Source organism: Gossypium hirsutum, chromosome A11 (assembly GCF_007990345.1).
Source record: "Gossypium hirsutum isolate 1008001.06 chromosome A11, Gossypium_hirsutum_v2.1, whole genome shotgun sequence".
Lineage (NCBI taxonomy): Eukaryota > Viridiplantae > Streptophyta > Magnoliopsida > Malvales > Malvaceae > Gossypium > Gossypium hirsutum.
Genome location: NC_053434.1, coordinates 7,301,616 through 7,442,788, shown reverse-complemented (window position 1 = coordinate 7,442,788; position 141,173 = coordinate 7,301,616). Strand labels below are relative to the sequence as shown.

Sequence of the window (141,173 nt, the reverse complement as noted above, 5' to 3'; positions counted from 1 at the left end):
AAAACATATTGAAATCTTAATATACTTACCTTGTTCTATTGATACTAATCTTTAACTTGATTTTCTCTCTCCTCCAGCTTCTATTTCTTTGAATCCAACTTGATATTCTAACTCCCCATGCTCTCCTTAACATTTTTGTCTCTTGGTAGCTATGGAAATTCATTTGATTTTTGGGTGAAAATGGTGAATTTTTGGTAAAAGGACCAAATTGTAAAGAAGGCAAAACTTTCTTTCTTCCTCTCTTTCTCTCACGTTAGTGCATGGGAAATATGGATGGGAATTTCTCATCTTTCTTTCTTTATATACTAATAAAATAATAATAAAATATCTTATTAAAATATTAATAAAATAATATTTATCTAATTAAATAATTATAAAATATCAAAATATCTCTAGCATCATTATTACTTTCTAGATTTCTCTCTCTTCCAATTGACCATTTTGCCCTTCATTATCTTTTAAAATTCCATCCTTGAGTCATCATTTAATTTGGTAAAATTGCAATTTAGTCCCTCATAGTTCTTCATCTATTCAATTTGGTCCTAATTCATCCATTTTCCTTAGTTTCTAAGTCATTCCATTCTTAAATTATTTACACTATTGGTCCTTCAACTTTTTCATATTTACACTTTAACCCCTCAAATTTTAAATATTTACTCTTGTGTAACAAAACTTTTCTCACTTTTACAATTTAGTCCTTTCTTGAATTAATATATCATAATATACTTCTTAATATTGACATAACTCAAAATTTCCCTTTTTGTCACTTTATTTCCTTATTTTACTATATCAAGGATAATATCTTACTGTAAAAATTTTCAGGGTATTACATTTCTCTCCCCCTTAAAATAAATTTCGTCCTCGAAATTTCGTTGTTCTCTTTTGATCATGAATTTCAATAGTTATGAAATAACTTATAATGTCTATAAAAAGTATTAATTGAGAAAATTATCTTAATTAATGGGTTAATTGAGCAAGGAGTGAATTGTATGAATTGTGAAATTTGGGGTAAAATGGAAATCAACATTTTGCACTAAAACTGTTTTGGGCAGCAGCAGTAGTTTAATTTTGAAAAATCACCAAAAATGTATAAATCGAATTAGAGGATGAATAAAATATGAAATTAAAGCTTATTGAGTCTAGTTTCTTATAAAAGAAATTACGTAAGAAATAGAATTGTAAATCATGAGATACAATAACTTTTGTGAGACAAGGTCAGAATGATTTCGGGTTCCCCTATTCTGAATTTGGAAAATCATCAAAAATTGGATAAAAATAATTAGAGGCTTAAATTTATATGTTTAGAATCCTTAATGAGTCTATTTTCAAGATAAACAAGCGAGGACATCATTCGAATCTTGTACGAGAAGATAATTAATTTTTAGTGAAGAAGGGTCGGAATTGTTAGACAGCAGAATAGAGGAGACTTCAATGAATAAACTGTATTAATTGGCCCAACCAAAAATTATGAAATTTTTATGGTAAGAATAAATATGAGTCTAGTTTTTGGGAAAATTTATGTATCTTAATTTGGAGTTCTGTAGTTCAAGATAAAAATAATTTAGTGACTATGACACAGATGGACAACTTGAATATTCACATAAGTAGATAGTGAAAATTATGGATAATGTTACCTACAAGTGTGTTGTTTATACTAAGGATGTGAATGGAGAGGAGGACGAGGAAAATATACAAAAATATATGAATGACTTGTGTATAAATTGATCACATGCCCGATTATAATCGATAAGTGTTGGATTAGAAATGATATAATGTTTCATTTGGTATATTTATTATGAAATTATGATTATCGTTATAATACAAAAATTGAACTTGTGAGTTTATATGGCTAAATTTTAGTGATTATTTGTTAATTTTATGAATTTCATGATGTGTTATTTCATATGTATTGATGATAAAATCATGAATAATGTAAAAGCATGAAAATTGAATAAATGATCAAATTGAGCATTTCAGTTCAGTGACAAGATGAATTGAAGGAAAAGACCATGGTTGGACCATGGCAACAAGTGATAAGTGATAGCTTCGGCTACACTTATCTGATCAATGACAAATGACAAGTGAAAAGTGGTAGCTTCAGCTACCTGATCAGTGAAAAGTGGTAGCTTCTGCTACCTGATCAGTGAAAAGTGGTAGTTCCGGCTACCTGATCAGTGAAAAGTGGTAGCTCCGGCTACCTGATCAGTGAAAAATGGTAGTTCCGGCTGTAACATCCCCTAACCCTAAACCATTCCGGAAGAGGGTTATGGAGCATTACCGGAGTTTACAGAATAATTACACACAATTCCATTACTTTCTTATGTTCATGTCAAAACTGTCTTCTTGAGCAACAGTCACTAAAATATTTCTATCTGGAGCTATGAAACTCCAAATTAAGTTCCGTTAATTTTCCTTAAAACTAGACTCATATACCTTTCTACCATAAAATTTTCATAATTTTTGGTTTAGCCAATTAGTGCAGTTTATTTCTAAAAGTTTCCCCTATTTCGCTGTCCAACAGTTCTGACCTCTCTTCACTAAAAATTATTTATCTCATAATTCAGGACTCGGATGATGTTTCTGTCTATCCCTCTTGAAAATAGACTCGATAAAGATTTTAAATATATAAATTAAAACTCATAATTATTTTTGTATAATTTCTAATGATTTTCTAAAATCAGAACAGAGGATCTCGAAGTCATTCAGACTCTGTCTCACAACAATTTAAATATCTCGTAACATAAAATCCAATTGCATGCACCGTTTCCTCTATATGAAACTAGACTCGTCAGGATTTAATATCATATTTTATTTAGCCCTTAATTCAATTTCCACAATTTATGGTGAATTTTAAAAGTTACACTACTGCAGTAACCCAAAACTGCCAAGGCCATATTTATTCATTCACCACTATTATTCACTAAATCCATACAATATCATTTCATCCTTACATTTACAATTTCAAAATGACACACACATAAGACATCCTAGGTACATGCCATTACCAATAATTAACACACTTTACCTTAATGAATTCGGGATCGAACTGGGATGCTGATTCAACGTTCTATCTTTACTAAACCTGCGCACTGAAACAAACCGTACGCTGAGTATGGTATACTCAGTGGTATTTTCATAATCCGAACACTTAATAATATAACAATTAAACTTAAAATCACAATAACAATTATAAGTATTCATTTATTTGTTTTATAGATAAAATTCATTTACTTACCATAAAAATTCTATACAAGTCATATAACAAACACAATAACATATTTGTTCAATTCTTTTCATTTACTTACCGTATAAATTCTATACAATATATTCACAATTCACTTGTTTTCACACTTTACTTCTTAACAATATACCATTTTAATTCATTCTAACATCAATCATCATCCATTTGAACTTCACTCATTTCATGAACCTTTTGGTTCATGTTTTCAATCTCATATCTCAATTTCAATTCTCAATTCAATTTCTCATTTCATTCCAATAGCTCAATCAATCAAATTCACTCGACTTATCTTTTCACTTATTTACCCCTATTAACAAGACTCGGACTCTGATAGATACGCGGATTCCTCCCAAACACACCAGAATATCCAACCCAAACACACCAGAATATTATAAATCCTCCATAACACACCAGTATATCATATCCTCCCAAACACACCTATAAGGCATTAAATGCCTCTTCGGATAAACCGAAGTATATAATAACAGAAACATCTTCTCGCCCGAACTACAAATCTCCTCATCACATCACAAATCCAATGGCATGCCATTTGTATCCAATCTGGTCCGATACTGTTAATAGGGTATTTGATTCACTTTCTCAATTTAATAAATCTTTCAAAATTTTCACTTAAATCAAGTAGTATTCATCTCTAGGATTCCATAAACTCAAAATTTACAAGAAAATGGGCTAAATTGACTTACCAAATTAACTTTGAACCTTGAAACCCCAAATTTTCCTTTTTCTTTTTCTTTCTTTCTTTCTCCCCTGTTTCTTCTCTGTTTCGTTTCCACATTCTGTTTCTTTTCACTCTGTTTCTTTCCTTTATTTCCTTTTTATTTACTTTACTTTTAATAATATATAATATACTTATATAATAAGCAAACATATATGTGTATTACAAGTGTATGTATATCATTTGTACACATATAATTTTTTTTTACCACACACTTGTCTTACTTTTATTCATTTTATAATATAATATCAATTTAAATAATAATAACAATAACAATAATAATTAAATATAAAACTATAATAAATAATAATAATAATTTAATATATATTTTAACACATAAAAATATCAGATTTTTAGGTATATGCCGCCTCACTTAGGACAAATGGCATAATTGCCATTTTGGTCCTCTTCATTTTCTTTTAATCTACAATTCAACTTTCATCCTTTATTCAATTTAGTCATTTTTCCTAATTACTCTTAATTAAGCTAAATTTACTTAATTAAACTCTAATTAACCACTCATTTTACTTCGTAAATATTTTTAATAAATATTTATGAATTCATTTTTCAGAAACGGAGACCCAAAAATACACTGTTTCGGTAACGGTAAAATTCGGGTTATTACACCGGCTACCTGATTAGTGAATAGTGGTAGCTTCGGCTACAAGTGACAAGTGACAAGTGATTTCTGTATAAGACCATATCTGGGATATGGCATCGGTGTGATATATGCTACTGTATAAGACCATATCTGGGATATGGCATCAGTGAGATATGTGATTCGTGTAAGACCATAGCTAGGCTATGGCATCGATATATGAATATGTGTAAGACCATAGATGAGCTATGGCATCATTATGTGAAGATGTGTAAGACCATAGTTGAACTATGGCATCGAGAAAACGAAGTACTCAATTCCGTAAGACGTTCACTAATTTGACAAAGTTTGGTAAGTGTTACATGGAATTATGTGATACAAGGAAGTACGAGTTGATAAGATATGAGTATAGAACTTGGTTGATAAATGAATTCATTTGTGATTATATAATTGTTCATCTTGAATGTACTGTCCATATGTATTGATAATTCAAATGTTTTAATAAATAAAATTCCGATATGGAATAAATTGAACACGAGACAAATAATTATGAAATTGAACTCAGAATTCATGAAAATGACGATTATTGATATATGGAGACATGAGACATTGATATATGAATATGGAAAATGTTTGATAAATGTGTTTATTCATAATTATAGAATTATATACCTCATGTGTACTATTTGCATAAAGATGATATTTCAAATACTTTGGTTATTTAAGCTTAAGTATGAAATAGTCTGAAATCAAGATAAGTTGTTATGAAAATATATTTAGATTACAGAGATATGGCTGATATATGTTGTATGATTACATAACGTGAAATTGTGTATATATATATATGAGAAATTAAATGAAAATTAAGTCCATACACGTTTCTTGTTATTTATATGAAGTGTACGACTGACAAGGGTGATAAAGTTATAAACAGAGAGTTACACGGGTTGAAACACGAGCGTGTGACTCTCTAAAGTGTGAAAATTTTCTAAGTGTTGCAAAAGTTTCATATGTTTACGGTTTGGTCCTGAACCACCCTGAATGTATGTTGTAGGCCCCGTAGGCCCATATAAGGGACGTTAAACATATGTATGAAAGTTTTTAATTTAGAAAAAATTTTATGGCTGATTTTTTTACATGATTTATCATATTAAGTTTGGTAATGCCTCGTACCCTATTCTAGGCTCGGAATCAAATTGGGTCTTCAGAATTCTTGGTTCTAATGAGATCCCAGAAAAAAACACTTTAATAAAATCATCTTATTTATGCAACGTAAAAAAGACATTATTCAATAATAATAATTCTACTTAACTTCACAAGTAAAACCAAAACCAATACAATACTTAATATATAATTTCTAGTTTAAATCACACGAAAAAAGATAAATTAATTCGAGTACTTAAGAGATATACTTTACATAGTATAAAACATTTGGGAAAAGTTGTCTGCAGAAAAAGACCTTTGGTTTAATGTTTTGCCATGATGTTAACCAATAATTACTCCAACAACAAAATGCATATAACAACAAATGGCATTTGTTAGCTATATTTCATTAATCTAGTGGTAGACAGGATTAATGATAGCTTAGACCAAGTTATGGTGCATTATAAGATGTAATAAGTATTATCCTATGTGGATAAACCAGTAGCTTACATTGTAAGTAATAACGAGCATTATTGTACCAGCCTAATTTTCAGTGGTGTTGGAAACGGTTATTTGAGATAACTAAATCCGACAAGTAAGATTGAACAAGACAGTAATTTAATATTTATGAGTCAAGTAAGGATTTAGAAGAATTTGTGAATTGGTGAATTTGGTGAATTAAAAGAATTTATTAGGTCAAATGGGTCAAAAACGAGGTATCAAGACCTCGAATTTGAAAATTGAGCCATAAATATTTTTATAAATATTTTTATAAATATTTATGGAGTGTCATTAAGTTAGTATTAAAGTTTGGTTGAGAAATTTTAACGTTTGGGTAGTCAATTAAATAAAAAGAACTAAATTGTAACAAATGCAAAATTTGCTAGAAGAATTAAATAGCTCAAGTATTAAAAGAAAGAGGATTTAAAGGGAAATTAAGCCTAAAAGTGAATAGGCTGGACGGCAAGGGCAAGAAAATCAGCAGAAAAATAAAGGAAATAAGGGTAAAATTGGAAATTTTATAATTTTAACATATAAAATAAGGACAAAATTGAAAAATCTAGAGATCTCTTCATATTTTCTCAGCCAAAACGCCATAGGAGGTCTGGAGAAATCTAGTTTTTCATATTTTTACATCATGTGAGTTTAATTCTTACTTTTTCTTGATAATTTTTATGTTTTTATGAATTTTACAATTAGGTCCACTTATAGAATTCATTAGTTTTTAATTAGGTGGGTGAAATTTGAAGTTACCCTGGCTGATTAAGGGAATTTTATGATGAATTATTCTGGAATTGAAGTTCTAATTTCATATTAAAGTGGTTTTATTAAGTAATTTTGATAGAAAATGGTATTTAGGACCTAATTGTGAAAAAGTTGTGAATTAGAGGTTGGTGTTGAAATTAAGAATATAAAAAGTTTTGAAATAGTTTATAATGATAAAATTAAGTGTTAATTGAGAAAAATTAGTTCAATTGATGGGTGAATTGAGTAGGGACTAAATTGTAAAAACTATAAATTTTGGGGTAAAAGTGAAATTTTAAAAGTTAAATAGCATAAATTGTGAAGTAAAATAGAAATGAAATAAATGCTAATGAGTGGAAATATTTTATGTTATAGATCAGGAATCCAAAGATGAACGAGGAAAAGAAAAAGTTGCAGAATAGTTTCTAGATTTCGAAATCTTTTACAAATCAGCCGGGTAAGCTCATATGGTTGAATTTACATGTTTATTTGTGAATGATTGAATGATATAATGTGTTATTATATATGAATTTACTGTGGGATTGTGAAAATTATGTTAAAATGAAAGAATAAAGGTGGAAATTCAAATTAGGAAAAACGCAGGATTGAGTTCATTCGTATCATGACATGTGATGAATTGACAGATAAGACCATGGTTGGTCCATGGAAAAGTGTGAAATGTAGGTATGGTATCATCCATAATAAGTTGTGAACGTAGGTATGACATTTCCCATACCGAGTTGTAAAATGTAGGTATGGCATTTCAATGAGGAAAACCATACTGAGTTGTGAATCGTGGCACTGAGCAACGACGTACTCAATTTCATAAGCCGTTTCCTAATTTTATAATAAGTAATTCAAAAGGAGTAAACCAAATGAAAGAGATTGAGTAGTTGTTAATGTTGAGCTCAACTATGTAAAATATTATAATAGTGGTTGTGAATGGCAGGGAACTTTAGTAAATGTTTTGTTATTGTTTGGAAATATTATGTTTGGTAAGCATTACTTTTAAACCTATGAACTTACTAAGCTTCAATAAGCTTACTTGTGTGTGTTTGATATTTTTAGATAGATTGGATTAAAGGGAAGTTGGTAGATCGGATCATCACAACAAAGCTCACTATCCAGATCAATTCCGATAGCTTTTGTTTTATGTTTAAAGATTTATATGGCATGTATAGAGTTTAAATGAAATGAAGTAAAGATGTTATAAACTAGTTAACAATATTTTGTACTAAAATAGTTTTTGGTTAGTAGTAGTAGTTTAAATTTTAAAATTCACCATAAATTATGGAAATCTGATTAGAGGTTCAATAAGATATGAAATTAAAGCCTATTGAATCTAGTCTCACATAGAAGAAACGGTGTACGCAAAAGACTTTCATATTAGGAGATATTTGAAATTTTGTGAGAGAAGGTCAGAGTGATTTTGAGCTCCCCTGTTCTAACTTTGGAAAATAATTAAAAATTGTAAAAAAATAATTATGGGTTATAATTTATATTCTTAAAATCCTTAATGAGTCTAATTTCAAAAGAAACAAACAGGAACATCACTCTAATTTTGTACTATGAGATAATTAATTTTTAGTAAAGAAAGGTCAAAATTGTCAAACAATAAAATAGGGGTACATTTGAAGAATAAACTGTACTTTTTTGCTAATCCATAAATTCTAAAAATTTTATGGTAGAAATATATATGAGTCTAGTTTCAAATGATTTTTACGAATCTTAATTTAGAATTCTGTAGCTTAAGATATAAAAAATTTAGTGACTATAACTTGAGTGGACAGCTTTGATGTGAATATAAGTAAATGGAATTTTTGTGTAATTATTCCGTAAACTTTGGTAACATCTTGTAACCCTGTTTCGGAGACGGATGTGGGTTAGGGGTGTTACAATTACCCTATGCAGATTAACCAGTAACTTACAAGTTATGACGCAGTACAAAATGTAATTAGCATTACATCTTATAATGCATCATAACTTTTTATAAGCTACTAACTAGTACGCATAAGGTAATGGTCATTATATCTTATAATGCATCATAACTCGTTGTAAGCTACATCTTAATGAGCATTACCATGTTCAGATTAATCAGTGGCTTATTCGAGTTTCACCTCCAATTCTACATAAGCTAGCACTAATCATCTAAGAACATAAAGTACAAAAACCATCTTTATGGCCGAAGTAGATATCGAGTTCTAAAGCTTACCATTGTGCCAGTTCATAAGGACAACCTAGCAAAGAGCAACTCCAGCTCCCCTTCTTGTAAAGCAGTTATCTGGCATAAACAAGAAGGCAATAAATCATCAACTCCCTCTCATTCACAAAACTATCAAGTAAGTTCTAAACTCAACTTTATATTTTTCAAGCATCATCACTAAACCAATCAAGCCAACATATTTGATTACTTGAATAGACAACAGTTGAAGAATTTTGTTAAGAACACGCATGTAGTGAGTAACATAAGAACTAGTCGCAGGAAGCTGATTCATTCTTTTCATTTCTTCGTGAACTGCAATGGTCTTCTCTTCATACCCCATTTGTTTCCTTTGAACTCTGGGATTAGTGGCCCCTGCATCCTTCATAGTTTGATCAATGACACCACCATTTCCTTTTACTTGTTTGAGACTTTCCATGATGAACAAGAACTAAACAAATCAACCCACCAACAAGTATAAAAAATCAAATTCGAGTTATAACAAATAGTTTCAATTCTGAACTTGGATTTAACTAGTTGTTAATGAAAAAGGTCCTGATACCAAAATCTATAATTTCTAACACTATCCCCCAGTATTTGCAACTAAAAAAAATTCCATTTTTCTTCAAAATTCAAGAAAATTATAGAAAAATAATTACTTAATGCGAACTAGATTTCTCAATATTCATCTAGGTCATTCTTATAACAATGATAATTGAAAATATTTCTTAAAAGAAATAGAAAACGGAACCAATAATACAAACATAGTTGAAATTACAAAACAAGAAGGGGAAGAAAAAATGGGAACTTATAGAGGTTCTCGTAAAGGAAATGAGGCAACTTTAGGAAGGCAGGGAGAATTATTCTGTGAAATGAATCGAGTGAACGAGACAGAGATGAATATATGGTTCTCAATGACGGAATCGAGACATGCACCACTATTACGTTCGTTGTTACGACAAAATCGACAGTTGAACAAATACAGGGTAAATTTGTCTGGGACAATATTTTGTTATTACGTCTATTGTTGAATAGGCTATTATTAGCCCCCTTCATCGAATGGTGATTTGGTAAATCAAAAAAAATAAGAAAGGAACAGACATTCGTCGAATGAAAAGAACAATGAACCAAACTACAGCTTTACTGTTCATCCAAAAATAAGGAAGGAATGACTATTCCATTCCCCCAACCAAGCGTGGCATTAATTTTTTTTAACATATTAGTTCTTTCATTAAATGGTTAGATAGTTGGAATTACATCATTGAGTCTCGAGTTCGATTACTCTACTACTTACATTTGTATTTTTTATTTCATGCTGCTTCAAGCTTCTTCTTTTTACTTGACATTTTTAACTTATTAGCTTATTTCATTAAATGATTAGATAATTGCGATTACATTCTTGAGTTTGAAGTTCCATTATTTTTATAAGCATATTAATGTATTTTTTTTTTGTTTCATATTGTTTCAAGCTTTTTTTTTAATTTTAATTATTTTCATAAGCATGTTATTATTTTTCTTTCAATTAATGATATTTGTAATAATTGTTTGATTTTATAAAAAAGAGTTAAAAGTAAAAAATACATTAATTAAAAATAAAAATAATTTAAAAATATCATCAAAGCATTAATTAAAAATAAAAAAGACTTGACACAGTATGAAATAAAGCATACATTAATATGCTTATAAAAGTAATGGAACCTCATACTCAATGATATAGTCGCAATTATCTAACCATCTAACGGAAGGAGCTAATATGTTAAAAATGTTAATTAAAAAAAAAGCTTGATGTTATTTAAATTAAAAAGCATTACCATAAATATAATAAATATTTTACTATATTAAAAAATATTTATAATATTTTTTGTATTAAATATAATTTTTAAAATTTTATATTTTGGGTAGGGTTATTTAGTTGGATAAGTTTTTTTTTAAAGGTTTTGGGTAAAGGGTTTAATTATTATTGGGCTAGTGGTTTATATAAATATAAATATATATAATTACTATTTAACATATATAATTAATATAATAATTTTTTATAACATAATATATTCGGGTTGGGTCGGGCCAAGTTCAGGCCAAAAAATCTTACACAAGGTCTCACTCATATAGAATACAAGTCTTAAATTTTACCAAGCTCATATTTCAAATATCGTATTTTATCTAAATCCTTTCATCTTTATGACAAACCTTCAAACTTAGACGAATGATCTAACCCATAAATAAGTTTACCTTCACCTCACTAAAAAACAAGAGCTTAGACAGACATAAAGTTCTATTAAGGATACTTAACTAAAATGCATGTATAATAATAAATTATTAAAATTATTAAAATATATTTAAATTAAATAATAAAATATAAATTACATGTATGTAAAATTATATTTATATTTGTGTTAAAATTATAATAAAATGCATTATTTTTATGTTATATTTATATTAAATAATAATATGTGCTAAAATTATTTTACATTGAATAACTATTATGATAAAAATATTAAATTATACGTAGTGGTTAACATTAAAGCTCCGTTTGTTTGTCAGTAAAATATTTTTCGGAAAATAATTTCTGGAAAATGATTTACTTTTTTGGTGTTTGGATGAATTTGTGTAAAATATTTTCTGTTGTTTGCCAGATTTCCTAAAAATATTTTCTAGAAAAGTTGTTTCTACATATATTAATAAATTTATATTTTAAATTATTTTTACATATATTGCAATGATTTATTTATAAATAAATAAATCAAATTAAATATATACAATACTCAATTATTAAGCTAGAATATTAACCGTCATAAATTGAAAACAACCAAAGTCTGTTCACACTTTTTCAGATAAATGTCAAACACAAATACTTTAAGAAGAAAAAGAGAAACCCATGTAACATAGGTATTCCTTGTATACATAATGGAAGTTTATTAAGTTAATACTGATGACCACAAAAACTTTATTGTTCATCAATTTAATTTAACAGAGAAATTATTTTTTCTCAGACAAATGTATAATTTGAAGACGTTGAAACTAAGAGTTCAAGTCAAATCTCAAATCCTTGTATGAATATACAACCAGTGACAAGGAACCAATTAATATCCTAAGAAAGTTGTTCTATATTGGTACAGGCTTCAACTTCATGCCATGTTTATCTGTCATGTATGATGTTGCTTGTTTTGGATTAGTTAAACTAATCAATCCTTTCTAGATTAAACATCACAATATCTTCAAGCCTTAACTGAAAATCACTTTGAGGAAGACATTGGAGACTCCTGATTACAATATCAGCTTTCTCTGTTGCCAACTCTTGTGCCTTGGACATATCCCATATCCCATATGTATATCCTCCAGCCTGTGTATCCATTGTGTTGGTGAATTTGAAGATGCCTTGGACGTATCCCATATGTGAACAAAATTATCATTGCTTCCACTGGCTAGTTGTTGTCCAGAAGCTGACCATTTTAGCCCACAAACTTCTTGTCGATGTCCTCTGTAGGTTTTAACAACATAGGATCTAATTCCTTACATCATTGTTAACTATCATACCATCCATTCCTCCAATTGTAAGAATGTGACTGTTCCATACCATTAAACCCACTATTGATCGGTGACAACCTTTCAGAGTGCGCAACTGCAAGCATTAGAAAATAAAGGATTGTGACAGAATAAATGACAAAACTGGGAAACAAAAAGAAACTGTTAATATTTAGAGATTATACAAACATGCCTGTTTGAAGCAGAATCCCGTAACTGTACTTCAGAATTGTTCAAGCCAATGGCAATATACCAACCATCAGGAGCCCAACTCACACTTGTTACTGGGCCATTTTCATCATCAATGGTAACAAGTTCTGAGGTAGAACTATCTGAAGCATCCTACAAATAAACAGTGTTTCCAAGTGCTATTGCAAAAACATTGCTGCTACCCCAGTCCAATAAATTCAAGTAAAAGTCATCCATAAGGTCAAGAACATCAAATGTTCTCTCAGAGCTCTAAAGAACCAAATGATGATCACAATGTATTAGCGTCTGTAGAACCAAAACTTAATGTCCAAAGTCCAAACTAGTTAAATTGCATATGTAGCATGTTCTGCTTACCTGGGGAATGTGTCTTCGACGCTTCGAAGGTTTCTCTGGGTGAGCAAAAGAAGTTGTGTGGTCGGAAGGGAAGAGTTCAACAGGTGTTGGTGGCTTGTTCTTAAAGCCAAGATTCGAGTCCTATTCATGTTCAAGGCCTCAGCTAGCTGCATCCTATAGGCGTCCCTGACTGGTGGGAAAACTGTCTGGTTCTCTTTGATCTTACTCCCTTCAGTCAGCATGTAATGTGCATAATCATAGTCCATTGCTGAACAATTTGGTATGAATCTATCGAGCTGCCAATACAAAGAAAACATCCAATTTGAATGTCATTACAAAGTGTAATTTATCAAGATATAATTTTAAGCAAATCAGTTTCCTAAAATAAAATTTTAAGACCAAGATTTCATTACTATTTACATATATTCCATTGTGAAATTGGAAAACCATATAAATAAAGGACAAAAAAGCATTCATGTGGATGTCATCACAAAATCTAATTTATCATGCTGTAAAATTGAAGTCTTATTTAAACAAATATGTTTCCTAGAATCAAAATTTAAGACCCAAGGTTTCATTACTATTTACTTATATTCCTTTGTGTGATTGAAAAACCATATAAATCAAGGACAAGAAAGCATTCAAATTGCATGTCATCACAAAGTCTAACTTATCAAGCTATAAAATTGAAGTCTTAATTTAAACAAACGCGTTTCTTAAAATCATTCAAGACCAAGATTTACTCGAATCCCTTTGTGAATTTGAAAGCCCATGTAAATCAAGGGCAAGAAAACCCTGATTTGCAATAATTAAATAAAAAAGTATTAAGTTGGGATATTTACATTTTCTTTAGAATTTATTCTCTGGAGAATCTGTTCCTGAAATACGCATCTGGATTGTCCCCTCAATTTTGAAAAATGATTCAAAGATCCTGCATCCATAGTGTAACACCCCTTACCCGAGACCGTTGCCGGAGTCGAGCACAAGGCCCTACTAAACTTATTTGAGCACTAAACCAAATTCAGATAATTTATATCATACTTTTCAGACAAGCTGTCCAACTGTGTCATAGTTGCTAAATAATTCATATCTCGAGTTATAAAACTTGAAATCCAAATCCGTAAATTTTCCCCAAATTTATAATCATATATCTACTTACCAATTTTTTTATATAATTTTTGGTTGGTCCAATTAGTACAGTTTATTAGTTAAATCCTCCCCTATTTCAGGGTTTGGCTACTTTGACCCCTATGCACTACGAACCAAATTTCTCTTTGTACAAAATTCAAATAACCATGCCGTTTGTTTCTATTAAAAATAGACCCAATGAGGAATCCATACATATATATTATGACTCATAATTATTTTTGTGCAATTTTTAATGATTTTCTAAAATCAGAACAGGGGATCTCGAAGTCATTCAAACTCTGTCTCACAACAATTTAAATATCTCATAGCATAAAATCCAATTGCATACACCGTTTCCTCTATATGAAACTAGACTCATTAGGCTTTAATCTCATTTTTTTCTCAGCCCTTAACTCAATTTCCACAATTTATGGTGAATTTTCAAAGTCAAACTACTGCTACTTACCAAAAACTGTTTTAGTACAAATATTGTTAACTAGTTTATAACATCTTTACTTCAATTCATTCAAACTCTATACATGCCATATAAATCTTTAAACATAAAACAAAAACTACCGGAATTGATCTGAATAGTGTGCCCTGTTTTGTTGATCCGATCTACCAACTTCTCTTTAATTCAATCTACAAAAGAAATTATCAAACACACACAAATAAGCTTATTGAAGCTTAGTAAGCTCATAGGCATAAAAACACAAATCATATCAAATATTGTACACAATCATATATCTATTAGTTTAACTATTTCATTCTCCAAATCACAATTTCATTAATAACTCATTGGAATAATTTCCATATGGCTACTCACAATTTAACTCCCTTAGGCCCATTTCTCATTTACTTCATTGTCAAATTAGGGAACAATAAGGGAATTGAGTGCTTCATTATCACATTGCCATAGTAAACTATGGACTTTCACATTGTTACGCATCACACACCGAAGCCATAGCCTTGCCATGGTCTTACACGGTTCACATATCATACCGAAGCCATATCCCAGACATGGTCTTATACGGGATCACATTATCATATTATACCGATGCCATAGCCCAGCTATGGTCTTATACGGAGTCATATTATCACATTGCACCGATGCCATAGCCCAGCTATGGTCTTAAACGGGCGCACTTATCACATATTTTTCGTCAATTCATCAGGGTCACAGAATAGAAGCACTCAAATCCATTGTTCCTACTAATTTGTACTTTTAGTTACACATTATTTATTAGTTAATGCAAATTGATAGTATTCATCAACAATAAAATACTTTAACAATCATAAGATTTTCATATCAAAACATTGAACTTTGCCATTTGAACTTACCTGGACTAATTTGCAAAAGTCGTAGAAATTCAGGGACTATTCTTGAATTTTCTCCTTTTCCACGATTCAGTTCGTTTTCTTGATATGATGTAAAATATGAAAAACCAGCTTTCTCCAGACCTTCTATGGCGCTTTGGCTGATAAAATATGAAGAGATCTCTAGATTCTTCAATTTTATTCTTATTTTATATGTTAAAGTTGTAAAATTTCCAATTTTGCCCTTATTTCCCTTTAAATCTTCCTTCTTTTAACACTTGAGCTATTTAATCCTTTTAGCAAAATTTATTTTTATTACAATTTAGTCTTTTTTATTTAATTGACTACCTAATCGTTAAAATTTCTCAACCAAACTTTAATACTAGCTAAATGAAACTTCATAAATATTTATAAAAATATTTTATAGCTTGATTTTCAAATTCGAGGTCTCGATACCTCGTTTTTGACCCGTTTGACCTAATAAATTCTTTTAATTCACTAATTTCACCATTTCACAAATTCTTCTAAACTCTTACTTGACTTATAAATATTAAATTACTATCTTGTTCAATCTTATTTGTCGGATTTAGTGATCTCAAATCACCATTTCCGACACCACTGAAAATTAGGCCGTTACAACTCTCCCCCCTTAGGAAATTTCGTCTTCGAAATTTCGTACCTAAAAATAAATGCGGATATTGTGATCTCATAGATTCTTCCATTTCCCAGGTTGCCTCCTCCAATCCATGTCGATGCCATAACACTTTTACTAACGGTACTCGTTTATTCCGTAGTTCTTTAACTTCCCGAGCTAATATTTTCACTGGTTCCTCCGAAGAAGTCATATCTGATTGTAGCTCTATCTCAGTATGAGGAATCACATGTGAAGGGTCTGATCTATATCGTCTCAACATAGATACATGAAATACATTATGGATCTTCTCAAGTTCTGGAGGCAAGGCCAATCTATAAGCTACCGGACCGATCCTCTCAATGATTTCGTATGGTCCGATAAATCGTGGACTAAGCTTTCCTTTTCTACCAAACCGTAAAACTTTCTTCCACGGAGAAACTTTCAAAAACACACGATCACCCACATTGAACTCTATATCTCTTCTTTTCAAATCTGCATACGACTTTTGACGATCGGAAGCAGCTTTCAAACTTTCTCGAATAATCTGAACTTTCTCTTCAGTTTCCCGAATTAAATCCACTCCGACTAATTTCGATTCACTTAATTCTGACCAATACAACGGGGTTCTGCACTTCCTTCCATACAGAGCTTCAAACGGTGCCATTTTGATACTAGCTTGATAACTGTTATTATAAGCAAATTCAGCTAAAGGTAAGTACCTTTCCCAGCTGCCACTGAACTCGAGTATACAGCACCTTAACATATCTTCCAAAATCTGAATCACTCGCTCTGATTGTCCATCTGTCTGAGGGTGAAAAGCTGTACTAAATTTTAACTTAGTACCTAAAGCTTCCTGTAGTTTATTCCAAAATCTCGAAGTAAACCTCGGATCTCGATCAGAAATAATTGATGTCGGCACCCTATGTAATCTCACAATTTCTGACACATATAATTCCGCTAACTTATCAAGTGAAAAATCTGTTCTGACCGGAATAAAATGCGCTGATTTAGTTAATCTGTCTACTATCACCCAAATCGAATCTTTTTTTTCGAAGTCACTGGCAATCCAGATACAAAATCCATCGTCACATGTTCCCACTTCCATTCTAGAATCATTACGGGTTGTAACAAACCTGTAGGCACTTGATGTTCAGCTTTTACCTGTTGACAGATTAAACATTTTGCCACAAATTCATAAATTTCCCGTTTCATACCAGGCCACCAATACATTTTTTTTCAAATCACAATACATCTTCGTACTACCCGGATGAATCGAGTACATACTACAATGAGCCTCTGATAAGATATCCTTATTCAATTCTAGATTATTCGGGACACAAATTCTATTACGATGGTATAACATACCACTATTATCAATAGAGTAATCTAAGTTCAAATTATCCCGAACCATTTGTCGTTTCAACACCAACTTCGGATCTTCATCTTGCAATTCCCGAATTCATTGAAAGAATACTGGTTTTGTCTTTAATTTAGCTAATATAGAACCATTTTCATTAACAGACAAATGAGCATTTAACGCCCGAAGAGCAAATAATGATGATTTCCGACTAAGTGCATCTGCAACTACATTTGCCTTACCCGGATGATAATCAATGATAAGATCGTAATCTTTCAACAGCTCTAACCATCGCCTCTGTTTCAAATTCAACTCTTTCTGCGACATTAAATATTTCAAACTTTTATGGTCTGTATACACATAACATTTCTCTCCATATAGGTAGTGTCTCCAAATTTTTAAAACAAATACTATTGCAGCTAATTCAAGATCATGTGTAGGGTAGTTCCTCTCATGTGGTTTCAACTGTCGAGAAGCATATGCTACAACTTTTCCTGACTGCATCAATACACAACCTAAACCATTCAGAGACGCATCACTATATACTACATATGGCACACCTGATTCAGGCTGAGTTAACACCGGAGCCTCTGTCAACATTTTCTTTAATTGATTAAAACTTCGTTGGCACTCATCAGACCATACAAACTCAACATTCTTCTGTAATAATTTAGTTATCGGTGAAGCAATCGGTGAAAAATCTTTCACAAATCGACGATAGTAACCAGCTAATCCAAGGAAACTTCGCACTTCCGTAACATTCTTTGGAGTTTTCCAATTAATCACCACTAACACCTTACTCGGATCTACCCGTATACCATCAACTGACACAATGTGACCCAAGAATCCCACTTCATGAAGCCAAAATTCACATTTACTAAATTTTGCATATAACTGTTTTTCCCTTAATATCTGTAGTACAATTCTCAAGTGCTGAGCATGCTCGGATTCTGTCTTTGAATAGATCAGTATATCGTCAATAAACACAACCACAAATCTATCCAGGTAAGACTGGAAAATTCAATTCATTAAATCCATAAAAGCAGCAGGAGCATTTGTCAAACCGAATGGCATAACTAAGAACTCATAATGACCATACCGAGTTCTAAAAGCTGTTTTCGGTACATCACATTCCTTTACCTTTAACTGATAATACCCAGATCTGAGATCTATTTTTGAAAACACTGTAGCATCCTTAAGCTGATCGAATAAATCATCAATACGAGGCAAATGATATTTATTTTTAATCGTTACCTTATTCAGCTGCCTGTAATTTATGCACAGCCTCAATGAACCATCCTTCTTTTTCACAAATAAGACAGGTGCACCCCACGGTGACATACTCGGTCTGATAAACCCTTTGTCTAATAGTTCTTGCAACTGCGCTTTTAACTCTCTTAATTCTGCTGGAGCCATTCTATACGGTGTCACTGATATGGGAGCTGTTCCCGGAAGCACATCTATCACGAACTCAACTTCTCTATCGGGTGGTAAACCTGGTAATTCTTCAGGAAATACATCCATGAATTCATTTACAACAGATAGTTACTCTAACTTTGATTTAGAACTTCGAGTATCAAGAATATAGGCTAAATAAGCCTCATTTCCTTTACGCAACAATTTCTGAGCAGACATAAAGGAAATCATTCTAACCATGTCATCTAAATTTCCAGACTCAACCAAAATAATATCTCCTGTTTGACATTTCAAGCTAATTCGTTTTTCTCGACAATTTACTACCACGTCATGTTTCATTAACCAGTCCATGCCCAAGATAATATCAAATTCACGAAAGGGTAGCAGCATCAAATCAGCGGGGAAATCACAGCCCTTAACTTTCAGTGGACAGTTATGACATATTAAATTAACTACCACACTTTGACCTAACGGATTTGTAACTTGTACATCATAATCAGTAGGCTCAACAAATAAATTCTTTTCAGATGCTAACATAGTGCAAATATATGAATGAGTAGACCCAGGGTCTATTAAAGCATACACAGGAACATCATAAAGATAGAAAGTACCAGCAATTACATCTGGAGCTGTTGCTTCTTCTCTTGCTCGAATGGCATAAGTACGAGCAGGAGCCCTAACTTCTGATCGGCTAGCAGTATCTTTCATACCCGAACGAGTAGCCCCTGTAGCACTGCTCTGACCAGAGCGTCTTCCTTTTTGAGGAAGAATTTTCTGTTTCTCCCTCTGTTCCACTTCTTCTACTTGTAATTAGGGACAATCACGAATAAAGTGATCAGTGGCCCCACATTTATAACAAGCCCCTAACTTACTTCTACATTCACCGGGGTGACTTCTTCCACAATGTTGACACTTAGGCCTTTGGGTATTTTGTACACTACCCATACTAACAGCAGGTCTGTCAGATGCTTTGTAATCAGATTGTCTTGGCCTACTTTTTCCTGATCTTTCCGGTACTGAATTGGCTCGACTGAATTCCTCTTTAGATTTCTTCACTAGTAAAGCCGAAAATGACTTAGATGCACTTCTTTTGAAAGATTCTTTACTTCTTCTATCTCGTTGCATCTTTTTATTATATACTTATTCAAGCTTCTGAGTACGATCTGATAGAACAACAAATTCTTGTATCTCAATGCCCCCTATCATCATTTTAATCTCATCATTAAGCCCTTCTTCAAATCTGATACACATTTCTTCTTCAATGGGTACTATATCTCGAGCATATTTGCTCAGATAAACAAATTCTCTTTCATATTCAGCCACTGACTTGTTTCCCTGTCGCAAGTCGAGAAATTCTCTTTTCTTCTTATCCAGATATCTTTTGCCGACATATTTCTTCTTAAATTCATTTTGAAAAAATTCCCAAGTGATCTTCTCAGCCGGTACAACAGCTTCTATTGTTTCCCACCAGTTATAAGCTTCTTCTTTCAATAATGACACGGCACATATTAAGTAATCATCTGGTGAGCACACCATTTGCTTAAAAACCCTCATTATACTTTATAACCAATATTCAGCTTTAACGGGGTCATCATCTGTTCTTCCCCAAAATTCTTCAGCCCCATGTTTTCTGAGCTTTTCAAATGGAGAACGTTTGCCAGATTCAGTTGTCGAAGGAGGTAGAGGAGCAACCGGGGGTACTACAGATGTTGAGATAGGGGGAGGAGGTTGCGGAGTCTGATTTCTTTCTCGCACATTCTCATTATACCACTGATTCATGAATCCATAAATCATATTTTTGAGTTCTTGTTCTCGCATCAATGAAATCGGAGCTTCACTACTTGTTCCTTGTTCAGAGGTTTGTACTCTGCTATTAACTTCTTCTTGCTCAGTTTGTTCTGGTCTATCTGACATCTTTTCAAATCGAAGATAATCTATAATAAAAATAAGGATTAGATCGGATCATACACAGCACACTATCACAGATTTATATGGCATGTAATTCTAGACACTTTTCACATCATACATATTCCGAGAATTAGCTAAACCAAAGTTCTGATACCAATAAATGTAACGCCCCTTATCCGAGACCGTTGCCGGAGTCGAGCACAAGGCACTACTAAACTTATTTGAGCACTTAACCAAATTCAGATAATTTATATCATACTTTTCAGACAAGCTATCCAACTGCGTCATAGTTGCTAAATAATTCATATCTCGAGTTATAAAACTCGAAATCCAAATCCGTAAATTTTTCCCGAATTTATACTCATATATCTACTTACAAATTTTTTTATATAATTTTTGGTTGGTCCAATTAGTACAGTTTATTAGTTAAATCCTCCCCTATTTCAGGGTTTGACTACTTTGACCCCTGTGCACTACGAACCAAAATTCTCTCTGTATAAAATTCAAATAACCATGCCGTTTGTTTCTCTTAAAAATAGACCCAATGAGGAATCCATAAATATATAGTATGACTCATAATTATTTTTTTGCAATTTTTAATGATTTTCTAAAATCAGAACAGGGGATCTCGAAGTCATTCAAACTCTGTCTCACAATAATTTAAATATCTCATAGCATAAAATCCAATTGCATACACCGTTTCCTCTATATGAAACTAGACTTATTAGGCTTTAATCTCATTTTTTTCTCAGCCCTTAACTCAATTTCCACAATTTATGGTGAATTTTCAAAGTCAAACTACTGCTACTTACCAAAAACTGTTTTAGTACAAATATTGTTAACTAGTTTGTAACATCTTTACTTCAATTCATTCAAACTCTATACATGCCATATAAATCTTTAAACATAAAACAAAAACTACCGGAATTGATCTGAATAGTGTGCCCTGTTATGTTGATCCGATCTACCAACTTCTCTTTAATTCAATCTACAAAAGAAATTATCAAATACACACAAATAAGCTTATTGAAGCTTAGTAAGCTCATAGGCATAGAAACACAAATCATATCAAATATTGTACACAATCATATATCTATTAGTTTAACTATTTCATCCTCCAAATCACAATTTCATTAATAACTCATTGGAATAATTTCCATATGGCTACTCACAATTTAACTCCCTTAGGCCCATTTCTCATTTATTTCATTGTCAAATTAGGGAACAATAAGGGAATTGAGTCATTCATTATCACATTGCCATAGTAAACTATGGACTTTCACATTGTTACGCATCACACACCGAAGCCATAGCCTTGCCATGGTCTTACACGGTTCACATATCATACCGAAGCCATATCCCAGACATGGTCTTATACGGAATCACATTATCATATTATACCGATGCCATAGCCCAGCTATGGTCTTATACGGAGTCATATTATCACATTGCACCGATGCCATAGCCCAGCTATGGTCTTAAACGGGCGCAATTATCACATATTTTTCGTCAATTCATCAGGGTCACAGAATAGAAGCACTCAAATCCATTGTTCCTACTAATTTGTACTTTTAGTTACACATTATTTATTAGTTAATGCAAATTGATAGTATTCATCAACAATAAAATACTTTAACAATCATAAGATTTTCATATCAAAATATTGAACTTTGCCATTTGAACTTACCTGGACTAATTTGCAAAAGTCGTAGAAATTCAGGGACTATTCTTGAATTTTCTCCTTTCCACGATTCAGTTCGTTTTCTTGATATGATGTAAAATATGAAAAACCAGCTTTCTCCAGACCTTCTATGGCGTTTTGGCTGATAAAATATGAAGAGATCTCTAGATTCTTCAATTTTATTCTTATTTTATATGTTAAAGTTGTAAAATTTCCAATTTTGCCCTTATTTCCCTTTAAATCTTCCTTCTTTTAACACTTGAGCTATTTAATCCTTTTAGCAAAATTTATTTTTATTACAATTTAGTCCTTTTTATTTAATTGACTACCTAATCGTTAAAATTTCTCAACCAAACTTTAATACTAGCTAAATGAAACTTCATAAATATTTATAAAAATATTTTATAGCTTGATTTTCAAATTGGAGGTCTCAATACCTCGTTTTTGACCCGTTTGACCTAATAAATTCTTTTAATTCACTAATTTCACCATTTCACAAATTCTTCTAAATTCTTACTTGACTCATAAATATTAAATTACTATCTTGTTCAATCTTATTTGTCGGATTTAGTGATCTCAAATCACCATTTCCGACACCACTAAAAATTAGGCCGTTACACATAGTGTCAAACAAATATAATAAAAGAAAATAACAAAAATTAAACAAACAAACAAAAAAAAGACCCTTTAAGAAATGAGTAAGCAAAGCCCAAAAGAATTATTTGTATATACGAACCCTGAACCTGCAAAATTCAAATCAAAATTTTTTATTAAAAAAAGAAAGAATGATAGCAGAACTAAAATCAAATGAAAAAAAAACTAAAGAAATGCAGGAGTAAAGAAGCTATGGCTGTAGATGTTCGAGAGAGAGATTGATCGAAGATAATTGGATGAATCAATGATCATATACAACATTGTCGATTAAGAGATCAACATAAACAGATGTATTCGCTTTTAGAGTTTAGAGAAAACTTAATAAGATGCAAAATTAAGCAAAAATCATAATTACTACAACTTAAGCCAATTCAAGGAGTTGAGGATTATGGAAGACAAGTCGTTGGGATCTTGGAGTTGAGGATTATGGAAGACACCTCCTAGATGAGCCAATCTACAATCATAATTACTACAACTTAAAAAAACATAAAAAAGAAGAAGAAATCCTTCAACCGAAAAACTTACAGAACGGATGAAGAAGTGAACTGGATGAAGAACGGAAGAAGGAGAAAGAATATGGCGAGAGTGGAGAAGATTTTCTGGAAAATGTCTTACCGATTAAAAATCTGTAAAATATTTTCCCTAAAAAACTCATATCATTTATAGTGTTTTGGAAAATCTTTTACACATGTAATTTTTTTCAAGCAACCAAACACCGTAAAATCAGGAAAATATTTTCCGGAAAATCAAATCCTTGCAAACAAACGCACCCTAAAAGAAAAGATGAAATGGGGGTATAATGGGAAGAATTAGTTGTATCTAGATTTGTTCATGGATAGGCTTAGAAAGTAAAAAGATTTAGACAAAAATATAGGTTCGAAAAATAAGTTTGGGCAAAAGAAAGACTCGTTTAGGAAACGAGCTGGCCTCGGGTAAGGCTTTTTTGACCTAACCCTAGCTTGAATTTGTAAAAAGAAAAAATATGTTGTTTTCTTACTATTTTCTCACTGTTTTATTACTATTTTAATATTATGTTGTTACTATTTTGTTGTTATCGTTTGGTTATTGTATAACTTTTATTTTTTATTAAATTTGTTATTATTTTATTGTTAAGTTGTACCTATGTCAGTGTTATTTAAATATAATTTTTAAGAATTTATGTTAAATTGTTGGAAAACAATTGTTGTAATATTTTTAATATTTTATATATATAAAAAATTTAATGCAACAGGCCAACCTAGGCGGAACTTAAATAAAATTTAAAATCTATTTTTGGAGCTACGCCAGATTTCAATTCAAACTTTACTCGAACTGAGACATGGAGAGGTCTAGACGCTTACAAAGGGCCATTAATACGAGCGGTAGGGAATTGTGACATCAAAATTAAATAGGTGAATTGAGTTCTTTAATTAGTCTCTCAAAACCTCCTGATTAGAGCTTTTTGTCGCATATGATATCAGCTACAACTTCCATCATAATCTTCTTGAAGGTTTTATAAAAAAAAGAAAAGAAAAACATACCTACTTTTCAAACGGTAAATCTTTATATGATTGAATAATTAAATATTGTAATAAAAAATTGCTGGTAAAATAATATTTTATATAGAAAATAAATAGTACAATGAAAAGATTGGGCCCACAATCGGAATGTGGGTCTGGGGAGCTGGCATCAACATGTCCAGGAAACCAAAAAACAAGGAGAAAAGAATAAATGATCTCCAAACTACAGAAATGCAGTCCCTTTTGGGTCCACATATGTTGGCCTATTGGGAAGAGAAGAGTTGCATCATTTTCATTGGATTGCCGCCTGCCATTTTTACTCTCTTTATCTTTACTCCTTTTTTAGAACCTGTGTTTGCCTTCTTGCAAGTTGCAACACCCACATCTGAGCTGGACCAATATAATACCATTTATTTCTTTTGCAGCTTGAATCCTTTTTGTTTAAGCTGTTCAACTAACTGTTTATGATTTTTGAGAAGTGTTTAAACATAAGATGTTTAGATTTTTCACGTACTGTAAATGTAATTATTATTGCTTTTTGCTGGTACGGGTGGCAACCTTATGGAGAATCAGATGCCCAAAAATCTCATAAGAACCGAGTGGCATCTTCCTTCGCTAGTTAGAGTGGAAAGGGTAGGCCTTTTTAAGCTTTCATCACCCAATAAAGGTTCTTTCACACCCTTAAATTTTAATTATTTCGTCTTAAATCTGTTCCAAAAGGGAAAGAGAAAAGAGGAGGGAAAGTTACACCACCTCCCACTGCTTTTTTCTTCTAAAGTATCATTCATATTGGAATATCTAAGTAACGTGATTCTGCCTTTCTAATAGGCCTGGCAGTGTGCTTTGCTTTGGGTTTTTCTATGAGTAGATGTAGATCCCTTCTGCCTAATAAAAAAAGAAGATTAATTTAGTTCCTACAGGTGCAGAGATTTAACCCTAGCTACCTTATATGAGTTTTGATTTTATTTTAATCTCAATTTACTGTTTATGTCTATTTGCTTAATTTAAGGTCCATCCTTCTATGCCTTTTGTATGTGAAGCACAATGTCAAAACAAAAAGCAGCCTTCTGCTACACCAAGTTATTTAATAAATATTTAAAAAAGCCAACCAATAATTTTTAAACATAAATTAAAATATTCATTCTAAAGTCTAAACTGTCACCAGTAAAGCTCCAGACAGTGAGAAAAAAAAGTACTTTAAAAAATAACCGAAAAGGAAAAAAGAAAAATTGAGCATGGAATGGAAGTTCCCCCCGACACACACCGAGAACAGTTGAAATACTCCATTAGCCATTTTGCCTTGCCTTACACTTCATTCTTCTCTTGCTCTCTTTCTCAAGTACTACAATCTAGTAAGCAATAATTGGGCGCCACCGTTACAGCAGGACGCTCCACTGCTTTGAGCTTCTTTTTTTTTTTTTAGATTTGACTGTTTTTCCTTTTTTTTTTTTTCGGTTTGGGTGATTAGTGTGTTGGGATGGGCTGTACGGCGTCGAAGCTAGACAACGAAGACACGGTAAGGAGATGCAAAGACAGGCGCCGCCTGATGAAGGAGGCCGTTCACGCTCGGCATCAATTAGCCGCCGCTCACGCCGATTACTGCCGTTCTCTCCGTGTTGCTGGCGCTGCTCTCTCCACCTTCGCAGCTGGTGAACCCCTTTCCGTCTCTGACGAAACCCCTGCCGTCCTCCTCCACCCCGCCACCCCATCTCCACCAACTGCTAATCTGATCCCTCCACGTGCCCCTCCATCTCCCTCCCCTCCTCCTCCTCCGCCTCCTCCTTTATCTCCTTCTCCTTCCCCTTCCCCTTCCCCTTCTCCGACAATTGCTAGCTCCAAACTCCCTCACATACTCTCGGCTTCAAGCCTCCCATCTCCTACACCCAATCGTCGTCGGCCACGTAAATTGCCCCCGAAACTCCCGCACATTTTGTCCGAATCGAGTCCTTGTTCTTCTCCTCAAAGCTCAAAATCCGGTTTTTCCAACAGCTTTTTCCCAGCGGCTTATCAAAATAATTCCACTTACTCAACCACTCCTTCTCAGACTTCTTCCGTTTGGAACTGGGAAAACTTTTACCCTCCATCTCCACCGGACTCCGAATTCTTTGAACAAAAATTACAACAACAGCAGCGAATGCAACAACTACCTCATCGGCAGCATCATTTGGATTCAAACAACCCCGAATATACGGAAGATACCGAGACGGAAAAATCAGAATACGATTTCTTCCGTCCACAAAACCTGAATCACCGTTACGATTCCAATTCCGTTAACTCCAAGCGTAATTTTGACGAGGAAACGGAAAGGGAAGAAGTGCAATGCAGTGAATGGGGAGACCACGATCGTTACACTACAAGCAGTTCATCGGATGAAGACGAGGAGGAAGATGATGACGTCGCATCCAGATCCGAGATTGGGGATCGCTCCAATTTCGGTTCTTCGATGATAGAGGAGTCTGAGAAGTTCCATCATCTTCATCATCAGACTCCTCCTTCGGTACAGCCGCGGATGTATGGGGCCGTCGCGGGGACTAAAATGGACAATAAATCGGAGGATGCGGGATCGTCGGCGGGGAGTTATAAAACGGGTGCTATGATGGAGATGAAGGTGGTAGTTAGACATAGGGATTTGAAAGAGATTGTCGATGCGATCAAAGAGAAATTCGATAAAGCTGCCGCCGCCGGAGATCAGGTCTCGGAGATGCTCGAGATCAGTAGAGCTCAGCTTGATAAAAATTTCAGGCAATTGAAAAGTAAGTCCCAGATGTGGAGAATTTTATTTTAAGCCAATTTCAACTGAAATTGATTTAATGATTTAATCCCATTTACTTTTCTTTCTTTCTGTTATTCTTTTTAATTTGTTTTCCATTTACAGAGACTGTGTATCATTCAAGTAGCATGTTCAGTAACTTGAGCTCAAGCTGGACTTCAAAACCGCCGTTGGCGGTGAAATATCGGCTCGACGCGACCGCGCTCAATGAATCGGGCGGTTCAAAGAGCCTTTGTTCTACTTTAGACCGGCTCTTGGCTTGGGAGAAGAAGCTCTACGACGAAGTCAAGGTAAAAGGGTTCTTTTAGTTTTTCATATATTTGTTGTTTTTAAAAAAGATTTAGCTTTTTTCTGATAAATATTTGATGCTCGGTAGCGTAAATCCACCGCAGTTTTAGATTGTTGAAGTGTTGATGTGCTTTTTCCATTTGGGGCACTGTCGTCAAAATGGATAGTTGTCGTAGTCTTTTTTTATTCTTTTATTCTACTTTAATCACCCTTGGTTTATTTGCTGTTCAGTATCATAAGTAGTATAACAGAGTTGCAATGACTAAAATACCCTCGACATGCTTAGATTAATGGCATGAATTCCATGTCCAACTAACTGATCTTGTAGGCTTAATATTAATTTAGCTTCTATTACCCGTGCTTCTTCTAGATTCCCAATTTTGCCTTCGGTAATGTAGTGAGAGATTTCATGTCTGGGGAATGTTTTCTTTTTACATCAGTGAATGAACTTTAGTTTCTTACCTCCCACCTACTTAAATTGTTGCTGGTTGGTAGAGAATGTGAAGGTGTTTGCCTTTATGCTTGAATTGTAAGTTTGTTGAATTGGTTGGACATGTTGATTCTGGTGCATATTATCTGTGGATAAGAAAATAGTAAGAAACATGTGGTGCAAAGATAATTTGATAATTCACCTGGTTGGTTTGAGATGGGGGCTGATGTATAGGCAATGCATGTTCAACAATTTCAGGCTAGAGAAGGAGTAAAGATTGAGCATGAGAAAAAATTGTCGACGTTGCAAAGTCAAGAATACAAGGGGGAGGACGAAACCAAAATAGACAAAACCAAGGCATCAATAACACGGCTGCAGTCGCTAATTATTGTCACATCCCAGGCTGTCTCTACCACCTCTACTGCCATTATTGGGCTTAGAGACAGTGATCTTGTTCCACAGCTTATTGAAATATGTCATGGGTAAGTATACCTTTTCTTACTCTCTGTTTTGTCTTTATATCAATAAGAAATTCTTTTGAAACATTAATGATGCAATGCAACTATCTGGATCCATAGACTATTAAATATTCCATGTATTCTCTTTTATAATTATATGAATCATGAAATACTGATCCAAGTCCAATGTTAGCAGTAGAGTAAAATATTATAGAGGTCAATTTCTTTTCAATCTCAGTGGCTTGAGTTCTTCATGAGGGGAATTGAATCTCAAAATGGTTTTTTCTCATGTGAAACATGCACTGTGGATTTTAGCTGCTTGCAGGGTAGGTGAACCATAAATGGTCCATTGCTCTGCTATGCCATTTGATCATCCCCACTCCGAGCACATGTGCCTTGTGGTCTTGGCTCTTTTAATCGGGTGGCCCGAGTTCCAACTTGACAGTCTTTCTTCTTCTATAGACCTTTTCAGCCAAGAACAAGTAGGGGATGGGGATTAGGTGCATTGGAGTTAATTAACATATGACCCACCATAATCTAATTTGACAGGTTGTTGAAACTTGAAATCGCTGAACTGGTCAAAGCCCTTATATTATCAGCATCTGTAGCGTACCATCAGTTGTTAGATTAAGCATGCTGACTTCAAATGGGTCATAATTCTTCAGTTATCGGCTGACTGAGCTCCTTATTATTTTATTTTGGTGCTTATACTACAAAATTTGCCAGTGGTTTTTGGAAACTTGCGTCTCTATACAACCACTCTACGAGAAGAGAAAGATAACTTGACACACGTGAAAGTTGAACAGAATAATAATTCAACAGGCAGATTTATTTAGATGAAAACCTTATTCTGAATTACCTTTTCTTTTAGTTGTTTAGATTTATTATATTAGGGTGGAGTAACTTTTGTTGTCCATTTATAGAAATTTAGAATATTGTAAAATGTTGGTGCTAAATTAATTTCAACTTGAATATTATCTTTACGAATCAAATGAATTTGAATGCAGCTTCAGGTATATGTGGGGGTCGATGCATCAATATCATGAAATTCAGAATAATATTGTGCAGCAAGTCCGTGGTCTTATAAACAGATCGGGAAAAGGTGATTCAACTTCTGAACTGCATCGGCAGGCAACGCGTGATCTTGAGTCCGCTGTCTCTGCCTGGCACTCTAGTTTTTGCCGTTTAATGAAATTTCAACGGGATTTTATCCACTCCATCCATGGCTGGTTCAAGCTCACCCTTCGTCCTGTCAGCAATGACAATGTTGACCGCAATGGTAAAACAGATCTCTCTGATGTATACGCTTTTTGTGATGAGTGGAAGCTTGCTCTTGAACGTGTCCCTGACACAGTAGCTTCTGAAGCTATCAAAAGTTTCATTAATGTTGTCCATGTGATATCTGTTAAACAAACTGAAGAGCTTAAGATTAAGAAGCGAACCGAAACTGCATCAAAGGAGCTTGAGAAAAAGGCATCGTCTCTCCGGAACATAGAGAGGAAGTTCTACCACTCGTACTCAATGGTTGGTATTGGACTTCCTGATTCTGGGGCTGATCATGGGCAGGTTCTAGATGCTCGGGATCCCCTTGCTGAGAAAAAATCGGAGCTTGCAGGCTGTCAAAGGCGAGTGGAAGATGAGATGTTGAGGCATGCCAAAGCAGTAGAGGTGACAAGAGCAATGACACTGAATAATATTCAAACCGGCTTGCCGGGGGTTTTTCAAGCATTGACCAGCTTTTCTGCCTTGTTTACCGAGGCACTTGACTCCGTATGCTCCTGTTCCTATCGTATCAAATAGATGAATACGTTTGTTTTTCTTTCTGCACTTGAAGAATTTTTTAAGTTGAAATTTATAAGAGTTGGGAGGGGTTTTTTCTGGGATGTTTATTATTATTTTGTACGGGGAATGTGTAAATTACATGGGGAGGTCTTTTTGTGGTTTTTCTCATCTTCAATTTGTCAAGTAAAGGCGAGTGTTTGTACAGGAAATTGCCTCTGAATATTCATTCTTGTATGAATAGGGAGAAAAAAAAAAAGGTTGCAATTTCAGCAAATGAATAAATACACAAATTCTGCCTCTCTTTTATTACTATTATTATTATTATTATTATTATTCCTGTTTTTCCATTTCTATGCAACTAGTGCACACTCTTCTTTATTTTTATAAAAATAAAACAAAATAAAATTAAAATTCCAAAATAAAATACCCAATGTTCCAAAATAGAACAAATTTTAAAAGAGAGGAAATTCATTTTTTTCCAAATCGATTTCAACATTTCTCATCAAATTTATTCATCTCAAAATAATTTTTTAAGAAAAAAAATAAAAACAAAATGTGTCGGGTGTCAATCTAGTCAAGTATTAGTCGGGTTTAGTTTATTATAGTGGTCAAATCAAATGATGCAAGAAATTAAATTTGTATAAGAAAATTGATTTGGGATATTTCGACTTTCAAATCCTTGTTCTCTTTTAAAATTAAAAATTAAATCCGTATACTTTAAATAAATTTTAAATTTTAAAAATTATTTTTCATATTTTAAATAAAAATAAAAAATTATAATGTTTTAAAAATAAAAATATATATTTTTAAAAAATAAAAATTATTAAAAAACTCTTTAAAAATTTAAAAACAAAAAGTTAAAATATTTTTAAGATATAATAAAATTTCAAAATTTAATGTTATCTAGATCAGATTGGACCAACTAGTCAAATTGAGAATCAGTTGTCAGTTTAACCCGTGAACTAGTACAGACTGATTGAACCAACTGATTTAATCGAGCTAAAAAATTAGTTGAATCAATTTTGAACTAGTCTAACCAATTGGTTCTTAGAGCAACAGACAGTTCAAAGCAAATAAATAATAAAAAATATAAAATATAAAAATCGGTTCAACTACCAATTCAATTGATTTTTTTTTAACTCAGATCAACCATTTTGTACTAGTTTGTGGGTGATTCAATTTTTTACCTCTTATCGAACTCATACCCCATCTGGTTTTTTATCCAATCAGTTCGATCCGATTTAGATAACATTGAACTTATTAATTTTTTATATTTAAAAATATATATTTTTTAATTTTAAAGAGTTTTTATTTGTTCATATTTTAAAAAAAATTATAAGTTTTAAAATTTTTATTTTTTTACCTCTCATCGAATTAATACGTCAACAGTTTCGATTCAACTGGTTGATCTGGTCTGATTTAGATAAAATTGAATTTTGCATATTTTATATTTTAAAAATCATTTTTATTTTTTATTTTTAAAAATTTTAATGTTTTTTTCATTTTTTTATTTTTAAAATATAATTTTTTTATATTTTTATGTAAAATATGAAAAATTAATTTTTAAAAATTTGAATTTTATTTAAAGTATAAGAATAAATTTTAAATTCTTAAAAAAATACAAAGACATGAACATCGAGCTACATCAAACAAAATTCTTTACACAGATTTGATCTTCTGTATTATTTGATTTGACCCGTATAGTGGATTAATATTAATTAATTGATACTTGACTTGAATTGACTTGTTGACTTAATTGGCACATGTCAAAATTTGCTTTTATTTTATTCCTTAAAAAATTTCTTTGGAGATAAGTGACTTTTTTTTTTTAATTTTATTTTGATAAAAAAAACTACACAACCTACCTTTTAATTGTATAGTTTACGTTTTGTTTACTGTTTTAGTTTAAGAACTTTATGGTGGTTGTTAATTTTAGCTTGGTTTGGTTTCCTAGGGTTGGAGCAACATCTAAAATGGTTATAATAAACATGATGGTCATGGATTGGGGTATTGTTCGAGGGGCTGAGCGGCTGGACATCATTTTCGGCTTTGCCATTGTTTCTGTTTTTTTTTTTTTTTTACTACAATCAATTTCACTCACTCTAAAATAAGATTTGTTTTTTTTTAATCAATTTAATTTTCTTTTTAAATTTAATCACTCTAATTAAAATCATTATTTGAACTAATCATTATTGTTAAAAATTTTATTAAATTACGAATAGATTAGTAACATTAACCAATTGAATGTTGGGTTTCTACTGATCAGCTGTGGTCATTTTACACCCAAAACTCTAGTAGCTTTCATTATGGGCTATGGCTTCATTTACTTCGTCTTGAATTTGTTCTCCGGCTTTTAATGCCGAGATCGGTACTTAAGCTTTGACAACTTCTACACTAAATACAAATACTAGTGAATGTGATTCCTCCTTGAAATGCCAATCCTTGCTGCATTTTGGCGAAATGCCGAGTTGGTGGGTCTGGATATAATATTTAACCCCCACGTCTCTAGGTTCAGTTGCTATTGTTCTCATCATCTTCCTCGTTGTATTGGCATTTCTTTTCGCTTATTTTATTTTCTGCTTTCTTAGAAGAATAGGGCTGAATACATCACACCAAGTGCATTGAACATGTCTTGTTGGTTGTTTCTGTAAAAAAAAAAAAAAGGTATATTAGACCAGTCTTTCGAAGATTTTCCATTTTGGAGCTCGTAGTTTTCGGCGTTACGGACATTTTGCTTCCTCGCTGCCAGTACAGTATGCCGCAAGTAACGGATGAGACGGAGAAGGAAAAAAACCATGGAGGACTTCCCCAGTAAGGCAAGTGTTGTTTCCAAAGGCATGCTTGAACTGGTCTCTACCATTATGAGGAAATTGAGTAGGTAGCTTTTAAATAGGGAGTGAGGTTCCGGTTGAGAGAAGAGAAAGAAAAAATAAATATTTTGGATTAATTACAAAAGGGTTTTCTAATTTTTAATTAAAAGTAAATTTATTATATTTTATCATTTAATTAACTAATGTGACACACGATTAATGAATTAATAGAATTTTTAATAATATTAAATTGTAAAAAAATTAGAATGGCTAAAATAAGATTAGAGTGTAGTTTATTTTGTTTATTTTTATGACAGTTATTTGGATTCTCCCAATGCCAGCCAGCACAACACGAGTTTTGGTGATGGACAAGTTTTCTTTTTTAAAATTTTATTTCATTAATAAAATGTTACGAATGAAAGAGGTGATATTATAGAATCCAGAGTTTTTCAGTTCAGACAGTTAGCCATCCCCAACACCTCACCTCACCGGCTGCAAAATAGGATCTTCACTGGACATTACAGACATACACACATTATTCAATTCTAGAACCTGCAAATTGTAAATAGTTATTTTTCTTACATGGTACCCTATATAATACATATTATTATTTCCTTCAATCTTGGATTCCTAACCTGTAACTGTAATATTTATTTATTTATTTACTTTTACCAATAGATTGATAAAAAAACAAAAATAACTATCCTATGCAAGTCATGATTCAACACTCACTCCACTCCAATTTCTTAACTCAATATTTGGTTGTTCATGATTTTTATTTTAATTTTTAATTTATATGAGTATTGTTGTTAATATAAAAAGATATTGGTTAGAGTAAGTTGAAATACATTATTTTCTTATTTATGGAAAAGCCATTTTACTTGTTCATTTAATTTTTAGCCTCTTTTAACTATTGATTTTTTATTTTTTGTCTAATCACTCAAAAATTAATGTTTGTTAACTTTACTACGTGACATACACATGAATTGTTACGTAAATAACAAAAGTTCAATTTCAGCAAAAGAAAATCGAAAATAAAAACAATTTCACTAAGTATTTAATTTAATTTGATTTTGTTTTTGTTTTCTTAAATTAAATATGTAAAGCAGTCCAAACCGAATAATACATAGGGCCTAGGGGGGCTTGAAAGTAAAAGTTGAATATTGTGGTGTCAGTGCTATGCTACGAAGTAAAGGTAAATGCTCAAATGGTTAGCAGGATGTGTATTTTTCGATTTTAATTAAATTAATCCATCGAATTAAATTAATTAATTAATTATCGAAATTTCGAAATTAATTTGATTAAGATTAAAAAATTTAATTATTAATTAATTTAATTTGAAATTAAATAATTAATCAAATTAGTCGATTAATCGAAATTATCAAAACTCACAACCCAAAGCAGTAAACGAGAGAGGCCGAAATGATGTATTGAGCTTCAGTCGAACAATCCAGAAAAAATATAATTGGGCCCTAGACCGAAGTCTCCTATATCTACAATCCAAAATAAAAAGCCCATTTTCGGCTTGACAGAATTAAAACCAAATGAATTGGTGTTTGTAGTTTAAGCGTCTCTCTGATCCATTCCTTTCGTAGTCTCTTTTGTCCCGTCTTTTCAATCTCTGCCTTTTCATTTCCTTTCTCTCCATCTCACCTCCGTTGATTGCTTTTTGCCAATCGGCGCGAGATCTTGCTGATCTGTCGCCGGAACTTTCATTTAGATTCCGGCGATCGCATCGATACTTTTTTTTCTTTTAATCTTTATGCTACAATGAATCCCGAATAGTAAGTTTTCTCTTTATTCGTGTTAAATAGTAATTTTTTTTACATGTTGTGTTATTATGATTTAGCCTTTCTTTTTCCTAATCTGGTGATTTATTTTCTTGTTGTCGGTTTGATGATGTTCAGAATTTACATGATTTCATTTGTTGATTAGAAGTTAACCCTTTAATTATTATATTCTTGTTTCAGATCTGTTGATGAAATTCAGATGTTCTCTTCTGTTTTTTTCTGTTATTATTGTCTTATTTGCTACTTGGATTTCTTTGTGGAATTTAAAATAATTTTTTTTAAAGCGCGAGCTTTTAGGTCTTTTTATTGTTAATGTGTTATGTGGTCAATTAATGGATTCAGGAGGGACATAGGCTTCTAATTTTGTAAGATGCTATAATAAATCGTGGTATATTATTCTTTTGCAAATAATTTGTTATATTTTGTTAACATGTTGCTAAATCGATTATGTGTATTGAAGAAGCAAATTTGTCTTAAAAAATGTGCTCATTATGTATGTATATATGAGTGAATGATGGTGACTTGCTCTAATTTGTTTGAAATCGAAATTCATTTTGAATTGCGCTTTCTTGATACACCAGTAAAATTAGGAGTCTACCGATAATTACTTGGCATTCTAAGGTTAATCTTTGGGCACTTAATTTGGTTAATTGGCATTTTAACGCTGACAAGTTAAACTTCAGGTTTGGTTTATGAGAGACTGGGTTTGGGGATTAGGCCTCCTTTGGCGAAAATAAAATTTTATGTTACACATGTTATAGTTGTAGATGTTATTTTTATGCATCATTGGAACAGATATTGATATTATCTGGTTGCAATCTTTTGCAGTGACTACCTGTTCAAGCTTCTGCTTATTGGAGATTCTGGTGTTGGAAAATCTTGTCTTCTTTTGAGATTTGCTGTAAGTTTCTTGACTTACGTTGTCATTTGAAAGCAAATGTCTAAATTATAGAGATCTATTTTCCTCGTCTACATTCTTAGGTTCTTATATGATTGCCCTGAATGCTTATATCCATGTATGATGTTAGATTGTAATAATGATTCATTAAAAAGTTTAACTGCATATAACATGTGTCTTGAGAGAGTGAAATGTGCACTTCACGATTTTCGACATAGGCAGTGGTGGCCTCTGAATCTTGTCACTATATTTAGTTGTATATCAAGATGTCAAACATGTGGAATTTTGGATATTTCCAGATGGTTATACAGGACAAAATCATGAACCTGAGATTTTGTAATTTCTTTAATGCAGGATGATTCATATGTAGAAAGCTACATAAGCACCATTGGGGTTGATTTTGTAAGTGAACAGTCCTTGGTGCTAACTTGACCTCTAACTGCCAAAACTTATAGCAAGTATTCTAACCTCTTCTGATTTCATTTTCTTTTTTGGTAGAAAATACGTACTGTGGAGCAGGATGGGAAAACCATTAAACTTCAAATTGTATGTTTTTACATGCTTTATCTTTGATTTGTTTCTTTGAAAATTTTCTGACCTAGGTTGTTCCAAGTAATGCGCCTAATAAGAGAATGAGTTGTCTAATGAGTTGTCTGCTCATTTTCTTCTTTGGCTGCTACTTTTTCCCTTTCTGTATATTTTCATTTTATAATTAAGTCTTAAGAAGTTATTCTTAAATCTTGACTCATAATTTTGGCTTCATGATGATAACTTATTAGTTTGCTTATGGTTCAATGTGCAGTGGGATACTGCTGGACAAGAACGCTTTAGGACAATCACTAGTAGCTACTACCGTAACCCCATACAGTATGAGGTTTATTTGCTTAGGGGTTATGGTTCAATTTAAAAGCCTGCAGAGAAAGAAACGGGAACTGAACCATAACCCCATAGGCAAGCACGATGCAGCAGAGGGACATTCAAGCCCAAGCAACTAATCCCAACTCTTTTATTTGCTTCCGGATAAAAAAAAGAAGAGGAAAAACAAACCAATAAGAATTAATTATCTATTTTGGTATGATTATTGCTTTCGAAAAAGAGCAAAAAATAAACCAAGGTAACTTTTTGTTTTTACTAACAACTAATCAACTATTACTCTGTGATTAAAGTTTTTAATATGATAAAAATTAGATAAGTAATCGAAATTTAATCAAATTTTAAGTTTTTATAAAAATTGGAAATAATCATATTCTAGATTGTCGGGAGCTTTGAATCTAACACAAATGGAGATAAATCTACTCTCTTTATTTATTTATTCTTTTGGATTTCCTATTTGCTGACTGATTTGTGTTGGCTTTTTCTTGCTGCAGTATCAAAGACTTTATTTTGGTGATCGGGAAATTTTTTTAATGCTGTTGTGGGGCTTGTATTGTTCGCTTAATATTTGAAGCTAATGGGTTCTGGTGGTCATTGATGCTCGGTTTTAGGGAGTTGAGGGAGCCGAAAATGCTGGTATGGATGGTGGGTTGTGTGAGGGTTAAGATCGAGTCTCGGGTTTAGGCGGTTATTGAGGATGATCCGAGAGGATTACGTGCAAAGAAGCTTTATGTGGTGAGAGCTTTTGGATGAGTGTGATTTAAGTATAGTGTTGCGTTAGGCTGAGATCTGATTTTAAAAAATATTTAAGTCCAAACTTATGTTTAGATCGGTTATTCAAAAGTCCAATTTATCATTTTAAAAAATAATAAAATAATAAAAATTATATTTTTAATTAATGTTTTATATATTTTTATTATTAAATTTAAATTTTAAAAATATTTTTTATTATTTAAATTGAATTTAACATAGATTAATCTAATCTGATGTATAAAAATCTTTATCCGAATTTAGTCCGTAGGGACGGGGAACTCAGATATTGGTGCAAGGTAATGGCAGGATATGGGTAGGCGATAGGAGTTTGGAGTATCGGTAGGTGCTAATGTAGAGTATCAACTAAGCTTAGATATTAATTTAGGGATTGGGTTTTGAATTTAATCTTGAAACTTCCAAATAAAAAAATAAAAAGAAAAAAAAATGTACCCAAATTAAAATATTATAGCTATAAATGCTTTCATTTTGTTTTTGAAATTAAACGTGACAAATTGAAATGGGTTAAAAACTCGAATTCATGATCATTTGGGAGTCAAAATTAGAACTTGCATTATTAATTTATAATTACTTAGGCCAGACAAAATTGGATTATAACGAGTTGTATTTGATCAATTTTGCAAGTATTTTTTTGGTTTTCGTTATAGAATAAATAAAACAGGTAAAATATTTATTATAATAATAAGTTGTATTTTATCAATTTTGTAAGTAATTTTTTTTTTTGGTTTTCTTTACAGAATATATGAAACAGGTAAAATATTTATGAAAATAGATGCGATAGAAAATTTTCTAGGAAAATAGATGTTAAATGTTTTTAAATTTTTATTGGTACCAAAATATAATAAAAATAAATAAATAATATTTTTTAAATTGATATTAAAAATGTAAAAAAATAATTATAGATTGTTTTTGAAAGGATTATCCCATTTTCTAACCCTAAAAAACCTATGTTCTTAATTTCAACATTTGTGGAATTCCAATATTTAATTTATTAATCATGTGTATTTATCCTGCAAATTGGATTTGAATTATAAAAATTGCTTCCTATGCTTAACAATGACTTTTTCCTATGAAAAGGAATATATGAATTATTAGAGAAAACATGGAAGTCCGTGGCTACACAGTTGAGTCAATCCGGTTCGAACATTTATTCGAAAAATTAGAAGATTTAAATAAAAATATAAATTTAAAAAATAAATTTAGATAAAAAAATAAGATTCATTTAAAAAACATGTCAGACCTTGGGTAATTTTTTTTTATTCAAGTTTGGCTCAAATTTACAAAAAAAAAGCATACTACTGTTTTTTAACTATTATATTGTCACTTCAATATTATATTACTATTATTTTTTATTATTATTTAGATATTGTATAATTTTTATTTTATTATTATAATTACTTGTTATGTATTGTAAAGCAGTCTGAATTGATGAGAGACGCGGAAATTATGTATTGAGCTTCACTGGAGCTACCGAAAAAGATATGATTGGGCCCTTGATCGAAGTCCAATATCTATGATCTAAAGTAAAGAAAGGCCTATTGGGTGATAGAAAGAGAACGGTCATGAAAACCGAATGATTTCTTTTTCTTGGGGCGATAAAACCAAATGAAATGGTGTTTTAAGTATGCGTGTCTCTGATCCATTCATTTTGTAGTCATGTACTCTCTTTCGTCTCTTCGTTTCAATCGCTGCGTTTACATTTCAATTTATTATCCTCTTTCTTTCCTTGTATTCTAGTTTAATAATAAAATCCAAATTCAACAACAAAAGCAAAACTCAAATTTGTTGAGCAAAAAAAAAAAAAACAGATATCATTTTGTTTGCTCTTTTCCTATTTTTGGACTTTTCTGTATATTCACTGTTTGAGAAGAAAGAATTGGGGCATCTCTCTCTCTTTAGTTAGATTTTATTAATGGAGAAAGAAGAGAAGAGGAAGAAGATGGAGGTTGATTCAGTTCCAGCAGCAGCTTTGGAAGGGTTTTCACCAGTCTCTACAACTAGGATTTTCTGGAATTCCAGGAAAAGATCTGGTACTTCCTTTTTCACTTTTCTTCCCCTTTTTCTTTGTTAATTTCATTTTAGGAAAAAAAAGAAAAGAGAGAGCTATGAACATGTTTAATTCACTTTCCTTCTGTCTTTTTTTTTTCCTTCTATTTTCCATGTTTTGACTTTTCTTCCCTGATTTATTTTCATCTTCAATTGAACTAAATTCATTTGACAAACTCCTTGTTTTAAACAACCAAAAGAAAAAGAAAATATAAAATTGATGACATTAGAAATTCAGAGTGTTTTGTTTGATTGGTGCCATGTAGTGGTTACTTTGCTGCTACGTTAATTTGCCGGGTTTTGCGTGCCTTAGCATAATGATCAATTCATCATCTATATATTTCATTTTCTTGTCTATTATCCTGATTTGATTATCTTTTAATTTCCAACACGTTTTCCCTAATTTTTTGTTGATGCTTTGGCTTCAATGCTGCTTTTTTTTTGTATGTTTAATATTGCAGTTGGTTTACGTTTACTTGAAAAAACTGTTAAAAAGAAAATAAATTAGAACAACCACCACTTATAACTTTCTTGTGCCCACCATTTCCACCTAACTGATTTGAATCTCATTCTCTAATATATTCATTTATTTATATTTCTTTGAATAGGTTGGAAAACAGAAATTTGTTTTCTCTAATTCTGTATATCATGTGACAATCAAGCACGTTAAAATCAAGCTCTTAACTAGTTTAAAAATGGGTTGGGTTTTGGGCATGTATTTCTTTTTTAAATTCGGTCCGGTCCGGTCTGGTTGTATAAATTATAAAGGATCAATTTTATGATTTACATGATGAAAGACTTTCATTTATTTTTAAATCTTGATTGACATCATGTGATAAAAATATATATATCTCTTCTTTCGAGGAATTAACTATTTTATTTACAAATTTGGGTTAACCTATGCTGACCTAGATTGTGTTTTTACACGTGGGATCCTGTCTAGGCATAATTTTTTAGTTGTATTTTTTGGTCAGGTCCGGTTTGGACAGACAAATTTTTATAAAAGAAAAAGTGGAAAGGATAAATCTAAATATCTGTTTTTTAAATTAATAAAAGGCCTTGGAAGAGGTTTGACGTCATACGAATGGAGACTTCCTATTCAAATCTATATAAGCTTCTAATTATGACTTCAAGCATATGTTCCTTGTTCTGAAAATATGAGCTATTTATTCCCAATAAACCTATACCATGGTAAATTAAATTTCAAATTAGCTATGGTAGCAATCAAGTTCATATGATTTGCTTAACATGATAAACCTTTTCTTTTTAATGTATATTTGGTGGATAAAAACCTCGAATTTAGAAGAAGATGCAGAAGAAGAAGGGTGTGTCATTTAGAAACTGTTTCAAATAAGTCTTAGCCAAGTGTGGAGATTAGATTTATGTTACGTTCAAGTACTTTTTGATGGTTTTCATGTATTTCAAGAAAAAACACACAAGTATGACTGTTAAACAAGCAGTTTTTAGCTTCATAAATTATTTCTATCTTCACAATTAAGTTCAGTGAATTCCTGTTTTAGAAGATCGAGTAAGCTTAAAGAAGCTTGGAACTTAACTACAAATGAGGTTTAAATGGCTTCATGTTTGGTTTAGAAATGCATCTAAAATTAGTTGGAATTAGAATGTTTTAACTTCTCTCCGACAGCTAGCGGGAGGAATTTAGACAAGGTAACAGAAGAGACTGCTAATGTGACACCCACCAAACAGGAAGAACAAACTCTTGATCAAGACAATACACCAGATTCCGCTACCTCGTCTGAACTTTCCGAGCGTCGGAAGGCTCTCTTTGAGCCACTGGAACCTATTAAAAACATCAATGGCCGGCAACCGTCAGCAGAGTCTTTGCTTCCCCCACCAGACTTCGATGCTGCGAGCTATCCAAAGGGCTGGCTAATCGGAAAGAAGAGGAAGCTGGTAAATGTTGACGTTGTTGAGAGCATGCGAAGGATTGCAGTCCAGGAAATGAATAGAAAGGTCTCATGTCATATACTTAAGCTCCTCTCAAAACACTAGCATCTATCTTATATTACATTGACTCCAATAAAAGTCAGATATGGATATGTCTAACACGGATCTGAATATTTGTAAGATAAGGGTATTTTAAGAAAAATGAAGAGTCCATATGACATCTTGATTTGTAGAGTCCATGTCTAAATAAGTGCTAGATACGAGAACTTGAAAAAGAAAAAAAAGAAAAAAAGAGCGTATGCAGCTGATATGGTGAGAAAGTTGTATAGGATAATGAGTAGAGACGATGGAAGGTAATAACTTGAAATGGTTAAAATATGCAGGACAGGGAAATTGATGGGTTGAATGAGCAGTTGGAAGAAGATGCGAGGTGCTTAGAACATCTGCAACTTCAGCTTTTACAAGAGAAAAGTAAAAGATCAGAGGTGGAGAGAGAAAACGCAATGCTTCAAGAACAGGTATCCATGCTGATGAATATGTTGCAGGAAGGTGAGGAAGGTCCAGATGATCATGAACCTTGAAAACTTTTTCATTTAATTGTTCTTTTCTTTGTAGAGTTAGTTGTTGGAAAATTAGTAAAGAAGAGCATGCAGGATATATATGGCATGCAATCTACCCTCCCCACGATTTAAATTTGCACCCACCCACCCACAGTTAGTCGCGTCTCGTTTGTTGCAGAAGACATGATGAATATTATTGCAATGTATTGTATTATGTATGAAAAAGAAAATGTCAAAGCTGTAAAATAGTCGGCTACTTAGGTAGATATGATTTAAGTTTGTTTTGGCGTGTTACGTGTATGCCAAATTATACTAAATAAATTGTTTATCTGTTTGGATTTGTACACTGCCACTGCATGATTGTTGGTTAAATAATCGCGTTCTTTCTCAACTCTGGATAAGCTTGTGAAACAAATTTATAAGCCTGCAGAGAAAAAGGAATGGGAATGGGAATTGGACCATAACCCCAGAGGCAAAACAAGAAAAGGAAAAACAAATTTAACTTTTTCTTATGAAGGGCTGTGCAACCAGCATCAAAAGACTAATTGCTTTTGATTGGGAAATTGAGTATTTATGTTTTTCCACAGTGATCAGATGCAATTCTTTGGATTCTACATGAAAATTTAGATGATTTTGTACTGTCTAGAATAATGATAATTTAATTCTTGTTATTTTCTGAAGATTAAACGGTGAAAACTATAAGGCATGATAAGTGTAGACCAAAACAAGCATGGAAGGCCCAGGAATTGTATTTTTGGGTTGGGCCAGATGAGTTGGCAATTTTACCCAAATAATATTCCCTGCACTTCAGTAGAAATTGTGTTTCATCGAGAGAGAATAACAGAGGGAAAGCTTAAGCAATGGCGGCCGAGGAGGACAGCGGGGAGTTTTACCTCCGCTACTACGTGGGCCACAAAGGGAAATTCGGGCACGAGTTTTTGGAGTTCGAGTTCAGGCCAGATGGGAAGCTCCGGTACGCTAACAACTCCAACTACAAAAACGACACTATGATCCGCAAAGAGGTCTTCCTCACTCCTGCCGTTCTTAAGGAATGCCGCCGCATCATCGCCGAGAGCGAGGTTCCTTTCCTTTTCACCACTTTCCTATCCCATCATTTTTGCAATTTTTTCTTCTTCTGGAATTGAAACTGTTATTTACGCTCCGAATGCTAATAAGGAAAGAGAATGGAAAAGAGGGAAACGTTTTTACTCTACATCGTTAAGCAAGAAGTAGCACACGGTGTTATGTATCTCAATCATTAAATTACTAATTTTCCCTTTCTTTCCTTCCTACCAAACGGAATTTTAGGGTTTCTTTTTTTTTTTGGGGGGGGAATCCATTTTTGTTATGTCGTTGATTTCACTTTATGATTTTTTTTCTTTAGCTTTTCAAATACCTTCTTTTTTTTTTCCAACTGGATTCTAATCTAGCCAAGCGAAACAGTGACCACGTTATCTTCTTGGTTGATAAGTTAAAAGATGTAGTTTTTAGTTGATAATTGATTATGGTAATTCGGAGTTGATGTAGAGTTTTATTTATGATGGTTGTGTAGATAATGAAGGAAGATGATAACAATTGGCCAGAACCAGACCGTGTTGGGCGGCAAGAGCTTGAGATAGTGATGGGGAATGAGCACATCTCTTTCACAACTTCAAAGATTGGGTCCCTTGTTGATGTTCAGAGCAGTAAGGATCCTGAAGGTCTTCGCATATTTTATTATCTGGTTCAGGTCAGTAAGTCAATATACATTCTCCTCTTACCATTATATGGTTCAGGTCTCATATTGATTGCCATTTTATGTGGGGCAGGATTTGAAGTGCTTTGTATTCTCTCTTATCTCACTCCACTTCAAGATCAAGCCTATTTGAAGAATGAATGATGATATTGAAATCCTCCACTATAGAGGGGAGAGTGGTGTGTCTGTCACAATTGGCGTTTCTGCGTTTGATATAAAGCTTTGTTTTCCATTTCCTTTTGTTCTCTTGAATTGATGAGCTAAGTCTGTGTATGGTTTGGTTGTGTGAGTAATTTTTTGGAATTACATAATGTCACTCTGTTTCTGTTGTGAAAGCTTTTATGATTGTGCACTTGTTTTCTTTTTAGTGTTCCAAATTAGAAGTTCTTTCAGCTTTGGCAATTTAATTTAGGTACATATGTTCCTTGATTGTTTTCTTTATCGTGAATATTGTTTTACATCTCAAATGAAAATGGAGACTTTGGCATCTTTTTCATTGGATTTATACAAAAGGGAGTTGAACCCAAAGCGGCAAGTTCAACTCTCAAGGCAGTCTCATTTGACTCTAAGCTCAACATTTAATTAAACTCCGTTCATATTTAAGCTCTTTACATATAATAAAGGTACATTTTTTATTTTATAATACAAAAATATATTGAAGTGTTCCGAATATTATGAAGTGCAAATTTGGTTTGTTGATAGCTTTTTTTAGGTCAAACTCTAATAGTTTACGAGTATGGGACATGATGGCGACGGTGGTGGTAAGGAGGAGGAGGAGAAGCATAAGTCTCCCCAAAAACACTCTAAATATTTTGCCCTTAAATAATAAAAAAAACAGCAGGTTAATTTTTTTTGTTTTACATAATTTGGAATTGAAATTTGAGTTATTAATAAAATTTCAGAGTTAACGCTAACAGTTGAAAGAAAGAGAGAGAGTGCAAAACAGAAGGTAGGATTGGAGAAAAAGCGGGTATTCTCTTGACACCTTGGGTTTAGGGTATTCTTTTTCTGTGTGAAGACTGTGAGACACAAGGAGGAGGTAAAGAGAACCATTCCATGCATGAGGCATTACTTTGATGGTTTTAGGGTTTATGATTGTAACCACATTTTGACAAAGATAAATTACTGAGGACCATGATTAATTTCCTTATCTTAATGATGGACTCCCAGTTCCATATTTTCCTTTTTTTCGCTCAATCGGGCTCCCAGCATTACTAATTTCTAATTTTAATAAACAATACCTAAAATACTAGATACAAATGCAGCCCCATTGGTGATAATAGTAGTGATTGTCCTAACAAATTCATGCAGCTGGCCTCAATAGCTTCAAGCGTATTCAACTTTCAGTACGATTTACATTTTCATTGCAGATATCTAAAATCTTTGGCTTGTCAATGCCTTATTAATTAAAAGCTTACAAAAGTCTCAAGAAACGGTCATAATATTCATTGGCTACATGATGCCCACTACCATGCATTAAGGTCGATAACATGCAGGTTGGCCTTATGTGGAGCATCTGAGTAGGTAAATTGCAAGGGTGGTGACCTAACTTCTAGAGGGACATGGATGAATGGTTTGAACCATGTTTTGTTTTTTTTTTTTTAATCTTTAGTAAATATACGAAGTTATAAAAGAGTCTATTATTCATGGCACCAACATTACGTGTGTCTTGCAAGTTGCAAATGCAGCATACTTACACATGGACAGCTCATGGGTTGGGACGGTAGCTGAAACAGCCAGTCACCTCTTTTGAATTTAATCCTAACCAGACGAACTTTCCTCTTATTCCACTCCAAGGAAAAAAACAACCTTTGAATCAATGCAGCCCATCACCTTGAAAAGTATAGTTATATTGATATGTTGTTTTAGGGAAAACAGAGCAGAATGTTACTACTGGCTATGACTAACAACAAAAGCAAATACATGTTACTGTTAGTTGTGTTACCCACCCAAGAAATTCACTTTTGTAGTTTAGATTTTTACAACACATGGAAAATATCATCAAAGAGTAGGACCCATAAATTACAATCGAACATTTTCCCACATGAAATCACATGATGGATTTTGGGATGCCATCATCAGCAGAATAACATTAGGCAGCCACAAGTTTTAATAACTGGAAACCTCAGGAAAATGACTTCAATCCACAAATGAACCCACCTTTTAAGTTTGTTCCTTCTTTGGCTCTTGCAAGTTAAGTCTGAAATTTTAATAATCATAACCCAAACTCAAAATCCCACACTCTTTTTTGTGTAAAGACAAAGACCTTATAAACCCCACCAAATGCGGCCACAAGTAATAATGCAATTCCTTGATTGAAATACCATCCTTACCTGTCTATAACACAAAACAGAGCCATACTTTTGGTCCAAAAACCTTTTCAGCTATGGCAGAGTTAGAGAACCCAAATGTGATGCCAAATCTCATAACATTTCTGTCTTCTCTTTTTCAAAAAGTGGCTGAATCTAACGATGTAAACCGTCGGTTTAAGGCTCAGAAAGTTTCAGTGTTTCACGGTCTGAGTCGACCAACTATCTCAATTCAAAACTACTTAGACCGAATTTACAAGTATGCAAATTGTAGCCCTTGTTGTTTTATTGTTGCATATGTTTATCTTGATCGGTTTGCTCAAAGGCAACCTTCATTGCCCATCAATTCATTCAACGTTCATCGCCTGCTTATCACAAGCGTGATGGTCGCTGCAAAGTTCATGGATGACATGTAAGTTCTTAAACTCTTTAGTAAACTATACATGATTCTTGGATTTTATTTTCTTCAGCATGTGAAAACTCTTCAGGTATTACAACAATGCTTACTATGCAAAAGTAGGAGGAATCAGCACAACAGAAATGAACTTCCTAGAAGTGGATTTTCTGTTTGGATTGGGTTTCCAGTTAAATGTAACCCCCAATACCTTTAATACATACTACTCCTACCTGAAAAGAGAGACCATGTTGCAGCAATGTCCTCCAAGTATGGTGGAATCCTCTTTAAGCCTTGGAAGATCACTAAACCACCATTTATGTTTCAATGAAGAAGATTCCACCCATCAAAATCAACAATTAGCTGTTTAAGGTCTTTAGTTTTATTATGTTAGCTCTGAATGTAGTTGCATACAAAAGGTATGATAGTGACTTCACTTGTTTAAACATCTTGGGGTGGCAGACTGAGCTAACATCACATGTTCTTTTTCTCTCTGTCTTTCTCTTTCTTCTTTTGGTTGATTATGGTTAATTTCCTTTTAATTTGGGGTTTAGAAATATATATTAATTTAGATGATCATACAAAAGATAAAACTAACAAGAACCCATATATCATTGACTTAAAATTATTTATCAAGTTGTAGATAAATACCAATCCTATTTCCTGGATTACAATATACATGATGATGATGAAGCTAGCTAAGCAGCTATTGGGAGAATTTGAGTCTGCACCTGTTGAACATCTGAATGGAAATTCGGATAACAAATGGCCCAGCGGTGGCCGTCAAGATGAAGCGAAACCTCACAGACTCATGAGACGTAACGGCGAAAATAGATGATGCGTAGGTGACCATCATGGAAGCCGTAAAGATCTCGAAATGAAATGGGAACTTATACGTCAGAGAGATGATGACTAGAATCGAGGAGGAAAGAGCGAGGGTGTTCGAGATCAAGAAAATATAAAAGGCATGCTTTTGAGAGGCGTAAATGGCCCTGCCTGCGACGTGCCCACATTCACTGTCTTGCCAAACCCCGCCCGGTGGGATGACACCTGCTTGGAAGGTGGCGGCGGCTATCAGACCAGCCACTACCAAAAGAACGTTGCGAGCGTCGCTTGGAGAGTCTCGCCCTTCTTCGTACTGGAAATATTTAAACCAACTCCTACCTGTGCTCGAAGAAGGGCTCCCCATTTTTCTGATATTGCAGTAACAGTATTCTCTGAGTTTCATTACCGATTATTTTTGTTTCATTCAAGGAGTTAAAAATAAAAAGATGAGATCTGGACATAGAGTTAGATAGGAGAACACAGAAATGGAAATGTATCCATACAGTTAATTAGCCGTATTCTCTGTACAAGGATATTTTGGTGTTACAACTTTGAAAATTACAACCTCTTTCAATTCACCAGTTTCACACCCATTCTTTCTATCTAATCTGCAGATTTAAGTTGGCAAAAGTATCATCTTGCATTTTGCCTCTATCAAATTAATCGAGTAAATTAGTTTGGTTTTTTTTTTTTAAATTCCATCCATTTTTCCAATTAAAAACTTATCAGGTCAGAATAAAATACATGTGCCAAGCCATGATTCTGAAATACATGTGCCAAGCCATGAGTCAATTTGCTGATTGAGTTATGCATAAGGAATAATTTATCTATTTTTTTAATAGAAGGGGAAAATAAAATCTGAAGCCAATTTTGCCAAATTTCTAACGTCCATCACACAAAAGAAATTATAAAACTAATCGGGAAGTTGAACCCGACGTGAATCGAACACGCAACCTTCTGATCTGGAGTCAGACGCGCTACCATTGCGCCACGGATCCTTGCTGATTAAATTCAGAAGATTTTTATATAATACTAATAACGCTAAAATCATACACATCGCAAAATAAAAAAGTAGACCGTACTCTCACACCCTAGCTACAACTACAACATTTATGAGATTTTATATTTTGTAACCGAAACCGTCTACAAAAACAATGGTATATATTTGTATGCATTCGCATATCGAACTAATAAAGCAAACATGGAGCTCAGATGATCCAAGTAACTAAGCTGGTGAATCATTTAATACATCAGAAATCTAGAAGATATCCTTTCCCTACCGTCTGCTGCACATTGATCCGATCAACACATTTAGCATGAGAAGCCATCTCAAGGACTTTTCTTCGTTCTTATGAATCGTAAAGGAACAGGTCTTTCCAACACTGCTACTTTAACATTGCTCCACACATCGGGTATGGTTGGAAGCTGCGAAATTTTCTCCACTATTTCCATATCTTCAGGTAGAACTTGACCAAACACCGTATATGCTTTTTTCCACTCATGGTGGTTTGCTAGACTGATAAAGAAGTCTGGGCCAGAGCCAACCCAAGCAATCGATCCTCTCCTTATAGTGGGGCAAGCCTCTTGTGGAATATCCTTAAATACAGTTCCATACGCATCAACTGTTCCTTGAATTAGTGCATATGGGGGGCCATAGGGAGCCTACATAAATCATGTGAGCAAGTCTTTTAAGTTACAAACTTGAAATGCTGAAAACTAACTCGTGCATGGGTATTCTGAAGGATTGGATGGTTCAAAAAGCATGACAAGATGATGTGACAAAGAGATACGGTAAATTACAGATGCGATGCTATAAAGAAAGTAAATAACTGTTGAGTAAATTGACATGCAAATGATATAGTAAAAATCTAGAGGAAAGCCTTACATGTTCAATGTGATTTCCTTGAAGATCCCAAGAGTTTCCTCGGCTTTCAGCACGATAAAATTGGCAACCAGCACAATGTTGTAATGACAACAGCTCAAGAATATAGTAAACAGAATGTGGAGCACAATCAGGAAAAAGCTGAAAACCATGGATCACAACCGAAGAAAAGAATATGGATTGTGGATACCGAAGAAAATTAAATCGAAAATGTTGAAGAAAAATAAAAGTGATACACCAGGCACGTCATTTGGTTTGGAATGAGCAATAAAAATGCCTTAGGGTAGTGACTAATATCTTTAATTTGATCTGTATCTTTAACAGGCATGTCACAGTTCATGTATAGAAGTAGACGCTAAATCTTCTCTCTACAATGGCAGCAGTGCTAGGTTAATTTGGACAAACCTCACCCGACACACAAACACATACTTTTTGCAGAAACTCCCAAGTCTGGATTAAATTAGATATGGTTTAAGGACTTGAAACTTCATGAACATAAAATAAAAAATTAGGCATCTAAGTCAGCTGAACTAGAGATGAAACAGAATGACTGGGGTAGGGGTCAAGGGGAGGAACCTTCCCCATATCTAGAAAAACAGAAAACGGTATTGCATGATGGTACCAACTCTTCAAGTGGTGCTTACATGTAGAAGAAAAACAGAGAAAGTAAGCTAGACATGCTGCACGGTACACTATGTGAGAATTATGCACTTACTTTAACATTAACAATCCCATGCTCGGTTTTCAACTTAATAATACCCTACAAGAAGATGGCAAAGCATGTCAGAAGTGAGAACTAGACTGGCCTGTTTTCTACCATCATGAAGAGGATAACATTAGTAAGAAAAACAACTTCGATGTGTGTGCTTCTTAAGGCCAAAATGATAGTATAAGAAATAGATTCCATTATATTAGCCAAGATTTTCTATTAATTCAAGTATCTTCTTATTTCAATGGCTAAGAGTTCTGAAGGGATGTGAATTCCCATAGCCAAGAAAGTTTAATGTGGTTCGACTACGCTAAAGCTCAGATCTTCAACAAGAGTGATATTTTTATCAGCAAATAGCATACCTCTCCTTTACCAAAGACTAGACCAGATGTCCATATAACGTTATCACCCGAGTCTCGCCAATCAGGATCCAAGGCATCCGTTTGTTTTTTCAGCCAACACTGAATGCAAGAACAGGACAAATCTTAGCTTTATTTCATCCGGGAGAACCAAACGGATGTAACGAGCTACAAATTAACTTCAGCTTTTAATTCCAAATTCGATATCCTTAGAAATCAAATTAAAAGACTCTTTTTGATAGAAAATTAAAAGACTCTTAATCAACAATATCAGGAAATCATTTCGTAAGCAATTCGTGACAACGCTATACTTAAAAAGTGAAACGTTCATACATTATTTATCTAGTTCCAGATTGTCTGTCTCATACAACCGAGATTGAGAATTGAATATGCTTGAAATTTCCAACCAACATTGCTTGTAAAAATGGAAAATTCCCAAATTACTAAATTCAAAAAAAGTAGAATTAAACAAATCGGGGTTAAAGAGGAGAGCAAGAGATGTTGGCTTACCTCACCAAATCGAGACCCACAATCTTGTTTATTGCCACAAAACGTAGAATTGAATAAACGGGGGTTAAAGAGGAGAGCAAGAGATGTTGGCTTACCTCACCAAAATCGAGACCCACAATCTTGTTTATTGCCACGAAACGTAGAATTGAATAAATGACGGTTAAAGAGGAGAGAAAAAGATGTTGGCTTACCTCACCAAATCGAGACCCACAATCTTGTTTATTGCCACAAAACACCCAAGAGTCACACAAACAAGGACCATCGTCACCCTCACACATCTCCTTGCAAGCCCTACAACATTCTTCGGAAGAATTCAGTTTGAAGTCTGATCCCCATTTCATTGCATCACCCCAGAGCTCTAAATGCTCAACTCCCCTGCAACACCCATCTCCTTCTCGTTCTTCTTCATTGCCCCTCCAACTTTCACTTGAACCAACGAAAATTGTATCGCTATTTCCTTTCAACGAGACGGAGAAGCTATAGTAGGCCATGCAACAAGAGATTGCGGCTATCAAGAAAAGGACCCAAAGTGTAAAACGATGCAAGTCTGAGTCAGTTTGCCTACGACTCATTTCACTTGGGGTGGAGTTAACAAACCCAGAAATGGATTCACCAATTTAATTGGAAGTTTCCGTAGGGTATTGTCTTGGTGAAGCGATCATGGATCAGCAGTTTGATGAATTGCTTGACACGTTTAACGCTTATTCAAGCCGAAGACATGAAATTTTAAGCAAAGTACAATGCAACAATCGAAACATGAGTTCAGAATTCGGATGTTTGGAATTTAACATGCATGATGTATATAAATTTTAGTGGTTAGATTATTAAATTATTAATTATATATATAGTTACAAAAGTGTATTAAATTATTTTAATTTTTATAAGGGGTCTTTTCTATATATATTATCTAATTTTAGTTATTTTTTTAAAAAATAAAGAGTATTTTTAAAGATCATAGGTAAAAATAAGTATTATATTAAAATAAATATCAAATAAAAACATTTTTATTATATCTTTAAATAAATTAAAGAAATTTAATTTATGTTAATTCCAAAAGGTAACAATTAAATACATTTAACTTTAACATTATATTTATTTTTCATGTAATTTGTGTAAAATGTTAACTAACGTATAAATGTTATGAGCTAAATTTATTAAACTATGACTAAATTGACAGAAAATATAGATATTATAATTTAATTTGTTAAATCAAGATCAAATTGATAGAATATATAAACTTAAGATCTATTTGTTTTATGTAAACTATTTATTGAAAATAATTTCTGAAAAAATATATTAATTTTATGAAAAAGTTGATATTTTTTTGTGTTTAAATGATTGCATGTTTTTCTGGAAAAACCTAAGTTGTACCTAACTACCATTTATCCTACGAACCAAGTTGTATATGTTAACTATGTTAGAGTGAGTATAAAATGTCATAATCTCATTCACAAAATCTTCAATCTAACAGAAGCCACTTGACTGATATAAAATCCTTTTTTCCAGTTTCTTCCCAAAAACCGAATAGAGACATGTTAAAAGCAAAGGAATTCTAAAGTTAATAACAAACATTGGATCAACAGCAACATTATTATCAACAATAACTACTTAAAAAAAACAATCATAGTAAACTAAAAAAGACAAGTTTCCCAAATATATTAAACAACGAACTAAGAACCTTCCAGGCATCTCAACAGCAGTTTTCTTTCAATTTTCTAAATGAAGTTCAAGTACGAGGAGTTGTTAATACAATAAATAAATAAATAAAAGCGGTAATCCTCATGTTAGGGTGGATCCAGTTGAAATGGGCAACTTCTATGAGTTTTTCTGAAGCGGAAGGTTTATAATAATAAATAAATAAATAACAACTTAAGCAAGGAAATTGGGAAAAATGAACAAAAAAATAAAAAAGAAAAGAAAGTAAACTTACATGGAGAGGACTGAGAGATCAAAGTTGAAGGACAAGATATTGAGAGATGAAAGAAGGTAAAAAATGAGGGATTGTAAAATGCTTTACGCGTTTTCAACCCGTAAAACATTTTATTTTCCATTGACTTGCAATTTTTTTAGTTTGACCAAGTTTATTTGTCATTGACTTGCAATTATTTTCCTTATAATCGTGATGACTTGTTGAAAGATGCTCTCCGCCAACAGTCCCGTGACTTCACACCTACCATATCATGCGATGGTAAAAGGTAGACGGTAGCGATTGAAATTCGTATCAAACAAAAGCAAGGATCGTGTTGGTTTAAACTTTAAAATTATGACTTTAAGAAAAAAAAAGTATATTGATTTGCATGGAAATACATAAAAATATATATACACGTACATAGAAAATGTCAGTTTAACATTATATTTTAGCATTTTCAGATGCAAAGCCACTAAACATCTTAGTGTCGATCAACCATCATTCATGAGCGTATATGCAATAGATATCAGTTCACTATTATTTGGAATTTAGTCAGCAATCATAACAATGTATTAATAATAATATAATATATTTCTAAACCAAAAGTTACTGGCATGCTGCATCAACATCAAAATTAAGCGTACGGGAAATAATGAGACAAAGGACAAAAAGGTAATTATAACCAATAAGGAAGAAAGTCCTGGGGAACAGAGATTGTGCATTTGCGTTATCAGCAAGGACCCACGAACAAATGTCAAGCAGGGAAGTTGTGCCATTAGCTTCTCTTTCTTATGCCTAAGACTGTTCGTGAACGCATGCTGTCATGCTCTCTCCCTCATTTTATTACTGAATTAGTAACTTGTAATCCTCTCCTTTTCGCAGGCCACTCCCCGAGCACATAAGGCTTCGACCCTCAAACTCAGAAACAAGCACAGATACAACCAATAAATCGATGTATTTCCAAAGTAACTAATTTTCCAAGGGGGAGGAAAGAGCTTGCCAAAAACAAACTCAGGCAATACAATATATATACAGCCTCATAGTTGCAGTATCCCGCAATCTGATTTGAGACCAAACTACATGAATAAATAAACTACAAAAAACTAGCACCAACATCACGCCAAAGCGCTGGGCTGCTGAACAAGGTACCTGTCCTGCTAATAATTATAAAGCACCAGCCAAAGCAAGACAAAACAAACATAACAACAATCAAGATTTTAACTGTGAAGAGCTTATTCACAGAGGCAGATCCAGCCAACCAATCTCTTAAACTAACAATTTTGATCCTACACATACTTTACATGACATTATAAGTTGATATTCACATTGAGAAACCACCCAAGGAACAAAAAATCATTGAACATAACAAAGTCCCTGTATATGCGACATTATACATCCTGTTAGAACATACTTGTTATGTTTCTCTAGCATAAAGTTCCAAGTGCAACTTATCAACTTATAATATTACTAAAATACCAAGGGGGAAGGAACGCAATTCACTTATTCTCAAGGGCAGTTTAGTAAAAATTGTAACTCCAACTAAAGGTTGTACTCAGTATGTTTTCTTAAAGTAACATTTTTTAAATCACCAAAATAAATACCCACAGCTTTATTGATTTCTGAGCCAATTAGAATTCAACTTTTCCAAAATCATTCTCTTCTAAGCCCAATTTGTAAGGCGCTGCCTTCCCACAAGGGTTTCATTTACCAACAACATCCCAAAACAACTATAAACCATTTCATGATGCTTCATCATGAGAAACATAAAATTTCCCCAAAATCCACGTAACTCAAGTTGGAGAGCACAGCTTTATAAGGAGTTGCTTCATCAAAAAATAACTAGGAAGAAAAGATATAGCAGCTGCCCTAACATTAGGAAGTGGTCCTTCAGTCAGAAACAGATATTTTCCTACAGGTCCATAAGCAAATAGTTCAAATATTTGCCTAGCATACTCCACCAGGCCAAGGACAACCCAAAACCAGAAAAACCAAAAAAAATATATATATATGAACACAAAAAAATTTTCTCACGAAAGATATCAACAAAAAGAACTAAAAGATGCAACAATGAACAAAAAGTCAAACATGTCAGGTCTTGAAGAAGCCATGTCCTTTCTGTACTAAATAAAGTCCATTTCATCTTAGTCGGGAATTCCCAAAGAAAAACAAAGCCACAACAAAAGGCAGTATGCGTCTACAGTCTACAAGCTTTACCAGATCAGGTTAAGTCTTTAATTTCCTCCTGGCTTGTATATGATTTCACAAGCACCACTTCCAGAAAATGCAATATGCTTATACAAAAAAGCATAAGTATATCCTCTACAAATTTCATATAACCTTCCGTTATAGGCACCATTTGATCTCTTTGTACTTATCATCCTTAAGGAAAGATATTAATGCCTTGTTTCTTACCTTATCAACACTTACCTGATGAGTTCAGCATGCCAAAGTATCCAAAATCCATAACCAAAATGCAAATTAATGACTTAATCCACGCTCTAATACTCAACCCATAAAGTTTGTGATAAATGCTTCCAAATTATCCATGGGCAGGGTTCTTAAATACAAAAGTAAATAATGTTGTTCATACACAGCATATTCTAAGCACTTGTTGTTTCATCTCTAACTGAGATTAGTTTTCCTTACACCATAAACTTGAATACTCACAATCACAAATAACCTGTTTGTGAAACTAGAAACAGTTTGAACCAGCATGCTGCCTCTTTCACATTGAACTTATGCCAAAAAACCTTGTACTACAATGTATGGAGGCTATAGCACTTGGCATACTTCTATCCAATACCATGGGTACCAAAACCAAAGCTTCAAATGCTCCACACCCTACAGAAGCCTCACAGTCTCTGAAATCTGTTTCATGGACAAATTCACCTTGCTAATACACCTCTCAGAACATACAAACCAACTTCTTCAAGAAGCCTAATCTCCGTTAAAAATGCAGACTACTGCTGAAGATAATTATTACACGTCCACGAGTACAACACTAATTAAAGGGATAAAAACAATCTGACTTACATCAGTAGTATGACCCAGAACCACCCCCACCACCCATGTAACTGCTACCACCCATACCGCGGCTAGAGTACATGGATGAGTAGGAGCTACCACCAACCTGCCATGGAAGCAGAAAAAGAACATCGATATATGCTAGTATAATTTTTAAAATATTAAACAAATGAAAGGAAAAGCGCATACATCAGATCCCCTAGGCATGTAATCACCACCATAACCAGAGGATGAGTACATTCCACCAATATCACTGCTGCTAAAAGAACCTGAAAACCAGACCAAATGTAAGTCATTAAACCATAAAACACCAACAAAATGTCCACCACATCCAGCAGGAACCCCTCTTTTTTCTTCTTTAACAAGTCAGCAGCAACTTAGAACACACCTCCACCGTAGCCCATGCCCTGACGACTGGCATAGAGCCCATGTGAGTCCTGACTAGATATAGAACTCCTGCTGCCACCGTATCCTAGATTGGATCTCCCAAGCCTATCAAAATAAGACAAAAGATAACTAAAGCTCCAGAACAAAGAGAATAAACACCAGAAAGCTCCTAAATAACAAACCTATCACCATATGCATCCACATATGGAGGAGCATCACCAGCAAGTTCGTAGTCTAGACGAGCCCTTGAATGCCTCGGACCATCATCAGCATATCGTGGAGGGACATCATCCTGATTCAACAAGCAAGTACATGGCATAATCAGCTAGGAAATTGTTAAATCATATGCCAATGATGACATAATTACTTGAAGGAACTGTGGGACCAACCATAACAGGATATGGTCTTTTTGAGCCAGAAATAGTGTCATAATCACGGCCACGCCCCTCACGGTAACTAGGAGGAGGTCTTTCAAATCTTTGGGCATATGCATCATCTCCATAGGGTCTTCTCGCTGCAGTACGAGATGTGGTTCTAGGCAAATCAAAGTAACCAGAGTTGCGAGAAGAATATTCTTCTCTATATGTGGATCGTCTATCAGGGAAAACCCTAGATCCATAATCCATAACTTCTCTGCTCCTTGGAGGAGGAAGCTCATCGCGTTGACTATATTCCCTCTTTAAACTACCCTTTGGATATGGCATAACTGTCAAAAAAGATTGAAGTAAGAAATTTAAATCTCGAAAAATGAAGAATTCAGGTAGACGTGAAGCAGGATAGAGCCATACCAGGGGCTCTTCTGTCATAGGATCTAGAAGGGGGAGGTGATAAAGGCCTGCCTCTAGCTGGTGCAGACATGAGAGGACGTCTATCTCTTAGTCCAACAGGCCTCTTTAGACTAGGTGGAGGGGCACGGCTACTGATTCCTCTCATCCCACGAGGAGCAAAACCACGTGAATCAGGACGACCCCATGAACCCCTAACTACTTGTCCAGATCCGCGCCCAGACCTGAAACTATCACGGCCGACGTTCTTACCTCTGCCTCTTTGATGTGGTCTCGATAACCTGGCTCTAACTTTGGCCTGAAATAAAAGAATAACCATTAGACAAGGTAATAGTTAAGTCATGTAAACAACATGGTACACCAAGAACATTGACTAACCTTGATGTCACCTTCGCCCAACTCGGTATTATTAATGCTCTTAGCACATGTGACAGCAGCATCATGAGTATCAAACGTGACAAAACCATAATCCTTCCTGTCAGCAGATGGCATGTTCCGGGCAAGTTCAATCTTTTCAATCTCCCCATACTTCTTCAGTAGCTCTCTAACGCGATCCTCATCCCAAGAAGGAGGCAGGCAATCAATAAATATGGTCCTAACCTGAACTTGGGAGAAAAAATCATCAAGCTCTCACAATAAGATACATTAATGATTTCCAACAAGCCCAGTAGTTCATGCCACCTAAAGCAAAAAAGAAAAACTGTTTTGTAGCCAACTACCGCTTGGCTTAGTGGCAAGAGGCTTGTGAGGTATGAGAGCTTGGGACCAAACCATAGCAACCCAACCACAAATTATATTAGAAGAAAATTTGTTTTAGTAAATTACCTGTGCCATGATTTCATCACCTGGATCGATGAAGGAATCTGCAAAAGAAACCTTTGCAGGCCTATCAACCCCAAATAAAACATCTCTCCGTTGAAGACGCTTAAAAGCATCCATCGCATCTGAACGGGATGCAAATTCCAGAAATGCAAAGCCTCGATTCATTCCCTCATTGTTGCTGTCTTCGACCAATGTTAAGTCCTCAACATTGTCAACTCCGTAATGTTTCAACTTCTCTTTCAACTGGAACAACAGTCAATAATGAACACATGTTATCTACTTATAACCATTCAAAAAGATGGCCCACTTGCTAGTGACCTTAAATAATCCCATGTACTTACTGCTTCCTTTGTCCATGTCTTGCATATATTACCCAGAAAAAGGGTGTCACTGTCTTGACTTGGGGTAACACCACACTGTTTTCCATTAATCTAGAATTGTAGTCATTAGAACAAAATAGTTTTAAGTTTTAAAGTTGATCCATTTTGAAATTCAAAAAAGTAATATTATTGAAGAACAGAATAATTACCACGGGATTCCTAAGTTCAGTATATGCACGTTTTGCTTGTTCTATAGTTGCAAATCGCAAGAAAGCAAAGCCCTTGTTCTTCTTTGTTTGAGGGTTCATCATCAACCTAACTTCAACAATTTCACCCACTTGGTTGAAGACTTTCCTGATATCATCTTCCGTAGCATCCTTGTCTAAGCCCCCAACAAACACTTCAAACTCTTTACGCTTACGTCTCTCTTGGACAACTTCATGTCGCTCTTCATGCTCGGTTGCATCATCCAAATCTGCATGCTCCACTTCCTGCCCAGGATCCTCATCATCATCGGCATCACCTTCTACTTCAACTTCATGAATATCTTCGTAATCTGACAGATCACCCGCTTTCTCCTCACCATCCTGCTCCTCCTCAATCACTTCCTCTACTTCATCTTCCACTTCATCAGGATCCATCTCCTTCTCGTCATAATCCACCCCACCATATTCTTCAGCTTCATATTCAGGTTCATTATCATCCAATTCTAACCTCTCATCTTTTCCATACTCCTCAATAGGCTCCTTAGAGTCATTCTCTTCTGCGACAAAGAAGGGATAGAATAATCAAGGCCAGCCAAGAAGCAATCACCTTAAAGCAATTGATACGAAATTCTAATAGAGACAAAAATATCTCAACAAACCAAATTCTTGTAAAGATAATGATTGTGAACCTTGTAAATTCTCGGAAAGGGAAATAAATGGACAAGGATACGTTTATGTGATACCATATATGATCCAACGGAAAACAGACACTTTATAACATGCTAAATTCCAGGAATAGCCCACAAAACTACAATAAAAGCTACAGGTTTGTATAATGGCGACGTGCCATATAATTTTCAAACTTGCAGATGCCCAAATCCATCAGATTGAAAGCAAATCAGATGAACCAAAAGCAAACAAAAGACTTACTCTTCATCGCAACCGACCCATTGGAATTCAAATTTAAACCGGTGTTTTCCTCCTCAACAGCCCCTTTCTCCACGATCACCAATTTTTGCTCCGGAGTTGGTTTCTCAACGGCCTTAACGGCCTCCACGAGCTCCTCAACTGGAACTGAAGCCTCCTTTGTATTCACGGCCTCTTGTACAGGCTCCGCTGGTGGATTCTCGGATTTGGATGCCCCTCTAGTGGACCTCGGCGTTCTCTTTGGACCACCGGCCCCGGCTCCTCTCTTCACGGTTCTAGGAGGCATTGTTTAGAAACCTAACGACTGAAATATCAGAATTCGATAAAGGAAAAAGGGATAATTGAAACTTCCGATAGAACAAAGAAAAAAAATTAAAACCCACGGATTGATGAGAACTCCTAGATAAGTCGAAACGGAATCCAAATTAAATATCTAACTTGAAGAGAGTAAATAAGGAAATATCTAAAATCACAATAAAAACCCTAACCCTAAGTATGCGAATGACATGGGGGGAATAGAGAGAGTGACAAAGAGGAAAAAGACGTGAATTTTGTTTTGGAAATTTGGTTCTAGGGTGAATTTAATGCACGGTTTGAGGTTGGTCTCCGGGTTTATTTAGATATATATGCGCGCGCACGGACTATGTCATCGTTTAATATTTTATATATATAGGTCGTTATTTTGAAAAAATAATAGAGAGAAAAATGTGGTCTGTTCTTCTTTAATATAGAGAAAAAAAAAAGCTGTTGAAGTTTTTTTTTTTATCGGTGTTGCCTGAAAATATTTTTTTTTTAATTTTTTAAAATACATATTTTTAATTTAATTTTCTCCACCCGAAATTGTTTTTGTGTTTATTATAGTTATAGTTATTTATGGTTAATTTCACTTCCTAAAATTTCTTTTTAATTTAATTCCCCTAACAATAAAACAAATCGGTAGCTAGTCTGTTAGTTTCACTTCCCAAAGTTTGTCTTTTAATTTAATTCCCTCACAGTGAAACAAAACATTGGTTGGTTTGTCGAGCTTTTTTTTTTTCTTTTTTTCATTTTCTTGTTTTCAGCTGATTTTTTTCAGCAATTTTCTTTTTTTGTTTTTTAATATGTATATTCATAAAAATATTGATATTTTTTAAAAATACATACATGGCACTAATAAAAAATTAATTTATGTCCCATGCCATTTTGTATTTTTAATATTATTTTTATAAAAAAATCAGAAATTTGAGTCACGTTTAAAAAAAAATTTCATTTTTTAAAATATAAAAATTTTAGATGCATACCATTCTTATTTGTAATATTATTAATCTCTCTACCTATATTATATTACAATTTTAATTGAGATGTTAAATTATAAAGTTACAAAAAATTATATTAATTGAATATTAGCTTGATTGGTAGTAATATTATTATTAGAGTAAGAGAAAATAGATTCTAATGTACTGTAGTATGAATATACTCCTATTTAAGGATGGGTAGAGATTATTAGTAATTTTAAACATTACATCAATAGATGTTAATTGAAGATAATTTTGTATGTTCATGTAAATTTAAAAAAAAATAACTATTTATAAGCGATGAAATTGATAGTCAAAATATTATAATTTACAATCTCAACTTTATTATTTTAATGAAATTTATATTTAAATATTATATCAAATTTCGAAATTTATTATATATATTGTGAATGTGTCGTTAATTAAATTTACGGTCATTATTTGAATAAAATCATGATTAACAAAGTTTTGGTTTTAATTTCTAGACACGTTCTACAGTCTACCCCTCTTTATATAAATAATTATTTAATTATTAATTTATTAAGCTGATATTTTTTTGAAGTGTTGATATATTATTATTATTATTATTATTAAATGAGTTTACATTTTATTATCAGTTTAATGAGACAGAGGTGTTTCTATTGGGGGAATAAACTATATTGGGAGACGAAGACACGTGGAAAGCATGGAGAGTGAAGCAGCTGACATTACCACCTCATCTAACCATGATTTGTTTGCTTGGTTCTTAAGGTATAAGCTGAAGCATAGCCGCATAGGATCTTTCCTCGCTCGCCGTCTAATCTTACGTGGCACGGTTATGGTACCGTAATCTTCCTCAGAAGAAAGCAGTAACGTTGCAAGTTCTTATAAAAATTTCCGCTTAATTTTGTAAATTCATATTATACTTTCTTAAAAGAAAATTTACGGACAATTAAGAAGTGAATTTCCACAATAAGAAACTGTTGTATTTTTCTTAATTATTATTATTGCAATTATTAAAATTAGATCTCATGGATCAAGAAATCAATAAAATCAACAATAAATAAAATATCATCATTTGTTGTAATTAATGATTGAGTTTTCTGCATTAAAACCTCATCACACATCCTTTCGCTATTTAAATAAACAATATAAGATAATATGTAAGATAATTTTTTAACTTGATTTATAAAATTAAAAAAAAATTGTTCTATATCTAATCCTTGATGAATTTACAAAACATAAAAAATTAGTAATTGAGTTCGCTTCATTGTATCCCTTGAAAAATTAAAATAATAAAATAATAATCCACCTAAATATATAGAAGCAAGAAGCAATAATCATTGGCACATTGAGACTTCTAGTCCAATAGGGAGGTTTTTTTTTCTAAAGATTCTTGATTCCTTTATACGAGAAAATTTGTATTTGTAATTATATAATTTATTTAAACTAGTAAATATGTTTAAAACATTAAGATATAACACCTATATCCAACATATTCACTTAACAATATTTGGTACATATAGGGGAGGTTCCATGATTTGGTAGTGTCATGTCACTGTCAATACAAATAGTTAGTTGTTCGTGTAATTGGTTAAGTAGCATTTTTGTTACATATCAATTGTCAAGATTAGCAACAATACTATGTGATGCTACTTTCGTATTCTCCTCATTAAGATTGTATGATTGTTATAGTTTTGCAGTCTCTGAATGTTCCCTTTTAGAAGATAAAAACAAATGATCGAAAGCAAGTGAATTCTTAACTAATTTAGAAGAGATTCATGAACAATCAACTTTGCATGGTTCAACAATGAGCCACTTGAAAATGTATTTAGTGGGATGGTTATCCATAAAGACCTGATTGAGCCTTTAGTAAATTACTAGTTGTTTTGGCACGTGCAATTGTTAGGTTTTGTTTCTATGAACTTGTCAGTCATCCACGCACATTGATTCTTGCTATTAAGTACACATTTTTGGGTTTTATAGGTGATATGTTCCATGAAGAACAGAATGAATTGGTTGAATCGGCAGCTGAGATGTTGTATAGTCTTATACATGCCCCTTGATATTAACTAGCAGGGGAATGTCTTGCTATGGTAGAATTGCCGCCGTTTATTCTGTACATTCTTTTGCTCTTCGTTGGCTTGGTCATATCTTGTTTACAAAGAGATTACTACTGCGCGGACAACAATTGACTAGTCGGATATTCCTCGTCCAAGTACAAAATGTGAAGATAAATATTATCCTCGATCCAAGTATCAAGGCAGCAACCTTTCCAATTTCATCAGCAATTTTACTGGCAATGGGGAATAACAGGTTTACTGGTTTTAGGTATTAGCTTGACTTCTTTACTACATAACACTTGCTTGTGACATTCGATGGACATACTACTGAAATCAATACTTTCAAAATTGACAACAATTAATTTATTTATTTAAAATACTAATATAAAAAATGGAAGTGACCAAATGAGGCTTTTTTAACCTTTATATTTCTAAAAATTTACATAATCGTTTACCTTTAAAATTTGTAACTATTTTCCTTTTATTTCTTTCGGCCATTAACATCATAAACTAATTAGTGATGACATGTTGAAAGACACTCCCAGAAAACACTGTCCCATGAATTCAAAGCTACCAGTGAAAGGATTTCGTATAAAAGAAAAGCAAAGATTGTGTTGATTTAAAACATCGATTTCGGTGAAGAAAAGTATATCGATTTGCATGGATATACAACATACACGCGGACACATATAACTGGAATGAAATCGTCAGTCTTAACATTAAATTTTAGCACTTTCAGATGCAAAGCCATTAAACATCTTATGTCGATCAGTCATCATTCATGAGCGTATATGCGATAGATAGTAGTTTACTATTATTTGGAATTTAGTCAGCGATAATAACAATGGATCAATAATAATATTTCTAAACCAAGTTATCGGCATGCTGCACCCATCATCAAAATCAAGTCCAGGAAATAATTAAGAAAGGGACAAAAGAGCACTTGATATAAGGGCAAAAAAAAGTAGAGATAAATAATAAGAAAATGTTGGGGAACAGAGTTGTAAACTAATGTTATCAGCAAAGCCCCACGAGCCAATGTATACCATAGAAGTTCTGCCATTCATCAAAAACGGTTATTGCCTGCTCTTTCTTATGCCTAGTCTGTTCATGAAGGCATGCAGTTACGCTCTCACCCCTAATTTTATTACTGAATTAGTAACTTGTAATCCTCTCCTTTTCGCAGGCCAGCCCCAGAGCAGATAAGATTTTGACCCCCAAAGTCGGAAACAAGCACAGATACAACCAATAAATCCATATACTTGCCAAAGTAACTAAATTTCCAAAGGGGGAAAAAAAGCAAGCCAGAAAAAACACCACAGGCAATATAGCATATACAGCATCATAGTTGCCTTCTTGTTGCACTATCCCGCAAGTTGATTTGAGACCAAAATAACATGAATAAAAAAACTACAAAAACTAGCACCAGTATCATGTCAAAGCGCTGGGTTGCTAAACAAGTAGCAGTCCTGCTAATATTTTTAACACCGGCACAAGCGAGATGGAACAAGCATATCAATCAAGTTTTTAACTTTGAAGAGCTCAGTAACGGTGGCAGAGCCGGCCAACCATTCACCTGTTAACTAACAATTTTGATCCTACATTAATACTTTAAATGACGTTATGCTTAAATATTCACATTGAACTGAGAATAAACCACCCATGGACCAAATATCATTGAACATAATGAAGTCCCCGTAGACATGACATTATACATCTTGTTAGACCATACTTTTTACACTTCTCTAGCATAAAGTTCAAAGTGTATCTTATTAACTTATAACTTCACTAAAATACTTGGGTGAGGGAAGGCAACTCACTTATTCTCAAGTACAATTTAGAAAAAAGTCAATGATTTCAACACATTCTAACTCCAACTAAAGGTTGTGCTCAGTATGTTTTCTTAAAAAAGCATTTTTTAAATCACCGACATAAAAACCCACAGCTTCATTGATTTCTGAGCAAATTAGAATTCTACTTTTCCAAAATCATTTCTCTTCTAAGCCCAATTTGTAAGGCACTGCCTCCACAAGGGTTTCATTTACCAACAACTTGCCAAAACAACTATAAACCATTTCATGATGCTTCATAATGAGAAACAGAAAATTCCCCCAAAATCCATATAACTCAAGTTGGAGAGCACAGCTTCATAAAGAGTTGCTTCATCAAACAATAACAAGGCAGAAAAGAAATAGCAGCCGCCGTGACATTAGGAAGTGGTCCTTCAGTACGAAACAGATACTTTCCTATGGGTCCATAAGCAAAAAGTTCAAAATCTTTGCCAAGCATATACCACAAGGCCAAGGACAACCCAAGACCAGAAAAATGAAAAAATTGAACACACGAAACTTTTCTCAAGAAAGATACCAACAAAAAGAACTAAAAAGTGCAACAGTGACCACAAAGTCAAAACATGTCAGGTGAAGAAGCCATGTCCTTTCCTGTACTAGAATCAAGTCCATTTCATCTTAGGGGAATTCCCATAGAAAAATCAAGCCAAAACAAAAGTTAGTATGTGTCTACAGTGTACAAGCTTTACCAGATCAGGTTAAGTAAGTCTTTAATTTCCTCCTGGCATGTATATGGCTTCACAAACACCACTTCCAAGAATTGCAATATGCTTGTACAAAAAAAGCATACAAGAATATCCTCTAAAGATTTCACATAATCTTCAGGTATAGGTACCATTTGTCTCTTAGTGCTTATCACCCTTAAGGAAAGATGTTAATTCCTTGTTTCTTATTTTATCAACACTTACCAGTTGAGTTCAGCATGCCAAAGTTTCCAAAATCCATAACCAAATGTAAATTAATGACTTAATCCTCGCTCTAATACTCAGCCCAGTAGAGTTCGTGATAAAAGCTTCCAAATTATCCATTGGTAGGGTTCTTAAATACAAAAGTAAATATTGTTCATATACAGCATATTCTAAGCACTTGCTGTTTAATCTCTACGTAAGATTAGTTTTCCTTACACCATAAACTTGAAAACTCACTATCACAAGTAACCTGATCTTGAAACTAGAAACAGTTTGAACCAGCACCCTGCCTTTCACATTGAACTTAAGCCTCAAAACCTTGTACTTCTATGTATGGAGGCTATAGCACTAGGCATGCTTCTATCCAATACCATGGGTACCAAAACCAAAGCTTCGAATGCTCCACACCCTACAGAAGCCTCACTGTCTCCGAAATCTGTTTCATGGACAAATTCACATTGCTAATACACCTCTCAGAACATATAAACCATCTTCTTCAGGAAGCCTAATCTACATTAGAAATGCATACTACTGCAGAAGATAATTATTACACATCCACAAGTACAACACGAAAAGTAAAAGGGATAAAAACAATTTAACTTACATCAGTAGTATGACCCAGAACCACCCCCACCACCCATGTAACTGCTACCACCCATACCACGACTGGAGTACATGGATGAGTAAGAGCTACCACCAACCTGCCATGGAAGCAGAAAAAGAACATCAATATAGGCTTGTATAATTTTTAAAATATCAAACAAAAGAAAGAAGGAAAAGGACATACACCAGATCCCCTAGGTATGTAATCACCACCATAACCAGAGGATGAGTACATTCCTCCAACATCACTGCTGCTAAAAGAACCTGAAAACCAGACCAAATGTAAGTCGTTAAACCAGAAAACACCAACAATATGTCCACCCCATCCAGGAGGAAACCCTCTTTTTTCTATTTTAACAAGTCAGCAGCAACTTAGAACACACCTCCACCATAGCCCATACCCTGACGACTGCCATATAGCCCATGTGAGGTCTGACTAGATATAGAACTCCTGCTGCCACCGTATCCTAGATTGGATCTCCCAAGCCTATCAAAATAAGACAAAAGATAACTAAAGCTCCAGAACAAAGAGAATAAACACCAGAAAGCTCCTAAATAACAAACCTATCACCATATGCATCCACATATGGAGGAGCACCACCAGCAAATTCGTAGTCTAGACGAGCCCTTGAATGCATCGGACCATCATCAGCATATCGTGGAGGGACATCATCCTGATTCAACAAGCAAGTACATGGCATAATCAGCTAGGAAATTGTTAAATCATATGCCAATGATGACATAATTACTTGAAGGAACTGTGGGACCAACCATAACAGGATATGGTCTTTTTGAGCCAGATATAGTGTCATAATCACGGCCACGCCCCTCACGGTAACTAGGAGGAGGTCTTTCAAATCTTTGGGCATATGCATCATCTCCATAGGGTCTTCTCGCTGCAGTACGAGATGTGGTTCTAGGCAAATCAAAGTAACCCGGGTTGCGAGAAGAATATTCTTCTCTATATGTGGATCGTCTATCAGGGACAACCCTAGATCCATAATCCATAACTTCTCTGCTCCTTGGAGGAGGAAGCTCATCGCGTTGACTATATTCCCTCTTTAAACTACCCTTTGGATATGGCATAACTGTCAAAAAAGATTGAAGTAAGAAATTTAAATCTCGAAAAACGAAGAATTCAGGTAGACGTGAAGCAGGATAGAGCCATACCGGGGGCTCTTCTGTCATAGGATCTAGAAGGGGGAGGTGATAAAGGCCTGCCTCTAGCTGGTGCAGACATGAGAGGACGTCTATCTCTCAGTCCAACAGGCCTCTTTAGACTAGGTGGAGGGGCACGGCTACTAATTCCTCTCATCCCATGAGGAGCAAAACCACGTGAATCAGGACGACCCCATGCACCCCTAACTACTCGTCCAGATCCACGCCCAGACCTGAAACTATCACGGCCGACGTTCTTACTTCTGCCTCTTTGATGTGGTCTCGATAACCTGGCTCTAACTTTGGCCTGAAATAAAAGAATAACCATTAGACAAGGTAATAGTTAAGTCATGTAAACAACATGGTACACCAAGAACATTGACTAACCTTGATGTCACCTTCGCCCAACTCGGTATTATTAATGCTCTTAGCACATGTGACAGCAGCATCATGAGTATCAAATGTGACAAAACCATAATCCTTCCTGTCAGCAGATGGCATGTTCCGGGCAAGTTCAATCTTTTCAATCTCCCCATACTTCTTCAGTAGCTCTCTAACACGATCCTCATCCCATGAAGGAGGCAGGCAATCAATAAATATGGTCCTAACCTGAACTTGGGAGAAAAAATCATCAAGCTCTCATAATAAGATACATTTATGATTTCCAACAAGCCCAGTAGTTCATGCCACCTAAAGCAAAAAAGAAAAACTGTTTTGTAGCCAACTACCGCTTGGCTTAGTGGCAAGAGGCTTGTGAGGGAAGAGAGCTTGGGACCAAACCATAGCAACCCAACCACAAATTATATTAGAAGAAAATTTGTTTTAGTAAATTACCTGTGCCATGATTTCATCACCTGGATCGATGAAGGAATCTGCAAAAGAAACCTTTGCAGGCCTATCAACCCCAAATAAAACATCTCTCCGTTGAAGACGCTTAAAAGCATCCATCGCATCTGAACGGGATGCAAATTCCAAAAATGCAAAGCCTCGATTCATTCCCTCATTGTTGCTGTCTTCCACCAATGTTAAGTCCTCAATATTGTCAACTCCGTAATGTTTCAACTTCTCTTTCAACTGGAACAAAAGTCAATAACAAACACATGTTATCTACTCATAACCATTTACAAAGATGGCCCACTTGCTAGTGACCTTAAATAATCCCATGTACTTACTGCTTCCTTTGTCCATGTCTTGCATATATTACCCAGAAAAAGGGTGTCACTGTCTTGACTTGGGGTAACACCACACTGCTTTCCATTAATCTAGAATTGCAGTCATTAGAACAAAATTGTTTTAAGTTTTAAAGTTGATCCATTTTGAAATTCAAAAAAGTAATATTATTGAAGAACAGAATAATTACCACGGGATTCCTAAGTTCAGTATATGCACGTTTTGCTTGTTCTATAGTTGCAAATCGCAAGAAAGCAAAGCCCTTGTTCTTCTTTGTTTGAGGGTTCATCATCAACCGAACTTCAACAATTTCACCCACTTGGTTGAAGACTTTCCTGATATCATCTTCGGTAGCATCCTTGTCTAAGCCCCCAACAAACACTTCAAACTCTTTACGCTTGCGTCTCTCTTGAACAACTTCATGTCGCTCTTCATGCTCGGTTGCATCATCCAAATCAGCATGCTCTGTTTCCTCCCCAGGATGCTCATCATCGGCAGCATCACCTTCTACTTCAACTTCATGAATATCTTCGTCCTCACCATCCTGCTCCTCCTCAATCACTTCCTCTACTTCATCTTCCACTTCATCAGGATCCATCTCCTTCTCGTCATAATCCACCCCACCATATTCTTCAGCTTCATATTCAGGTTCATTATCATCCAATTCTAACCTCTCATCTTTTTCATACTCCTCAATAGACTCCTGTGAGTCATTCTCTTCTGCGACAAAGAAGGGGTATAATATTCAAGGCCGGTCAAGAAGCAATCACCTTAAAGCAATTGATACGAAATTCTAACAGAAACAAAAATATCTCAACAATCCAAATACTCGAAAAGATAATGATTGTGAACCTTGTAGATCCTCGATAAGGGAAATAAATGGACAAGGATATGTCTATGTGTTACCAAATATGATCCAACGGAAAGCAAAAACCTTATAACATGCTAAACTCCAGGAATAACCCACAAAACTGCAATAAAAGCTACAAGTTTGTATAATAGCGACGTGCCATATAATTTTCAAACATGCAGATTCCCAAATCTATCAGATTGAAAGCAAATCAGATGAACCATAAGCAAACAAAAGACTTACTCTTCATCGAAACCGACCCATTGGAATTCAAATTTAAACCGGTGTTTTCCTCCTCGATCACCTCTTTTTGTTCCGGAGTTGGTTTCTCATCAACCTTAACTGCCTCCACGACCTCCTCAACTGGAACTGAAGCCTCCTTTGCATTCACGGCCTCTTGTGCAGGCTCCGCTGGTGGATTCTCGGATTTAGATGCCCCTCTAGTGTTCCTCGGCGTTCTCTTTGAACCACCGCCCGCAGCTCCTCTCTTCACTATTCTAGGAGGCATTGTTTAGAAACTTAACGACTGAAAGATCAGAATTCGATAAAAAAGGGAAAAGGATAACAGGAAAAAATTAAAACCAACGGATTGAAGAGAAATCCTAGATAAGTCGAAACGGAATTCAAATTAAATCTTCTAACTTAAATAGAAAGTAATTTAGGAAATATGTAAAATCGCATGAAAACCCTAACCCTAGGTAGGAAAAAGGAAATTTGTTGGGGGGGGTAACAAAGTGGAAAAGGACGCGAATTTTGTTTTGGAACTCTATGTCTAGGGTGAGTTTAAATTAATACACGATACGAGGATGATCTCCGTATTTATTTGGGATTTTTATCGAAATAAAAAAAAAAAATTCCAAAATATTAGGGTTGAAATTTATTTATTAAATTAATATGTTATTATCGAAGTAGGCCGTTTTTATGGGCCAAAAAAGTAAAAGTGCATCAAAAGCTTTGCCTTAACAACTCTGTATCATCGGCCGAACAGTTGAATGTTTGTGGCTTAACCCAGTTTCAAATTCCCTTTTTCATATTTGCTTTCTTCTTTTAAAATATCTTGTTTGAAGCTTTTTCCTTTTTTTTAATTAAATGTTTTTCAGTTTTTATTTTATTTTTAATTAATAAATTTCTCTATTTATAATTATGTAATTATATATTAAATTGTACATATCTATCATTACGTTAAATATATTTTATTTTTAAAATAACATTTATTTTTTATATATATCTACTCAAAATATTGATATATGAAATAATTAATTGATTATATATATGGATTGCAAATTTTAGTATCATATATTTTTATATGTCTATTTGAAATAATTGATTGAAATATTTTATTTATAAAAATAATGGTATTTAAAATAATTTATTATAATATTATAATTTATAATACTCACAATATAGGTAAAAATATAATGATATTTGAAGCAATTATTTGAAGTTTTTCACATATAAAAATATTGATATTTGAAATATTTCACATAAAAATAATGATATTGAAATAATTATTTAAAATATTCCACATATAAATTTTATATTTACTAAAAATAATTATATTTAAAATAATTAATTGATTTTATATATTAGATTTTACCTTATTTAAAATAATTATTTTATTTTATAATATTAGAATTTACCATACTCACAATGTACATAAAAAATAAATAAATATTTGACATATAAAAATTATATATAAAAAATAATTGAATTTTTAAAAAATAAAATATATTTAACATAATATATATATTAAAAATTTACTTTCATTAATAATTACATATTTATTATTTTGTTTATATAAATAATGATTTATTAATTAAAATTAATAATTGGAAATAAAATAAAAACTTAAAAACATTTAAAATACAAAAGCAAAATGCTTAAAAAAACTGAAAAATACAAAAGCTTTAAACCATTTAGCCAATGATGTTGAGTGAGGTAAACCTAAAAGAAATTAAAAGTCGCATGTTAGCCTCTAAAACACTTACAACACATTTAGTTGGGAGGAATGAAATAGAGTTGTAATCAGTAATTCAATTATTTAGTTTAATAGAATTGAATAAAGCTGTAATAGTATTCTTGTGTTTAATTGAATAAAATAGATATTGTAATAACATTAGGGAAAAAGTTAAAATGATCAGAGTACCCTTAATAAAAAATTTTAAAATAAATGATTATTGTTATTGTTATTAAACTTTAATAGTGTTATTATTAAATATACTTTAATAATATTATTTTTATTATTCACTTATTATTAAATGTTCATATAAATTTAATTTAATTAATATAATTCATAAAATTTATATCTATAGAGTTTTAATATTATTAAATGCTAATAATTGAGTAATGTATATTATAAATATATCTAATAGTATAATTAATATTATGTATAAAAATATGATTTATTTCTTAATAACTTTATAAATGTTATGTCAAAAAATAATATTTGAAAATAAATAATTTAACATTTGATATTTAATAATAAAAATATTATTTAACAACAAATTTAAGTCTCTAAATTTAAAAATAAATCTAAAAATCATATTTAACATTATTTTATTATATATTTTTATTATGAATATAACGAACTGAATTTATTTAATATAAAGTGGGGAAAATATATAACCAAACAAAACATGACGACAAAAGAATAACCTTGCCAAAATAAAGATTATAGTAAAGAAAAAAAATGCAATAATAAATAAAATCATTAGAGCTTTCTAAGGACCCTAATTGCCCTCAATATTCACAATCCAATTGATCTTATACTCATTAGAGCTTTCTAGAGACCTTTTCTCTTTCTTTTATTTAGAGTTTTATCTGGTTCTTTATTCTTCTTTTTTCCTCTAAACCTCTATTTTTATTAGGTATCTTACTCTCCAAATCTTTTATCTCTACCTACTCTTTCAAAATTTTGTTTAGTTTGTCTTAAAAGCTCTCCAAAACTTATAGATCCATACATGCAAATCTTTCCTCTGTTAATCTCCCATTGTCCATCACAGTTTTTTTTCTTCTGATTTGAGTTGTTTTGTTTTGTTTTTCTAAATTTCATTATTGTGTTTGGAACAAGTCAGAGTGAAGGAGACCCATTGTGTTGATGCTGTGAAAACAACATTGTTGGATGAAATCGAAGTTGAGAAAACATTTAATCGTAACTATTGGGTTTCAATTTTTGTTTCTTCTTGATTTTTCTTCTATAGCTATAATTCATAAACTGAAATTATGGTTAATATGATGTTTTTAGTTTAGGGTATTTTTGGGGAAAAAATTTTGGTGGCTATTCAGTGAAAGGCTGGAATAGCAATTCTTTAGTTGTAGCACGGAATGGGTATTTCGTGAGAGGCCAGAATGAGGCCATAATTGTAATAACCCGAATTTTACGGTTATCGAAAAAGTGTATTTTCAAGTCTCCGTTACTAAAAAATGGGTCCGTAAATATTTATCAAAAATATTTAAAAAGTTAATTGAGTGGTTAATTAGAGTTTAATTAAGTGAATTTAGCTTAATTAAGGATAATTAAATAAAAGGATTAAATTAAATAAAGTGCGAAAGTTTAATTATAGATTAAAAGAAAATAAAAAAGACCAAAATGGCAATTATGCCATTTAGCATAAGTGAGGCGGCATATAAAGTAAAAAAAATAAAAAATCTAAGATTTTCACTTAGATTTTAATTATAATATATATATTAGTAATTAATATTATTAAATTAATATATTATAATTATATTATAAGATATTTATATGATAAATAAATTAGTATAAAGACAAATGTATAGTAAATAAAATATATAAGTGTATTGATAAAAATACATATATTTGTAATACATGTATTAGATATTAAATAAATATTTATTATTTTATAAAAGATATTTATTAATTAAATAATTATTTTATAAGATTTTATATGATAAATATATTAAATAATGACAAATGTATGGTTATAAATGAATACAAATGTACTAATAATATACACATGAATAAATAAATAATACTTATTATTTAAGTATAAATACATATGTGTATATATATAAAAAAAAAGGAAATAAAGAAAGAAAAAGGATAGAAAATGAAGAAACAAAGCAAGCGAAACAGAGAGCAGGGAAGGAAAGAAAGAAAAAGAGAAAAGAAAGAAGAAAAGGGAAAATTGGAGGTGTAAAGCTTGAAAGTTTAATAGGTAAGTCAATTTAACCATTTTTACTTAAATTTGATGTTTTAGAAGTTTTGGAATAAGATTTTGATGAAATTAAGTTAATATTTTGAAAGTTATTAGATTTCTAGATAATGTTCATGTTGAGTAAAATGATGAAATAAGGGTTAAATTGATGAAAATTCAAGTTAGAAATGAAATAAGGATTAAATTGTAAAGTAATTCATAAGTTTTATGTTGAAGGGCTAATTTGAGGAAATTTTGAAACAAGTTAAATAAGCTGAAAATTTAGTAGTTAAATTTGAGTTGGGATGGAACTTGAATAGAAATAGAGTATGAATTAAGTTAGTAAAATTAATTTCCATTAATTTTAGGACATAATTGTGAAAATGTTGGAATCAAAGTCTAGTGCTGAAATTATGATTTCCAAAAGTTGTAAAGTAGTTTAAAGTGATAGAATAAAGTGTTAATTGAGAAAAATCAGCTCAATTGAGAGGCTAATTGGGTAGGGACGAAATTGTTATTTATTAAAGCTTAAGGGAAAAATAGTAATAAACAGCTTGCACTAAAACAATATTAGACAGCAACAGTAAATTAATTTTGAAAAATAACCATAAATTGTAGAAATCGAATTAGAAGATGAACAAAATATGAAATTAAAGCTTATTAAGTCTAGTTTCTCATAGAAGAAACGGTGTAAGCAATGGATTAGTAAATCATGAGATATAATAATTTTTGTGAGACAATGTCAGAATGAATTCGGGTTCCCCTATTCTAACTTTGGAAAATCATAAAAAATTGAATAAAAATAATTAGGGGCTTAAATTTATATGTTTAGAATCCTAAATGAGTCTATTTTCAATAGCAATAAACGGGGATATCATTTGAATTCTGTGCGAGGAGATAATTAATTTTTAGTGAAGAAGAGTCAGAACTGTCAGACAGCAGAAGAGGGGTAACTTTAAAGAATAAACTGTAATTATTGGCTAAACCAAAAATTATGAAAATTTTATGGTAAGAATATATATGAGTCTAGTTTCATGGAAATTTATCGGATATTAATTTGGAGTTCTATAGCTTTAGATATAAATAATTTAGTGACTATGACACAGATGGACAACTTGAATATTCATAAAAGTAAATAATAAAAATTATAGATGATGTTACTTACAAGTGTGTTATATACATTAAGGATGTGGAATGGAGAGGAGGAGGAGGAAAAATATATATGAATATCCAGCTAGCATGGCTAATTTGCATGTTTTAGGCTTAAGGACTAAATTGAATAAAAGTAAAACTTCAGGGGGCAATTTTATAAAAATGTCAAAAATGACCAAATTGAAGGGAATTGTAATAGCCTAAATTTTCAGTGGTGTCGGAACAGTGATTCGAGATCACTAAATCCGACAAATGAGTAGAAAATATTAATAATTTAGTGAATTTAAGTTAAATCTGAAGTTAGGAAAATTTTTGAAATAGTGAATAGTGCACTAGAAATAAATATTTTAAAAAAATTAGAATCGAAAATGAGATATCGAGAGTTTGAAAATTTTAAAACGAGCCATAAATATTTTTATAAATATTTATGGAATGTTAATAAGTTAGTATTAAAGTTTCGTCAAGAAATTTTAAAGTTTCGATAGTTAATTGAATAAAAATGACTAAATTGTAACAAATGTATAATTATGGGAAATGATTAAGTAGCTTAAATGATAAAAGAAAGAGGGTTTAAAAGGCAAATAAACCTAAGGTCTATTTGGGCTGGACGGCAAGGGCATGAAATCAGCAGTAAAATTGATGAATTAAGGGCAAAATTAGAATATTGCAAAATTTACTTAATAAAGCTATGACTAAAGTGGAATTATCTAGATTTCTCATTATTTTTCTGCATTCTCATCAGCAAAAACACCATAGAAGGGTTTTATTAATCTGATTTTTCATATTTTTACTGCAAATCGAGAACCCAAAGCAAGTCGAGGAAAAGAAAAAGTAGCTGATTAGTCATTGAACTTTCACAAATTTTGCAAATCGACCCAGGTAAGTTCATATGGTTGAAGTTTAATGATTATATATTAATTTTATGAATTATATAATGTATGATGAAATATATTTATTGATGAATAGAGAATAAAATAACAACCCGAAAATCGAATAAATGATCAAATTGAGTGGAACGTCGGATTTGAGTACTTCTGATCAGTGACAAGTGATAAGTGGTAACTTTAGCTACACTTATCTGATCAATGACAAGTGATAAGTGATAAGTGATAGTTTTAGCTACACTTATCTGATCAGTGACAAGTGATAAATGCGATCAGTGTAAGACCGTGACAGGACTATGACTTCAAAAAGTGATAAGTGATCATACGCAAGACCATAGTTATATTATGACAAAGTGAGAGTGAAGTACTCAATTTTCCGTAACCGTTCCCTAATTTGGTTAAAAAAATGATATGTGACAAATGGGCCTAAAAGAATTAAAGGAAATGGATAAATGGTAGTAAGTTTATACAAGGGAACTCACCAATGACTGTGGTTGACAGATGAACTTAATAATTGTGTATATTGTATAAGTGTATAAATATTTGGTAAGATTTATGCTTTATGCCTATGAAATTACTAAGCTTCTATAAGCTTACTTGAGTGTATTCAATGTCTCTTGTAGATTGACGTGGAAGTATACGGAGGATCGGATCAACACAGAGGATCACACTATCCAAATTATCTCCGATAGCTTTTGTAAATTTCCTTTTTGATTTATATGGCATGTATAAGGTTTGATGATTATATAAATGCTAAGACTTGTTTAATGAATATACATTAAAGTAAAGAATGATGAATATGTTAAATAGTATGATTACAATAGAAGTATAATTTGGTATCAAATTGATTGAAATGAATTGGTTGGTTGGATTGGTCTCGGTTTTAAAATTTGCAGGGAAGGTTAGATATTTATAAAGGGGTTATATTGAACAAAAAAAAAATACTTTGGGATTTTGCGAGAAATTCCCTATGGTTTCGATTTAATTCTGGTTTGGTCTCGAAGTATGTTTTGGGCTTTGGAGGCCCATCTAAAGGACGTCATGACATGTTTTAGTAAATGAATAGTATTTAACTCGTATTAACGAAAAAAATTAATTCGGTAAACTCTGGTAATGCCTCGTACCCTATTTCGGCGACGAATACTGGTAAGGGGTGTTACATTTAGTGGTATTAGAGCCCGGTTTAGCCGGTTATCGGAACATGTGTTATGTGTAAAGTGTTTAGAAATACATGCCATATAAATCTGTGATAGTGTGATGCGTATGATCCGATCTAATCTTTGTCATTTTTATAGATACTCTCCGATTATAAAGATGTCAGATAGACTTGAACGTACTGAAAAGGAGGAAGCTAACAGTAGAGTGCAGACTTCTGAACTTCTGAACAAGGAACAAGTAGTGATATTCCAATTTCTATGATGCGAGAGCGAGAACTTAAAAATATGATTTATGGAGTTATGAATCAGTGGTATAAAGAGATGATACAAGAAAGAAGTCAGGCTCAACCACCTCCTCTCCCTATTGCACCACCTGTGGTACCTCCGGTTGCTCCTCCACCTCATTCAATAATTGAAACTAGTAAACGTTATCCGATTGAAAAACTTAGGAAGTTTGGAGCTGAGGAATTTCGAGGGAGATCAGATGATGACCCTGTAAAAGCTGAGTATTGGCTACAAAGTTTGGTAAGAATTTTTAAACAAACGGCTTGTTCTCCGGAGGATTATCTACAATGTGCTGTCTCATTGTTAAAAGAAGAAGCATATAACTGGTGGGAAACTGTGGAAGCTGTAGTACCTGCAGAGAAGCTTACTTAGGAATTTTTCCAGAATGAGTTTAAAAATAAATATGTGGGCAAAAGATATCTAGACAAGAAAAATAGAGAATTTCTTGATCTACGGCAGGGAAATAGGTCAGTGACTGAATACGAAAGAGAATTTGTCTACCTCAGCAAATATGCTCGAGACATTGTACCTACTGAAGAAGAAATGTGTATCAGATTTGAAGAAGGGTTAAATGATGAGATTAGAATGATGATTGGGGGTAACGAAATACGGGAGTTCGTTGTTCTGTCAGACCGTGCTCAAAAGCTCGAATAAGTATATAACAGAAAAATGCAGCGAGATCGAAAAAATAAAGAGTTATTTAAAAGAGATCTTTTAAGTCATTTTCAGATTTGCCAGTGAAGAAATCTAGAGAAGAAATTAGTTGAACTACATCAGTGCCGGAAAGATTGGGTAGAGGTAGATCAAGACAATCTGATTTCAGGGTATTTGATAGACCTGCAGCAAGTGTGAGCAGTGTTCAGAATACTCCCCAACCTAAGTGTCAATATTGTGGAAGACATCATTTCGGTGAATACAGGACTAAGATGGGGGCTTGTTATAAATGTAGGGCTACTGATCATCTTATTCGAGATTGTCCCCAGCTGCAAAAAGATGAAGTGGATCAGAAAGAGATATAGAGAACCACTCCCCAAAGAAGTAGACATTTGGGCCAGAACAGTGCTACATGGGCTACCCGTTCGGGTATGAGAGAACCAGTTAGTCAATCAGAGAATAGAGCACCAGCACGTACCTATGCCATTTGAGCAAGGGAAGAGGCCACGACTCCTGATGTAATTGCTGGTGTTTTCTATCTTTATGATGTTACTGTTTACGCATTAATAGACCCTAGGTCTATTTATTCATATATTTGCAGTATGCTAACATATGAAAAGAAATTATTTGTTGAGTCCACTAATTATGATATACAAGTTACTAATCCATTAGGTCAAAGTGTGATGGTTAATTTAATATGTCGTAATTGTCCACTGAAAGTGAAAGGCTCTGAATTCCCTGCTGATTTGATGTTGTTACCCTTTCGGAAATTTGATATTATTCTGGGGATGAATTGGTTAACAAAACATGATGTTGTAGTGGACTGTCGAGAGAAACGAATTGATTTGAAAAATCAGACAGGAGAAATGATTTCAGCTGAGTTTGGAAATATGAAAGATAATGTCCAAATTATTTCGGCCTTTTCAGCTCAGAAGCTAGTATGAAAGGGTAATGAAGCATATTTAGCTTATATTCTTGATACTCGGGATTCTGAATCAAAGTTGAAATAGTTGCCAGTTGTTAATGAATTTGCTGATGTGTTTCCTGAGGAATTACCGGGTTTACTGCCAGATCGTGAAGTTGAGTTTGTGATTGATGTGATCCCGGGAACAGCTCCAATATCCATAACACCATACAGAATGGCACCGACGAAATTAAAAGAGTTGAAGACTCAGTTGCAAAAAATTGTTAGATAAGGGGTTTATTAGACCGAGTACATCTCCTTGGGGTGCACCTATTTTGTTTATGAAATAGAAAGATGGCTCGTTGAGATTGTGTATAGATTACAACAGTTAAATAGGGTTACAATCAAGAACAAATATCCTTTGCCCCGCATTGATGATTTGTTCAATAGTTGAAAGGTGCTGCTATGTTTTCAAAAATAGATCTTCGATCTGGGTATTATCAGCTAAAAGTTAAAGAATGTGACGTGCCAAAAACTGCCTTCAGAACTCGATATGGTCATTACGAGTTTCTGGTAATGCCATTTGGTTTAACTAATGCTCCTGCTGCATTTATGGACTTGATGAATCGAATTTTTCAACCTTATTTGGATAGATTCGTGGTTGTATTTATTGATGATATACTGATCTATTTGAAGACCGAGCCTGATCATGCACAACACTTGAGAAGTGTGTTACAGACCTTGAGAGACAAACAGTTGTATGCAAAGTTCAGCAAGTGTGAATTTTGGCTACATGAGGTTAGATTTCTAGGTCATATTGTTTCAGCTGAAGGAATTCGAGTAGATCCAAGTAAAGTGTCAGCAGTGGTGAATTGGAAAACTCCAAAGAACGTAACAGAAGTGCGGAGTTTCCTGGGATTAATGGGATACTACCGCCGATTTGTTAAAAAATTTTCAATGATTGCTTTGCCGATGACTCGACTACTTCAGAAGAATGTTGAATTTGTATGGTCTGAAGAGTGCCAACAAAGTTTTGATCAATTGAAGAAGATGTTGATAGAAGCTCCAGTGTTAACTCAGCCAGAATCAGGTATACCATATGTTGTGTATAGTGATGCATCTTTAAATGGTTTGGGTTGTGTTTTAATGCAGTCGGGGAAAATAGTGGTATATGCTTCTCGGCAATTAAAACCGCACGAGAAAAATTACCCTACCCATGATTTAGAGTTGTCTGCGATTGTGTTTGCTTTAAAAATCTGGAGACATTATTTATATGGGGAAAATGTTATGTGTATACCGATCACAAAAGTCTGAAATATTTGATGACACAGAAAGAGCTGAACTTAAGACAAATATGGTGGCTCGAACTATTGAAAGATTCTGATTTTGTTATTGATTATCACCCGGGGAAAGCTAATGTGGTCGCTGATGCACTTAGCCGAAAATCATCATTGTTTGCACTTCGAGCAATGAATGTTCATTTATCTGTTAATGAAGATGGTTCAGTATTAGTAGAATTGAAAGCAAAATCTATATTCCTTCAACGAATCCGTGAATTACAGAGTGATGATCCGAAACTAGTGCTGAAACGACAAACTGTTCAGGATAATTTGAGTTCAGAATATAGCATTGATGATGGTGGTATGTTGCATTATCGTAATAGAATTTGTGTTCCGAATAATTCAGAATTGAAAAATGATATTCTTGCTGAAGCTCATAATAGTAAGTATTCTATTCATCCGGGTAGTACAAAAATGTATTGCGATTTAAAAAGAATGTACTGGTGGCCTGGTATGAAGGGAGAGATTTGTGAATTTGTTGCAAAATGTCTAATCTGTCAGCAGGTGAAAGCAGAGCATCAAGTACCAACGGGTTTATTACAACCTATTATGATTCCTGAATGGAAGTGGGAACACATTACGATGGATTTTGTATCAGGATTGTTTGTGACTCCGAAAAAGAAAGATTCAATCTGGGTTATCGTTTATAGATTGACAAAGTCGACACCTTTTATTCGAGTCAGATCAAATTTTTCATTGGAGAAGTTAGCGGAATTGTATATTTCTGAGATTGTGAAATTACATGGAGTTCTAGTATCTATTATTTCGGATCAGGATCCGAGATTTACTTCGAGATTTTGAAGTAAATTACAGGAGGCTTTGGGCACTAAATTAAATTTCAGCACAACTTTTCATCCTTAGACAGATGGGCAGTCAGAGCGAGTGATTCAGATTTTAGAAGATATGTTATGGTGTTGTGTACTTGAGTTTGACGGCAGCTGGGAAAGGTATTTACCTTTAGCCAAATTTGCTTATAATAATAGTTATCAAACTAGTATTAAAATGGCACCATTTGAAGCTCTGTATGGAAGAAAGTGTAGAACTCCATTATATTGGTCTGAATTAAGTGAACCGAAACTAATGGGAGTGGACTTGATTCGGGAAACCGAATAAAAAGTTCGTATTATTCGAGATTGTTTAAAAGCTGCCTCCGATCGGCAAAAATCATATGCAGATTTAAAGTGAAGAGATATAGAGTTTAATGTGGGTGATCGTGTATTTTTGAAAGTGTCATCATGGAAAAAAGTTTTGCGGTTCGTTAGAAAGGGAAAACTCAGCCCACGATTTATCGGGCCGTACGAAATCATTGAAAGAATCGGTCCGGTAGCTTATAGATTGGCTTTGCCCCCAAAGCTTGAAAAGATTCATAATGTGTTTCATGTGTCAATGTTGAGACGGTACAGATCAGATCCATTACATGTAATTCCTCATACAAAAATAGAGCTCCAACCCAACATGACTTATTCAGAAGAACCGGTGAAAATTCTAGCTTGGGAAACTAAAGAGTTAAGGAACAAACGGTTATCGTTAGTAAAAGTGTTATGGCATCGACATGGTGTGGAGGAGGCAACCTGGGAAACAGAGGAATCAATAAAATCACAATATCCGAACCTATTTTCAGGTAACAAATTTCGAGGACGAAATTTCTTAAGAGGGGGAGAATTGTAATAGCCTAAATTTTCAGTGGTGTCGAAATAGTGATTCGGTATCACTAAATCCGACAAATGAGTAGAAAATATTAATAATTTAGTGAATATAAGTTAAATGTGAAGTTAGGAAAATTTTTGAAATAACGAATAGTGTACTAGAAATAAATATTTAAAAAAAATTAGAATCGGAAACAAGATATCGAGAGTTTGAAAATTTTAAAAAGAGCCATAAATATTTTTATAAATATTTATGGAGTATTAATAAGTTAGTATTAAAGTTTCGTCAAGAAATTTTAAAGTTTTGATAGTTAATTGAATAAAAATGACTAAATTGTAACAAATGTAAAATTATCGAAAATGATTAAATAGCTTAAATGATAAAATAAATAGGGTTTAAAAGGCAAATAAACCCAAGGTCTATTTGGGCTGGACGGAAAGGGCATGAAATCAGTAGGAAAATTGATGAATTAAAGGCAAAATTAGAATATTACAAAATTTACTTAATAAAGCTAGGACTAAAGTGGAATTATCTAGATTTCTCATTATTTTTCTGCATTCTCATTAGCAAAAACACCATAGAAGGTTTTATTAAGCTGGTTTTTCATATTTTTACTGCAAATCGAGAACCCGAAGCAAGTCGAGGAAAAGAAAAAGTAGCTGATTAGTCCCTGAACTTTCACAAATTTTGTAAATCGACGCAGGTAAGTTCATATGGTTGAAGTTTAATGATTATATGTTAATTTTATGAATTATATAATGTATGATGAAATATATTTATTGATGTATAGAGAATAAAATAACAACCCGAAAATCGAATAAATGATCAAATTGAGTGGAACATCGGATTTGAGTACTTCTGATCAGTGACAAGTGATAAGTGGTAGCTTTAGCTACACTTATCTGATCAATGACAAGTGATAAGTGATAAGTGGTAGCTTTAGCTGCACTTATCTGATCAATGACAAGTGATAAGTGATAAGTGGTAGTTTTAGCTACACTTATCTGATCAGTGACAAGTGATAAATGATAAGTGGTAGCTTTAGCTACACTTATCTGATCAATGACAAGTGATAAGTGATAAGTGATAGTTTTAGCTATACTTATCTGATCAGTGACAAGTGATAAATGCGATCAGTGTAAGACCGTGACAGGACTATGACTTCAAAAAGTGATAAGTGATCATACGCAAGACCATAGTTATATTATGACAAAGTGAGAGTGAAGTACTCAATTTTCCGTAACCGTTCCCTAATTTGGTTAAAAAATGATATGTGACAAATGGGCCTAAAAGAATTAAAGGAAATGGATAAGTGGTAGTAAGTTTATACAAGGGAACTCACCAATGACTGTGGTTGACAGATGAACTTAATAATTGTGTATATTGTATAAGTGTATAAATATTTGGTAAGATTTATGTTTTATGCCTATGAACTTACTAAGCTTCTATAAGCTTACTTGAGTGTATTCAATGTCTCTTGTAGATTGACGTGGAAGTATACGGAGGATCGGATCAACACAGAGGATCACACTATCCAGATTATCTCCGGTAGCTTTTGTAAATTTCCTTTTTGATTTATATTGTATGTATAAGGTTTGATGATTATATAAATGCTAAGACTTGTTTAATGAATATACATTAATGTAAAGAATGATGAATATGTTAAATAGTATGATTATAATAGAAGTATAATTTGGTATCAAATTGATTGTTGGATTGGTCTCGGTTTTGAAATTTGCAGGGAAGGTTAGATATTTATAAAGGGGTTATATAGAACAAAAAAAATACTTTGGGATTTTGCGAAAAATTCCCTATGGTTTCGATTTAATTCTGGTTTGGTCTCGAAGTATGTTTTGGGCTTTGGAGGCCCATCTAAAGGACGTCATGACATATTTTAGTAAATGAATAGTATTTAACTCGTATTAACGAAAAAAATTAATTCGGTAAACTCCGGTAATGCCTCGTACCTTATTTCGGCGACGAATACGGGTAAGGGGTGTTACAGGAATGAATTGTTTTATTATCTAAATTAATAAATTGAATGAAATTGTCAATTTAAGATCGAATGAAAATCGGGAAAATGGTAAATTACCAAAATGCCCCTGAATCTTGATATTTCTGTAATTTCGCTAGGTAAGTTCGTGTAACTTGAATTATATTCTTAAATGCTTGAAATGTATGTTATTGATGTAAATATGATTTGAAAGTTCATTGTATGAAAATTTATGAAACATTGATATATTTGATAAAAAGGGGAAGAAATCCCGGTTGAATGAAAGGAAATTTCAATGGATCTCTGAAAAGAAATTGACGGTAAAAATGATCTAGCCCGGACGGGTGATCCTATTCTGATATAGCTCTCCCGAAGAATATGTAAAAAATAGATTTAGCCCGGATGGGTAATCCGAATTAGGGTCTGAATTTAGCCTGGACTGGTAATTCAGATCCAAGCTCATTAGAGTAATTGTCGTTGCAGGGGATTTAGCTTGGACTGGTAATCCTGGTAATACTCTATGAGTTTATATTACAGGGGATTTAGCCTGGACTGGTAATCTCACTATAAAGATGAGGTTTGCGGGAGTGTGCTCTCTGAAATGAAATGTGTAAGACCATGGTTGAAAGATATCATGACAACCTGATATGAAATGTGTAAGACCATGGTTGAAAGATACCATGGCAACGTAACATGAAATGGATAAGACCATGGTTGAAAGATACCATGGCAACATGACGGGAAAACAAATAAGACCATGGTTGAAAGATACCATGGCAACATGACAGAAAACTAGTAAAACCATAGTTGAAAGATACTATGGCATCATGTCGAAGATAAATAAGATCGTGGAAGAGAGATGCCAAGATATCTGCTGAACAACTAATATTCAGGTAATATATACCAGATGACAAATGATTATATGAATTGGTTATACAAAATGGTTGTGTGAAATGTTTACAAGAATTGGTCATATGGAAATATATGTACAAAATAGTTGTATGAAATAATTAAGAAGATAGATAAATGAAATAAGTATAGGTACATGGAATTTAATTTATGTTAAGTTTAATACGAACTATTACCTAAATAAATATACATAAAATATAAGGAAATGATGGTGCATGAAATATTGATATAACGAAATGAATGATATATGCTTATGAAGAAACAGTAAGAGAATAATATATTTTGTGACATGTACATAATATCTTTGATATGTTAATACAAGGAAATTATGTAAGTTGAAACTATTATTGAACTCAAATGTGATATGTTGAGGAAATAGGTATATCAATGTTGAATTTATATGAAATATGTGCAAGTATACTAACAATGTTGTTGTTTGACGCTTAGACAAGTGCCAAGCTATTGATTGAATAGTAACATGTTTAATTATAAGAAGCATTGAAATGACAAGTACTTAGATGAAAATATAATTTAAGATTTTGCGAAATTTTTTTTATGATCCCGATTTTATCCCGGTTGGTTTCTAATGTATGTTTTGGGCTTGGAGGGCCCAATAGAGAGACGTTATAATTATTTTCAAAATATGAATAATAAATGACTCAGAATTATCTGAAAATATTCAGTAAACTCCGATAATACCTCGTACCCTATTTCGACAATGGATACGGGTAGGGGGTGTTACAATAATATTACCCGGCCATTTCACTCATTCAGTTAAACCAAACAATAGAATAAAATTGTTGCGTTGAATAAGGTATGAATGGGATAGCCATTCATGCCAACCAAACGCATTGTTAGGGTATTTAAATTTGTTAGCTTTGATGTCCCAAACTTTTGATATAGCAACATTTAATATAAAATTTTATTTATATCTCTTAAGTCATTTGATAAAAATAATTATTGAAAATTTTATTAAACATTTCAAAAACTTGAAAAAGTACTCAAAAACATGTTTGAAATGTGTTTTAATTTATTTAAATGTCTTTTGAGTCAATCCAAAATATTTTTAAGTGTTTTAAACTAAAATTGCACAAGTTTAGGAAGTTGCATTGATATTAGGAGGAAGTTTTACTCATAGAAGTATGTCAGTGAGCACCTCAAGCATTCCTCCAAACTTCGACCGATACTTAAGGGGACTTCTATCGACATAAGTCCACTGGACTTCTACCGATACAAGTTTACTTCTACCCATACATCTCGTGAGTTGTATCGATACAAGTCTATTTACAATGCTTCCACTGATTGTAAACGATCACACATTTTTTCCTTGTTATATCTACACATCAAGAACAATTTAAAATACAATAGATGAATATCTGAGTAAATAAATCAAAAGAAAAACCTTCAATTGTTTATTTTCTTCATTTTCTCTTGTACACATTCATTGATAGCTTATTATAATATCTTTTATCACTATCAAATCATGTATTTAGAGTTTCAAATTTACACATGCCCACTATAGGTTTATTGTTAGTTTGCTCATTACTTCTTCGTTGTAAATAGCACACTTAAGGAAATAAGAGCAATGTTCTATTTTAACTTAGAAAAAAAGATAGGAATTATAAATGTTATACATTTTTCTTAAAATGTAATAATTCAAGTGCAGCGAATTGGGAAATCCCTGGTTAAATTATACCAAGGCAGTAGGGGTAGACACTTGGGGTCAAACCACTATAAATTGAATTATTCAAAATTTTTTCCATTTTCTTATCATTTAGGAAAGTTTGTAGAAATTTTTAAAATACCAATTCACCCTCTCTTGATATTTTTGAACCTAAAAAAATTATATATAACTACATAAAGTTTTAACTGGAAAATTAACAATATTAACTATTTGGACTACTTAAAAATATTATAAAAATATAAAGACCCAATAAAGTTTAAATTTAAAATATATAGATTATATATTAAATTTAAGCATATTAGAGGGAACAAATGTGAAATTTAACCATTATTATAAAGAAAAAGAAGAAAAGAACCAGAGTAATATATTATTAAAAAAATATTTATATTAACTATTTGTAGTAACTAATAATATAATAAAAATATAAAGACGAAATTATGATACAATATTAAATCGCATAATAGATAGACCACATTTCTATAATGAAAAAAAGAAATGGTGCGACACCAATTTAAAAAGGAAATTGGCAGCTTGATACTTCTTTAAGAATGAGGCATATAACAGTTGGTTTCTTTTTACGAGGAAAATCTAAATTTGTAATTATACAATTTATTTAAATTAGTAAACATGTCAAAAACACACATATCAAACATATCCCTTAACAGTATTTCTTAAAATGTACCTCATTAATTATACTATTATTTTCTATCACTTCACTTATAAATTATGGTGGATAAAATTGAATATTATTTATAATATTTTTTTATCAGTTTAACCATAAATTAGGGTTAAATAAGCATATATGAACATTATTTATTATTAGTTCGGATTTAGGAAGTTTAAAAACGGTGCAAATAAAACGTAGGGAATCCAGTTTTCTATTTAACACACCAAATTTAAGTTATTTGCTTAATAAGATTTACAATTTAATCCGCATAAGATTTGAGCTCGCATTACCATTTATGCATGGGTGATTGAAGGACATGATTGATACTATACAAATATATTGGGATTTAATTAGAACATTTTGGAGTCCAGCGATGAGTTTAAAATGCGAACCATAATTCGAGGATGTGAAGTGCAATTAATCCCAGAAAAATCGAGAAATGAATTCCGAAATGGGAAAAAATTACGGAGGCAGCCGCAGCAAAGCAAAGGGCAAGAAAACAAGAGAGACAGAGAGGGAGCACCTTGAGGAGCTCGTGTTTCTCCCTTTCGTATTCAGAAACCCTAGTTTTTCTCCGTCTTCAGCCCTACGTCACCTGCTTCTCATCCTTCATATCCGCTTAATCCAGCCTCGTTTTCCTTTTTCACTTCTCCAAGAAAACGGCCGCCATTTCCTCCTCCGACCTGCAACCCCCTCCCCTTTATTTCTCAATTCTAGGTTCTCACTCTCCCCGCAGTGCAAGCTTGAACTTTTTAACCATTAATAGCCATTGGAATTTGGGTGGTGAAAAATAATAACAATAAATAAAAGCTATGTACAGTCATAGAGATCGAGGAGGAGGGTCTTCGAAATCGGAGCTTGTTGGAGGACCGTTTGATCGGAAGCGATTAAACGATGTGCTGGACAAGCATCTAGAGAAGTCGTCTCCATCCACTTCGAGGGGCTTCAACAGAAAAGACAAAGAAAGATCCTCCGTTCCTTCAACTTCCACTGGTAAAGCCCAGCTTGACCATCGTGATTCACGCACTGCACCTCTCTCCAAAGCCAAATGTGATGGTTAGTTACTTGCCTGTCACTTTCTTTTGATTAATATGTGACGAATCGTATGTTGCTGAGGATGTATTGACATATTTTCGAGTTAATTTGATTTGGTAGGATCTAGGTTTTTAAGAATTTGTTGGCAGCTCCGAGGTGATATGTTGGTGTATTTGTATGTGAAAAGTGTTTAAATACTAATTCCTTTGTTAAGTATGATTATTTGCAGAATTTCGTACTTAACCTCATCCATTTACAAAGTGCATTTTTAAAGCCAAATTATTGGGATCTTGGCCTACTGAAAGTAGGTTTTATTTCATTATACTTCTATGTAGTTTCATTTTTCCTTCTTGATATGTTTTTCCTAAGACAAGGCATAGACTATCAAGGTCATCAATCATGATTGATAAGAAAACTATTAAACGTAAGGTTCTTCTCAGTTATCTGTTAATGTTGTCCTTGATTGCAGAGGAGTCTGAAACAGATAGTGAAGAATCAGATGTTAGTGGTTCTGATGGAGATGGCACATCTTGGATCTCATGGTTTTGCAATTTGCGCGGCAATGAGTTTTTCTGTGAAGTTGATGATGACTACATCCAAGATGATTTTAATCTTTGTGGGTTGAGCAGTCAAGTTCCGTACTATGACTATGCGCTCGATTTAATATTGGATGTTGAATCTTCCCATGGTAAGCACTTTTGTAATGCAGTAATATGAAATTATGAATTTTGATTGATTTGATATTCACTCATAGAGATGATATTATTTTCCAAATTCAAACCAGTCTTTAACAGATTTCTTTGCCTCTTCGATTCATAAGTCCATAAGTATGCTATTTTGGGCCTTCATGAGGATTTTCGCCAGGAAAGAATTTAAAATGGTGGATAAAAGTTTTTTTGGGAGGCATTCAAATTTATTTTGGTTGTTTGGTTACTTATGGCCCACATTAAGACGAATGTTGACTGACTCTGTAACTTGCTGAATGTTAATCTGATTATATGCCATTACCCATTACTAGACTTGTTATATGTCTTATCTTCTGACTGGGACTTGTATAGTAGTCTATACGGAGAATGCACAACCTTATTTGATGTTCTGTTTTTCTCATTGTCAAAAGCCTTTTTTACTATACTTTTGAATTTTTGCTATTGCTGCAGAATCTGAACACCAGAAATGTCACTCTGAGTGCATTTAGGAAACATATTATTGCAGTTGTTTCAAAGTTTGTGTTTCAATAGCATTTCTGACCATGTAGTTTGCATTTATAATGCTATTATCTATATCTACCTACTTTTTTTCTGCTTTTTATTGTTTATATGCATCATCCCTGTGGTGTACTGAGGGTACTGTTGTTTATATGAACTCGTCAATCATCCATGCACATTGACTCTTGCTCTTAAGTAGACAACTTTTGGGTTTTATAGGTGATATGTTCACTGAAGAACAGAATGAATTGGTTGAATCGGCAGCTGAGATGTTGTATGGTCTTATACATGTCCGTTACATATTAACTAGCAAGGGAATGTCTGCTATGGTAAAATTGCTGTTATTTATTCAGTATTTTCTTTTGCTCTCTGTTGACTTTGTCATAACTTGTTTACAAAGTTACTTGCAACTTCTGTTTCAGTTGGAGAAATACAAAAACTATGATTTTGGGAGATGCCCAAGAGCTTTCTGCTGTGGACAACATTGTCTTCCAGTTGGCCAGTCAGATATTCCTCGTTCAAGTACTGTGAAAATCTACTGTCCAAAATGTGAAGATACATATTATCCTCGATCCAAGTATCGAGGCAGTATCCTTTTTAATTTCATCTGCAACTTTACAGGCTTTTAATGGAGAATAACAAATTTACTTGTTTTAGAACTAAAATACCTATAGATTGACTTCTTAACTATATTACGCTTGCTTGTGACATCTGACGGACATCCTACTTACATCTTATTGAAATCGGTCATTCTTGTGTTTTGAACTGCCTTCCTTGTCCTTGCATATCAATTTTGCCCCCAAGTAGTAAAGCTATGAAATTGCTTATAATTTGAATGGATTATCATCAGATCTCGTAGATCATATTAGGCCTCATTTTGATCATTTTCTAGAGGATTAGGAGGGTGATTGGTGACTTGTGCTAATTCTATCATGGGAATCATTATTGGCTTTATTTGGATGTATGTATTTCAGTGCGTGCTTTGCCTAAATGAAATTGGCTTTTTATCACATTCTGTATCTATATTTGATGATGGATTTTGTGGGACTGGTCCGGCGCCTATTTTAGCGGGAGAAACCCTATAATTTTCCTTTGTTGCTATGTTTGCATTTTGTCTATGCAGTGTGAATATATCCGCTGCTCCATCCCAAAAATTATGAAACCGCTAGGATTTTGTAGAATCGTAAAGTTTCAAGGAATTTCTTGGATGAATGGACATTATGAAGTTATGAGATGCTAGGTACCCGTGCTTGTGAAATGCACTTTAACAATATCTCTGGGTTGGTGGAACCAAGCAATTGGTATGACTTGTTAGTTATTCCTATTTGCTTTTAACCTTATCATGGATGTTATTACTTTTGTTTTACAGCTTAATTTTCTTTGACATTAACAAGATATTGATGGAGCATATTTTGGAACAACATTTCCACATCTTTTTCTAATGACATATGGACACCTAATGCCACAAAAGCCAACCCAAAACTACATCCCAAGAGTTTTTGGCTTCAAGATCCATAAGCCCTGATGTGATACAGTAACTGCAAGCAGTATGTAAGTTGAGCTGAGATCCCCTATAGCCGGATGGACAGTAGCAGGCAATTTTCACATAGCCTGGTGATTCTTTCACTGCCGTGGATGCCCTAACATGCAGGAAGTGAAGTGCAGAGAAAAAGAATTGGTAGGAGGATTTAAATGGCAATGAAACATGGCCCTGTTAGTTGAGCACAAATATTTATGTATCTACCCTAGAATTTATTAATGAATTGAACAGAGCATTTGTAAGCGTGTTCCTTTAATCGTGGGTTGAGGATTGTTCTGAATGTATTCCCTAAAGATAGCTATATTCAGTTGCAGGTGTAGTAGCCCCATGTTTTTGAGCAACGTGTTTTCTTTCTTTATTGTGCATTTGCACTGCAGTAGTAATGGTAAGGTAAACCCTTACCATCCTAGACTATAGAGTAGGTATGAATTTTGGTTTTCCCCTGACCGCGTGGACAAACAATCGTTCCTTCATTGCGTAACTTATGTGTTGGTCGCTTGCTGCTTCCTGGCAACATACTCCTACCCTACGGACATGGCAGGCTCATGTTATCCCTCGGCGCTGCAGCGTGCATAAACTCACCATCTTTGAAAAATATGGAATAATCAAAAGATACCGTCAAAGAGTCATATGAATTACAATTTGCATTGTATTTTGTTTCTGAATAATTCATGATTTACAACAAATAATATCCTTTCCAGGTGAAACAAAGTGGGGAAAAAAGTAGTCATTTTACAAAATGATTTCCTCTTCAATATTATAATCAATTAGTTGGAAATTCGGGTGGTTATGTTTGTTTGCCCGATGGTGCCGAGAAACCAAAAACGACTTCATTTTGCGTTATGGAAAGATGAGGGCTGGACAAAATTATCCAACTTTTTCAACACGTGGGTTCCTCAGTCATATTTTCACTACCTCTTAAAAATTATGTTATCCAGAACAACAAAAGCATTTATATTCAAGTTTTCAACTCAATTCTACCCCTTAATCATAAGTGAAATAACAAAAGGACATTGATCTCAAGTTTAATCTTGAATAACCCTTAATTTTTTTATTTTTTATTTATTTCTCAATTCTTTTTGGTTTGAAGGTTGGTTAACCACATGATGAAAAGCATGTAGCAGTTTGGGGAAAAAGAAATGCTATTGTAGCAGTGTAAGTAGGCATGTCATTTTCAAATAGTCTGGAAACATATGGTAATTTTCTTTTTGGAATTATAGGTCCCAACTCCCAAAAGAAGAACTATTTGTACTTAACTTGATCAAAGCTTTCGGCTGATTCATACAATTCAATTTTATTGTGATACTGATATTTCCTTTTCCATTCTAAAACAATATATCCACCAAAAAACCCTTTTCTTCTTCATCATCATCATTCATTCAATCTCATGCCATCAACCCCCCTTTTTTTTTTTCAAATTACAAATTCATCTAGACTCTTATTATTCGTTCATACTTTTCAAAACGTATGTCCATACTCCATTCCACAACATTCAAAATAAGGATGTTTCTATTTATATATTATGATGGCGGCGAAAATGCAAAATAGTTCTGCTCTGTTTGGATTAGGCCCAATTACAGACAAAGGCTTTCTTTTTAAATAAATTGGGTGAAGCCACGTTGATTCATGTTATTGGTAGGTTTAAACCTTTGTCATTCTCCCCAATTGAAGTCGGGGCTTCCCACATTTCCTTCATTTTATTTCAAGTTACAAATAGGATTTTTTTAGATTTTTAAAATTGTTCTCATTGAATTTAATTTTTAGCTTTTATATTAATTTTGGGATTTTATTTCCAAAATAAATGCTTTTGAAGTAAATAAAAATAATCAATAATTCTTATATAATTTTTTAAAAATTATTTTAAATACAAATTTTATATTATAAAAAATTAAAATTAAATAGAGAATAAATTCGATTTAATTCAATCTTATAAACCAGAAACATTGCAAATATCATTGATTCAGTTTTTGATTTCTTAAATTTATTTTTACTTATCAATTATAAAAAATATATATTTAAAAAATTATAATCAAAATTAATGATTATAAAATACAATCAAGAAATTTGAACATAAATCACATAATTAAATAAGACAAATTTAAATGGAAAAATCCATACATAAATTGAGGATACGTTATGCTTTAAAATTGAAAACTATTTAGAAATCAAGATTCAACGAAATTATATTATTACCTTAAAAAAAAAAACAAAACCATATTTATGTGCTTCTCACTCAAGCCAATGTATTAGTTTAATTAAAAGAATGAAATCAATCGTCAAACCCAAAGTAATCGTTTTTTTCTTCCTCTGATTTAGTCAACAAAAGTAAAATAATAAAATAAATAAATAAATATAGGAGGAAATAATTAGAAATTTTAAAAATTCAAAGTCGGTTTAGAAATAATTTCGTGACCGAGTATGTTTAACATATTTTTTAAAAAAAATATTGAACAAATTACATTTTAAAAATAAAAATATTAAATTAATATATATTATGGCATTAAGATTGTCGTAACAGAAAAAAAAAAAGAAAAAAAAGAAGAACATTTATAGGGTAAGAGGGATGAAATTCAAAGGAAAAATAAGAAAGTGTGTAATGGTTTAAAAGGATGGATTAGCATAATAAATAAATTCCACGCAAGCATTGCTCTTTTAAAAAAGGATTATAAGATATACATAAAAGGAAAACATTTTCTCCAAGAGAGGCTTTTTCTAGATTGAAAAAAGAGAAAATCACTCCACTGCACACAAACAAAGGGAAAACCCAGGAAAAGAAATATTTGAAATTTTATTCCATTTGATTGAAAGCAAAATAATTTTTTTTCTTTTAGAGAAAAAGGGTGAGTTTCGGGGAAGTTGTTTTTCACGTATTTAATGCATCAGAAGAAATCGGAAGTTCAGATCGGAAAAGAAAGCAGCGGCGTCTCTTCCGATTTTAATCCTAAACCTTCAACGGTTCATCACCACCACCAACATCATCATCATAATCTTCCATCTCATCACCTGCAACATTTTAATTACCATCATAGTGTGTATCAGCTTTCCGATACAACAGCGACGCCAATTTCCGTTTTCCCTCAGATAGTTATCCAGAACCCTCCCCAAAATGACGCAATTGCGCCTGCTTCTTCATCACCTTCTTCTTCGCCGACGCCTTACAAGAGACCCCTTTTGACCCAAACGCCTTCTCTCACAAAAACCCCGACCTTGTACCGTTTTACGTCGCCCCCTCATTTCAGTTCCCCTAATGCCGCTTCCTTTTTTTCCTTCTCCATTGCTGCTAAATCTTTCCTTTATCGGATTCTCCGTCGTTTCAAGCAATTGCGCTGTCTCCGGGTTCATCTACGCTTAATCCTCCTTCTATCTCTCCCTTTTTTCTATTTCCTAGTTTCACATCCAAGCCACTCCTTTTTACTTGACTTCCTATCCGCTTTCGCTTTCTCCGCTGCACTGCTTTTTTCCCTTAACCTCGCTCTCCCTCGACTTCCTTCTATTCGTTTGTTCTTAGCCCGTTCTTTTCCAATTAAGCTCAAGCCATCATCTTCGCTCTCGAGGTCTCATTTGCCTGTTTTTTGGTCAATTGGGTCTCGACCAAAATCTGAAAAGCGAGCGAATTCGGGGTGTTGGGTTCAGGTTTATAGCAACGGAGATGTTTATGAAGGGGAGTTTCATAAGGGAAAATGTTCAGGGAGCGGCGTTTATTACTATTATTTGAGTGGACGATACGAGGGGGACTGGGTGGACGGCAAGTATGATGGCTATGGGGTGGAAACGTGGGCTAGAGGAAGCCGGTATCGTGGGCAGTATAAGCAGGGCCTTAGGCATGGATTTGGGGTTTATAGGTTCTACACTGGGGATGTTTATGCAGGTGAGTGGTCTAATGGGCAGGGTCATGGCTGTGGAATCCATACTTGTGAGGATGGAAGTCGATATGTTGGGGAATTCAAATGGGGAGTCAAGCATGGACTTGGACGTTACCATTTTAGGTAACATAAAGATCGGTTTGATTTGTTCCTATTTTACATCTTTCTGGTTTATGCTATGAATAATTTTCCTGTTTCTAATTGTTGCTTTAGTTATCAATTGATGATTTTGAGATTCACTCTTATTTTGCCATGGTTCTTGCTGTCGGAATATGCATGTAGGTTCTGTATGATCTTTTCTTCATAATGCTTTATTGTACTACCATTTGTTGAGAAGTAATATAAGGGTGTAGAGATTAGAAATTGGTATTGGTTTTGTTGCATGATCACCCTATATTGTTGGATCTGATTGAGAACCCTTTTGTTTGCTTGAATAGTAGATAGGTTTCATCTAAATGAAGGTCAAGCAATGTACAGAAAGTGTAGTATGATTACGTTTAAATGAACCTTTGCAATGTGAGAAGTGCTTTTTAATTCTAAAGAATATCCAGCTATCTGCTTCATGATCATTGTTTAGTATTTAATATACTATTTTTTATTTGAATCTTTTGATTTCCTCTATTTAGGAATGGAGATACATATGCTGGGGAATATTTTGCAGACAAGATGCACGGATTTGGTGTCTATTGTTTTGCAAATGGCCATTGCTACGAGGGTGCTTGGCATGAGGGTAGGAGACAAGGGCTTGGAATGTATACATTTAGAAATGGGGAAGCACAATCTGGTCATTGGCAAAATGGAGTTCTTAATGTCCCAAGCACACAGAACTCTACGTATCCAGTATCACCTGTAGCTGTTTATCATTCAAAAGTACTAAATGCAGTGCAGGTACTTTGACTTCTCTAATTTTAACTTTTAATCCTTTTTAAAATATCAATGAAGAGGTATTTGGTGTTGTAGGTAATAGTCTTCTACTTTGCTTGTCATTGATTTGGATAGTCCCATCTTATGGTCTTCTCAGCTGTTTGATTTGGCATGGCAAGGAAAATATTTGCATGTTCTTGGGTGATTATTATGTGAAATATCAGGGTGCAAACCTAGTGTTGGATAAATTGATGAGCCACTTTTTGCAATTTAAAAGTACCAAGAGTAGCCCAAGTTTTAGAACCCTAGCTTGTAAAATGCATACAAGAGAGGCATAATACTCGTTAAAATTTGATTATTGCAAAAATTTTCCTTGGCTTGTTTTGTGGTTAAGAATTATGCTTTGCAATGAAACGCATTTCATGATTGTTACAGTCACCATCATTTTTCTGTGACATCGCAAATCATGAAACACTGAAATGACTGGTCAAGACTGATTTTATGTATATAATCATTGGTATGATACGCAGGAGGCTCGAAGGGCAGCAGAGAAAGCTTATGATGTGGCCAAGGTAGATGAGAGAGTGAACAAGGCAGTTGCTGCAGCTAATAGAGCAGCAAATGCAGCAAGAGTAATAGCGGTTAAAGCAGTGCAAAAGCAAATGCATCATACTAATAACAATGACAACATTCCCATTCCCATTCCTATCATGTGAGACTAACAACGGCTCATTTAGTTTTGAAAATACATGAGATAGCGGCGAGAGGATGGTGGTTTGTGGGACTTTGTCAAATAGGTTTGTGTTTTTATACTGTTATCTCTTTACAGTCCTCGGTGTTTGGTCAAGAGGCTGTAAATTTACCATGCCTGGCATGGGAGAAGAGATGGCTTTAAAAGAAATTATTATTGTAAGAGCTGGGAAGAATGCCCTAGCATACAAAGAGGAAGACAAAGAGCTGAAGATGGTGATGGCACCATCCATATTTGTGGTTTAGTTATATCTGCTTTTCCTACAGTTTTGTAAAGATGAGGTAGATGATGATCATGATGTAATAATATGTAAGTGGTGGTATTGGTACGCAAGTCTGGTGAAACCTCATCCAGTCTCGGTGTTTGTTGTGAACTTCGATTGATTTGATTTTGCGATGAAGAAAATCATGCATGTTTTCTCATCTTTTCTGTTCTTTTGAGTGAGAGAGTCGTACTATTAAAATTTGCAACTTTAGGTTAAATCCGTAGTTTACCTCTTTAGTTGTCACTTTAACTTGTATTCTGTTACGAAGATTGATAGCAAATCCTATGGTGGTACTCTGTCTTTCAATTTGAGATGCGGTGGGTATAAATTAAAAAATTAATTTTTAAAAAAAATATAAATTAAATCTAAAAAGTATTATTTTTTTGGACAAATTCAATGCCAAACTCATAGTGATATGTGGTATTATCAAAATATGATATGTGATATGTGGTGAACATAAATTAAAAAATTAATTTTTTTAAAATATAAATTTTTGTACAAGTTCAGAACTGACCATCCAGCAGACGAGCATCATCCATCTTCACTGTATGTTTAACTGTTTATCATATTGTTAGAATTGCAATTTAATTCATCCTAGTGCTTTACTGAGTTTGTGTCACTTTTAATCGGCTTATCAATTCAATTAAAAAATTACAGAAATGTACTTTTGTAATTAAAATTAGTTATATTATTCGAATATTCAATTATTTTAGTTTTCTTATTTTAACAAAACCAACAAAAATATGCATATAACAAGATTTAAACCCGTGTCAAATAGATTAATAAAACTCTTCAACTTACCACTCAACCAAAAATTTATTTTAATATATTTTATACATTTTTATTTTAATATGCATAATTTATTATCTCCATCTTGTATATATTAATAATGTTGTTAATTGAGTTGGTGTTACAAGTCAACTCGACACTAACTCACAATTGATGACAATGTTATGATAAATAATTGTAGTGCTTTTAGTATTGTTATTTTGAGGTATGTATGTTGTTAATTTTGTGTTATTGTGATCAATTAGTTTCAAACCATAGTTTCATTATTTATTTGTATGTTATTTTTAAACACATTTGTATTTTAAATCTGTAATTTCCATGTGCATGTCACAAGGCTAGAACTTCAATATGGCAAATTGGTGATTTTAGACGATTTATTTACTTCAAACTTGCCTAAGTTAGCCAAATACTCGCAAGATGAGAATTCATACAAAAATTATGTAAGGCACCGAAAAATATAGTGGAAACAACTCAAAACGAAAGAGCAGCGAGAGAACTAAAAAGTCACAAGAAAACAATGTAGATAAGGTGTTTGAATAAATGCTCTGAATATCTTTTTTTAACTCAATAATCAAATACAATGGGATGATTACAATGCCTTTATTTATAGTTGAGAACCTTCAAATCCAATGGTTCAAATTGAATTATATCAACAACTAAGATTAATGTCTATCTACAATATGAGAATCCTAAGGAATTTAAACTCTATACAAATTTACCTCTTAGAATTTACATTAATTACTTTAGTAACTCTAGTTTTACTAGAATGTTTCACTGGGCCATAAAGGCTTCAAATAGATGGGTTTCTCCATGGGTTTCACGAATCGTGTCAGTTTAAGTGGGTCAAATGAGCTTCATTTAATCAATTGACCTCCATGGGATGTTTTGTGCTCAAGGGTCTCAAATTTTGATCTGCGGCCCATGACATTCTCCCTCATCATTCTCACAACACCCTCGTCACGTCTTCAAAATGAAATTGGTTCAACTCGTCTCAAAATTGCTTTAATGCCTCGGTTGACTCCCAACTAGTCTCTCTGTCGAGAATAGCCCACACTTGAAGTAATTCATGATATGAGAATAGGGAGAAGATCGTTCAGTTGAAAGTCGAGAATGTCTAAGTTTCGTCTCGCTCAAAGCACATGTATTATTTCGAGAAAATTTTTATTGTTATAAATATAACAAATCGACTTGATTTTCAAAATTTGTGTTTTTCTATTCTACAAAAAAAAATCATTTTCAAATTGATTTTTTTCCATAGTTGCTCGCACTGATAACTCATCCAATGACACATTATTAACTTTCAAGACTTGATAAATGTTAAAAATAACATGTTTTAACCTCATTCTTAACACGTTTTTTGGTGACTATTCGATGTTAATTGTACATTTTATACTCCTAATCCTTTAAATTCATATTTTAATACTTAATAGAACAATTGAGAACAAAAGGAGAGAAAATTGGAGCGTTGGAGCAAGTTGAAGGAGCCACACGGGCTACACCTTTTCACATGGTCAGATAACACGATTGTGTGAGTCACATGGGCATGTGGTAAACTGTGTCAAATTCATAGGATTGTGCATTGAACAGCGAAAAATCAAGATTTTTATGTTTTTCGGGCATTCTAATAGGTATATATGACAAAAATAAGGAGATAAGAGGGGGCCATTAGAGAATATTCAAGAAAAACACTATTGAAGCCGGTTTTGAAGTAAATTTCTGTTAAGATTGAAGATTCCAAGTAATTTCTTAGGGAGTTATCATGAATTTTTTTATTTTTTTCGGTTATACTATATCTTGAGCTTTTCTATTTTTGAGCATGAACTAATTTTTTAAATACTTACAAAAATGAATATATGATTTTTGTTTGATTTTTGTTTTACCCAATAAATACTTAATTTTATATTCTCAATCATACGTGCGGTTTGATATTTTTGCAAATTAATTCTGATAACAGCGTATAAGAATCCTGGTAGCTTGGGCGGGAGGATTCAAATATATATATATATATCATCTCAGCAACTCTAAAAAACAGCTTTAATTGAAGTCTATGGCTAGGCTACCCAAATAAGGAAGATAATAAACTGCAGCATGAAATGAGCAACAGAAAACTTTTATGTAAAATAGTTATCAGAAATTCCCATTACAAACGTCGTGAGGAGCCCCAGAAATACAATTTCTAACAGATTGAGGAGAAATTTTTGTTTTCTATGTCAGTGCAGTCAATTGCAACTTATTTTACAATTAGATACAATACAACTTGGTTAGTTTGTTTGCTTATTTTGACTCAATTGCCGTGAGTGACTATTATCATGCATATCTTTAAGAATATTGAGCGTTAACAAAATGTTTTAAACTGCATAATTCGTGTGCAACTCCAGCTATATATTTAATTACAACTCAGCAACTCAGTACTAATCAACACAGAAACCACAGGACGTAGCTGCAAATCATTAGTGTAAAGCTTTTTAATAGCAACCTCGAAAGGCTCATCAGCAGGCTTGATTGTACCTTTGTAGATGCTCCTGAAGCCGCCTTCGCCAACCTAATGTAGCAGATCGAAATTACAAGTGGCTTCCCTAAGCTCTGAAAAAGAGAAGACCTCAAATTGTGAGATTTTGCTTCGTACAACTCGGGTGTGTTATGAGGAGAAGCTGCTGAGCCTGCGGAAGAAGACTTTGAGATCCGGTCAGGCCCTGAACATCCCTCTGCTTTTCTTTCTCCTTTCAACTCTGGGTCTGATCTTTGCCCCTGGCTTCTAAACTTGTCTTTGAAAGAGCGAAAACTCTTCATTGCAGGATAGGATATTTAAAAGAGGTAGAAGAACGGCAGATCTTCTACCGCTAGAAAAAAAAGTACAAAATATATGTATGCTAATCAATAACCTAAATGACACACAACAAAGAAAGGTGATTAACATGAAAATGGTTTAAGAGATTCCATAGTGGCAGCCATGGAAAAAGGCAGAAAACCAAACGTTCTAGAAAAATACAGCTGAAGTAAATATAGAAAATTGAAGTCGGTAGGAGATAGATAATAAGAGACGAAATTACATTAACCAAAGCTAAGGATCACTTTATGAACAACTATAAAGCTTTGCATTAAACGGAAACTTCCATAAAAGTTGCCATTTCATGCAAAGTTTTGCTTCGTCTTTATCCTCGGAAAAATCTGACGGCGTGGATTGTTTTCCAAAAGGAGCTGAAACTCAGATGAGTGGGTCTCTCCTTCCGTAACTAGGACTGGGTAGTGTTGTATTATGAGACTGAGTTGACCTTTTACTTTCCATGCCTCTCTGTGTCACTCGGATTTTATAACCAGAAAACCAAAAAAAGAGAAGCAGCCTTTGTTTCTCTTCTTTTTTTGTTCTTCCTATCTTTCGTCAATGCCAAGTAGGAAACTCCCCATCTCAATTCACTATAACAGCAGCTCCTACTGACCTGATCTTGGTACCCAGTGTAATATTAAGAAGCTGACACAGATACAAACTGCCTTTCTAATTCATACACCTTGATGCGAAATAAATGCCATTTTCTTTCCACAACTAACAGATACAGAAGCTGTAAATTCCCATCCCAATTACTAAAGAAGATAAAGCCAAGTTGCAAATTCAAGTATTATTTGAAAACGATGCATTATCAATCAATAGACAATTGCCAGGGATGGCTGTGTGATATCCCTGAAGTAAAAATGGGCTGGGTTTTGGACTTATATGATTTAAGTAAAAGTGGGTCAGAAGAATTGAGCTCATTTGAACCGACATAACCCATTGTTTAATCTCACCAACAAGTAAAATAGTAAGAAGCCGACACGACCCCCCCCCAATAGGATTTAGGAGCCAATTACACATTTTTTTTAAATTTTATAATTTTCAATAATAAAATATTATGGAAAGGTTCAAATGTAACATAAAAAAAATCAAAACGTGTTTAATTTATGCCATAAAAAATTATAAATTACATTTGAAATATTCAAAAATTAAAAACTACCGAATTTTTAAGTTATAAAATCTATTTAATATATTACCTAATTACAAAATTTAATTAGTTCATTTGATAAATAATAATTTTAACGATAAATGTTTGATGGATAATGTTAAAAATATAAAAATAATTAGAAAAATTGACAAAAAATTATTAAGTAACTTGTTATCTACTTATTATTTTTAACCTTTTCTCATTCAAAAATTTTATCATTTGTTTTTTCAATTTGAATTATTACACATACTTAAAAAAATTAAATTACTGAAAATATTAATTTTCAGTTTATTTAATTTTTTGATCGAATTATCAAAACAAGATCGATGTCATAATCATCAATGATCCACAAATTTTTCATAATGTTTCATTTTCACCTGCTAAAGATTGTATTTCACCATTTATCATCCACTAATTTTACTAATATTTTCTTCTTCTTTTTTTATACCCATGATAAAACTTAAACTTAAAATAGATTTGAAAGGGAATTTACTCATGGAATTTACACATAGTGAAACTCTAAACTAACCACTTACGAGATATTTAATTTATAAAATATAAGATTATTTGGAAATAAATTTATTGAAATATAAAATAATTTAGCATATTATTAGATATATTTCATCACCCTATTTGATTAATTTAAGATTTTGTTTGGTAGTTAAGGAATTTTAAAATTACAAAAAAAAAACATGTTTCACAAAATTATTATTGGCATAAAATTTGTTTTTTTTCTCAAAACTTGAATATTAAAATATAATAATCATTTGTAAAATTTAATTTTAATTATATAAATTATAATTTAAATATTAAAATACAAACATTACAAATTCAATTATAAAATATTATATATTTGAATTTAATTTAAATATGAAAATAATTTTACATCCAATATGAGTATTATTAAATGTTCAAAATGTGATTTGATTCCAAAAGTATTTTTTTAAACCTAAAATGTGAAAACTATAAAATTTTTTTAAGGCTTCAAAAATTAATTGTTTTGTATTGATAATGGATTTTTAAATGATTTAACCCAAAACACTTATGAAAAGTTTAATATTCATGGAACTTTGTTAGCTTTCATCATCTTTTAAAAAAGTCTTTTAACCTCTAAATTGGTATATAAATTATACCATTTCCCTCACATTGATATCTAAATTTTTTTAGTCACGCGAGGAACCTGAACTAATTTTTTTCTAAATTGGTATCATAATTAATCCATCAATTAATCAAATCATTAAGTTTATTTTAAAAAAATTTAACCTATAAATCGATACTTAAGTTATGTCTTTTTTCCTAAGTTTGCATTTAAAAAAATTACTCATTTTATACTAAAATGTTATATCCGTTTAAAAAAATTAACCAACAGTAGATAGTCACGTCACATAAACTTTTAAAAAGTAATTCTTTTATTTCTTTCTTTTAGATTATTTCTCTCTCTTTTTGTCTTCCTATTTTACTATTTATTTTCTTTATTTCTTAATTTGTAATGTCAAGCAATATCAAAAATGCTCGAAATCCACCCTCCCAAAGCCGAGACATTGGCAAGTATTTTTGTTTTCGTACTTCACTACCTCGACTTAATAAGATAAAAAAAGTTATTTTATCTATCAAAACTAATGTTCTCAAAATCAGACTAGTTGTACCGGGATCTAATCAGAATACAGGTCTAAAGATAGGGGTTGAACGAATTGACCTACGAACCAATACAAACTGATTGAGTTAAGCTAAAAAACCCAGTTGAATTGATTTTCTCCATTTTAAATATATGTATTTTATTTTTATGAGTTTTTTAATAATTTATTTAATCGAACTAAACGAATTAATCAAACTGGAAACAAGTGACTTGACCAGTTTAACTATTAGATTGATTCTAAATATTTTGATCAAAATGCTCACATTTGTTTAAGAAGCCCAAGATGTGAGGAAGAAGATATAAAGAAAAGTATATGAAGAGAAAATATTGCTTTTTTGTCTTGGTTTATGAAGCAGTTTTTAACTGGTTATTTAAAAAAAAAATTAATGATTTAACTAAAGCTAACAAAGGTAAAAAAGTTAATTTAGGTATTATTCATGGTAAAAGAAAAATGCTTAGGAATCAAAATAGAAAAACGAAATAGTTTAGATATTTATTTATGAGATAAGTCTCTTTTTTTTTTTAAGCAGAACGGTTAAACTACTAAAAGTACCAATTTAAGAAAAACATAATTTATGTATTATCTGTAACAAAAACATATTTTAGATACCAAAATAAAAAAGAAATTATAATTGAAGTACTAATCTGCTATAAATATGGCAAAAAATATGGTGGAAGAATTAAACCTGAGGGTGATATCCTGGGAGGGGTAACCCAAGCTTTTAAGAGAAAACACAAGAGAAAAGAATAATAGATGAGGGTGCAGTGTAGGGTTCCAAAGAAGCAGGAAAAGGAAAAGAAGGGGGATACTGGTTCAACGAATCAACGCATCGGAAATGGTAGATGATGATTATAAAAACCTTAGCAAAAATTCATATTTTAATAAATTCAGCTTCAAGGACAAACTCAGTTACCTTGAATATCTTAACATTACAATTGTAATTTGCAAATCAAGCGTGAGTTAAAATGGCAGGCAAAACATTTTAGAGTGAAATAAATTCAACCCAAACCAAGTTGTATTAGTGCTTACAAATTAGTGGTATTAGTGCAATGTGTTTTTTAAGATTTTATAATTAAACCTAGTTGTAAGTTGTCAAAATCTCAAGCGGGGCCCCACACCATCTTCCTCGTGTTGACCACTAGTGTGTCTTGTTAAGACATGTCACGTTACTTCCTCAGTTCTTTCGATGTCGATGAATGGGTTTTCCCCCTTTTATGGCGAAAGGGATTTATGTCCCTAAACAAAAGCAATTTTTTGTCCCTGTAATGCAATGCTGGCGTCTTAGAAACTGTGTAATCCGATACATTTTATTGCTTTTTCAAGTTCACAAAGCAACTCCTGGGGTGCTTAAAAAGAGAATTTGGGGATTATGAACTTAACAATCATGCATCAATGGAGATTTTGATAGATAGGATCCTGTTTTGTTCTTTTCAAGGCGGAAAAATCACATGGGGCGAAAAGTGAAACTTTTAAATGGCAGGCTGTTATAATGAAAGTTGAGATAAGGAGTTACCCTTTGACGAAAGGCAGGAGAAGAAAGGAACAAGGGGGGGGGGGGTAAGTAAAAGGTCAAACTCAATGACTCTAGTAGGCTAGTCGAAAGACATTTGTTTTCATTTATTTATTGTTTTGAATTTAGGCTGTCAGCTAAAACCGACTCGGCTCGGTTTCAATTCGTTGAATTCAACAATCACAAAAATAGTGGTACACAAAGCTTGAGTTAGGAAAACAGTCCACGCTTGTCCAATATCCCAACCAAACCAGCTGATTTTCAAAGGATAACCCACGAAGCAAAGCTCTGCAAGAAACGAAACCACGACTTTCATGGAAATCTCCCAAACCAAACCCTCTTGTACTTGAAATATTCGTCAAGTAACGAATGAGGTAAGCCCTTAGCTTTGCTTAATTTTACTTTACGTATCTATCTCCTATCAACTTCAATTACCTATATTTACTTGTGCTGTATTTTTCTAGAACCTTGTTTTTTTCATTTGCTTCTCCATCGTTGACATACACATCTTGTTTCCTTAATCGGGTTTTCCTTTAATCTTCACCCTTCTTGCGTTACATTGACCTTTTTTTTTTCCTCTTTACAGTTGACGGTGTGTTCTTTGCCTTTTTCCCGTTCCTGCCATTTTGGACGAATTCTTATTGTTAATCACCTTTCTTTGATCCTTCAACTTTTCCTTGGTTTGTGTCGACTAAGATATTGATTATCATACTGTTATTTTGCAGATTTTTGTAGCGGTAGAAGATCTTCTATTTTTATAGCTCTTTTAAATATCTTGCAATGAAGTGTTTTCACTATTTCAAGGACAAGTCTAGAAGCAAGGGGCAAAGATCAGCTCCAGAGTTGAAACAAGAAAGAAAATCAGAGGGATATTCTGGGCCTGACCGGATCACAAAGTCCTCATGCTCTACCTCTGTGGCTTCTCCGCGTAGCATACCGGAGTTGTACGAAGCAAAAGCTCACAATTTGAGAGTCTTCTCTTTCTCAGAGCTTAAGCAAGCCACTCGTGATTTCAATTTGCTACATAAGATTGGCGAAGGCGGCTTCGGAAGCGTCTATAAAGGTACAATCAAGCCTGCTGATGGAAAGGGTGAGCCTTTCGAGGTTGCTATTAAAAAGCTTAACAAGAATGGTTTGCAGGTATGTCTTTTTGCTCTGTCTGGTAACCTGTTGAAAATGCATTTTTCGCGTTCTGGCCCACGTTTGCAATAGGGATTCCTGTTCTGATTATACTAAATTTCCCATTATTTTAGTTTTCATGGAGTATTGTGGGCTTGGACTATTTGGTTCCAATAGGAATTTCTGATGACACTGTAAAACTTAAAAAAGGTCTCTTGTTTATTTCATGATGCTGTTTATGCTCTTCCTTAAGTAGGTAGGCTAGCAATAGACTCCAATTAAAGTTTTCTCCTTTTCCTTTAGTTCTTATCAGACCGCAATTTATCTTGGGTTTGCTCTTTTGATTATTCTAAATTTCCCATTATTTTAATCTTAATGGAGGCTGGGGATTACTTGGTCTCTTTTTAGGTTCATGTTTACTTGTGGGAGTTAGTAAAGGTCCAGTAAGAATGGTTGACATTAATCTGTATATTTTAGTACGTAATCAATCCATCTTACTAAGCAAGTCATTCATGTTACAGCAATTATGCCAGTTATTCTTACCTGCAAGGTTCTTGTCTCCTGTTAACGAGAAACATGTTGATATATACCACCCAACCATTCTTAAATGGCAATGACTGTTGTGTCATTTCATACTTGTCTTTGATCCATATAGGGGCATAAGCAATGGGTGGCGGAAGTTCAATTTCTGGGTGTTGTTGAGCACCCCAATCTTGTCAAACTCATCGGATACTGTGCTGTGGATGGAGAAAGAGGGATCCAACGTCTACTGGTGTATGAGTTTATGCAAAATAAGAGCTTAGAAGATCATCTTTTCCGACGGGCGTTCTCACCTCTTCCTTGGAAAACAAGATTACAAATAATACTGGGAGCTGCTCAAGGATTAGCGTACCTGCACGAGGGATTAGAAGTTCAGGTTCCTTTCTAAAACACAAACTATATATGCATTTCTTTTTAATATTACATTCATATAATAGAAACCACAACATTTACTCTTTCTGTTTTGCGGATGATTAAGAGCTACATGTTCGTTTTTCTGGTTATCTAAATCTATGGTTTGATAATAATGCAATGCAAAGATCATATACCGAGACTTCAAAGCCTCCAATGTGTTATTGGATGAGAAGTTGAATCCGAAGCTTTCAGACTTTGGACTGGCAAGGGAGGGGCCAATGGCTGGGCGTACGCATGTTTCAACAGCCGTTAGTATTCCATTTTGTTTGCTTTGAGTAATATGATATATCTTATGCATGGTTGTAACAAGGTTTTAATATTACATGTGATCAGGTAGTTGGGACATACGGTTATGCTGCTCCTGATTACATTGAGACAGGACATCTAACCGATAAGAGCGATGTATGGAGTTTCGGTGTGGTATTATATGAGATGCTTTCAGGCAGGCGGTCATTAGAAAGAGGCCGCCCAAAAGCAGAGCAGAAACTCTTGGATTGGGTGAAACAATTCCCCCCGACAGTAAAAAGTTCAGCTTAGTAATGGATCCTCGACTTGAGAACCAGTATTCAATTAGTGCTGCTCGAGAAATTGCGAAGTTAGCAGATACTTGTTTATTAAAAAGTCCAAAGCAGCGGCCCAAGATGAGTGAGGTGGTGGAGAGATTGAAGCGGATAATCCAAGTTTCAGGGGAAGGAAGCGCCGAAGAAATGGAGAGTCATCCCGAGGCATCTGAATCTGAAATAAAAGCAGCAGCAGGTGAAACAGAAACAGATCATCAAGAGAGAGTGTCGGAAACATGGAAGAGGCGGATGGCACACCTTGCGAAATTGGGGGAGCATGTGGAAGGTGCAAGTAGGAGGAGATTGATGATGTTGCAAAGGGCCAGAGTGCCTGTCCTCCATTAGTGTAGTCAGTAGTGGGCGACTAGTGGATGTTAGCCATAGCGGCAGTGATTGTTAATTAAGGAAACGTTTGATTAGTGGGTGGAGAGTGGCGTGATAGTGAGCAGGACAAACTGAATATGAATATGATGGTTTCTTTAGTTTAAAACGCCAATGATCATCACTATATAATATCAATCTCTCTTCTTCTTTTTTGTAGAATGATAATATTTATTTATCAAATTAATCAAATCGACGCCTCCATCGAAAATCTGTGATTGTTGATGAAGGACGCATTTGATGAATATGATGGGTCTGCACTATTTAATCCCACACATTAAGTGCTTTCATCTTCTAACCTTAGTCCCTACCCTGCTATGGGGGATACAAGACTAATAATGACTTAAATAAAATAAAGCAGGCACACCTCAACACTGAATATATCGTTCATACATGTTCACATTCAGCCTGCTTAGGTTTAGCATATATTGTTATGTATTAGTTCCACACTATAATCAATCGTTCTACTTTGCCCTTTCCCTCTATTTGATCTTAGAAATCAGGCACGGGTACCGAAAGAAGTGCCTTGGAAACTTCACTCCATCAAAACTTCAGCATTAACACAAATGATAAATCTTTTAACACCTTTTTTTTTTCCATTAAACTGCACAATCCGATAACCCATCTCCTTTATAAACATCCAGGCCTCAACCATCAACCCCAGAAAAAGAAAAAGTAAAACTGAAAATACAAAACTCCGTCGAAGTTTTCTTCTTCTTTTTGTCTAACTCAAAATTGATACATCAGTCTGCTAAAAAAAGCAAGATGATGGGATTAGGCCACAGCAACCGTGCCGGTCCGTACAGCTTTGTTAGGAGTGGAGTTCTGGGCATCTGATTTTCTAAGAGATCTACCCGATTTCCAGTTCTTTTCTCTTGCTTCATCCATCTCCATCTGTTCTTGTCTACACTCTTTGCTGCAAAACGGCGTATTCCCTCTGCAATATTTCCAAACAAATATACCCATCAATCACAACCACTCAAATCAATGAAAATTTCCCATCTTTACTAAATAACTAGTATTAACGTTTTCACAGTTAAACACAAATTAATGAATTTAAAAACAAACGAATAATAAAGGACTAACCTGTACATGAAAATATCGGAATCGCGAAGCGATTTGCGACAAAGAGAGCAGGCATCGAGATAGTGCGCCTCGTACTGATCCGCCTGACCATCGTAATAATAATAACCCGACATGACTCGCTGCTATCAACACAAAGGAAAAACAAGGAAGAGTGGCTATGCCTGTGAAGGGAGAGGGGGAGAACAATTGAAGCTTGGTTGCTATATTTAAAGTACACGGAGCTTCCAGACTTTTAAAAAGGAAAAGCTTTGACTTGGGGAAATCAAGTACTACCCGCTCTATTATATAAACGCTAAATCCCATCACTTGGTGGCAGGTGTTAGAATTTCATTGGGCTCGTGCAAACATAAGTGGTTTAGGATGAGCTTCTGTATTATACAAATGCTAGATTATAAGTAGGCTATCCTCCCTTGCCCTAAAAGTTTATTTTATGAAAGTGGTGCTTTTCTGTTACTATTTTTCCGTTTTCTTTAATGATAATAATTTATGAATAAGAATAATTAAAATGCTATATTCTCTCTCTCTCTCTCTCTCTCTTTCTCTCTTTTTTGCATATTTTTCAGTTGAGTCCCTCTTGTGTTGGGTATTTCTCATACACCCATGAATTTTCTTATTATTTAAGGTGTTTGGATGTTACTTCGGATTCTCTTCTCTTAGACATTTGGCAATGAAAAAAAAAAAATATGCATGGTTCATTTTAGCTAGCGGTATATTAGTTTCCAACAACGGCCATAATCGTTTGGCCTTGAGATGCTCTTTTTCATTAATTGCTTGCTGTCCCAAGTTTAATAAATAATTGGTGCTTAAGTGGCTAATGAATTTCCCTTAGTAATTAAACTCACCAATGCTAGCATTTATTATGGTTCAATGAACTCATCTCTGCCGTAATCCAGATGATACATACGTTGCTTGCATATTAGTGAAGTGTTAGACATTTGTTTCAAGTAGCGGATATTGCCTTTACCTTGTCATTTACTGCCATTGGTAGTATTCATGAATGATGGTCCATGTACTGTATCGCATTTCTCATACAAATCAGCTACCATTCCTTTGTTTTGCAAATGATTTGATTGATAGTGAACCCTTTATAATTTATTTTATTCTACTCACCAGTTTTCATAAAATAAACGTAATTATATTTTAATTACCAATTTGTTGAATTATATGAATATTTAAAGAAAATCATGAGTGTCCATAAAATTAAGAATAAACCAATCATAAATGGTGATGCAATTGTTTGAAATTTGATGGGAAATTATATAAATGATTGAGAGGGGTTGTTTAGCAATTATGGAGGAGGATGGGAACAATATGGGAACCTCAATAATTTGAAATTTCATAATATATTGATGGGAAAAAAAATTGTGGGCGCTTTCATGAATCCTCTGGTGGAGGAGTGGACCACTTGTTTTGGGACCCTTTCTTTGCTTTACGTCCAACAAGGGGATAAGTAATGAGTAATAAGTTATTAGGGTAAACTAACTAGTTGGTCATCTAATATTTAGGGTCTTTTCATTTTGGTCATTTAAAATAAATTTCTTGTAATTTGGTCACCCAACTTTCAATATGTTTTCATTTTAGTTAATTGTACACTCCACATCATATTTGCACTTTCATTTTTGTCACCCAAAAAATATATTTTTTAAGTAATTGGGGTTAAGAAAAATCAAAGATTAAAGTGAAAAGTGGTAGAAATTAAAATAATACATAAAAATTGTTAAATTGTGCTTATTTATCTTATTGCTGAAAATTCTAATTTTGAGGTTTGAAATATAAATTTTTAAATATTAATATTCAAAATTATAGTAGCAAATTGGTTGGCATTATCAATGGATAAAAAATTTCAACAATTTATTTTGGTGGTTTTGAATTATTTTAAAAGATTATTAATGGAAATGATTATCTTTAATAGTTGTCTACGAAACCTAAATTTCTTTTGAGTACATATATTAATCTTCTATGCGAAGCTAAAAAAGAAAAAAAATCCTTACAATTAATTAAATTAATTAATTTTATATTTCTTTCCAAACAAAACTTATAATTTATGCATGCCTTCTTTATCCAAACGAAGAATAAATAATTAATTTAATTAATTGAAAGCATTTTTTTTACTTTTAGCTTAACATATTCAAGATTATATAAGAATTTTATTTTCGTAGATAGTTATTAAATATGAGTTATTAGAGTTGATTTCATTAAGAAATATTTGGAAACATAAAATAAAATTTTAAATTTTAAAAGGAAATTAGAATTAATTTTAATATTGTAATAATAAATTGATTGACATTATCAACGGATAAAATATTTTTAATAATTTATTTTGAAGTTTTGAAATTTAAAATTTCAATATTAAAAAAAGATCAGAATTTTTAACGCTTTGAGTGACTAAAATGAAAGTATTTTAAAAGTTGAGTGACCAAAATGAATGTTCCTTAAAAGTTGGGTGACCCAACTAGTGAATTTACCCTAAGTATTATTATGAAGGTCCACAACTTGTGGAAAAAAATAAAAAGGGAATAGAACCTATGAAACCGAACTCGGAGCTGAGTAGATGTTGGCCCCACCAGCCCAACAAAAGCATCGAATAGTGGGGCCCGCATGACGCATGATCCAGCTTGCCCTTTTTCCTAGGTCCTTGTCTCCAGCTGCCCGTGTACTCCGGTCAGCTTCTCCCAACGTCCTCCTTTTTAATTGCCCGGGACACGTGCACCTCCATGGGAATTGGGGGATCACCAGCGCAGCACCATAGAATTCATATGCACGTGCTACGTGGGAACTGCGTGGAAGAATGGAACGGTCACGATTTCTTGTGGTAAAGGCGGATCTCGTTCCACGCTGGACCCATCACGATGGGGGAGTGGGGTTCACTTGCACGTGATTCTTGTCCCAACCTCCCCACGTTGGAGCACGAGCTTGTCAAGTGAAGTCGTCAGTGTTTTAAAATGCCTGCGAGTGGCCACTTTCGTTTTACTACTTCGATTGCATGAGTGAAAATAATAATGTTTTATTTGATATTATTGGCATAACCACTTTCTTTGCTCAGCAATTTCATAAATAATAAAAAAAGTCATTTTGGTACTTTATTTTAATTTATTTTAATTATTAAATTTATATTTTTATTAAATTATTTTAAAATAAATAAAAAATTAATATTTATTAGCTTTATTGATATATATATGTGGATTATCATATGAATAACATATTAATATTTAATAATAATTATAATTATTCAACATTTATTATAGGGGAAAAAGGGAAATAGGTTCCACCTCCTCGGGAGATTTTAGGTTGGATCTTGTTAATCATTTAATTCCAAGTTTTTACACTAATATAAATGTGGTTAAATGACGTACTTTGTGTAGTGGAATTGAAAAGTAGGTTTACATGTTGATTGTGATTTGTACGGGGCAACATACAACTACTTTTTGTAAACTTTATACTACCAATTATAATATGAATTGCTAATTATAAACGCAGAAGGTAGGGAAATAGGGTTTCGTGCTTTTAAGTCTTTAACCCACTTGCGTTGCGGGATCAGTGGCAATAGCACTGGACTGGACCACAGATAGGCCGCATGTGTGGAATAACATTGCTACTTGCTACACCACCAATATTCCATCGTCAAATTAAATCTTCAATTTAAATATCTAATTTTCCTATCTTTTTCTATAACCAAACTAGATCGATTTTTGTTAGGTTAATATATTAATGGAAGCCTTTAAATATCTTATTATATTTTGTTTTTATTTAAAATATATATTAAATTGATTATTTTTATTAAAATTCCATTTATTTTTATGGTTGAAAATTAATATAATTGATAAAATAACTAATTACATGTACTTCATGTTGAGGTATAGAGAATAACTTTTAACATTAGAACTAGATAAAATTTTAACAAGACTAATTTACTCTTAAATCTAATAAAAAGGTAAAATATAATTTGAATCATCGTAAAAAGGTTTCCTGGTAATTTTATCCTATTTGTTACTACTGTCTTTCAAATACATACCGCAATTGGATTAAAGTAAATCCAGCTCTCCACCCACAAATCTGGTGGATAAATGAGGGAAACAACAAAGAAATGCTAATAAAAACACAACTCCCCTCCTTTTGTCTTCTCAAAAAGGGCCTTACCACTCTCATTATCCAGATCATTACACTACTAAATACGTATGACCTTGGCTCCTGATTGTTAATTGAGTTAGTTTCTGATTTGTCTGGCCTGGGTTTTGTGATTCTTTTGCCATGTATGTAAGTTTAGTCTTTGGTTGATTGTAACCCCCTTTCTTTGATCATAGTTTTCATATTATCAAAAGAAAGGAAAAAAGCTAATAACAACAAGTAATAATCATCTAAAAATAACTTTTTTTGGGATAAAGAAGACACAGTTTAATGGGGGCGTTTAGTACCTGAATGTTGAAGCTTATAATATTTTGTTTGAAGCATTTCTCTAATAAATTAATTTCATATATCTTTTTTCAAACAAATAAACTGAAGGTTGAAGTTTAATGAAACCCCTTATCTTCGTATCTCTTTGTATTAGGGATGGAGCGTCTGTTAACATTAATGGGAGACAACATTAATGGCAAACAATACAAAGTGGTGCAAGTTTAGCACCCTAAAGTTGACTTTGAAAAAGTGGCATGGGATAATTTTTTTTTGGTCCTTGAGATAATGGGCTATTTATTGTTTGGTCCTTAAACCTCAACTATAAATAGGCCTTCTCATTTCTCATTTCAATTCATCCCAACCAATCTTTCTCTCTTAGTTTTCTCTCTTCTCCCATTTGAGAATTCTTAAGGAATTCTATTTGTTTGTAATATTTTGGAGATAGTAAAGTTATCATCTGGTGTTAGTGCCCGAGGACGTAGGTATAATTTACCGAACCTCGTTAAAACTCTTGTGTTCTTTCTTGTCCTATTTTTCTTTCAATATTTGAGGGTATAATAGTAGTATTTAATTGTGCTATTAAATTACTATAGAAGGGATATTCTGTCTAAGGAAAGACTTGGTATTTAAGAGATCCATGTGATCCACCTCTCTTTCCTGGGAATTGAACTTTGTGTGATTTTTTAGTACAATAATTTACACGCTTCCGACCCTATTGGAACAACAAGTGGTATCAAGAGCCGAAAGTTAATCGTAGTATGCTCTGTGGTTGCAGTTTAAACTGATCTTCCACATCAGAAAAGATTTCCTTAGGTATATTGAAAGATTATGGAGAAAACGATCGGTGTAGGAGCTTCAACATCGTCCATGTGGACAAGATCGACAATTGCAAATGCAAGACTGGCCGTGGAGATCTTTGATGGCACAGGCCATTTTGGTATGTGGCAAAGTGAGGTTCTAGATGCCCTTTTTCAGCAGGGTCTAGACATTGCCATTGATGAAGAGAAACCAGATGATGTACAGGAGAAAGATTGGAAGGCGATCAATCGGTTGGCATGTGGCACAATTCGATCATGCCTTTCTCGAGAGCAGAGGTATGCTTTTTCAAAGGAGACTTCTGCAAATAAGTTGTGGGTGGCACTTGAAGAAAATTTTTTGAAGAAAAACAGTCAAAATAAGCTCCACTTGAAGAAAAGACTGTTTCGCTTCACATACGTCCCAAGTACCACAATGAATGATCACATCACCAAATTTAATCAGTTAGTCACTGATTTGCTGAATATGGATGAGACATTCAAAGATGAAGATTTGGCTTTGATGCTGTTGGGGTCACTTCCTGAGGAGTTTGAATTCCTAGAAACTACTCTACTTCATGGCAGGAGTGATATATCTCTGAGCGAAGTCTGTGCGGCCTTATACAGTTATGAACAGAGAAAGAAAGACAAACAGAAAAACTCAATCAGAGATACAGAAGCTTTAGTAGTCCGAGGTCGTTCATACACTCGGAAGAAAACTCAAAAGGGGAGATCAAAGTCAAAGTCCAGACTCGGGAAAGATGAATGTGCTTTTTGTCATGAGAAAGGCCACTGGAAGAAAAATTGTCCAAAGCTGAAGAATAAGGGAAAAGCTGCTATAGATGCTTGTGTTGCTAAGCATGATACTAGTGACTCTGAACTATCACTGGTTGCATCATCATCGTCGTTCCATTCAGATGAGTGGATATTGGATTCGGGTTGTACCTATCATATGTCCCCTAACCGGGAGTGGTTCTCTGATTTAGTAGAACTAAATGGAGGAGTTGTTTATATGGGCAATGACAATGCCTGTAAAACTGTTGGGATAAGTTCAATCCAATTAAAGAATCAAGATGGATCAACCAGAGTTCTGACTGATGTTCGGTACGTGCCCAGTTTGAAGAAAAATCCCATCTCATTGGGAGCCTTGGAATCTAATGGTTCAGTTGTTACTATGAGAGATGGGATTTTGAAAGTGACATCTGGCGCACTTGTGATATTGAAGGGCATCAGGAAAAATAACTTGTATTACTACCAAGGTAGTACAGTTATTGGAGCAGTCGCTACAGCTTCCGGTAACAAAGAATTGGACTCAATGCAGTTGTGGCATATGAAGTTGGGACATGCCAGCGAAAAATCCTTGCAAATTCTGGCAAAGCAAGGATTGTTGAAAGGTGCAAAGGCTTGCAAATTAAAATTTTGCGAGCATTGTGTTCTGGGAAAGAAAAAGAGAGTGAAATTCGGTACTGCTATCCATAATACAAAAGGTATTTTGGAATATGTTCACTCAGATGTGTGGGGGCCTTCCAAGACACCTTCATTGGGAGGAAAACACTACTTTGTTACTTTTGTTGATGACTTTTCCAGAATAGTTTGGGTGTATACCATGAGAACTAAGGATGAAGTGCTTAGAGTTTTTCTTAAATGGAAAACTATGATCGAAAACCAGACTGGCAAGAAAATCAAGCGGCTTAGGACGGACAATGGAGGGGAATATAAAAGTGATCCGTTCTTCGATGTGTGCCAAGAGTATGGTATTGTTCGACACTTCACAGTTAGGGATACACCACAGCAGAATGGATTGGCAGAGCGTATGAATCGAACATTGCTGGAGAAAGTTCGATGTATGTTGTCCAATGCTGGGTTGGGCAAGCAATTTTAGGCTGAGGCTGTGACATACGCTGGCCATCTTGTTAATCGTTTGCCACCATCTGCATTAGAAAGAAAAACTCCTATGGGGGTATGGTCTGGAAAACCGGCTACAGATTATGATTCCTTACATGTGTTTGGATCCACTGCATATTACCATGTGAAGGAGTCAAAGTTAGATCCGAGGGCAAAGAAAGCTCTCTTTATGGGAATCACTTCTGGGGTGAAGGGATTTCGTCTTTGGTGCTTAAGCACAAAGAAAATGATCTGTAGCAGAGATGTTACCTTTGATGAATCTGCCACATTGAAAAAGGTAGCAGATAAAGATATTCAGACGAGCAATACTCCACAGCAGGTGGAGTGTACTCCAAAACAGGTGGAGTTTGAGCAGATGGGGATTTGCCCAGTTAATAAGTCTAATTCTCCAGCCACAATGGAGGAATTAGAGGTTGAAAAGGTTCTGACCCAAGAACCACTAAGTACACCAGAACCAGTTGCAGTTGCAAGGCCACGGAGAGAAATTCGTAAACCTGCTCGATTTACTGATATGGTGGCCTACGCCCTTCTCGTTGTTGATGATATTCCTATCACTTATCAAGAAGCAATGCAAAGCTTAGAAAGTGATAAATGGAAAAGCGCCATGGATGAAGAAATGCAGTCTCTCCGAAAGAACAATACTTGGGAGTTGGTGCAATTACCGAAAGGTAAAAGGGCAATCGGATGCAAGTGGGTATTCGCAAAGAAAGATGGATCTCCTAGCAAGAAGGATATTCGCTACAAGGCAAGATTGGTAGCTAAAGGCTACGCTCAGAAGGAGGGAATTGACTACAATGATGTATTTTCCCCTGTTGTGAAGCATTCCTCCATTAGAATTTTGTTAGCCTTGGCAGCACAGTTGAATTTGGAGCTAGCTCAACTTGATGTTAAGACGGCTTTCTTGTATGGTGAGTTAGAAGAGGAGATCTATATGACTCAGCCCGAAGGATACACAGATGCTGGTGGTAGAAATTGGGTTTGTAAGCTGAACAAATCGCTATATGGATTGAAGCAATCCCCGAGGCAGTGGTACAAGCGATTTGATAGCTTTATGAGAAGGCAGAAGTACACAAGAAGCAAATATGACAATTGTGTATATTTGCAGAAGCTGCATGACGGATCTTTCATTTATCTACTCTTGTATGTTGATGATATGTTAATCGCTTCGAAGAGCCAAAATGAGATAGATAAGCTGAAGGCTCAGTTGAATCAAGAGTTCGAGATGAAAGATCTAGGTGAGGCCAAGAAGATTCTCGGCATGGAGATAAGTAGAGATAGACCGAGAGGCAAGCTCTGTTTAAATCAGAAGCAATATCTGAAAAAGGTATTACAATATTTTGGTGTAAATGAAAACACAAAACATGTAAGTACCACACTTGCTTCTCATTTGAAACTTAGTGCTCAATTATCTCCGAATACTGAAGATGAAAGAGAATATATGGCGAAAGTCCCATATGCTAATGCAGTTGGGAGTTTGATGTATGCGATGGTGTGTACGAGGCCTGACATTTCACAAGCTGTTGGAGTTGTGAGCAGGTATATGCATGATCCTGGAAAAGGACATTGGCAAGCTGTGAAATGGATTCTACGGTATCTTCGAAAAACCGTAGATGTTGGTTTAATTTTTGAACAGGATGAAGCACTTGGTCAGTTTGTAGTTGGATATGTTGATTCCGACTTTGCTGGTGATTTAGATAAACATCGTTCAACTACGGGGTATCTGTTTACTCTTGCGAAAGCCCCAGTGAGTTGGAAGTCTACCTTACAGTCTACAGTAGCTGTGTCTACTACAGAGGCAGAATATATGGCAGTTACAGAAGCTGTTAAGGAGGCTATTTGGCTTAATGGATTGTTGAAAGACTTAGGAGTTGTTCAAAGTCACATAAGTTTATATTGTGACAGTCAGAGCGCTATTCATTTAGCGAAAAATCAAGTCTATCATTCAAGAACCAAGCATATCGACGTAAGATATCACTTTGTGCGGGAAGTCTTTGAAAAAGGAAAAATTCTACTTCAGAAGATTCCGACAGTAGATAATCCCGCAGATATGATGACCAAGGTGGTAACAACAATCAAGTTTAATCATTGTTTGAACTTGATTAACATCCTGAGAATTTGAGCACCTTCAGGTGTATGGCGCTCGAGAGTGCATTTGTAGGCACTACAAAAGATAGCTTTATCGAATTTGGGGAGTTGAAGGAAGTGTGTGAAGATGTGATTATCCTAATCAAATCTTCAAGGTGGAGATTGTTAACATTAATGGGAGACAACATTAATGGCAAACAATACAAAGTGGTGCAAGTTTAGCACCCTAAAGTTGACTTTGAAAAAGTGGCATGGGATAATTTTTTTTTGGTCCTTGAGATAATGGGCTATTTATTGTTTGGTCCTTAAACCTCAACTATAAATAGGCCTTCTCATTTCTCATTTCAATTCATCCCAACCAATCTTTCTCTCTTAGTTTTCTCTCTTCTCCCATTTGAGAATTCTTAAGGAATTCTATTTGTTTGTAATATTTTGGAGATAGTAAAGTTATCATCTGGTGTTAGTGCCCGAGGACGTAGGTATAATTTACCGAACCTCGTTAAAACTCTTGTGTTCTTTCTTGTCCTATTTTTCTTTCAATATTTGAGGGTATAATAGTAGTATTTAATTGTGCTATTAAATTACTATAGAAGGGATATTCTGTCTAAGGAAAGACTTGGTATTTAAGAGATCCATGTGATCCACCTCTCTTTCCTGGGAATTGAACTTTGTGTGATTTTTTAGTACAATAATTTACACGCTTCCGACCCTATTGGAACAACAGCGTCTTGATCACTTGATTGGTCAGTACATTGAGGTGAGAAAATGGGAGCCGTTAATGCTTTCTCGACCTCGTCTTTTCTTTGTTGATGACTTGATTTTACCTTGTCGTGCTGAAACTCAACAGGCGCTTTGGATTAATAAAGTGCTGTCTATTTTCCGTAGTGTTTCTGGTCATAAAATTAATAGACAGAAAACTCAAATCCTTTTTTTCGAGCAATGCATCTGAAATTATGATTTCCGTAGTATCTCAGGATGCCCATCTTCCATAAAAGAGTGACTCTTAAACACTTTCCATTTTGTGGTGGATAAGGTGCGTTCTAATCTTAATGGCCGGGATGCTTGTAACGCCCCTTACCCGAGACCGTTGCCGGAGTCGAGCACAAGGCACTACTAAACTTATTTGAGCACTTAACCAAATTTAGATAATTTATATCATACTTTTCAGACAAGCTGTCCAACAGCGTCATAGTTGCTAAATAATTCATATCTCGAGTTATAAAACTCGAAACCCAAATCCGTAAATTTTCCCCGAATTTATACTCATATATCTACTTACCAATTTTTTTATATAATTTTTGGTTGGTCCAATTAGTACAGTTTATTAGTTAAATCCTCCCCTGTTTCAGGGTTTGGCTACTTTGACCCCTGTGCACTACGAACCAAATTTCTCTCTGTACAAAATTCAAATAACCATGCAGTTTGTTTATCTTAAAAATAGACCCAATGAGAAATCCATACATATACAGTATGACTCATAATTATTTTTGTGCAATTTTTAATGATTTTCTAAAATCAGAACAGGGGAACTCGAAGTCATTCAGACTCTGTCTCACCACAATTTAAATATCTCATAACATAAAATCCAATTGCATGCGCCGTTTCCTCTATATGAAACTAGACTCATTAGGCTTTAATCTCATTTTTTTCCCAGCCCTTAACTCAATTTTCACAATTTATGGTGAATTTTCAAAGTCAAACTACTTCTACTTACCAAAAACTGTTTTAGTACAAATATTGTTAACTAGTTCATAACATCTTTACTTCAATTCATTCAAACTCTATACATGCCATATAAATCTTTAAACATAAAACAAAAACTACCAGAATTGATCTGAATAGTGTGCCCTGTTGTGTTGATCCGATCTACCCACTTCACTTCAAGTCAGTCTACATAAAAATATTAAACACACATAAGTAAGCTTATTGAAGCTTAGTAAGCTCATAGGCATATAAACACAAATCATATCAAATATCGTACACAATCATATATCTATTAGTTTAACTATTTCACCCTCCAAATCACAATTTCATTAATAACTCATTGGAATAATTTCCATATGGCTACTCACAATTTAACTCCCTTAGGCCCATTTCTCATTTACTTCATTGTCAAATTAAGGAACAATAAGGGAATTGAGTGCTTCATTATCACATTGTCATAGTAAACTATGGACTTTCACATTGTTACACATCACACACCGAAGCTATAGCCTTGCCATGGTCTTACACGGTTCACATATCATACCGAAGCCATATCCCAGACATGGTCTTATACGGAATCACATTATCACATTATACCGATGCGATAGCCCAGCTATGGTCTTATACGGAGTCACATCATCACATTGCACCGATGCCATAGCGCAGCTATGGTCTTAAACGGGCGCACTTATCACATATTTTTCGTCAATTCATCAGGGTCACAGAATAGAAGCACTCAAATCCATTGTTCCTACTAATTTGTACTTTTAGTTACACATTATTTATTAATTAATGCAAATTGATAGTATTCATCAACAATGAAATACTTTAACAATCATAAGATTTTCATATCAAAACATTGAACTTTGCCATATGAACTTACCTGGACTAATTTGCAAAAGTCGTAGAAATTCAGGGACTATTCTTGAATTTTCTCCTTTCCACGATTCAGTTCGTTTTCTTGATCTATAATTATAAAATCATTCCTTCATTAGCATCCATTTCAATTCTATTTCACTTCACAATTTATGCTGTTCAAATTTTGAAATTGCACTTTTACCCCAAAAATTTACAGTTTTCTTAATTTAGTCCCTGCTCAATTCACCCATCAATTGAACTAATTTTTCTCAATTAACACTTTATTTTATCATTATAAACTATTTCAAAACCTTTTATATTCTTAATTTCAACAGAAATTTTCAATTCACAACTTTTTCACAATTAGGTCCTAAATATCATTTCCTATCAAAATCACTTAATAAAACCACCTTAATATGAAATTAGAACTTAAATTTCATAATAATTCATCATAAAATTCCCTTATCCATCCAGGGTAACTTCCAATTTCACCCATAAAATCAAAAACTAATGAATTCTACAAGTGGACCTAATTGTAAAAGTCATAAAAACATAAAAATTATCAAGAAAAGTAAGAATTAAACTCACATGATGTAAAAATATGAAAAACCAGCTTTCTCCAGACCTTCTATGGCGTTTTGGCTGAGAAAATATGAAGAAATATCTAGATTTTTCAATTACATCATTATTTAACTATTAACTTTTATGCTATTTCCAATTTTGCCCCTTGTTCACATTGTTTTATTACTTATTTCATACCCAAACCGTCCAGCCATTAACCTTTGGGTCTAATTTCTCTTTAAATCCATCTTTTTAAATACTTAAGCTATTTACTCACAATTTAACAAATTTTGCGCTATTTTCAATTTAGTCCTTTTTAATTAATTAGCCATCCAAACGTTAAAATTTTCTAACGAAACTTTAATACTAACTCAATGGCACTCCATAAATATTTATAAAAATATTTATAACTCGATTTTCAACTTTGAGGTCTCGATACCTCATTTTTGACCCGTTTGACCTAATAAATTCTTTTAATTCACTAATTTCACCATTTCACAAATTCTTCTAAATTCTTACTTGACTCATAAATATTAAATTACTATCTTGTTCAATCTTATTTGTCGAATTTAGTGATCTCAAATCACCATTTCCGACACCACTGAAAATTAGGCCGTTACAATGCTCGTCGCCTTTCTATGGCTGGTCGACTACTCTTGTGAGGTCAGTTCTTCTCGCGATCCTGAATTACTTTATGAGTACAGACCGTATTCCACTTATGGTGTATAAGAACATTGAGAAAATTGCCTGTAATTTCTTATGGGGGTCGCATACTACAGCTAGGAAGCCTGCACTTGTGACTTGTAAGTTGGAATGACTGCTGTAAGCTAGTTGACTTGGGGGTCTCGGAGTCCGCTGTGTTGTTGGTCAAAATAAGATTTTTCTTCTTAAGATGGGCTTTAAGCTGTTGACCGATACAAATGCGTTATGGGTTCGCATCTTGTGGAATAAATATAATATCCATGAGATGATATCACAATCTGTTGAACGTAGCAACTGCTCCATGTTTGGGGATCTCTCTCTAAGGAGTGAAGTGAAGAGTGGCATTACATGGGCAATAGGGGATGGTGGCTTAATAAACTTATGGAACAATGAATGGCTTACTGACATACGTCCTCTTAGATATATTTACTGTCGTGATGAGCAATTGGATGAAACTCGCCTTTTAGCTAATATGGTAACTAGTCAGGGATCTTGGGTTTGGCAGAACCTAAAGTCTTTGTTGCCACTTTCCATCGTTGATAAAATTTCAGGATTGATTCCTCTAGCAATTGATGGTGGTCCCGATCAACTTGTTTGGAAATGGATGTCAGCTGGCCGGTTCTCAACAGTTGCCACTTATAATCATTTGGTTGCGCGTAGAAGTGGAGCTTCTGGTCGTTTAGATACTAATATGTGGAAGGTTGAAGCTCCACAACGTGTCAGGAATTTTTTATGGTTATTCAGTCGTTCAAGTCTCCTAACAAATAAAGCTAGATGCCGCACAGGTATGAGTGATGATAATCACTGTGGCAGATGCGAGGGAGCGATTGAGACTACTCTACATGCGGTGAGGGAGTGCATCTTTCCTAGTGGGATCTGGAAATCTATTATTCCAAGTGATTTTTGGGAGTTCTTTGCTTTTCCGCTACAAGATTGGCTGCGTTGGAACATACAAAATTCTGGACACATTGATTCGGAAGGAGAATGGGCAACCTTGTTTTCAATTATATGCTGGCTGCTGTGGAAGATTGGGAATGATTTTGTGTTTAATTTTATGAGCAGCAGCAGCAGTGAGATAATTGGAACTGGTGTGGCTTGGGATAGGAGTTTTACAAATGCTCACTTGAAGACTAACCTTGCTTGTTCGAGTTCTCATGGTATTGGTTGGCAGCAAGCGGCAGCAGGTTGGATCAATTTGAGTGTTGATGGATCATTTGCTTATCACCTTTCTCGAGCATCTATAGGGGGCGTCATTCACGATTCTACTGGTGAATGGCTACTTGGTTTTTCCATGAAGGTTGCAGGGTCGGATATATTCCAAGTTAAAGCCCGAGCGATATATGAGGGGCTTAAGCTTACATGGAATAGAGGCTTTCGCTGTGTTGAGGTGAATAGTGATAATGCGAGTTCCTTCGCAGAGGCTACGCTGTTGACAATACAATTACAGAAATGCAAATGATTCATTCACCACTCAGACGAAATTGGCAAGTACATTTCTGACATATTTCAAGAGAGGGCAACAGGGTGGCTGATGGATTGGCCAAGGTGACTTTGGATGACTCTCAACGACAGCAAATTTTTCTTACCCCACCTCAATCGATCTGTTCTTTGTATATGGATGCCTTGAGGTAGATAGGGAGTAATTTGCAGACTCCTACTTCAGCCATAGCTTTGTTTCTACTTTGCTTTCTTTTTGTAACAAAAATAAAAAAACTGTAATTCAAGTTCAAGTGACAAGGGAAGGAAAAAAAGAGAGGAAAAAAGTACGTTTTATGTATTTATTTATAATGGTTTATTAAGCACTTAATATTTCGAGCAAAATGTAATTGGCAAAAAATAATATAATAAACTAAATGCTAAATTTACTCAATTTATTATAATAAATATATATAGTTAAAATATTACTTTAATAATATATTTAAAAAAAACTTAAAATTTTTTTATTATTCTAATGCTTTAGTTTATATAAAATGAATTAAAGTAACTAGAAATCTTATCACATGTGTATAAAAATTAAAAATTAAAAATATAGATATGTGTTTAAAAATAATATACGTATGGTTTAGAATATAAATGTGTGTTTAAAATAATATACAATAAATAATGAAACGAATGGTTTGGGACTAGTTAATGATAACACATGAAATATGTACTATATTAAAATTAAAAAAATAAATAAATTATGAGTAGAATGGAATTTTTTAAAAAAATATCAAATTAGAAATATTAAATAAATATAATTGTTTATCATGGTGTTATCATCAATATTGTGTTTGTGTCGATTTAATTTGTGGCATTAACTCAATCAACAATACTATTAATAAGAAATCTTATCAAATGTATGCGTGTGGAAATCACATATTTAGAAAACAAATATGATTTAAAAATAATATACAATGAATAATGAAAAGTATGATTTGAAATTAATTAATAATAACACCTGAAATATGTAAAATATTAAAGTAAAAAATTAGATTAATTTGCGAGTAAAACGAAATTTAAACACAAAAAAAATCAGATTAAGAATACTGGATGAATACAATTGTTTATCATTATTTTGTCATCAATTTTAATTTCATTTCGTGTTTTTTGTGACACTAATTCAATCGACAACATACGCTAATATAAAAAACTTAGAACTCAAATATTTTTATTAAAGTTTCAAATAAAAACTAAAAGTTGCTTTAATTTATATGACAAATGAAAAAGTTTTATATGCATGGTGTCTTTGGTTCATATCTCATTATGGATTTTTTTTATTGAGTTATAAAAATATAAAAAAAAATAAAAACACTCACATAATCATATAACTTACTTTGCAAATAAAATGGTGTTTGGGTAATTCCCTAACTGAGTTGAAACATGAAATTGATAGATAACAACAACTCAGTAAAAGATTTAATAAATAATATAGATATATAACTGATAGAGATAATAAATTGTGCATATTACAATAAAAATTATGAAGTGCATCTTGGTTGAGTGGTAAGTTTAATGGTTTATTAATCCAATTGTGCATATTACAAATCCAATGAGTGCATATTCAAATCCCAATATTTGCATATTTTAATTCATTTATGTTAAATGAAAAGAATTAAATACCCTCAAATAATTAAAAATGTGACATTAATGTAAAATTATCTAATTAAGACACGATATTAAGATTATCTTTTACAATCTAGAATCTTGACATTGTTAAAGATGTGATATTACTTACTTAAGGTAATGTTTAAAATCCCGACATGATAATTATATAGCAGTAAATGTAACCGTTTTATTAAGGTCTATAATCAGTAACAAAAAAATGCAAAGAAGCATTAGATTGATGGTTTGGTCATCGTTGAAATGTAGCTATTGGAGTTTTATAGTGCGAATATTAAAAATTAGCAGTAACCTAGCAATTAGGCCAATTCGTATTTTCACCATTACAAACTATAAAGTGCAGACACATATAAGAGGCATTGTAAAATTATCATGAAAGTCTTTATATTAGTAGTTAAATTGTATTTTGTTTATTTTACTAAAAAATGAGTAAATTAGTCTTTATATATTAAATTAAAGAGCAAATTGGTCATTCAGTTAAAAGTTTCATATATTTTTACTGTTAAAAATTAGTCTTTTTAAATCAATATAAGATACAGTAATATATCATATATAATTGTCTGGTTATTTAATCAATAACGTAAAATTTTAATAGAAGAAACAAATAAAATTTATAGTTTACTCATTGATTTAACTTGTAGAAATTAATTTGTCCATTTTTTTAATAATTGGGACAAAAATCTACAATACTTTTACCTCTTTAAATGAATTACTAGCAAAAATAAAGGTTTGGGCTCCACATTATAGAATATTCATTAACAACATTACTAATCCCGTTTAACAGCGTTGACAGCAATTTGGAAATGTCCTAAATAGTAAATAGAAAAAAGAAAGGAAAAAAAAAACCCGAATATTGAGAGTGAGCTTGGGAGGGATGGAGGAGTGTGAGGGTGCTGAAAGAGAGAGGAATGTCAGGAAGCCCCATGTTGGGCTCCATGAACCTGGCATCCGCTGGAAGATCAGTAAATACCACCATTGTACGAGGGGCAGTCGCTCTGTTCTCGTAACAGTCCTGTTGGTAGGCTTTGTTTGTGTCTACCTCTACAACTTGTTAGGTTCTGGACTTGTTATTTTTGGGTCCAAACTTAATTTCACTTCCACTAAGGCATAGGGTTTTTTAAAGAGTAAAATTCAAGAACAACCGTGTATGAATTTATTACAAAATGACGAGGAGAGTAGGAGACATGAATGTAAGTAATTTTAGGTAATTATCCATAAAAGAATAAAAATTATAGTATTAAGAAAAAAGGAACCTTTACTTTTATATAAATACTGGAGGACTAGGACAGCCAGAAAATTGATTGGATTTTAGTCCTAAATAAAAGTACAAATCATCAAGATTATTCTTTCCTGTTCATGTCCATATAACTTTGAAGCATACATTACAAAAAAAAAAAAAAAAGAAGAGCAAAATTATCCTCATAGGCCTCGGCCCCTTTTCATTCATGTGTTTACTTCATTGACTGGTCCATAAAATTAGCAGAAAACGAAGAGAGTAATATAGCTAGCTGTAAAATGAATAGAAAAAGGACCAAACATCCAGGACTCCAAGGAGACATTCCAAGAGTGCACGGGAAGATAGATCAAAAAAAGTTTTATGAATTGTAGATATATTGGTACAACCCCACTTCCCCGTTTGTCTGAAAATAGTTTTTAGAAAATAATTTATTGTTTTAGTGTTTAAATAGATTTGTGTAAAATATATTTTATTGTTTAGCAAATTTTTTTAGAAATATTTCATAAAAATTATTTTCAATGAAATAAACATACATTTGAGATTTTTTTATCTTTTCATTGTTTAATTAAGTTTATTTTATATCTATAATTTTATATTTTACATTGTTTTTGCATATATTGTAATGATTTATTTATAAATAAATACGTTAAATTAAATATATAATATTATTCATTTATTAAGTTAGAATATTAACAATCATAAATTGAAGACAACCAAAACTAATAGATGATTCTTGATTGTGTTATAAAAAAAACAAAAAATTAAAGATTGAATAATAATAACTTAGCTTCCAAACCACAATTAGTACCAATAACATTAAATTAATAATATCATTTAAGTGCATGATTAATAATACATCACATGATGACTACAATATTTGTTTGAATAATAATAAATTAGCTTAAAAAACAGTAGAATAAAGGGGCTCAGATCCATGATAAAATCATAAAACATGAACATAATTAGGGAGACTCCATTCTTAGAGCTTAGGCTTTTAACTTTAAAATTTAAGTAAGTCCTTGACTATTTTATTGTATTTTTTTTATAGATCTGAAGTTATGGGAGTTTGATTTAGCTAGTCCTTGTACCAATATGTAAAATTGTTAAAGTTTTAAAAAGTTGTCATTGTTGATTTCTTAAAGTTTTATGTGTTAAATTGATAGATTTTAAGCTTAGATGTGAGAAATGACTAAATTGTAAAGCTTAATTGATAGTTTTGTACATTAAGAACTAAACTGAATAAAATATAAAATTGATTGTAAAAATAAGAAATAGGAGATCTTTAATATATAATAGTGAAATCAGAATTCAATTTGAAGCTTTAAATCGAAATTTTTGTTAATCTAGATTTTAGAGAATAAATTGAATAAATTACAAAAAAAAATGTATAAATTGATAATTGAATGTGAATTGGTTGATTATTGATAATGCTATATGTTTTATGTTAATCTGTAGTTAACGTCGATTGAAAATTGTTGGAAGACATTTTGATAAATAAAGGTTTATCAATTTGAAAAATATTTTATCGAACAAAATTAATAAAATATTTTATGAAAATAAAAGAATAATTTTACGTTGATCATCTTATTTTACATAAAACAAACATATATAAAACAAATGGAACGTTAATGTTGTTAAAGGAATACATTATGTTACATAACACCATTGTACCTGTTTAATTTTGCTAATAATGGCATAAATACAAATCAACCAATTACAATATAAACATCAAAACCTTTCTGATTCGTCAATTACAAGAATATATTTTTTTAAGCTTTGGAATTTACTTTACCTTTTCTTTTCACCTAAAAAGGAAAAAATAATTCCCATAACTGTAGGCCAAAAAAAGATAAAGAAAACCTCAATGTTGTTTCCTAATAACTTTGACCGCATCTTAACTTCCAGTTGGATTATCTAACCCTCGTTTTACTGCATTTTTATATAGAAAAAAATATCGTATTAAACTATGATTTCACGTTATTTTAATAAATGGATAATAATTAATTTTTTCTTCCTGAATTTTCTCTTTTATATATTTATTTAGAACGTTGTAACTTATACAGGATAGCATTAATATACTCTAATTTAATTTTGTTCATGTGGATTTAGTATACAATAAAAAATAGATTTCGTAAAAAATATAAATTTAAATTTTAAAGATAACATTATTGAGAGAAATAACTATAAACTCCAAATATAATAATTGCTTACCTAAAAAAAATTATAAATTGTAATTATTCTATCTGATTATTTACTATAAATAACATTTTAATTTTTTTTTGTTATGAAATTAGTGTAAAATTCACGTCAGTCGGTCGTACAAAACATAGTTGCTGTGAAAAAGCCATCACCAAATCCAATCTCAATTTTTTGGTCTCAGTCATTGTCCGTATAACGATTAACGACTACAACTCTATTCCAACGTGCACCCCATCCTACTCCACTTCAACATACATTCTTCATTCCTTTCTTAACTCATACAGTCCGTCATTATATATACACACATATTTTCATAAAACAACTAAAAACAAGGAATTCATTAATGGCTTCACCCCCACCGTTTTCATATGGCGTGATGGGAGAACCTGTTACCGCCGCCGAATTTGACACCACGCAACACTCGCATCCTTCTTCCTCCATTGATAATGTCAAGCCAAGTTTAATAATACTACTTTTGATCCTTTCCGTAGCCCTGCTTGTTTCCGTCTCTCTTTGCCGCCTCCTCCGCCGTCGTTGCTTGCTGCAGCTCCCACCTTCATCTACCTCCACTATTACCGTCGGTTCCAGCCCCCGCATTAGTCCCGAACAATCACCCATGACTTCGTTGCTCGATTCTCTTCCTCTTTTTACATTCTCTTCTATTTCTCGCGGCTCCAACAACGGGGATTGCGCGGTTTGTTTGTCGAAATTCGAAGCGCAGGATCAACTCAGGCTTCTCCCTCTTTGTTGCCACGCGTTCCACACTCATTGTATCGACACTTGGCTCACTTCCAACCAAACTTGTCCTTTATGCCGCTCTCAGCCCTTTGCTTCCGACTCCCATCTCAGGAAGGTTTTGCTTCAGTCTTCCAATACTTCAAGTGCGATTGGAATTGGCGGCAGCGACAGTTTCCGGCTCGAGATCGGCTCTATCAGTCGCCGTCATCCAGGCTCCGACTCCGGCGAGCAGAGAAGGTCTTATTCCATCGGCGCTTTCGATTATATCATCGAGGAAGAATCGGAGGTGAATAGGGATCAAACGCATCGAAACGTGACCGACAAGGAAGCGAGTCTCCCGGCAGATGTTAGTACTGAAAGGAGTTGGCTCAAGGAATACGATAGGCTGTCGTTTTATTTATCGTCTCGTTCGTCGTCCTTTCGTAGCTCAGGAAGGTACTTAATGGGGAGCAGTCGCCGAAGCGGTAGTATCTCCTCCGTTCCCGGAGATTACGATGTGGAAGCCAATCGCATTGGCGAGGAGATCAGCGAAATGTTTCGTTGGTTCTCAGAGATATGAATCCAGGTGAAGTGAAGCCACTTCTTCTTTTACCGTTTGATCTGCTGTAGAATAGGGCAGGGAAATATTGCGTTTATGATATGATTCCACATTTCATCTTGAATTTCTTACGGGATTTTACTCTGGAGTAGTATACTAATTCTTTTATTGGTACTACTCGGCGGGATCGGTAATTTTCATATACATTCTTTATATTACTAATATCAGTATTGTGTAAATTTTTTACACGTATTCGTATAAATTATAGACATTGTCAAGTTTTATATTTACATTTTCTTTTGTACATATAAGCTAAATTATCACATTTTATATATGGTGAAATAAGGTGCTGCCCCAATTTTCGTGATTAATGGATCATTTTTATTGCTCTTTGGTAGTGAGAAGCATGTATCCCACATTATTTTAATTTCGTTGGGTTGGGTTCTTTTTAGAATTTAACCCATATATTCACATAATAAATTGAAAGTGAAATGACAAAAAAAAAGACGTGTTTTAAAGTTTAATATTTAGAATTTAAAAAATAAATACTTGGAATTAAAACTTGTATTCTTCTATTCTATTGATGACAATGGGAAATGGCATGAATGAACAACTCAACGATGTTTTGGTTTAGGTTTAATTGCTCCTTCCAAGTTCCAACCAAAGCTAATGAAAGGTTTTGTTCATAATTATGGGTTTAGGCAGAAGATCATGTGCTCTTTTAGATGAGTGGAGTTGTTGAATGATAGACTAGAAAATTCTTGGTTGATTTTGGATAAGAAATCCATTGTTTTTATTTTTTTTTATTTTATAAAAGTGGATCTCTCCTCTCTAATTCTCTTCCTTAATGAAAACAATCCAATATCATAACTCACAAGCAAATCAAGTTTGAAGACCAACAAAGAAAAAGGAGTAATAAACCAAGACTGAAAGAGAGAGGCTTTGTTAGATTTAGCAGCAAAACACAAACAACATCAGAGCATTCTTTATTTTTCTTCTTTTAAACAAAAAAGAAAAAAGTGGTTCCCTTGCCACTGTAACTGCTAAGTGGTTAAGGTGCAGCTGCTTTGCGTTCCTTTTTCTTTTGTATTTCATTTAGGATATGATAGAAAGAACAAATACTTAACACACTATCTCTCAATACTCTGGCTCTCGATGGTTAATTAGTAGAGTTAAAAGTGGGAATATATTCGTTTAGGTACAAAATCTCCAGCATAGTCATTTGAGCAATTCATTATGTCAATCAAATTTGGTTCAACAGCGAAACGAATAAATAACTAAAGGTAATAATATAGTTAAACAACATAGCACTTTTGTGTCCAGCATTGCAAGGAAATGCACTTCCACTATAGCACCCTTTATTCTGCTTTATCCCTTCACCACGATCTTCAAGAACGAAGCTAGAATTTGTCCCACCATTACTAAAAAGAACACACCAAAAGAAAGGACCTTCGTGGAACCCAATCAAGCCAACTCCCACCTCATTATGCGATTTATTTCTCAAAACAGATAAGCTCTTATTGTCTTTAACAAGAACATTTGCAAAGGCTAGTGATGGCTCTGTATATTTCGATTGACAACCCACAATGTGGCCGGTAATCGTGCCAATTGTAGGCAGTTCTACACCACAGTTGGGAGCAAATACTTCAGTGAAGTCATCCGTGGGTGGTTTACAGTTTACAGCGCTGTTCCCACTGCAGTTCCCCTTGCATAACTCGACATATTGGAGGGCCATGCACCCAAGACCAGGACTATCATTTAGTCGTTCAAGTTTTTGAGCAGTTCTATTCTGGTTAATGATCTCAACAAGATCATTTGCAGGGTTTCCTGAGGACAAGCAGCAAATACAGGCCAGTTTTATAGAAGTTCAGTATACCGAAGAAGACAAATATATTGCATCGGTAGGTAATGAATATAATTGCAAACTAAACACATTGGATTATGCCCTTTACACCATGTCTCATCATTCAACCATAATGGGCATGTTTCGTGTTTTGGGAGATAGAACACCCTACTAAACCAATGTCTCATCATTTAACATGTACCATAATCATTTAAATCGAATGCAGCCTTGCGTGCCAAAGAGTTGATAGATGAAATGTTACAAAGAGGAGAGCACCCATGGTTCGAATTTCTTATCTATAGCATGAGTAAGAGAGAGGGTTATAATCCTATTAACAGGATGGCTCTGAACCGTGATTGTCGAATCCAACTACTAATGCTTTGGTACTAGATAAAAGAACCCTTTCTATTAGCTCAATGCAGTCAAATCAATGGATGCAGGCTGCAAGTAAAAGTTTAGGAACCAAATAGCTAGCTGTTCTAGTATCTCAAAAAGGCAACTTCTTCAACCCCTAATATAGCTCTTAATAAAACGAATGGACACATTAGTTTCTCCTTCTATTTAAAAAGATTGGAAATAGAGAGTAATCTAGATTCATGAGCAAAATTGATGAATGATGATAGATTGCATAATAATAATTTGAACATAGATTGGTAAGATTGATCGAAACTCATAGAGAATACATCTAAGAATTCAAGGTATCAGTGAACAAAGGTGAAGAAACGATTAAAACAAGTTACCAAAATAAATAATCTTATAGAAATGCGTGACCTACATGATCATTTCCCCTCTTAGCCTAACTCTTTCTTGGTCTTATCTTGTGTTTCTTTGAATCTTTCATAATGATAAGCTTAAAATATCTTCATGGAAGTAGCCAAATTCAGCTAATACATATACACCATTACATTGAGGTGTAGTGGCCCAAGCATTGGTAAGGCATGTAAGATATTTTTAACACTGCCACAAGAGAACATTGTGGAAAAGAACGGAGATTTATCTGCTGATAATAGAACTCATTAAGAAAAGATAGGTACACCGTGAACTGCTTAAAGATGTGCAAGTTCCAGCAAGACCCAAACAATCAAGACTAACTGTATAACCCCAGAGTTTGGTCGTGAAGCTTGGCATAAGCTGTAATTGAATCTATACAGATGGACAATGATATATGGAAGAGATTACCGGGACCGATAACAATTCCATTCCGGCTAAAATGGTTTCCGTAATGTACGTGTTGGGGTCCAGTGCATCGGTATGAGCACTCTGTCTTAGCTGAAATGCGTGGTGATTTGCTAAGGCAAGTTGTTTAGAAAATCGTACTTTTGTACCCCTTCACTCTACACCGGGTTCCTTAGAAATCCAGGGAATGTGAAAGCATAAACATTGGCTCCCAATGGAGTGAAGGTTTTGTTATTCTTGGGGATTTTTTAGTAGGAAATTGCAGCTGAATAAAACAATGTCTTCACTTTCGCAAACCCATCCCCCAAATAGAGAAAGAACTATAATTTATAATGACTTTGAATGTCCTACCAGGCTACCATCTTTCAAAATATTTTCCAAGTTTCCAGCAGAAGTTGCAGATTAAAAAGAAAAGGTACAGATAAAGGTTTAATGTTAAGTGTTAAGAAAGGTAATGTTTTTAAGTAAAACAGCTAGATATGTACAGTCAGTGTAGTTTAAAAATGAAAGAGTAGAAGATGTAATAATTAGAAGGGAGCAAAGAGAAATGTAGAAACAAGTTACCATGGTGCTTGGAACAAACAAGGGTTGGCAGCTGTAGATGACATAATAATAGGAGTGGAATCCAGTCAGGGAAACAGAGCTTCTTCTTCATCATCCCCTTTTAAGACCAGCACTTGCTTATGCCTTTCTTCACAAAGATTAAAAAGGGAAACCCTAGTAGTTCCAGTTGAAAAAGGGTGGTGGTGTTTTCAATAACAAAAGAAATTTTTAGCTTTTAAGTGTGGAAAAGAAACAAAACGGGAATGAAAAGAAATTTGCGGGAGAAAAACAAGTGAAGAAAGAAAGGGGATAAAGTGCACCGAAATCGCAGAGATTAAGGAGAAAAGATGGGAAGGGTGGGTCCCAAGTGCCCCAGTAACCGTTGATTTCAAAATGTTTAGATTAGTGTGTAGATGCAGAGGAATAAAGGGGGACCCACCCACCACGAATTGAATGATAAATTAAAATTGGAAGGTGGCTCGTCAGTCCTTCGATTGAGTGGGCTGTCCTTCCCACTTTGGATACCTTTCTCTTTAGTAGAAAAAAAGTACCAAAAACAACACTATATTGCCCTAAAATTATTGGGTCATTCCTTGCAAGATGCTACTGACTGGTTTTTCATGACCAAAAAACTAAATATTGGTTCTCTCCTTACAGATTTAGGTTGTTGTCATTTCACTTGTTTCCAATGCAGATTCTGCTTATTTTTCCTTGTATATCTACTTCTCTTCCTACGCTTGCTTTCTTATTCAGTTGGTGTGATTTCTTGGTAGATAATTCATTTTGCTATCCTCATATTCAGCATGGTATTCATATCGCTCGTATTCCTGAATTTTTGGATGGTCTCATTAGGGGTATATTGATGTTGTATGTTTATTGAAAATTTTGGTTTCATTTGTTGATTCTATAGCTTTCTGATGAATTTGTTGGTGTCAGTAATACCTGTGGCTGTCAGAATGAATATGATAATATTATAGCACCCTTACCAAGTATTGAATACAGGGTATAATGATGAAACTCTTTCTCTTGTATGCTTTATTTTTATTCCTCAATAGCATAAGTTATGTATTTTCAGAAGTATTTGACAAGAGAGGCATCTTTGATCTTTATATGCTTAAGATTTATTACAGGGATACTGCAGGGCAGGAAACATTCAGGAGTCTTATTCCAAGTTATATTAGGGATTCCTATGTGGCTGTCGTTGTCTATGATGTTGCAAGTAAGTTACCATCTCATACTTTAATTATTGTTCACTTGCTGTGTAAAATTGGCTGAAGTTTGCCTACTTTAATTTTAATGGTGTAGGCAGGCAGTCCTTCGTAAATACTTCAAAGTGGATTGAAGAGGTACGAACTGAGCGGGGTAGTGATATAATCTAGTTTACAACTGCTTTGGGTTTTGGCTGTGGTCATTAAGTTGGTGTGAAATTGAAGGGCACTTATGGATACAAAGTTTTTCCTAGATTCTTGCGGTTAATATTCACTGTTTGATTTCTGTTCATTCCTTGTGCATATTGTGGCTGATTTGAAGGCAAGTCTCAATAGAGGAAGCAGAAGCCAAGGCTCGTGACTTGAATGTTATGTTTATTGAAACTAGTGCCAAGGCTGGCTTCAATATCAAGGTAAACCATTGGTACCCTATTATCAACATTCCTAGAAGCATTAGTATAGACAGTATGCTAGATTCCAATGAAATTATTGTGAACTCAATGTTATGTTGGCATAATATTAAGGAGCTAGACTAATCATCTAATCACACAAAGTCTGATCGGTTGTTTATTTGTCACTTCTGCATCAATTCCTTTCTATTTAATGGACGCAACATTTGATAAAAAAATGTATAATTTCATCTTCAGTCCTGCATGATGATTAATGCAGCATTGGTTGATGTTATCTCCTTCACATGAGTGTCCTTTTCCTCCTGCATTACTGAGCAATCTGTTAGAGCTCTCACTCTCTGTCTGATCTGTTTAAAGGCTCTATTTCGGAAGATTGCAGCTGCTTTACCTGGAATGGAAACACTTTCTTTTACAAAGCAAGAAGACACGGTTGATGTCAATCTTAAGTCTACCAATGCAAATGCATCTCAATCACAGCAACAGTCTGGAGGATGTGCCTGCTGATTAGCACATCATTAATCTTGACTCTAGTTTTAGAGGTTTACATTTAAGCTCCAGTGATCCTACAGAAGTGTTGTAAAAAAATTGCCCTTCCCTTTATCTGAAGCATCGGGCTTTTGGGTTTAGTTGTGTTATGATAGTTATAGGCTAGTCCTAACCTGCCCTATATAATGTGATATATCAAACAAACATTAGTGCCAAATTTACGTACTGTTAGTCATCTACTGTTAAAGAAAATGGGGAATTGAAAAATGCTTCAGATTAGGGAATTGTGTTTTGTAACTGGGTGTTGAATTGTTGAGTGATGCAGTGATTCCCTTTCTTAGTTCAGAAAATTATTTTAAGTTTTTACCGTTTTTAGATTTCTCCATAAGGGGGTTTTCTTCTCTCTTGTGGTATGTTACTGGGCTGAATCACCATCATGGGATGATTTCTTGAGGATAGATTGATTGATGGGCAAGATTTCTTCAACTAGTCCTTAGCATTTGATTTATTTTTTACATTACATTACAGCTCTCTTATCTTATGTAGTGAGTTACTGAAACTGGAAGCTGAAAAATAGCATATATATTAGCATGGTATTATTACTCCCATTCCCTAGTCTGGTAGCGAGAGGGAGATAAGTGAGAATGTGAGTGGTGGTGAATGGTGATCGAAGTCCTCTGCAGACACCACACCAACATCAACCTGTTTATTCTTCGTAGGCCTTGTATTTTATTCAGTTTTCTGTTAGTTGACTTTCTCTTTTAGGTTTAAATACGCCAGTAGTTTCTGTAATTTTTGAAAATTTGGAATTTAATTCTTATAATTTTTATTTTCAGGAATTTAGTCTCTCTACTAGTCAAATTTTAAATTTTATTCATTTCAAAAGAAAAATATTCACTTGGTAGCCATACAACTAAAAAGTTGACATTGTAATAAATTTGAATTTAACAAATATATATATATAGTGTTAATGGTTGGACTTGAATTTTTAAAGTAGGACTAAATTCTTGAAAATAAAAAAGTAGAGACTAAATTATAAATTTTGGAAGATTACAGGGACTGATTAGATATTTTGACCTCTCTTTGATTACGGTTAGGACAAAGCAAATGTCAATGGAGGTTCTATTCGTCGTTTGCTTCTACTTTTTGTTTTTATTTTGCATGTAACATATGCACCCTAGTCTCCGTTTTTAGAAGGAAACTACTATTGGCTTTTACTGCTTTTTGTTTTTATTTAAAAAAGTAAAAACAAACAAACTTTTTAACCTTTTGTTGTGCAGTATAGGAAAGCAAAATCTAAACAAAATATTATTGGTCAAATTCTGCTATTAGTCCCCTGAATTTTGTGAGTTGTGGATTTAGTACCTGTAATTTAATTTACTCATTTTCAATCCCTGTACTTTTGGAATTTGAAAATTTTAATCCTAACTCAATGGTAACAGTTAAATCTATTTGTTTAAATTATGTCATTAGTCCTGTATTATGCGTAAAATTATAGATTTAGTCCAAGCTCATAATTGAATCATTCTCAAATGGTTATATTTTTTGAATTTCAAAATTTTAGCCTTAATGCAAACGACAATTATTAAATCTATTAACCGTTTTTTTGTGAGTAATATGCGAAATAAAAAAGAGACGTAACATTACACATGTGATAATATATTTGATACATCAAATTTTAAAAATAACGAGACTTAATGAATTTAATAGTTATCATTTGGTTAGGACTAACATTTTCAAATTCTAAAAATACAGGGACTCAAAGTAATCAAATTAAAGTACATATATTAAATTCACAACTCACACAAAGTACAGGGTCTAATAGCAAATTTAACCAACATTCTTAGACCAATTATCCTGAATTCCAATGCTTTTTAAAATTTTAGAGGGTTAAATATTTAAGTTATTATACATTTTTTATATTTAAAATTTAGTCCTAATAATTTGTAAATTAAATTGTTAATATGATTAAATTTTTTTATTAAATTTAAATTTATTATACTGTTTTTTTGTTATAGTACTATCGTATTTTTTATTTTAAAATATTAAATAAAATAAAGAATGAAAATTATAAGAAATTGGAGCATATTACTGGAGTGAAATTATGTGATTTGGTATCTTTCGTGTAGTCTCTAAATTTTATACTAATTGGGATTAATGAAGTGACGTATCCTATGTTTTTTTATTAAAAAGGGGCGTGATATTTTCTTTTATTTCTTTGGGGGAAAAAAGGCCAATCAGATACCGACTCAACCAGATCAGTGTCAAATAAATTTATTTTTGTCCTTCATTTGTGACAAAAAAAGGGAAGAAATGATTTGACAAAAGCTGCAACTCATATAAAACTGAACTTTCTCTTCCCTTCCAATAGGAATACATTACTTAGTCGGAGGGGGCGGTTGCAGTAGCCACTTCCCCAAGAGAATTAATTCAAGGAAAGGATATTCTTCCTTTTTGTTTATTGATAGAGTTCCGCTGCGTCTTCTTCAACGCTCCATGAATGGTAAGCCCTTTCTTTCTATCTTTTCCACTTTGTTACTCCAGTTACTTTATTGGGTTCTCCTCAGAATCATATTTGAATGGTTAGAATTTGTTTTGTATGACTCTGAATTGATAAGATTCCCATTTTCTTATTTTCTTTCTTTTGGGGGGAGTAGACTCCGTCCTCTTTTTTTTCTTTTTCTTCTGTCGATTCGCGATGATATGATTCTTTACCACTCAAGGTTTGTTTTTTTTTCCTTTTTTCTTTTTTTTTTGTGGTTAGTAAAAATTTGGAATATGGCACCTAAAACAAAGTTGAAATACTGTCTGATTTAGCTTGCTTTTCTGAGCATCGCTTAATTTTACCCAAATACTGGTTTATATTGCCCCTAGCAAATCAGTTAATCTCCTTTTTGTACTCATTTATTGTAGTCGGTTGAGGACTAAATTAGATAAGCAATTACTTTTTTGAAATAACATATTATTGGGTTTTAGTTTATGTTTGCTTGCTTGTGTTTTCCAGTATCTTATTGAAGTTTGGTAATATAATCCAGGAGGATTAGTAGATTATTGTAACTTTTAAAATAGTTATGTTTGAGAAGGTTTTGAGAATTGGGATTAGATAAAAGTATTGATTACAATTTGAGTTGCATTGAATTACAGATAATCTAGAACAGATGTTGATCCAGGACGAAAATTTAACGGATCGGTCGCCATTTCTTAAACTCAGGCGATGGCAGTGGTGGCTTTTGGTTGCAATCAACATTTTGTTCCTTATTGCAGGCCAAGCTGCTGCAGTTCTTCTTGGGAGATTTTATTATGATCAGGGTGGAAATAGTACATGGATGGCAACTTTTGTGCAAACGGCTGGCTTCCCAATCCTTTGCATCCCTTTAATTTTTCTTCATCCATATCAGAAACTGGAAACGTCAACTTCTTCAACCTATCCTTCCATCAAGATTGTTGCTTTGCTCTATTTTGTTCTCGGATTACTCGTTGCAGGTGACAATATGTTGTACTCTGTTGGACTGTTGTACCTCTCAGCTTCTACTTATTCCCTCATTTGTGCCACCCAATTAGCTTTCAATGCAGTTTTTTCGTATTTGCTTAATTCACAGAAGTTGACTGCTTTAATCCTCAACTCCGTGGTTATCCTCTCGTTGTCCGCTGCTCTGATAGCAGTGAATGAAGATTCAGATGGACCGTCAGGAGTTTCCAAGGGGAAGTATCTGGTTGGCTTTATCTGTACCCTTGGGGCTTCTGCTCTTTACTCTCTTTTACTCTCCCTTATGCAACTTTCGTTTCAGAAAGTGTTGAGAAAGGAAACATATAATGTGGTTTTGGAAATGCAAATTTATACATCACTTGTGGCGACATGTGTTTCGACTGCGGGTCTGTTTGGGAGTGGGGAATGGAAAGGATTGCAGGATGAGATGAAGGGTTTCAAAAGCGGAAGAGTTTCGTATGTGCTGACGTTGGTTTGGGCGGCTGTAAGTTGGCAGGTATGTGCTGTTGGGGTGGTAGGGTTGATTTTTGCAGTGTCGTCCCTCTTCTCCAACGTGATCAGTACTCTATCATTGGCTATTACACCTCTAGCTGCTCTGCTAGTTTTTCATGACGAGATGAATGGGGTGAAGGTAATTGCTATGCTTCTGGCACTCTGTGGTTTTTGCTCTTATATTTATCAAAATTATCTAGATGATACGAAGGCAAGGAAATCGGAATCACAATCACATACTGATGATGTTATTCAGGAGAGCCATCATGTATAGTTCTTCCTCTTGCTAACTTACTTGGTGCCAATGCATTCAATTTACTCTCATAGAAAATGGATTGGATAGTCTTTTATCCTTTTTTCTTTTTTTTTCTTGGAATAGGAAATAAAAAACAAAATACTGTAATTGCTATAGTGAAGTCAAGTCAATCTCTGTTTTTCCTTTACATTCAGACTAGCTTGTTTACTGGGGAATTATTCCTCATGTGAGTAGCAGTTTAAAGCTATTCCAGCTTCAGCTTAGGATTTGAATAAGATTTGTGAATTGTTTTATTATCTATCTATTGCATAGCATTAGTTTGTACTAAGATATTTAAAATTGAACTAATTAAAGCATATTATATATGTAAGCATTGAATAAGCAGCACATGCATAGGAGGTACTTAGAAGTTACATCAGAATAGGAGCGACTGATCTGTGCAATGAAGAACAAAATGTTGTGAATGGGTGGATGATTTTGATGTATAGTCATCCAATATGTGATCTATCAATCATAGGGAAAGTGCCTTCAAAACAGACTGGAAGAGATGCTTCTACTCGCATTGGCAAGCTAAGCATGACACAAATTACGTTCAGACTAGCCTAGGCATAAGTTGACGTTACAACCATGCATTTCAAGAGACCAAAACTTTTTTTTTTTTAAATTAATAATGGATTCTGACAAATGTGAGATTTCAAAAAACTGTTGGCATTTGTATTAAGCAAGGGGCTCACCTCTAACATTATTTATGAAAATGGGCCACCAAAAATGTTATCTACAGGAATAGTCTAAAAAATGTAAAATGCGTCCACATAAGAGCGTTTTCAAGGGAAATTATAGAAACACATGCTAACATAAGAGCGCTTTACCCTATGTCAGTAAAAGCGCATTGATGTGGGCGCATTTTATCCCGTGTTTAATTAGGGTTTTTGGAAAAATAAATTAGGGTTTAGGATTTTTTTAAAATAAATTAAGGTTTAGGGTATATTGTTTTAAGGTTTAATTTTTTTAATTGGTAAGTATTGTTCCGAAAGAAATAAATTTGACAAGATGGGATATGAAAAAATAAATTTGACGTGATGTGTTCTGAAAAAATTATTTTGACGAGATGGATTTTATTTATTTATTTATTTTGTTTTTGTACAGTTAGTAATTGTATAGAAAAAGCTTCCAGCTGGACGTTTTTTTGTACAGTTGATTATGAAAAATAATTTTTAGAAGATAATTCTAAAAAAATATCCCAGGATTCTCAAGAAATCTAAAAGTTGTGGTTGAAAAACGCTTCAAGTAAGATGCACTGTTAGCAAAAGCACTGAAAAAAACTCCTAGCTGGACCTCTTTTTTTGTACAGCTGATTCTGAAAAAATGATTTTGAAAAGATGGTTCTGAAAAAATATCCCGGGATTCATGGGAAATATGATAGTTGGGGTTGAAAAACGCTTCAAGTAGGATGCTGTAACGCCCCGTACCTGAGACCGTTTCCGGAGTCGAACACGAGGTGTTAACGGACTTAATTCATTACTTAAACAGCTCATACAATTCATTTTAAAATTTCCAGACAAGCTGACTAACTGCATCACAGTCGCTTTAAAAATCATATCTCGAGTTCCGAAACTCAAAATCCAATTCCGTAAATTTTTCCTGAAACTAGACTCATATATCTATCTAGCAATTTTTTTCTAGAATTTTTGGTCTGGCCAATTAGTACAGTTTATTAGTTAAAGTCTCCCCTGTTTCAGGGGTCGACTACTCTGACCTCTGTGTATTACGAATCAGATATCTCCTGTACAGAGCTTCAATGACTATGCCGTTTATCTCTAATAAAACTAGACTCAATAATGAATCTGTACATATAAAGCATGACTTCTAATAATCTTTGTAAAATTTATGGTGAATTTCTAAAGTCAGAACAGGGGATCCAGAAATCGCTCTGGCCCTATTTCACAAAAATTTAAACATCTCATAAAATATAGCTCATATACCTGTTTCGCTTCTTCCATATGAAAATAGACTCATCAAGCTTCGATTCTATAACTTATTCATTATTTAATTCCATTTCTACTATTTTTAGTGATTTTTCAAATTCACGTCACTACTGCTGTCTGAATCTATTTTATGGTAAATTTTACCTATTTCATGGTTTCCATAGATTAGCTAGTAATTTGACATACATAACACCAAATATGATCATGATTAGCCATTCCAATGGCTAATCATTACCAAGCATTTCCATACCACTCAATAACCATATCATAAGACCATATATACAAAATGATTATAATGCTATACATGCCATACTCAAAATATACAAGCCATTATGCCAAGATGGT

General features: G+C 33.4%; 17 protein-coding genes, 1 non-coding gene and 2 pseudogenes across 28 annotated transcripts; 11 read left to right on the top strand and 9 right to left on the bottom strand.

The window, feature by feature from the left end:
- Window positions 1-9,187: 9,187 nt before the first annotated feature.
- On the bottom strand, window positions 9,188-9,551 carry LOC107912786 (uncharacterized). The gene is made up of 2 exons (XM_016841112.1): window positions 9,375-9,551; window positions 9,188-9,244 (listed from the first exon to the last, which is right to left on the bottom strand). The coding sequence occupies exons 1-2, from the start codon at window positions 9,549-9,551 to the stop codon at window positions 9,188-9,190; spliced, it is 234 nt and encodes a 77-aa protein (XP_016696601.1).
- Window positions 9,552-12,427: 2,876 nt separating this feature from the next.
- On the bottom strand, window positions 12,428-14,169 carry LOC121209960 (cell division cycle 20.1, cofactor of APC complex-like; annotated as a pseudogene).
- Window positions 14,170-25,974: 11,805 nt separating this feature from the next.
- LOC107911864 (nitrate regulatory gene2 protein) lies at window positions 25,975-30,859 on the top strand. Its single transcript, XM_041080873.1, has 5 exons — window positions 25,975-26,174; window positions 26,291-27,575; window positions 27,698-27,882; window positions 28,569-28,792; window positions 29,776-30,859. Exons 2-5 carry the CDS (start codon window positions 26,300-26,302, stop codon window positions 30,566-30,568), a joined length of 2,478 nt encoding a protein of 825 aa, XP_040936807.1. The 5' UTR covers window positions 25,975-26,174; window positions 26,291-26,299; the 3' UTR covers window positions 30,569-30,859.
- A 4,023-nt stretch (window positions 30,860-34,882) lies between these two features.
- Window positions 34,883-37,816, top strand: LOC107911863 (ras-related protein RABD2b). 2 transcript variants are annotated; one of them, XM_016839822.2, is made up of 5 exons: window positions 34,883-35,144; window positions 35,979-36,051; window positions 36,403-36,450; window positions 36,547-36,594; window positions 36,851-37,123. In XM_016839822.2, exons 1-5 carry the CDS (start codon window positions 35,131-35,133, stop codon window positions 36,953-36,955), a joined length of 288 nt encoding a protein of 95 aa, XP_016695311.1. In that variant the 5' UTR covers window positions 34,883-35,130; the 3' UTR covers window positions 36,956-37,123. The 2 variants fall into 2 exon arrangements, with proteins under 2 accessions (XP_016695311.1, XP_016695312.1); XM_016839823.2 differs by lacking the exon at window positions 36,851-37,123 and adding an exon at window positions 37,416-37,816 and having other exon boundaries at window positions 34,925-35,144.
- An 802-nt stretch (window positions 37,817-38,618) lies between these two features.
- Window positions 38,619-42,550, top strand: LOC107911859 (protein HEADING DATE REPRESSOR 1). The gene is made up of 3 exons (XM_016839818.2): window positions 38,619-39,722; window positions 41,384-41,712; window positions 42,030-42,550. The coding sequence occupies exons 1-3, from the start codon at window positions 39,605-39,607 to the stop codon at window positions 42,225-42,227; spliced, it is 645 nt and encodes a 214-aa protein (XP_016695307.1). The 5' UTR covers window positions 38,619-39,604; the 3' UTR covers window positions 42,228-42,550.
- Window positions 42,551-42,648: 98 nt separating this feature from the next.
- Window positions 42,649-44,293, top strand: LOC107911862 (protein mago nashi homolog). The gene is made up of 3 exons (XM_016839821.2): window positions 42,649-43,285; window positions 43,759-43,935; window positions 44,015-44,293. The coding sequence occupies exons 1-3, from the start codon at window positions 43,067-43,069 to the stop codon at window positions 44,072-44,074; spliced, it is 456 nt and encodes a 151-aa protein (XP_016695310.2). The 5' UTR covers window positions 42,649-43,066; the 3' UTR covers window positions 44,075-44,293.
- Window positions 44,294-46,148: 1,855 nt separating this feature from the next.
- Window positions 46,149-48,056, top strand: LOC107911860 (cyclin-U4-1). Its single transcript, XM_016839819.2, has 2 exons — window positions 46,149-46,662; window positions 46,739-48,056. The coding sequence occupies exons 1-2, from the start codon at window positions 46,328-46,330 to the stop codon at window positions 47,013-47,015; spliced, it is 612 nt and encodes a 203-aa protein (XP_016695308.1). The 5' UTR covers window positions 46,149-46,327; the 3' UTR covers window positions 47,016-48,056.
- On the bottom strand, window positions 47,239-47,872 carry LOC107911861 (uncharacterized). The gene has a single exon (XM_016839820.2). It carries the CDS (start codon window positions 47,870-47,872, stop codon window positions 47,351-47,353), a length of 522 nt encoding a protein of 173 aa, XP_016695309.1. The 3' UTR covers window positions 47,239-47,350.
- A 339-nt stretch (window positions 48,057-48,395) lies between the features above and the next one.
- TRNAW-CCA (transfer RNA tryptophan (anticodon CCA)) lies at window positions 48,396-48,467 on the bottom strand. The gene has a single exon. It is a non-coding gene; the product is annotated as a tRNA-Trp (tRNA).
- Window positions 48,468-48,565: 98 nt separating this feature from the next.
- Window positions 48,566-51,821, bottom strand: LOC107911858 (uncharacterized). Of its 3 annotated transcripts, none has more exons than XM_016839813.2 (5): window positions 51,121-51,821; window positions 50,423-50,521; window positions 50,067-50,111; window positions 49,355-49,492; window positions 48,566-49,131 (listed from the first exon to the last, which is right to left on the bottom strand). In XM_016839813.2, the coding sequence occupies exons 1-5, from the start codon at window positions 51,499-51,501 to the stop codon at window positions 48,799-48,801; spliced, it is 996 nt and encodes a 331-aa protein (XP_016695302.1). In that variant the 5' UTR covers window positions 51,502-51,821; the 3' UTR covers window positions 48,566-48,798. The 3 variants fall into 3 exon arrangements, with proteins under 3 accessions (XP_016695302.1, XP_016695303.1, XP_016695304.1); XM_016839814.2 differs by having other exon boundaries at window positions 49,355-49,447; XM_016839815.2 differs by lacking the exon at window positions 50,067-50,111.
- Window positions 51,822-53,410: 1,589 nt separating this feature from the next.
- On the bottom strand, window positions 53,411-60,000 carry LOC107911855 (nucleolin). Of its 4 annotated transcripts, none has more exons than XM_041080871.1 (12): window positions 59,313-60,000; window positions 58,386-58,939; window positions 58,198-58,287; window positions 57,860-58,099; window positions 57,413-57,634; window positions 57,038-57,332; window positions 56,639-56,955; window positions 56,432-56,541; window positions 56,251-56,354; window positions 56,052-56,131; window positions 55,872-55,968; window positions 53,411-53,995 (listed from the first exon to the last, which is right to left on the bottom strand). In XM_041080871.1, the coding sequence occupies exons 1-11, from the start codon at window positions 59,593-59,595 to the stop codon at window positions 55,873-55,875; spliced, it is 2,391 nt and encodes a 796-aa protein (XP_040936805.1). In that variant the 5' UTR covers window positions 59,596-60,000; the 3' UTR covers window positions 53,411-53,995; window position 55,872. The 4 variants fall into 4 exon arrangements, with proteins under 4 accessions (XP_040936805.1, XP_040936803.1, XP_040936802.1 ...); XM_041080869.1 differs by lacking the exon at window positions 53,411-53,995 and adding an exon at window positions 55,338-55,706; XM_041080868.1 differs by lacking the exon at window positions 53,411-53,995 and having other exon boundaries at window positions 55,338-55,968; window positions 59,313-59,606; window positions 59,693-59,940.
- A 3,542-nt stretch (window positions 60,001-63,542) lies between these two features.
- Window positions 63,543-70,008, bottom strand: LOC107911856 (nucleolin). 4 transcript variants are annotated; one of them, XM_016839810.2, is made up of 12 exons: window positions 69,408-70,006; window positions 68,505-69,034; window positions 68,317-68,406; window positions 67,979-68,218; window positions 67,532-67,753; window positions 67,157-67,451; window positions 66,758-67,074; window positions 66,551-66,660; window positions 66,370-66,473; window positions 66,171-66,250; window positions 65,988-66,084; window positions 63,543-64,871 (listed from the first exon to the last, which is right to left on the bottom strand). In XM_016839810.2, the coding sequence occupies exons 1-11, from the start codon at window positions 69,670-69,672 to the stop codon at window positions 65,989-65,991; spliced, it is 2,349 nt and encodes a 782-aa protein (XP_016695299.2). In that variant the 5' UTR covers window positions 69,673-70,006; the 3' UTR covers window positions 63,543-64,871; window position 65,988. The 4 variants fall into 4 exon arrangements, with proteins under 4 accessions (XP_016695299.2, XP_016695296.2, XP_016695297.2 ...); XM_016839807.2 differs by lacking the exon at window positions 63,543-64,871 and adding an exon at window positions 65,475-65,819 and having other exon boundaries at window positions 69,408-70,008; XM_016839808.2 differs by lacking the exon at window positions 63,543-64,871 and adding an exon at window positions 65,475-65,914.
- Window positions 70,009-86,961: 16,953 nt separating this feature from the next.
- On the top strand, window positions 86,962-90,715 carry LOC107911854 (putative casein kinase II subunit beta-4). The gene is made up of 5 exons (XM_016839803.2): window positions 86,962-87,650; window positions 88,099-88,317; window positions 89,054-89,163; window positions 89,257-89,422; window positions 90,229-90,715. The coding sequence occupies exons 1-5, from the start codon at window positions 87,407-87,409 to the stop codon at window positions 90,357-90,359; spliced, it is 870 nt and encodes a 289-aa protein (XP_016695292.2). The 5' UTR covers window positions 86,962-87,406; the 3' UTR covers window positions 90,360-90,715.
- Window positions 90,716-93,025: 2,310 nt separating this feature from the next.
- On the top strand, window positions 93,026-96,274 carry LOC107910878 (uncharacterized). The gene is made up of 3 exons (XM_016838802.2): window positions 93,026-94,360; window positions 94,864-95,125; window positions 95,632-96,274. The coding sequence occupies exons 1-3, from the start codon at window positions 93,249-93,251 to the stop codon at window positions 95,815-95,817; spliced, it is 1,560 nt and encodes a 519-aa protein (XP_016694291.2). The 5' UTR covers window positions 93,026-93,248; the 3' UTR covers window positions 95,818-96,274.
- Window positions 96,275-104,159: 7,885 nt separating this feature from the next.
- LOC107911852 (probable serine/threonine-protein kinase PBL19) lies at window positions 104,160-107,179 on the top strand (annotated as a pseudogene).
- A 432-nt stretch (window positions 107,180-107,611) lies between these two features.
- On the bottom strand, window positions 107,612-108,568 carry LOC107911853 (FCS-Like Zinc finger 3). The gene is made up of 2 exons (XM_016839801.2): window positions 108,128-108,568; window positions 107,612-107,978 (listed from the first exon to the last, which is right to left on the bottom strand). Exons 1-2 carry the CDS (start codon window positions 108,238-108,240, stop codon window positions 107,816-107,818), a joined length of 276 nt encoding a protein of 91 aa, XP_016695290.1. The 5' UTR covers window positions 108,241-108,568; the 3' UTR covers window positions 107,612-107,815.
- Window positions 108,569-127,858: 19,290 nt separating this feature from the next.
- LOC107911233 (E3 ubiquitin-protein ligase ATL4) lies at window positions 127,859-129,234 on the top strand. The gene has a single exon (XM_016839109.2). The coding sequence runs from the start codon at window positions 128,010-128,012 to the stop codon at window positions 128,961-128,963; it is 954 nt and encodes a 317-aa protein (XP_016694598.1). The 5' UTR covers window positions 127,859-128,009; the 3' UTR covers window positions 128,964-129,234.
- An 875-nt stretch (window positions 129,235-130,109) lies between these two features.
- On the bottom strand, window positions 130,110-133,164 carry LOC107911849 (uncharacterized). The gene is made up of 2 exons (XM_016839800.2): window positions 132,526-133,164; window positions 130,110-130,769 (listed from the first exon to the last, which is right to left on the bottom strand). Exons 1-2 carry the CDS (start codon window positions 132,617-132,619, stop codon window positions 130,186-130,188), a joined length of 678 nt encoding a protein of 225 aa, XP_016695289.2. The 5' UTR covers window positions 132,620-133,164; the 3' UTR covers window positions 130,110-130,185.
- On the top strand, window positions 132,852-134,953 carry LOC107911850 (ras-related protein RABH1b). The gene is made up of 7 exons (XM_041082004.1): window positions 132,852-132,879; window positions 133,199-133,260; window positions 133,415-133,493; window positions 133,580-133,723; window positions 133,810-133,813; window positions 134,035-134,125; window positions 134,480-134,953. Exons 1-7 carry the CDS (start codon window positions 132,852-132,854, stop codon window positions 134,624-134,626), a joined length of 555 nt encoding a protein of 184 aa, XP_040937938.1. The 3' UTR covers window positions 134,627-134,953.
- Window positions 134,954-136,832: 1,879 nt separating this feature from the next.
- On the top strand, window positions 136,833-139,139 carry LOC107911848 (probable purine permease 11). Of its 2 annotated transcripts, none has more exons than XM_016839799.2 (2): window positions 136,833-137,111; window positions 137,753-139,139. In XM_016839799.2, the coding sequence occupies exons 1-2, from the start codon at window positions 137,105-137,107 to the stop codon at window positions 138,859-138,861; spliced, it is 1,116 nt and encodes a 371-aa protein (XP_016695288.1). In that variant the 5' UTR covers window positions 136,833-137,104; the 3' UTR covers window positions 138,862-139,139. The 2 variants fall into 2 exon arrangements, with proteins under 2 accessions (XP_016695288.1, XP_040936800.1); XM_041080866.1 differs by lacking the exon at window positions 136,833-137,111 and adding an exon at window positions 137,162-137,331.
- Window positions 139,140-141,173: the final 2,034 nt, after the last annotated feature.

Excerpts from the sequence above, each read along its gene's own strand:
- LOC107911855 (XM_041080871.1), bottom strand. The coding sequence starts at position 59,595 with ATGCCTCCTAGAACCGTGAAGAGAGGAGCCGGGGCCGGTGGTCCAAAG. Across the intron at positions 57,635-57,859 it reads GTGATGAAATCATGGCACAG|GTTAGGACCATATTTATTGA; the intron begins GTAATTTACTAA and ends TCCCAAGTTCAG. Across the intron at positions 56,355-56,431 it reads GTGGATGCATATGGTGATAG|GCTTGGGAGATCCAATCTAG; the intron begins GTTTGTTATTTA and ends TTATTTTGATAG.
- LOC107911854 (XM_016839803.2), top strand. The coding sequence starts at position 87,407 with ATGTACAGTCATAGAGATCGAGGAGGAGGGTCTTCGAAATCGGAGCTT. Across the intron at positions 87,651-88,098 it reads CTCCAAAGCCAAATGTGATG|AGGAGTCTGAAACAGATAGT; the intron begins GTTAGTTACTTG and ends CCTTGATTGCAG. Across the intron at positions 88,318-89,053 it reads GGATGTTGAATCTTCCCATG|GTGATATGTTCACTGAAGAA; the intron begins GTAAGCACTTTT and ends TGGGTTTTATAG.
- LOC107912786 (XM_016841112.1), bottom strand. The coding sequence starts at position 9,551 with ATGAAGGATGCAGGGGCCACTAATCCCAGAGTTCAAAGGAAACAAATG. Across the intron at positions 9,245-9,374 it reads TTCAACTGTTGTCTATTCAA|ATAACTGCTTTACAAGAAGG; the intron begins GTAATCAAATAT and ends TGTTTATGCCAG.
- LOC107911858 (XM_016839813.2), bottom strand. The coding sequence starts at position 51,501 with ATGAGTCGTAGGCAAACTGACTCAGACTTGCATCGTTTTACACTTTGG. Across the intron at positions 50,522-51,120 it reads GTGGGTCTCGATTTGGTGAG|TGTTGGCTGAAAAAACAAAC; the intron begins GTAAGCCAACAT and ends TCTTGCATTCAG. Across the intron at positions 50,112-50,422 it reads TAGTCTTTGGTAAAGGAGAG|GGTATTATTAAGTTGAAAAC; the intron begins GTATGCTATTTG and ends ATCTTCTTGTAG.
- LOC107911862 (XM_016839821.2), top strand. The coding sequence starts at position 43,067 with ATGGCGGCCGAGGAGGACAGCGGGGAGTTTTACCTCCGCTACTACGTG. Across the intron at positions 43,286-43,758 it reads GCATCATCGCCGAGAGCGAG|ATAATGAAGGAAGATGATAA; the intron begins GTTCCTTTCCTT and ends ATGGTTGTGTAG. Across the intron at positions 43,936-44,014 it reads TATTTTATTATCTGGTTCAG|GATTTGAAGTGCTTTGTATT; the intron begins GTCAGTAAGTCA and ends TATGTGGGGCAG.
- LOC107911864 (XM_041080873.1), top strand. The coding sequence starts at position 26,300 with ATGGGCTGTACGGCGTCGAAGCTAGACAACGAAGACACGGTAAGGAGA. Across the intron at positions 27,576-27,697 it reads AAATTTCAGGCAATTGAAAA|AGACTGTGTATCATTCAAGT; the intron begins GTAAGTCCCAGA and ends TTCCATTTACAG. Across the intron at positions 28,793-29,775 it reads CTTATTGAAATATGTCATGG|CTTCAGGTATATGTGGGGGT; the intron begins GTAAGTATACCT and ends ATTTGAATGCAG.
- LOC107911860 (XM_016839819.2), top strand. The coding sequence starts at position 46,328 with ATGGCAGAGTTAGAGAACCCAAATGTGATGCCAAATCTCATAACATTT. Across the intron at positions 46,663-46,738 it reads GCAAAGTTCATGGATGACAT|GTATTACAACAATGCTTACT; the intron begins GTAAGTTCTTAA and ends AAAACTCTTCAG.
- LOC107911849 (XM_016839800.2), bottom strand. The coding sequence starts at position 132,619 with ATGATGAAGAAGAAGCTCTGTTTCCCTGACTGGATTCCACTCCTATTA. Across the intron at positions 130,770-132,525 it reads TGTTTGTTCCAAGCACCATG|GAAACCCTGCAAATGATCTT; the intron begins GTAACTTGTTTC and ends GCTTGTCCTCAG.
- LOC107911856 (XM_016839807.2), bottom strand. The coding sequence starts at position 69,672 with ATGCCTCCTAGAATAGTGAAGAGAGGAGCTGCGGGCGGTGGTTCAAAG. Across the intron at positions 67,075-67,156 it reads CTATGACAGAAGAGCCCCCG|TTATGCCATATCCAAAGGGT; the intron begins GTATGGCTCTAT and ends CTTTTTTGACAG. Across the intron at positions 66,251-66,369 it reads GGGTATGGGCTATGGTGGAG|GTTCTTTTAGCAGCAGTGAT; the intron begins GTGTGTTCTAAG and ends TCTGGTTTTCAG.
- LOC107911863 (XM_016839822.2), top strand. Across the intron at positions 36,451-36,546 it reads GCACCATTGGGGTTGATTTT|AAAATACGTACTGTGGAGCA; the intron begins GTAAGTGAACAG and ends CTTTTTTGGTAG. Across the intron at positions 36,595-36,850 it reads AAACCATTAAACTTCAAATT|TGGGATACTGCTGGACAAGA; the intron begins GTATGTTTTTAC and ends TTCAATGTGCAG.
- LOC107911853 (XM_016839801.2), bottom strand. The coding sequence starts at position 108,240 with ATGTCGGGTTATTATTATTACGATGGTCAGGCGGATCAGTACGAGGCG. Across the intron at positions 107,979-108,127 it reads TCCGATATTTTCATGTACAG|AGGGAATACGCCGTTTTGCA; the intron begins GTTAGTCCTTTA and ends GAAATATTGCAG.
- LOC107910878 (XM_016838802.2), top strand. The coding sequence starts at position 93,249 with ATGCATCAGAAGAAATCGGAAGTTCAGATCGGAAAAGAAAGCAGCGGC. Across the intron at positions 94,361-94,863 it reads CTTGGACGTTACCATTTTAG|GAATGGAGATACATATGCTG; the intron begins GTAACATAAAGA and ends TCCTCTATTTAG. Across the intron at positions 95,126-95,631 it reads AAGTACTAAATGCAGTGCAG|GAGGCTCGAAGGGCAGCAGA; the intron begins GTACTTTGACTT and ends TATGATACGCAG.
- LOC107911859 (XM_016839818.2), top strand. The coding sequence starts at position 39,605 with ATGGAGAAAGAAGAGAAGAGGAAGAAGATGGAGGTTGATTCAGTTCCA. Across the intron at positions 39,723-41,383 it reads GAATTCCAGGAAAAGATCTG|CTAGCGGGAGGAATTTAGAC; the intron begins GTACTTCCTTTT and ends TCTCTCCGACAG. Across the intron at positions 41,713-42,029 it reads TCCAGGAAATGAATAGAAAG|GACAGGGAAATTGATGGGTT; the intron begins GTCTCATGTCAT and ends TAAAATATGCAG.
- LOC107911850 (XM_041082004.1), top strand. The coding sequence starts at position 132,852 with ATGGGAAGGGTGGGTCCCAAGTGCCCCA. Across the intron at positions 132,880-133,198 it reads GGTGGGTCCCAAGTGCCCCA|ATTCTGCTTATTTTTCCTTG; the intron begins GTAACCGTTGAT and ends TTTCCAATGCAG. Across the intron at positions 133,494-133,579 it reads TATTATAGCACCCTTACCAA|AAGTATTTGACAAGAGAGGC; the intron begins GTATTGAATACA and ends ATGTATTTTCAG.
- LOC107911861 (XM_016839820.2), bottom strand. The coding sequence starts at position 47,872 with ATGAAACTCAGAGAATACTGTTACTGCAATATCAGAAAAATGGGGAGC.
- LOC107911233 (XM_016839109.2), top strand. The coding sequence starts at position 128,010 with ATGGCTTCACCCCCACCGTTTTCATATGGCGTGATGGGAGAACCTGTT.